Raw genomic sequence first — 130,345 nt, forward strand, 5'->3', positions numbered from 1 at the left:
CTCCACACGCTGCTGTCCCTAAGTGCAGTCTCACAGAGCTGCTAGTATGGCTGTAATCTTAGTCTTGTGAAAATGAAAGTATAAAAAACTGCTAAATGTGTCACGTGATAGAAAGTTCTGCAATAAAGTTGCAGCGTTGTAAAATCCATTATTTGCATTTTAAATAACAGTACTCCACTAACATTAAATTGATTTAAAATTGACATTTGGTTCTTTTTCACAAAATTTAACTTACTTAAACACTTACAATTTATTGTTTTCCATACACACTCACTAATAACAAATGACAATTCCCACCCGAGTGACCTCCTGTAAACAGCATCAGTGGTTAATCTGAATTATTCACAGTTCTGTCATTGCTCTGTTATGCAAACATACAGCACATGTCTGCTTCATAAATCTTCATGCAACGTCTGGTGTAGGGAGTTATCTCAGCACGGTGAGAAAACAAGCAAAGCCTTTTAGCCTGTTGAGGCAATATTGATTTGATTTGCTTCCTAAAATGGGAAATTTATAGATGCACGCCGTCTTCTCCAGAGAGTGATATTAGCTTCCCTCAGGAGGAAAGGATACTGTCTGAGCGGGGCGTGAAGAATTGGCTCCAGATTCAGCAGGAGTGTGGGCCCCTTTGTGAATGTATAACATGTTATTAAAGGAGAGAAAGTTGTTACAGGACTGTTTCTCTTGAAGGCAACCCAAAACTATCCAGTACTGTGGTTGCAGGAAGAAAATGTATTTCTCGCAGTGCACCGAGCACCAAGAAAGCTGATGACACTAAACCCTCGTCTCTGCCTTCCTCTCCCTTGTTTTCTGCTTCCCTCACTCAGTTGCTGCGTCAGCTACTCTCATTTTCACATACCCCACAGTTTCACTCTAGGAATAGTTTGTTCTATGTGTTCAAGCTGTGGGCTTTCTTCATGCTGTTTTTTCTCATGTTGTTATTTTGTTTTGATAACATATTTGGTGATAAGCTGCCATTGCGGTGTTTGAAATCAGTGTGATGTCAGCAACGTGAGGTCTCTCGCCTTGTATTTTACATTAATGAAGGTTTCACTAATACTAACTAGTAACTACCCAAATCATTTAAATGCATCCATTCCTGTTACTATGTGACAAATCTAGCTATACTTTCAACCATGCTTGACTCCCAAACAGCTACAACACTGCACTAAACTGGTATGGCCACATTACAGTAAGACAGAGGAGGACCTATTGATCTTTCTGTGGATGGTCATGAGCACAAGAATGTTCATGTTCAGTGGAAAATCTACCCTAAAACACTTTTAAATGTTTAATTAAAATGAATTCTTGACCATGGAAACAGTAGTTACTAAAACAAACTCACCACAATCTCTGTTTTATAATTGTTGCAATATAGTATTATAGCACAGGGAGGAAAAACTATTTAATTTCATTATGAAAGTTCATATTTTGGGGGATTTCCTGCAGTATATGGTCATGGAGATTTAAGCAGACCAGATGTAATATTGACAATTTTGATATAGCAATTGTATACAGTATATGTTAGTGAAAATCAGCAATTTTATACTTCTAATCCCCTACATTTCAGAGAGAAATACTGTAATTAAAGGCTCTGCACAACAACTCAGATGTGTTCAATCACTCTGATTACACCTCTTGTCAGGTGGCATTATTATTATTATTATTTTTAACATCAAGTTAAGTCCTGCCCTACATTGCAGTGATTGGCTAGTGCTTGCTACTTGACACGTCCTTGTGATTGGACGCTAGCTGTGAGCGTGGGATGATAGAGACCCTAGGTGCTCCTTGCCTGTGACTGCATTTATTTTCTACTTAGTCTTTATTACATAACAGGAAATATCTGGTAATTTACCACAGTTACACTAATACTTCTGAGGGACTTGTGTTAAGATAATATAGCATAGACCTCCCTAGACAGCATAACCAATGTTAATTTTGTTTTTCTTAATGACAACATGTGGTTCAAGATTGAATGTATGTTCATTGAGTTTTGAATATGAATGAATGATTGCAAATGTTATATGAACCAATACAATTGAGTTACATCCCCTTTTAAAGGATTATTTGAAGAATTTAAAATATTTATATTTGTAGGCTATTATTATTACATCATTGTCAAATCAGTAGTGTCACTGGCGTTGCTAGCTGGACCTGCAAAAGTTCAACAGAAAAACCTGTGGCGCGATCACAAGGAGGCGTCAAAGTAACAAGCTAGCCAATCACAGCATAGTAGGGCGAAATAACACAGATTAACACAGTCACCACGCTCTGTATTCCAATAAGAATAGTTGTCCCACACTGACAGGTACAACAAAACTAAATAAAGGGTGATTGAGATGTCAATGAAGCACAGTCTGTACACCCACTGTCCCATTAAGAAGTCTATTTAGGTAGCATGAGCAAAAACACCTTAGTAGGAGCTCTAAGATTTCATACACATCAATACATCAGAAGTAACAAATCAATTATATGTAAAAATATGGCACCAACAAGCTCCACTCTGGACAATGAGCGCTTTTGCTTTTGATACTTTAAGGACATATTTCTGATAATACTTATGTATTACATATTTTTACTTATGTGACATTTCGAATAAAGTAGTTTTATTTGTAATGGAGTATTTTTGCACTCATCCACAACAGCATCTAATATCAAGAATTATTTAACTCAACTCTTCGGAGAACATTATGTACATACATTCGTGTGCTGCAGCCTCTTTTGCATCCACGTTGCTTGAAGTCCAGTGGAAAGTTTCCACAGTCAGTGATGGTTTGGGGTGCCATGTCATCTGCTGGTGTTGGTCCACTGTGTTTTCTGAGCTCCAAGGTCAACGCAGCCGTCTACCAGGAAGTTTTAGAGCACTTCATGCTTCCTGCTGCTGACCAACTTTATGGAGATGCAGATTTCATTTTCCAACAGGACTTGGCACCTGCACACAGTGCCAAAGCTACCAGTACCTGGTTTAAGGACCATGGTATCCCTGTTCTTAATTGGCCAGCAAACTCGCCTGACCTTAACCCTATAGAAAATCTATGGGGTATCTGGAAGAGGAAGATGCGATACGCCAGACCCAACAACGCAGAAGAGCTGAAGGCCACTATCAGAGAAACCTGGGCTCTCATAACACCTGAGCAGTGCTACAGACTGATCGACTCCATGCCACGCAGCATTGCTGCAGTAATTCAGGCAAAAGGAGCCCCAACTAAGTACTGAGTGCTGTACATGCTCATACTTTTCATGTTCATACTTTTCAGTTGGCCAACATTTCTAAAAATCCTTTTTTTGTATTGGTCTTAAGTAATATTCTAATTTTCAAGGATACTGAATTTGGGATTTGTCTGTGTGTAATGAATGAATATAATGTCCAAGTTTCACTTTTTGAATGGAATTACTGAAATAAATCAACTTTTTGATGATATTCTAATTATATGACCAGCACCTGTATATTGTCTTCTTTCTGTGCTGGGAAATTATCACATGTATGTAAGCACATGTACACTGGCAATCTTGTGTAAATTACAGTGGCCAAATCTGTCTCACTCACATTTGATAAACCTCACGTTTTTCCATACGTGAACAGTTTAGTGCGCCTGCTGACCAACTGATGCATCTGTGGAACAGGACTTTTTTCCCAGCCACAATCAGCAGTGGACGCTGATAACAAAGTTCCACAGGTTCAGTGTAATCTGCGTTTGAGTCGACAGACAGACTGAGGAGGTATAAGAGAGCCGACCTGAGCTGAGAGAGTGTATCTACAGATACAGGACACCATGATGAAGACACTGGTCCTACTGCTCATTCACTTAGCATATGGTGAGTAGCATTAGCTTAGCTGGAGCTAACTAAACAACAAAGTGGCACAGTTGTTTAAAAAAAAGATGTCAGACATTAAAATTAAGCACTAAATTAATTTAAGTTATCCAATATTGTGTGTTTGTAGTTTTTGGATGTGGTACACCTGCTGTCAAGCCTTATACCAATAGGGTGGTGAATGGAGAGGATGCTCGCCCCCACAGCTGGCCTTGGCAGGTATTTTCATCTCAATGTGAAATGTATGTCTTTTGTAGAACTGGCTTCTAATTCTTATCCTTTTTTCCTCAGATCTCCCTGCAGGTGAAGCACGGCAGCCGTTTCCATCACACGTGTGGAGGGACTCTGATTGGACCTCGTTGGGTGCTGACTGCTGGACACTGCATCTGGTGACTAATAATAAGACAAGAAAGCTACTATGTGATACCTGGGATAAAAAGTGGGAGCTACAGGGCAGAGGGCAAGGATTTATTGAAGCAATGTGATGCAAATGACAAAGGCAGAAATATGCTGTATGAAGGAAATAATACAGGGAAATGTAATCTGAAATGATAGAAACTACAGTGTCTTACAGGCCAGGAGATGTGTACCGTGTTGTCTTGGGAGAGCATAACATGAACCAGGAAGAGGGCACTGAACAGATCAGAGAGGTTCTGCGTATCGTTGTCCATCCCAAGTGGGACATCAACTTTGTGGCTCAAGGGTGAGTTGATTAAAAAGACTATTTGAAAAATAATTTCTCCATTGCAAATCAATAAATAACCTTGTGTTTGTATCATTAGTGGCATCCTTAAGAAGCATAAATAATATTGTTTGTTAATTTACACCACGCAAAAAATCTACAATATGAAGTCGACGTAAAAGCAAATAATAAACTAATGTAACCAACTGACCCATTTAGGATGTACTGTAAGAAATTTAACAAATTCATATAATCATTAAAGAGAATAAAAACAATCAGAATGAATGACCTTAGCTGGTTTAAAAAGTACTTTTCTCAATCAGTGAAAATCTGTCTATAATGATTTTCTCACAGCAATGATCTTGCCCTGCTGAAACTGGATAAGAGCCCCATTATGAATGACAGCGTTGGCGTGGCTTGTCTTCCTCAGGCCGGAGAGATCCCTACCCAGGGGACACAGTGTTACATCTCTGGCTGGGGCAACCTTTACAGTAATGTCATTGTGTCCTCAACTGTCATCCTGCCTTTGCGCTGATCACTGCAGAAAATGAATGGGTGATTTAGCCTCAGACAGACGCAAATGTTGCTTCGAACTGGTTGAAATGAACAATTGCACAATCTCTGCCATTGTTAGGCAGTAATGTGTTACTGAGTAATGGGATTACTTTTTCAGAATATATAATCCAATTTGAAATTTTATAATTACATTACAGTTACAAATCCCTCTAACACTCTGTTACTTTGACATTTTAAAGACAGCTTTGATGGACAGACTGGTCCGGGACCAGACCCAGTTTGTGCCTCTAATGTATTAGCATACATTCAGGTCACAGAGGCAACCATCAGTTTGACCATTGATGTTTTAGAAAAAATTATTTAAAAAGCTTAGGAAACAGATAAGCTTCAATGCTAAATACAATTTTGCGGTACTTGTACTTTACTTGAGCATTTCAATTTTAGATTATTTATACTTAAACTCCACATTTCAGAGGGATATGTCCTACTCTTTACTCCACAACATGTATTTGATAAAATGAGTTACTGGTTGATATGTACAGTAATCTATCAATGATTATAATCCAGTAATATAACATACATTATTCTGAAATGGGCCATTCTGCATACTAACATACTTCAATAACATTTTGAATGCATTTTACTTACAACAGAGTATCTGAACACTGTGGTATTTACATCGGAGTACTTCTTTCACCACTGCAAATGATGCAGCTTGTAGGTGTGGAGTTGTTAAGGCACCTCTGACGGAGCTGGGCTGAGTAATAACAGTAATACAACTAATTAGTTTTGCTGCTAATATTTTTAGTAAAGCAATGTAGTTAATTTGTAAATAAGTAATATGAGTGATTGGTTACAGGTTTCAAGTAACTTGTCCAACACTGCCCTCTGCTTTGTATAGATAAGACGTATTTATCTGTTACTGATCTGCTCTGTCCTCCCTATGTCTCAGCACATGGCCCTATGCCTGATAAGCTGCAGCAGGCCTTGCTGCCTGTGGTGGAGCACAGTGTGTGCAGTCGCAGTGACTGGTGGGGCATCAACGTCAAGAGCACGATGATCTGTGCAGGAGGAGACGTCGTATCTGGTTGCAATGTGTGTGAGGCAACAAAAAAAAGCAACTTGTACCTGTCAGAACTGAACTACCTGCCATGAACAAGGTCAGCGACTTTATACTGTGGTTCTGTTTTTCTGTCAGGGAGACTCTGGAGGTCCTCTAAACTGTTTGGGTCAGGATGGTAGGTGGTACGTCCAGGGTGTAACCAGCTTTGTTTCCTCTCGTGTCTGCAATGAAGTTAAGAAACCCACCGTCTTCACCCGCACCTCTGCCTTCACCGAGTGGCTCAGTGAAGTAAGTTATCAATCTATTTGATCACATTCATTTGATCACATTTGATCCGCACTCTAACATGACTGATAAATAAAACATTTCATGTATCAATAAATCATGCTTTCTCTTCAGGTCATGCTGCGTTACTGAGGTTCACCTGGACACCAACTGATCAACTCCAAAAAAATGATGCGGTCCCAAATCCCAATATTTTCTCTGTTCGTTTCAAATCAGGGTCAGGCACGGAACATTATGTCTGTCATCACTGAAAAACATGAGAAAATAAAAAGAGAGAATATATTGAAATAGTTTTCATACAGTACAATTAAGGTCTGTCAATTCTACAACTACTACTAAGTGTTTATAACAAAGCATCACAACAGCAAGAACCAAACACAATCTGCATATTTCATGTCTTAAAAACAGAGTGAAGAAAGTGTAGATTCACCCACTCTGTGAAAATGCATAGAGCAACTTCATATTTCATCCCCCCACACCCTCATTTTGTGATAAGAAGAATGAGGAATGGCTGCCCATCAGAGTGTGTGGAGGACTTATGAATCAGTGTTTCCTATTAATCATCACCAAGGTCGGCCAGGTGTCGGAGCCGATGGACACACTGTCTGATACGCCCAGGTGGGAGCTGAGCTGGAGAGCAGATAAACAGCAGCAATAGGTTACCTTGATGCACGACCTGCTGCTGCGTCAGATACCAGTTGCATTTTAAGACACTTTTGACAAATATACATCCCATTTTTGACAACAGACTTTGCTATATATAGCATGATAGAATGTGATAATACACAAGGTACATACATTAACACATTCACAACTTGTTTGAATCTATCATGTTTGAAAGGCTTTACATTTACATTTCGAGTGATCAATGAAACAAAAGCAGACATATCACAATGTACTCATCAGATCTTTTCCTTATGTAAAAGCAGCAATACCACAGTGTAGAAATAAAAAAGTATCAGATATCAAAATATGCTTATTAATATAATACCATGTTCGTCTCCTTAATGTTGCAGCTTGTAAAGGTAGGGCTAATATTAATTACATTATGTACTGTTGCTTGTGTTTTTCCCCCCAGGGCTCAATAAATGTATTTGTTAATTATATTTTGTATTATTAATCTGGATCAGCAAAGTAACTAAAGTTATGGAATACATGGAGTGGAGTAAAAAGTACAGTAAATGTAGTGAAATTAGAAGACAATTGTACTTAAGTATAGTAAATGAGTAAATTAACTCACTGGTTTTATTTTTATTTTATATTTCTATCATCCAAACTGTTTCCAGCAATTCAGTCAAAGTCATTCATTCTTGATTTATCACTTTAACCATATATGACATTGCTATGAGACAGAACTTCTATCAAACTTTGATAGTGTCTGATCAAACAAAACATCAAGAGATTAAGCACTGCGCTGACAAGACGAAGGACTCAGCACAGCCAGAAGGACTTTTAAATGAGCTGTTAAAGTTAAAATAGATGTTGATTTCAAAACAAACTGTTAATGGCTTCACTCCCCACTGCATTAACAATGCAGTAGCTCCAACGGATCAGTGCTTGAATGAATAAGTCTTTGAGAGCCTATTTTCTTCTTACATTCTACATTACATGTTCAAATACTGTGTTTACTGTGGGAAACCAAACAATAAGACTGCTCTTTTGAGTGAAGTTCTGCTTTGAACCATGACATGAACACAAACCCTTTCACATTTATCTATCCCCATCTGCTGGCACATGTGGGGAACCTGCTCACTGCTGACAGCATCACAGCAGCTCCATCCAGTGGACAGAAATGAAGCTAGGAAGACCAAACTCATAAGACATACAGTATAACATCACATATCACTTAATAAAAAAACTGTTCCTCTTAATAGTTTCTAACAGGAGTGTATTTCTTTTTTTAAAACCCCATTTGTCCTCCTCGAGTTCAGATACAGTTTATTTTATTCAATAAAATCTTTTTGAATATTGTCCTCCAACTGTCCCACCACCAAAGGCCAGATGAGAGAAGAGGAGATGTTAAAAATATTGATGCTCATCTGAATTGCCTTAAATTATTTACTCACAGCAAGCATCTTAACAAGCAGCAAGAAGGGGTGCAGCGAGTGCTTCAGGAACTGTTTGGCTTAAAGGCTACATCCAGTGTGTCTTGTCTTCTTGCTATAGAGCCATAGACTGTATATAAAAATGGACTTAGTATCCGTGACGTCACCCGTTGGTTTCTGAAGAGCAGTTTTGAAAAGTGTTGTGTCGTGTCGTTCAAAGAACATTTCGTTCATTTGACCTAATCTTGTATGTGACTCAGGAGGAACGGGTTGTTTCAGCGAGTAATTTGTTCATTTTCAGGCATGCGTGAATAGTCTAGGACTCTTAACGTTCACTCGTTACAAAGCAGCTGAATGGTCTCCGTCAGCACAGGAAACAGAATTGATTAGTTCAGGACTCATGGGAAGTTCCATTTGACATGGGAAGTCGGAATTTCCGAGTTCCCAGTTGGAGTCAGGAGAACCGCACTACCCCGACTTCGTGATCCAAGATGGCTGTCGGGGTATCAACGGTTAGTGAGAGCTGTAGTTTATACTGTTTATTAGCACTTCTGTGTACTTGTGACTCATATAAATGTTCGTACACAAAGTTCTGTCCAACAGCTGTCTGTGGACGTGTTGCTACAGTGTTTAGTGTGAGTAAATACCGCACAATGCGTTTTTTAAAATCAACCGTCATATCAATAGCTAACCTGGCTAGTTGTAAACAAACAGCTGGCCGAGCGAGGTTTTCCGACTTGTTAACTGGAACACAATCAACTCGAGTGTGACGTTATTCCCAGCTCCAACCTCCGACTTCCGAGGTAAATGGAACGCAGCATCATAACTGTGGGTCTCTGGGTTTGAGTCGTTCATTTGTCACGTGACAGCTCGGCTACAGGGCTGTGATAAGCAGGCAGCACAGGAAACAGAATTGATTAGTTCAGGACTCATAACTGTGGGTCTCTCGGCTACTGTGGAGCAGGAATGAACTAATCAGCGCTCACATGGGTCCCCAGAATCTGTCTTCACTCAGCAGGCTGACTTACTGCCAGCACCGGGGAATGAGAGGCAAGTCTGTTGTCTGGTAACAGTTACTGGACTGACATATATCTAATATCTATTTTGATAATTTTGTGACATTTAATAAAGCATAACGTTATTACAGCGCAGTTATGTTGTGCTAAGTTATAGTTTTAACACAGCCGCACCGTAACTTTAGTCCTGCTAGTGTTTATAGCCAACAGCTGATGAGAGTTGTTCTGGGTCCACTTCAGAGCCCTGACAGAGTTCTGCCGGGAGCTGAATTACCACAGAGGTCGTCTCCTCTCCAAAACAAACGGACAAACAAACACAGCCGCATAGCAACGTTAGCGTTAGCCCTGTGGTTTGTTTACAGCTAACAGCTGATCCATTCCGCCAGAGAACGCAACTTAACATTTACTTTTTATTTATCAACAGAGCAGTGCTGTTGTTTCACCACTCCTCACTGGTGAACAACCTGCTGAGATTATTATTAAATTTGTTTGTGGTGTTTGTTTTATTCATCTAGTGTGTCAAGCTTATTACTTCAATATATTCCCTGATTAGACATGGAAAATGAGAACTGTCTAAGTTTTCCTTTTCTATCAAGCAGCAAAAAAGTTGAGGTGGTTGAGTTAATTTGGCTTGCTTGATATTGCACTGTTCTGCGATGTGACTATTGCGCAAGAGCACACTGACGATGCTCTGGTGACATATTGTGCAGCCCTAGCCTAAATAGCCTAATATTGCTGTTTGACATAACTTCTGACTACACCAACTTCTGTGCATGTGGTTCTCTCGCACAAACCAGGTAAAGCAGCAGTGAACACAGTTCATTAACAAGCCCAAAAGCGGCTCTCCTGCTGCCGTGATAATGGATAGTAGAAAAGACGAGTTCTGTGTCTTTTTGGCGACTTTATAAAACGTACTGCTGATGGAGAAAGTTGAGTAGACGGGCGGGGGAGGGAGACAGAGAGAGGCTCGGCAAGCTGGTGATTTTAACTGAGGTGTAGGCCTCTTGTGTGTCTGAGTGCGGGGAGAAGAGAATTCCAAGGAAGATGTGAAGCATATTTAAAAATTATAATAATATTGTTCGTGGTGATTAAAACCTGCTTTCATGTGGTATTACGTTAAAAGGTAAAAAAAAAGAATTCTGGGGGGCGGGGCTTTACAATCATGATGCCTGCGACCATCGACCATCTGTCAGCCATAGACATGGACGAAGGCACCGTCTATCGGCCCAACCCTAGTACACCCCTAAGTGAAAATGTCCAAATTGGGCCCAATTAACAATTTTCCCTCCGTGGTGTCATGTGACTCGTTAGTTTTAAAAGGTCTCAGGTGTGAATGGGGACCAAGTGTTTAATTTGGGCTGCGTACAAAAAGTCTTTTTGCTCAGGAAGGTTCCTAACTGAGTGAAGTGACCCAGAAGTATTTCAGTGGCAGCCATGTTAAGCGCTGGTCGAATTCTCTTAAAGCTACGGAAAGGTGCTTCAATGCTTCCTTTCTTATCTCCTTTAGCATACTGGACTATCATTTATGAAAGGAAAGAAGATAATGCCATCCCACAAATCCTCGCGGCAGCAACATTTAAAGCATTCTCAAACTAAAACAATAAAATCCATTGACCACATTTAGCAAAATCCCTGCAATACAGACGCACATTATGACACTTGAATCAGACTCTCACAATTTCGTTCCTGATTTTGGCATTGCTGTAATCTAATGCTGTTTCAACACCATTTTATGTTTCAGATTGTTTAAATATGCCATAAAGTGTTGTATTTGAAATTTTTACAATAAAAGAAAAGAAATCACTGACCATGACGGATAAAGGACATCAATCACTATATAAGTTACCACTGGTTAAGCCTTTTCTCTCTAACGCCATAACTTGCTAATATGCGTAGTCTATGTCTTGAACTGTCAACAATAACTGAGACCCATGTAAGCTGTTACTAGTCTTGTAAAATGACCAAAGTGAGGATAATGTTGCAGCGTGTAGGCTCACGTTAAATGCTGAGTTTTCATTAGTTATTTTTGCCCAATGTATTGCCAGCCTTCAGCAACATCATTAATTAATTTTACTCCAGTCACAGATGCTGTCACCCTTGCCTTAATAAAGGCAATGATCAAGCTACAGTAAATGTAATGTAATGTGGCGGCCCGCCACATTATTGAAAAAAAAAATGGTTCTTCTACATAAAGATGGGCCAAGACCATACAGCGGTTCAACGGGATAGGTTCCACTCAGAACAGGCCTCGCCATGGTCAACCAAAGAAGTTGACTGTACATGCTCAGCGTCATATCCAGAGGTTGTCTTTTGGGTTGGGAAATAGGTGTACGAGTGCTGCCAGCAGAGGTTAAAGGGAAGGGGGGTCAGCATGTCAGTGCTCAGACTATACGCTGCACACTGCATCAAATTGGTCTGCATGGCTGTTGGCTTCTAAAGATGATGCACAAAAAAGCCCACAAACATTTGCTGAAGACAAGTAGACAGGGGATATGGATTACTGGAACCATGTCCTGATGACATGATAAACTTATTTGGTTCAGATGGTGTCAAGCGTGTGTGGCAGCAAACAGGTGAGGAGTACAAAGACAGGCGTGTCTTGCCTACAGTCAAGCATGGTGGTGGGAATGTCATGTTCTGGGGCTGCATGAGTGCTGCCGGCACTGAGGAGCTACAGTTCATTGAGGGAACCATTAATGCCAACATGTACTGTGACATACTGAAGCAGAGCATGATCCTCCCTTCGGAGACCAGTATTCCAAAATGACCCCAAACACACCTCCAAGATGACCACTGCCTCGCTAAAGAAGCTGAGGGTAAAGGTGATGGACTGGCCAAGCATGTCTCCAGACCTAAACCAGCATCAAATGGAAGGCAGAGATGGGGACTCGAGTTAGAGACTCAGACTCGAGTGTGACTTAAGTCGCACACACAATGACTTGAGACTCGTCCTCAAAAGACTTCAGACTCGACTCGGACTCGAAGTGCGGGACTCGTGAACAATGTTTATTTTTTAGGAAACTTCTGATGAGCTTGGTGTTATTCCCTCCCCCCGTTATCTATAACCTGCCTATGTAAAACGTAGCATCTGCTGCGCATGGCCGCACGTGAGAGAGGACAAACACCACAGCTGTTCATCATAAAATTTGGCTTTTAAACTTTATAAAACAAGACCCAAACAAAGAAGCACTGAACACAAATAGGTTAGTAACCAGTGGTGAGTAAACACCACCAGCTCAGCATTGGCCATCTAACGTTAGCTTGCTTCTTGCTTCAGCTACGACCTACGAGAGGTTTACTCCGACTGTCATTTGTTATGAAAAGATGAATGAGCGTTTGTTTACTTGCCAAACTTGCGGTGGTCGATTAACGTAATCATTTACGTCCCGCTGGCTGCCATCACGTTAATTATTACCGTTGGCTAGAAAGAGGTTACAGGTTTATTGTTGATCATGTAACGTTATAGTTTTATTTAGTTATAACGTTACACTGGGTTTAAGAGTCTGGGGAGTGTGCTGACTTACAGTAGTTAATAAGCTGTCAATAATTGCACTGCACATTACATGGTTGTGCTCTGCAAGTAAAAAACAGGTTACAGTATTCCTTACAGCTATGCAGTTTTATAAGCAACCTGGATTGAACGCAGCAGGTGGTACAACATTCGTAATAACCATGAGAGACTTGACTTGGACTCTAGCTCCAAGACTTGTGAGCATCTCTGGTGGAAGGTGGAGGAGCGCAAGGTGTCTAACATCCACCAGCTCCGTGACGTCATCATGGAGGAGTGGAACAGGACTCCAGTGGCAACTTGTGAATCTCTAGCGAACTCCATGCCCAAGAGGGTTAAGGCAGTGCTGGAAAATAATGGCTACACAAAATATTGACATTTTCACTTAGGGGTGTACTCACTTTTGTTGTCAGCGGTTTGGACATTAATGGTTGTGTGATGTGTCATTTTGAGGGGACAGCAAATTCACACTGTTATACAAGCTGTAAACTCACTACTTTACATTGTAGCAAAGAGTTATTTCTTCAGTGCTGTCACATGAAAAGATATAATCAAAAATATAAGATAAGACAATAAGCTATATCTAACATACACTACATCACAAAGTGAGAGGGAAATGCTCTCCTCCATTAACTATGAATGAGTTTTATTTTGTACAATATGTACAACTGATATGTTACTTTTAAAATATTAATAATAAATATATTAAATTACATTTTGGCCATGTGGAGACATAAGGTTCACAATGTACACAATGGAAACATTACATTTCAGAATATACCAACACATTTGACAGTATACAGAACATAGAATGTATATCTATATATATTACACGCATATTACGGTTAACCAGTTTGTGTAAGGTCACTTACATTGTAAGCTTGATACTGTCACCACTCAGTCTCACAACCTTCAAAGACTCAACCAGTTTGGACAAGTTCAAGCAGCTGAATTTTATGGGTTTAGAGATTACAGCACAGCGTAGTACTACAGGGTGGCCCCCCTGTGTGAAACATTTGACCTTCTGTGGACTTAGCAAGCATAGCAGATAGGTATCATCAACTCAGTGGAAATCATTGACTCTGATTCCATAACAATTCTCATAAGGAAAACAAAACATTTAAGATGGATTATAAGAGGCAGAAGAGAATACATTATACTGCTTTGTAGAGGGAGGTGTGATTTCATGATTTTTAAGAAAGTCTTGCATATAGGTCAAATAAGAAAACACATTTCACATGTGTTTTCTAAAAATCTAAAAAAAAAAAAAAGTCCCCAGGATTTCCAGGAAAAAAAGCATACTATATAATTACAAGCATAACTACAGTACATAACAACTATTTTATTAGCGTGTGGGTGGAGGGACGATGAAAGCAGTATTCCAAAGGTTAAAGGTAAGCCACAGCTGATCTTTCCATCATATATCGGTCTTTTGAAGTCACATGAGAAAAAAACACTGCATCAAACCAAATGGATTAGTCAATAAATAACTAGGTGAATTGTAAAATAAAGCCACCTCAAGATGCCTCTTTATTCTTTACTGTGCGTCACACTGCGAGTCTTCAGCCGAGCTGGTCTCATGAACATTACGTGTCACATTACTGTGTGCACTGTGGAGAGGTCAAAGTCAGAATGCAAAACACTGTTGAAACCAATCAAATACCTATTAAACATAATATTACTGGTCATAAATGCACAGAAGCTAAACCCTTGGGTGTTGGCATAAACATTTATCAGTAACTCATGATATATAGATATTTAATCAATAATAAAATATGTGCTGCAGCTGGCTGCTAATAAATTGGTACAGTTACGCAATATTTGAAGAAATAATGAAAATGTTTATTTATTACCAACCAATAACATCACTACATGACAACCATTTTGGTTTGTATTAATTGTAAAAAGACCATAAAGCTTTTTGAGTGAAGATTCATGCTGCATGTGATGAGTGGAGTAGAAAAATTCGATGAAATAAACTTTACTACGGTATTTTGTACACACAGTTGTGGATCCAAGCACTTTAAGCATAGTTGCTCCAAAAGTGAATTTAATAAATTTTAAATTGCTTGAAAAATCAAAACATCGGTCATTGGAACGTTAAAATATCAGTTGTTGAGTGTAGAGCAAAAAACAGGGAAAATAACATCCAAATCATAAAAATTATAGGTTAAATTTTGAATTAATTTACATTCAAAACAAGATTTTTGCAGGTTTATCATGCAGAAATACTTTCAATTGGTTCTGACCTTGTTAAATCTTGTAATTAATAAATAAAAATACCTTTAAAAATGTGCTATTTTGTGAATGTTTTACTTGAGGTTCATTACATTTTTAAGGCTCTCATATGAAAATGAATTATGAATGCCTCAGTGAGTACCATATATTGCATGCATGTGTATCTGTATTGTTTCATCAGGTTGTGTCTGATAATGTTTTTTTGAGGGGTTAATGATGGCTATTTGTTATGCTGTACACTGTGTACCTGATAATGCCTGAGCTGCCATGTTATTGGTTGTTTAGTCATCAAGTTGTACAATGCAACGATTGCTGGCTACAACCTGTTGTTTTGAAGCAGAAGAATATACAGAATATCACGTTATTGGTCTTTCAGGCCATGCTAATTAGAAGAACAAAGAAGCTCTGTAATTTTATTTATGGTAGAGATTACTAAGGAATGCACTTGTATGTTATTTTATTTACTTGTACGCTTGGGTCTTAAAGTGATAAAAGAGGTTGAAGAAGAGTATGACAGGCTTTTAAGACATGCAGCTAAGGGTCTTAAAAATCTTTTACATCTAGGGGGATCAAAATATAGTATCACACATAAAACTAACTCTGGTGACCAAAGTAGATTAAATACATCATTTTAAGGCTGTCTTTGGGGTTCCTTTTTAAGAGACTGAAGTCACTGGAGTTCAATTTCAAAAGAAAACATCATCTCCAAAGTGTGTGTGAGTTCGTCTTGCTGCAAACACCCATGCATGTCCCACATTTACCATAAAACCCACCACTGCTCCCAGGTCTGACATGACCAATATAGGCAAGAATTGCATCCCAAACATGTATTATCATCATCACATCAATAATGATCCTACATGTAAGTATTTTACAAAACATCTGCCAGTTTTCAAAGCATTTTTCATGAACTCGGTGAACCTTTTTTTTTTTCTTTTTTTTTTTACAGCATTCAATCAGTAGTGATTATTTTATTGCAGTTAGGGAGTAACTGGAAAAATATGATCCTAGCTTCATCACTGACTCATATTCATGTCTTTTATTTTAGATGTAAAACGCTATGTTGTTACAGCCATATCTCTAGTTATAAACGCAGACTGATAAACAATGAATGTGTGCCAGAGTTTAGGCAGGTGTGGAAACAATGCTGTACAGTAAGAATGCTTTTAAAATTAGACATGTTAAATGATTATATTTCTAAACAAAATGCAAAGTGAATGACCAGAAGAAAAATCAAAATCAAATCAATATTTGGTGTGACCGCCCTTTGCATTCAAAAGAGAGCACAAAGTCAGAGATGTTGTAGGTATATCGTCAGGTGTATGATTAAAGAATTATAGTAAACTGGTGCTAATGATCATCAACATCTAGCAACAGTGTTGGGCAAATTACTCATTTAAAAAATAACAATATTTCTTTACTTATTACTGGGTATTAAAAGTAAATAGTCACGTTACTTGTTACGTTACAATTACTTTCAATCACCCCACCCCAACCTTAAAAGGGACAGGAAACCTGTTCAGCAGCACATTTTAGAAATTAATCCACAATAATTAACCTGAGGACTCAACAACCAGCCGAACTGAAAAGACTGCAGTCTCTCACCAGAGGATGCTGTATCGTATAGGCCATATATATATAGGCTATTTAAAAATAAATAAAAACAAAGCAGGTCTCTCCCGACATTTAACTAATCGTGTATTCATAACAGCAGTATGATTTTTACGAAACATAGGCCTTTAACGTTTTTGATGACTTTAGAACTAACGTAACGTTACTTTTTGCACATGCATTTATAAGAGAAGTATTCAGTGCTTTTACAAAACACAAAACGTTGGTTAACGCCACTCTCTCCTGCAGAGTAGATGCTTCACTGGCAGTAGAGCCGGAGTTTCTTTCTACAGGCTAAGTTTCACGTTGCTGTGCTGGTTTAGATGATGCTTCAATACAAAATTGTTTGCTGTTGAAAGGTTTTTTGCTGGTCGCACAAAGTTTTCAACGGAAGACAATGTTCTTTGCATCTCTGACTGTGACACAGCTAGGCCTAATGGCAGTACTTGCAGCTGTGGAAAGAAACCTCTCTCAATCCTTCTCCATTCTTCCTTTAGCTTTTTGGCTAACAGCTGACTCGAACAACATTAGGTCTGGTGTCGCAGCGCGGTCGTGCATGTTATGTTAATGTGCAAAATGAAATATGTGCGAAACACAAACCAACAGATCCAACTCTGAAATGACAGTTTATTACTGAATCAACAAGAATGCGTAATCTACGTTGATTACAGTGGTTGACTACAGTCTTCTGACCGTCCTTGCCCCCTGGCTGCACGCGTATCCAGTAGTGTTTGTATCCAAGAAACCCGTATATTTGTAGGTCGAAACACAATCATTAACTGAAACAGAAACAGCTGTAGGAGGAATAAAACTGGTAGAAAGAACAGCCAAACTCAGCTAACAACGTGGTGTAGAACATTTGACAGTTTAACCGTAACCAGGGCTTAGAAATTAGTGAGGTGTAGATTTTGTTTCTTTAAATAAAGCTTATTTATGGTAATTCATATCAATATTACACCTAAACACAACCAAAGTTATACAATACAGTCACGCCAACTAATGATCTATAGTGAAATACATAGGCCAACAAAGGGACCTGTTGGCAAAAAATACTTTTATTAGAGCTGAATGTTGCTCTCTTCTTCTTGTGTGTGTGTGTGTGTGTGTGTAACGACAGGAACGGACTTTCTCGCCATTTCTTGGCTCACAAAAATTGTCATGTAATTACTGTTAATCGATGAGGGCTTCTGGTTTATCGGGTACTGGGTAAATGTATGTTTTGTGTCCAGGGGATCATGTCTTTCATTGTTTTACAACATGTACCTGGCTGTACAAGGGCTGAGTGTTTTTGCGATATATTTAGATTGAATGTCCTCCAGAGGACCTCTTAAAAACAACATGTTCCAGTGGTAAGATAGTGCTGACCCTGAGATTAGGATAAAAGCTGCATGTGCTGAGACACTGCAGCTCACTCGGATGATACTCTGATGCGTGTGTCCCAGTGAGTTCCTTCTGCAGAAGACAGAAAGACAAGTGTTTGCCTAAGCTGTTTATTTGAAAACTCAATTTGCCATCACAAGATATAGACACACAAGCTATGATCAGGTAGTGCAGGGAAATCTTGGTACACTATTCATCACAATATGCATTACATTAGACCAAATGTATCTCAAATGTGGCCTACAACTGTCACCATATGACTATACAATTGATGCATCAAAATGAAAAAACTTGGCGAAGGCCAAAACCAAATATAATGAAAAAATTGCAGAAAACCAAAGACAAAAGAAGTACATTCACATTTTTCACATTTGTTTTCCTTTTTTTTTTTACCATTGCATAAATTTAATAGTCAATTTAATAGACACTTAAAATGCTTCCACACTGCCGCCATGTCGCTTGTAAATAATGTTGTGCTCTAATAAACTATTTAATCATAAACCCATTTTATAGCTATAAATGGTGATGAAACAGCAACAAAAGTCAAGAAATTTATTTAATGTTTATCCAAAAACCCCAAGTCAAAGAATAGAAAATAGAATAAGTAATTTAACAGTTTATTGTTGTTGTTTCTTTACTTTTATTGGACACTATAATAAAATTAATCTTATTTCAATACTCTATAGACACCTTATTTTGAAAACCGGGCGTTGCCTCGCGCTAAATTCATTAAGTCCGACCAGAGTCCGACCCAACTTGATAAATAATGTATGTAGTGCTCGTATTGCGTAAGACTTCACAGCCTAGTCGAGTCGGAGGCCAAAGTGTGAGAGTGTGCGAGCTTACAGCAGCGCCCACAAAACACAACGTTACAGGTCTGAAATATTATTATGAGATGTGTGAAAATATTTTCAGTTCATTTTGAAACTATGGTGGAGCAAATTAGATTATGGCGGGCCGCCATGGTCTCATTAATTAATGGGTAACACTGGATGACAACGGTAACAGTAAATATCGTGGGGCATTTAAGCAGCAAATTCTCCAGAAGAAACAAAATTCTACTTTTAGCTTCTGAAATCATTTAGACACTAGTGATGGAGCTTAAGATTGATCAAGAGGATGGCTGCTTTACTCCAAAAAGTTTCACTTTATGAACCTGGACTGTGTGCGAGACCTTTTGGATGTGGAGAAGAACATAGAACTTTAATGAACACTAGATCCTGACCAATCCTAGAGATTTTAATAATGAATGAAGTTACGCTGCTGTGCCTCGTGCGTAAATGCGCACAGCGTCTCTCTTCAGAGCATCCTTCTATTGGAATAATGCGCCCCTAAAATAACAAAAACTATTTGTCTGACCACACCTTATTTTAAGACCAACACCGTGTTCCTATTTAAACAACAATGTATTTAAACAACACTGTAAATCATTGCTGTCAGTTTATAGCAACACTATTCATCTCAATCCTTTTTCCAAGGTAAATGGTACCGCCCAAATCTCTGCCAACAAACAGTGGTGCTCTCAGTTACTGTCATAGACTGTATAAAACGCCGCACAAAGTTTTCATGTGCATGTTTCCTCTGGACAGTGATCGGGGAACAATTTATCAAGTTGAAATGAGGGTTTCGACCGTGTAATCAGCTGCATCTGCATGGTCCTAAAACCTTCATTTATGTTGATCTGTTATCAATGGTTTATAGTCAAATGTTTTTATTTATAGGCTATAGCCTACATATAATTATGGAGGTTCGGACCTCTGTGACCTTACAGCTGGTTACGGCCATGCATTACATTTACATTACATTTACTCAATTGGCAGATGCTTTTATCCAAAGCGACTTACATCTGAGGAACAACATACAAGCATCAACAGAGCATCAAATACAGATCTACAACAAACAATACATACTAGTAAGAGCAGCAATAAATACTAGTAAGAGCTCACGGTACATATCACATCAATGGGGTAAATACCTAGGGAAGGAAGTAAGAGTTAACAAAAAGTGCAATCAAAACAAAAAGAACAATCAATACAAGATCATTGTAGGGGATAGAAGAAGAAGAGCACAGGAAGTGCATGTTAGACGTTAGGAGTTAGAGGTGTTATAAGAGGAAGTGTTCTCGGAAGAGATGAGTTTTCAAGAGCTTCTTGAAGTTAGAGAGGGACGCCCCTGCTCTGAGGGCGTGTGGTAGCTCGTTCCACCATCGTGGTGTCACAGATGAGAACAGCCGGGACTGGGATTGCTTTGTGTGAAGGGATGGCAGAGCCAGGCGGCGTTCGTTGGAGGAGCGTTGCGGCCGAGAAGGAACGTAAGTTTGTATTATGGAGTTTAGGTAGATGGGTGCAGTAGTCACTCTGTATGCAAGCATTAGTGACTTGAATTTGATTCTGCACAAGTTAGTCATACTGCAAAAGCAAGGTCTCTTCCAAGCAGACATTTCCAGGTAGGGCTGGGCGATATGGCCATAAATGTTATCTAACATTTCAGATTGTTCAGTATCGATAATTATCACGATATATGTCAAATCATTATTTCTTTGAAGTTTAAAGGCAGATTTTTGCTGCTGAGTGAAAATTGAAGAAACCAGATGGTTAATTATGTGGTTAAACTTATCTTTATGGTCAGAATGGGACAAACACTTGATGCCAAACAATGGAACACTTCACAAATCTGAGGTAGAACATTCAAAACTATTTTTTTTACTACAAATATGATTACTAAATCTTTTTTCAGGCCTCTTTTTTCAACAAAATAAATATTTTAATAGTAAAATTAAGTGCCAATTTGTTCATGATTCAAATGGATTAAAGCAAATATTTATTGACGATATAGTGAACATTTATTATATTGATATTGAGGAAAATTATATTGCAATAATTATCATTACTGTTTTATTGCCCAGCCCTATTTCAGGGCAGACACAGGTTTCCAGATGTGCTGTCCACGCTCATTTGAAGAAGCACAAAGAAACGGGCAACACTGAAGACCACAAAAGCATTGGTCGGGCAAGAAAGCTGCAGATGATGGACACATTACTTCCCCTCGCAATCAGAAGATGTCCAGCAGCGACATCAGCTAAGCACTGGCAGAAAACAGTGGGCACCCCCAGAAAATTTTCCCTGGGGTGGCCAGATGGGGTCACTGAAAAACCTGGGGTGGCACACTAAAAGCCATAACTGAATTTCAGGATATCTATTATGCAGTAAATAGACTACCTGAAAAAAATATGTACAAATATGAGTTAAGGAATCACAGATTGATTCTTATTTTAAAGGTAATATTACTAATTGTCTGGTGTCCACAGACTAAAACCAGTTCAGTTAACATTTTGAATTCCATAAAATCCTGTTTAATGTGTTGTATTAGGCAATTAATTGTTCTACAAATACACTAATTGGCCTTTTCCTTAAAAAGACAAATACAGCTTTTATTTGAAGGAGTGCATTGACTGCAAAGAACGAAACATTTACTGGGAATAAGCCAACTCAAAATTACAGACATCACACAGCATAGATGTTTTTCTTTTATATAAGACTAGGCTCTATAAAAAATTTAATTGAAATATACAAAATGTGTCTGTATGGAGTTGTGTAATTATTTATTACCATACTATTTTATTATATTGGTGATATTGTTGTTACACACAACTAAGAAAGTTATTCTTGAAATATTCCACTTTTGAACCACAGATTTGACCAGTTTTGTATTTATGTGTAAAAATGGTGGGGCACAAACTATTTTAAAACATAGATACAAGTAAAACTGTAACACTATGTCTTGCTACTGTGTCAACAAACGAGATGGCTCCACAAAACACTTAAGGAGAGAGAGAGGGGAGTGCATTTACACAAGTTACAGTACCACTTTCACAGACCTAAATTAAGAATGCCATATTTAAGGCGACACAACCAAGCTCAGAACAAATGAGCCTACAGGGACATAAGCAAACAGCAGTGAAATCAACACCACTCAAGTCAACAACGACAAGCACAGACAGTGTTTTAGGGATCCAGACACTTTCTTTTCCACAGAGATCCTGCAATCAAAACGGAAAAAAATATGCACCAATATTTATCTCCTTCCCAGCTCACTACCTTTCATACAGCGCAGCAAGCCGGCATATTGACATAATAATCCCAGATAATAAAGCAGCATGAAAACAGCTATATGACAACAACATAATGACAACAAACGCAATCTATAGCCTAATATCAAACGATCCAGCACAACGCTTTGGCCCATGCATGGACCAGCCGCACAGAGTCAGGATGATAAGATGCTTTCACTCACCACAGCTTAGGGCTCACTTGAGGAGAAAGGCGGCACGGCGGTGTTTCCTCTGGGCAAACTTCTGGAGGAAGAGTTTTTCAGAGTCCGCTGACTCGTTGTGGCCCCTCGGTGCTGTTTAACATTTTCCTCCCGCTGTTTTGCAATCCTCTCAGAAAGATTAAGTTGAAGAGGGACACCGGAGCGTCTCGCAGCTGTGCGCATGGCGCTGTAAGTGGCTCCAGTGTTAGTTGGACGTTTGCTAGCTGATAGCGATGGTGCTAACCTGTTGCTATCTGCAGATTAGCATAGCTCTCAACACACAGTACAATACACAAAACCGTGTAGAAGTGTGATAAACTTATTATAAAGCCAGACTACTGACTGTCTCTGTATATTAGTTAAACTACACTGTTCTTTCTTCTGCAGCTGGTCGCTACCTCCACAGTACACACACACTGGCGGCAGCAGGCTGACAGGAGCACAGGCCGCTTCGTTGCTCTGATCTGCTCTGCCAGATAATCACAATTTTAGAAATGTACAAACTACAAACATCTATGCAAAATGTTTACCTAGACCATCTTAATATTTTGATTTGCAGCTGTTAACTATCATATTTTGTTAAGTTTAGATCACACTATTTCCAATTAACATAGAGAACTGAAGAATGTGATTTATTAAGTATAAATATATTTAGTCTTGTCCATTTTACATAAGAAAAATTATTAATAATACACAAGGAATAGTTTAACAATTTAAAATCTTATCTTGCATTCACAAAAACAGTAATATTAAAAGGTTACAAATGTAACAGTTGTTTTGTCTGTCTGTGAAGATTCTCAGTCATCCAGGTCATAGTTATCCAACGAAAGTTAAAGTCAAGGGCAACTGGTTGCAACCAGGAACACTAACGAACCAGCGGTATCGATGACCCTGGTGAAAGACCCCACTGAGGTTAAATAGCTGAGTTTCCCTACCAGTCAGTCAGAACTGAAGAAGTCCTTTGGATGAGGGACGAAACATCTTCCAGTATCTTCAACCAAGTCCAGTTGCCCTTCATTTTAACCTTTGTTGGATAGTTGTTTTGTATGACTTAAAATAGTGTGACTTTTATTTCCTGTAGAACACAAGCGCTTCATCTTAATCTTTACTTGTAAAGACAAGACAGGTAGACAGTTATTGACAGCAAAGACAGTTTTTTCCCAACTGCCATAAACATACTGAACTCTGAGATCACCTTAGCATGATAACCTCTCTGCTATGTAGCAATAATGAGAGTGGCAATGTGCCATGTTTACTCATATGTGCAATATTAATCAATCTGCTAGAAACTGCGCTGTAATAATATATAATTGTGTTGAAAAGATTAGGGAAATTGAATAAACACTTAGCTCGCGAGACATCTCAATACGCAATATTAGGGACACGGAAAGAGGTGAAAAGATTGCACAATGATTTAAAGATACCCTCAATGCGGGGATATATAGGTGGGGGAACCTCCCCCAGGAAATAACTTTTCAAAACATATAAATATAATAGAATATAAGTCGGTGGCAGCTCTCAGGAGAGAGAAGTATCCAATACATTCCATCAAACTCATTTTTGACAGCTATTTCCGGTCCCCCCACCCCACCGGATGTCTGTATGTAACTGATAAGAGGGGGGGCATCCGGTCCCGCCCCAACCGGAAATATGGCTGTATGTAACTGATAAGAGGGGGTTCATCCTGTCCCACCCCAGCCGGAAATATGTCTGTATGTAACTGGTAAGAGGGGGTGCATCCTGTCCCGCCCCAACCGGAAATATGTCTGTATGTAACTGATAAGAGGGGGTTCATCCTTCCATTGTGTGTTTTTCATTGATTTAAAGACTTTATTAAGTAATACAACTTGAATGAATTAACTAGGAGGTGTTTGTGACAATAAATTTATCATTAAAAAAGTATAGCAGTGAGTTATAAGTAAAAGGAGGAATCTCCGGGGCCAGCAAAGGATCAGTAGGAGGTTTCTTTGGAATCAAGTCAGTCTTTATTATTAAACAAGTGAAGAATAAATTGAAATAATGACAGCAAAGCAGTAAAATGGTATAACGGTGAGTAAAAATTACCTTCAACAGCATGCAGCAAAATAAGAGTGAGTTCCAAAATTAAACTTTGTAAAATCTTTGCTAAAGCTTTGTGTGACAAACTTACCATCATTTAAGAACTAAAGAATAAGATGAAATAATTACAGTAAAATAGTATAACAGTGAGTTAAAATTAAACAGCATTTTTTAATTACCTTCAAAATCTTTGCTAAAGCTTTGTGTGACAAACTTACCATCAGTAAACAAGTGAAGAATAAATTGAAATAATGACAGTAAAGCAGTAAAATGGTATAACGGTGAGTAAAAATTAAACAGCATTACAAATTACCTTCAACAGCATGCAGCAAAATAAGAGAGTGTTCCAAATTACTTTGCTATTGCTTTGTCTTACAAACTTGCCATCATTATCACTCCAAAGCTGTAGCCTAGAGTTTCCATGAGCCAATGACAAGAGACTAGGAGGGGTTACCATAGGCCAATGATGGGAGTCTGTGAAAATAAAAGGAGTCCATTTAGTCATTCAGAATCATATAACGAAACTATTCCAAAACAACCTAAACATGAGCAAGAGAGCAGTCAATTCGAAGATGATCAGCCAGACACCTGTAACGAGTTATCAAAACTCAACCCCAGGAGGAGCCCCGAAGAAACGAGTGTTGTACTTGAGTCGGATCCAGACGCCGCCACCCGATACACTTCATGAGGAATGGAATTTAGATTCAGGACGTGTCTGGGGGTATGCATTCAATTATGATGTAAACGAACTTTGTTTTTACCAGTTGGAGAAAGGTGAAACATTTGGACCCCTCACAGCAAAAGCAACGCTCACATCAACGGACTGGGCTGTGCTGACTCTGTTGGTTTTAAACAATCTGAAAGCCGCGACGTCCGAGGAACCTGCTACAAAAGACAAGGAGACTCAAACAACTGTGAGAATCAAGCAGGAAGTTCCACCCGTGTTTGTTCCTAAAAAAATTGTTTCCTGTAGTGTTTGGGAGACAAAAAGCTCAGCTTCTGGTAGATGGTTCTACCGTGCAAGCCATCAGAAGAGTGAAGGAGATGAAGCCTTGGATGAATTTGTCTTGCAGTATTTCAATACTGAATGTGGCGTGTTTCAGACTTCATTAAGGATACCTGTCGAGGTTTGGATGGAAATGATGTTTGAAAAAGCAGAAAAGCTAAAAGATCTCTTCAAAAAAAGTCAGACCTCCTGGGAGATTCTGCAAATGAAAAAGACTCTAACGTTCACAGAAGACTCCTCCTCCAACAACGCCCCCTAAGCCTGCCCCTAAGAAAACACAATTTAAAGGAGGCCTAAATCTGAAATACCATGTCTTCGAGCCAGCAGACTCATAGAAAAAGCAACTCTCTACCTCTTCTACCACATCCAGGGTCAGAGGAGACAGCTACCCCTTCTACAACACATCTGGTGATGACCCATTTTAGCATGAGCAATATGCCTACTTGGTGGTGTACGGATCGAGAGCATGAGAGCCTCGATACTAATCCTGCATCAGCAGCAGCAACACAGCAGGCGCAGAGCGCCACTTCCAGCCCCTCTGCTTCACCACCACCACTAGCAGGGCTGCCAGGGACCCCTTTCATGCTAGACACGGACTCTGGTTGCATCTCCCCTCTTTCACCACCTCCATCACCCTTCTGGCCTTCTTCTCCTTCTTCAACATCATCGGTTCCGAGCGTCTCACCACCAGACTCTCCCAAAAGAACAGATGAGCCTGACGGGGTGCTCTCCGCCGTGTTTGTGAACACAGTGAAAACTGTGGTGCTTCGACTGCTGAAGAAAGTTCTATTTAGATATAGAAGTTCTATTTGTAACGGTTGTATAACGGGCCACCCGAGCCAGATGCAACACGAGTGTCTGTTTGACATGCCTGACTACTTCCTCAGGCGGCATTATGATGAGGTGTTAAAGCGGCTCTGGACGGATCGTTTCATTGCTACCATTCAACGGGCGCTTCATGCGCGAAACATCCAAGTGTCTGTATACAGGGTCCATGGTGCTACCGAGGCCTTTCTTCACAACCTCAAAATGACACGACGCATCGGTGAGAAAATTGACAAATTGTACGACATGTTGATCGGAGAAGATGAGGCCAAGATCAAGGAGATGAATGAAGTTGCGGACTTTTGGAAGGGAAAAATTAATTGATAATGGGTGATTATTGTAGAAAATATGTTACATATTGTTGATTTTGTGAGTTATTGTGTAAAAAAAAAAATTTAAAAATAAATAAAAATTACCTTGACTGAAGTGATAAGATTGCATAATAATATTTACCATATTGTAGGAGGGAGTGTATTGAAATTAACATTGACTGTGTTGAGAGGATGATGTTTGTGAAAACTAATAATAAAAAAAATCATAAAGACTCTTGTATCCCGTTGTTGTTTTCAAATACCCTCAAAGAGAGCAGCAGGAAACATGTCTGAAAAACGAATTATGAAAAAAGTGTATTATAATCCATCACATCCGGCTAGTTTTGGCGGAGTAGACAGACTCCATAGAGCGTTACAGGATGAAATGGGAAAAAAAGTAAATGTAGAATGCGTCAAAGATTTTTTATCTGAGCAGGATTCATATACTTTGCATAAACCTGCCAGGATACATTTTGTAAGAAATAGAGTTTTTGTACCACGACCCCTAAATCAGTTTCAGGCGGATCTTTGCGATATGCAGGCTTTGGCTGAACACAATGATGGCTTTAATTATTTATTAACAGTAATTGATGTTTTTTCCAAACGGGCATATGCTAGACCCTTGAAGAAAAAAACAGGGGTGGAGGTCTCTAAGGCATTTGAGTCTATTTTAAAAGACAGCCGGAACCCTGAAAAGTTACAAACGGATGCGGGTAAAGAATTCTTTAACAAGACTTTTGAAAGATTAATGACAAAACAAGGTATTAATCATTTTGCAACGGCCAGTGACTTAAAAGCGTCAGTGGTTGAAAGGTTTAACCGTACGCTAAAAACGCGAATGTGGAGGTTTTTTACAGCTACAAACACCCGTAGATACTTGGATGTCTTACAGAAATTGCTTGAAAGCTACAATAATAGCTTCATAAAAGTATAAAAATGACGCCTATGCAGGTCACGTCAGAAAATACCTCTCAAGTGTTTGAAAACCTGTACGGTACATTTCCTATTAGGCGCAAAAATGATTTAAAGATGAAATTTAATGTAGGGGATTTGGTAAGAATATCAAAACTGAGAGGAGTGTTTGATAAAAAATATCAACAGAGTTATACAGATGAACTTTTTACAGTGACAGAATGCATTCCTCGTCAACCCCCCGTTTATAAACTGAATGATTATGACGGAGAGCCTATACAGGGTACATTCTATGAAGCGGAATTGCAGAAAGTTTTGATTTCTAAGGACAAAGCATTTCCGGTTGCAGAAATCTTAGAGGAACGTAGTATCAGGGGGAGAAAAGAAATGCTGGTGCGCTGGAAAAACTGGCCTGAGAAGTTTAACAGCTGGGTCAAAGCAAGAGACCTAAAAAATATATAAAAAACAGATACATTTGATTTGTAGTCATTACAACATGGATCAAGCCTCCGGAGAGGGGTTTTACGTGACTTTACCTTCCAACGCCAGTCTGAAGTATTTAAAAATAATACGAGCTCTAGCTACCATGTAGATTTAGCGCAGCATCTTAATTTAGAGGGACGGTGGCAAGTGGCCTTGACAGAGATTTCATATCCGCATACCTGGTTTAACATATCTAATGGGGATGCCTACTTTGATTGGAGGAATAAACCCTCAGAAGGAGAGTCAGACAGTGAGGTCCACCGTCAGAGGTTTAGGGGAGGATATTATCACAACATAGAGCAGCTCAGGCTCGAGCTGCATGCATTTCTTAGAAAAATTGGCTCCGATATTTATTTTGTCTTTAGTACCATTCAAAAGAGATTTGAATTTCAGGCAGGGGGGCAATTTCACCTCCGTTTTTATCCTCCTGTTGCTTACATGTTGGGGTTTGAACCGGGGAAATGGTTACAGTTCAATCAGAGGATGGCACCCTACCCAGCAGATATAAAAGCTGGTATGTCCCATCTATATGTCTACAGTGATCTGGTTCGACATCAGCTGGTTGGCGATACATACGCTCCGCTCTTGAGAACGATCGATATACAAGGAACATACGGGGACGTCATCACACAATATTTTAATCCCCCCTGCTACCTTCCAGTGATCAAGAATCACATTGAAAACATTCACATAGAGATTAAAACGGATCAAAATACACCGGTGAAGTTTACTTTTGGAAAGACTATTGTGAAACTCCATTTTAGACCTTCAAAAAACTTTGCAACTTCTGTGACAAAATGATACATCATACCCGCGATCCTCACCGTTTTGTGAGCTATTATGAAAATCAAGTAGGGGGTGCTCTCCCTGGTTTTAGCGGGGCTCCCGTGATGTACGGGAGAGGCATAGGGTCTATATTCTCAAAATTATTTCGTTTTGTTGCACCGCTGATGAAAAGAGGTTTTGCCATTGCTAAGCCTCATCTTAAATCAGCCGCTAAAAACATAGCCTCAGAGGTGATAACCCACGCCGTTGGTAAATTAGGTGATCGCTCGGCCCAAGGTGTTCAAGAAGGGTCAGGCAGCATGATGGTGTTGGCTCGAAGAGCAAGGAAGAGACCGCCAGGGCGGCGTGTAAAAGCAGGGCATATAAAAAGAAAAAGATCAGTTGAAAAAAGTAAGACCAAGAGGAAGCACACTAGCAGAAGGGCCTCTGATATATTTTAGAAAAGATGGCTCTTTTACATCACAAATCGGCCGAATGCACTATGGGGGAATTGGATTTATTTTCAGCTCCTATGACACAGCTCTCTATCGATGAAAAGATTTACACAGAAGTCATGCCTCTGTCAGCCATTACTGATGGAGGTCCCGTTGAATTCTTTATCCCCGGTGACGGGGAAAAATATTTGGATTTGAACGACACCCTGTTACACCTGCGTTTGAAAATTACGAATGCGGATGGATCAGACCTGGCTGATGATGCCTCTGTGGGTCTCATCAATTATCCCCTAAATACAATCTTCAGCCAATGCGACGTTATTTTGGGAGATAGACTGATTTCACAGTCCAGCGCTACACACCCCTACAGAGCAATGATCGAAACCCTGCTCAACTATTCTGAAGATACTCTAAAAAGCCAGTTCACCGCCGGATTATTTTACAAAGACACAGCGGGGTCTATGGACTCAGTGGTGATAGATGATGGGCCAAACAAAGGATTAGTACAGAGAGCTCAATTCAGTGAAGAATCGAAGGAGGTACACCTGTTGGGCCCTCTTCATAGTGACATTTTTTTCAGCGAGAGGCTTCTCCTGAACTCTGTGGATTTAAGAATTAAGCTAACCAGGGCTAGCGATGCCTTTTCTCTCATGGCTGGGGCAGCCAGTACTTACAGATTAAAAATACTGGGGGCTTCTCTGTTTGTTAAGAAAGTCACTGTATCCCCAGCAGTGCGAAGGTCATGCATCGGCCTTAATGAGGGGAACGCCCTCTACCCCTTATCCCGTGTGAATGTCAAAACCTATTCTATACCCGCGAATTCACGGATATGCAACCAAGAAAATCTTTCCTAGGAACGTTACCTAAATATCTAGTTATTGCCATGGTAAACCACGAAGCCTTCACAGGAAAGAGAGACCTGTCACCTTTCAATTTTATACACAATGATGTAGAATACATGGCGTTGTGTCAGGACGGGAGACAAGTCCCAGCCAAAGCTTTCCAGCCTCAATTTAACCACGGGTTGTCTGTCCGAGAATTTTATAATATGTTTACCGCCACAGGGAGACATCTAAAAGATTTACCTCTGAGCATCAACCGGGAAGAATTTCAGCAAGGTTACTCTTTGTTTGTTTTCAACCTCAATGCCAGTGAAGACAGCGACGCTTTGTCAACCATTTCCAACGGGAGTTTAAGACTTGAAATGAGATTCCGAGTGCCCTTACCTCATACCACAACTCTCATTGTTTACGCGTGTTACGAATCTATTCTGGAAATAAATTCAAAACGACAAGTGTTGGTGGACTATTACTAAAGCAATATGAACAACCATGAATTGGAAGGAATATTGCGACATTTACTTGGAGATTCCTTTTGTGGCGTGTGGGCTTCGGATCAGTTACCTTTACTGAGACAGTCCTTTAGACTACCAGCTTACATGATAGTTAACACCCACCCTGCACACGAGCCTGGGGAGCACTGGCTGGCGCTCACTCTTGAGGAAGGTCAGAAAGCTAGCTTTTTTGATTCTTTTGGATTCTCACCAGAGTTTTCACATTACCCTAAAAGTATCTTGGAATTTTTAAAAAACGCTGTGAAACCATTTCATATCATACACATCAGTTTCAGCATACACTGTCTACCACATGTGGTCAGCATTGTGTGTTCTATTTGTGTCATCGAGCCTGCGGTCTATCTTTTGAGAATGTGCTGTCTTTGTATCATGATGATTTTACAAGAAATGATTCTATGGTATCCAATTTTGTGAAAAAATATCAACGTTGTATGAGGCAACAAAGAGCCGCATCTTTTCACCACACAGTTTGTTCTTTACAAATGTTCAAAGACTGTTATAAGTTATAAATAAAGATGAATCTTGAGACAAATAACTTTAGCTTGAATTGTTTTTATTATGGGTTAAAATTAAGCCATCGTGGAGCAAGGGGGGTGAGTTTCTTTCTTTTTTCTCTTCTTGAGGGTGGCGAGGCGTCCACCTCTTCCCACTGGGGGGTTAAAGATGCTCGTCTGTGTTTTCTTCCCTTCTTAAATAGTAAGGGCTGTGTCTCATCATCCTCTCCATCCCTGCGAGGGGCACGGGGTGTCTGCTTTTTCCTTCTTCCCCTCTTTATCGGCAGGGACATCACCTCCTCCTCATCTTCCCGGGGTCCTACCGTTTGAAGTTGCCTATATTGCTCTCGAGCTTGAGGGTTGCTCATCATTGATAAAGGGATGTTGAGTTCTGACAAAGTATTCAAAAAACCTGTCCATCCCTTAGGAGGCTGGGATTTTTTAAGGGAGACGGTCAGACTTTTAAACAAGTCAAGCAGGTGTGAACCTTTCACAACATCTCCGTTATACACAAACTCTCCCCTGGGAGTCCACCCACCTCGGCTCTTGGTTAATTTCTTTATGATGTACTGTGCATTGTTACGATAGCGAGCCGGCAAGTTTTGTACAACCTCCCTTGCTGTTTCATCCAGTTTCTTGTCTTCTTCTTCTTCTTCTTCTCCTCCTTCTACGCGCTGCTTCAGTGCCTCAGAATCTTTAGCTACTGTCAGAGTAATGTGCCGTTCTTCCTTCTCTCCTTGTTTGACCAGAGCTAGGTATCTTTGCAGCAGGGCATTGTATTTCTTAATTTTTTCATAAGCGTTCATACCATCCTCGTTTAGTATTGCCCTCATTTTTTCATCCAAATCATTTTCTACCGTATGTCTCATTATTTCAGCGTTGGATGCAGATGGTACAGAATGATTCAGCCGGTTTAGTTGCTGAGGCGTCACCAAAAACATTTTCTGACTCATGATTTATCTATTAATTAGCCCTCCCAAAATGACAGGAAGGATTGTTGAAAGAAGAGGTAACAGAAAGCCTCCAGACTGTTTTGTCAGAGCCTTATGTTTGGTTTTAAGACTTGTTTTTTTATTAGCCAGCAACCTTATAATTTTCTTTTGTTTTTTGAGTTTGTTATATTGAGCTGAGGTCATAGGAATGTTTCCTTTTAAAAGATTCAAAGAGAGTTCACACAAAGACTGAAGAAAGTCCGATGAGCAATTGTTGAGAATATCTTTACGCTTTTGAGGCGTGGCGTGACATAAAGCCCTCAGTAAAGGCGCATTCCTTTTTAAACGTGCTGACATGTTGGCTCAGGACTTTGATTTGGGAAGATAGACAACGGGCCACTGGTGGGGTAGCACTCCTGATCTTAGTCTGTAAGTTTCTGGGCAACTAGGTGTGAGGTCCAAGATTAAATACCCGTGAGGATCTTTGGTAGCATCTTCAAAACTTTCTAAGAAAAAGGCTTTTCGTCCAGGAAATATTTGTTGAGCTAATATACTCATCTGTAATCTATCTCGAGGGTTTTTAAACAAAACCAAATAGTTACTATTTAAACTAATTGTCCTACTGTGCTTTCCACGGTGAAATACATTTTGAGTCAACATGATGACACTCATTTTTTTGTGGTGCCTGTACTGTGTGAAAATTTTCACAACTTCAGGGTGATCAGAGGCCTGGAAAATGACATCATCCAAAATTATAAGATGATCTTGATCAGGTGGGAATAGAATTTCATCGTCAAAAGAATCAGGCAATCCTTCAACAAATTTGATCTTTTTATTCTTCTGCTGCAGTTCAGTGTACATCGGTTGATAAGAAGTAAAAATCCAAACAATATTACTAGGCATGTTGTCGATGACATGATTACAGGATTCCAACACAGACTTTACAAAATAAGTTTTACCGGACCCGCTTGGCCCCACAATTTGACAGGAGAAAGGTGTTCTTAGTCTAGGGTCAAACTCAATTTCATTGGATGAAAACATTTTTTTCTTCAATAGCCAAAAGGCAGGGTTTGACCTTGGCTCAGTAACCGTCTCTTGTCATACACCACTCTAAACTTTTTCTGGAATGATGAGTTTCTAAGGAAAAACCCCCTTTTATCTCGTACAATATTGTGCTGAGGTGTTTCAATTACACCCCCATCATCAGAGTTTAGCACATAATTCTCCACCAACTGTTTGACACTGTTAAAGTTAACTTGTTCACAACAATCATGCGTTTGAGTGATACCCTTTACACGAAGTACTACTTTGTTGTTACGAGTCTGGTACGCATAACTTTTAGGACCCGCGGCCGCGAATTCTTTTATGCTATCACCATCTAACTCATCAGTCAAATCTCCCATGTAATTACCCAGGTCAAGCCGTCTCTCCCCCTCTTTTGTGACATAGATAATACTGTCTGTATCATAATACAAGACCCTCTCCTGCAGCTGCTCCAAATAACTGTACAACTTTAGACGCCCATAAGCTGTGGTGAAAGCAGCTATAAAGACGTTGTCTACCTTGTTTGGAGGGGCAATACATTGCTCACCATAACTCCACTGCAACAATGCTGTTTTGTCGTTGACAAAGGAAAAGTATTTAACTTTATATTTTCCAGAAAACATAAAGTTAAAAAACTCTTCAGGGTCAGTGATTAGTTTAGTCTGTGTCTGATTCGAGCGTTGTGCAAATTTCCCCCAGAATGTGTTGAGACATAATTTGGAGACTTGTCTTTTTGCAGGATTCGGATGAATTTTAGACGCATCCAGCAAAACACCCTGATTGGTCTGATAGTCTTTGATGTACTTTTCTCGGGCTGCCTGATCTTTGGCTTCAGGGGGGTAACCTGAAGCTTCCTGTTTACCCTTCAGAAAAGTGTGCATGTACTGAACAAAAATCGAGTCGCTCTGTCTATCAAATTGCCATACCTCTGTGATCTCAGCTACCCGATACCCCATCTCCAAGGCCTTGTTAAATTCAGGAGTGACCCAGACCCCTGTCATCGCTCTGTCCTCATCACTGTGTTGACATGGACCCTCCTGAAAATTAAGTTCAGCGCACGTTCGGCAGAGTGTGAAGACAAGTTTACCAGCTGCAGTTCTATAGGGCAAAACAGGAAAAAATAAACCCTGTGGTGGACAGATTTTGGCTCTGATTATTCCAAAGTAGCTTTGGGGTTCTTTGAAATCTTTGTAGATTATTTTTGGGTGCCCCAAAGGATAGGGAAAGTTACAGTTGACATAGGGATACAGCGATGTCACATCAAAGTAGTCTACCGTTTCATTAGCACCCGCAGTGTGTCTCAACTTTACTGCACAGGTTCGACCCCCATACAAAGCTTCGCGGGGTGAGAGAGGTTGAGGAGCTTTATACTGTTTGAGAAAATCTTTTAACCCCTGATGTGATTTTTTCATCTCGGTCCATGTGTGCTCTCTCATGACAATCACTTTAGCATTGTGGATGGCCTGTAACTCACGTAATTTCTCCTCGCTCCTCGCATGCATCTCCTCAAAAGGGTAGCCGGTCAAAGGATTGGTCTCATGAGCTTTGAAACAACTCGGACAGCCATGGAAAAAACATCCCAGAAACTCCCATACATATTTCACACCTTGGATCTCTGCAAAACCATCTACAAAGTATTTTCCTAGTTGTTTTTCCCCCTCATTTAAAGCATGTTGAATGAAGATGTTTTCGGTGCTAGCCACCCAATGCAGCCACTGTATGCCTGCGTTCGAATACGTTTTGAACTGGCGTGTGTAGTTATTGGGATCGGGGATGGCCAAACTTTTAGGAGGAAGGAAGTTGGTCACAAACACTTTCATGCATGCAGATGCTATAGTCGCGCGGCTAAAAGGGTCAACCGCTGTTTCATCAATATACTGTTTTCTGAACAGCTTGCATCCCTCTGCGAGAATCTCAACATCGTTTTCACAATAGAGGCGGGCCTCTCTCATGAAATCAAATGTACCGCAGCGCGCCGTCTCGTACCAGGTGTTAAAGTCTTTCAGCTGTACCGTAGTCATGCGTTCTGTACCGTACATTTTTGGCTCCGGGTAGGGACCTGTGTAGGTCAAATGGGCAGGTGAGCTAAAATTATGGGGAAAATAGCCTTTAATTCTGTCATCAAAACCGAGAGCTTTTGGCATATCGGCTAAACGCATGGAAAGAAAGGACAGTGAGTCAATGTATTTTTGATTAAAATCAGGATCTGTCATACAGATGACTTTTGAACCTTGCAAAATCAAAGAGGGTTTTAATGCTTGTTCAAGCATGGCGTTGAGGAGTAGGTAGGAGTCAAAACCTCGAGCATTGTGAGCAATAAACACAGCATTTTTGTACAGAGGGCGTCTGAAATGCGTGAGAAACTCGTTGGCACAATTTCTGCCTTGAGAGCTCCATGTTTTGCCATCTAACGTTTTTGTACACACCAAAAAGGGTATGTGAACGCCATTTTCATTGACGTATGTTTCAAAATCATAAAACACCAATTTTTCTGTGTGTTTTGTTTCAGGTGGTAGTGTCTGGATGTAGCATTGGTGCATCTCCCTCTTATCTGTAACGTCAGAGGTCAACTTCTCACCACAGATTTTACACTTCACCGCAGGACATGTGTGTGGTTTACCTTCACCACTCATCGCTGAGTAGTAAAGCTGTGCACATTTGTTACATTTTTTGTACAACGAGCACGTGCTGGCTAATTTTTTGGTTCTGGGCCTCTCTGTAGGCTCTTTGTGCTTTGTCAGACAGAATTCTGAACGACATGTCCTGTTACACTCTTTACACACAATAGGCTGGAACCCCTTCTGATTACAGGTAGGGTCAAAGCAAACGGAACAATGAGCAGGGCATCGGTGACTCAGCACACCGTTGTACCCTGTGTAACAGTACTCACACAGATATGGGGAACCCAGAAAGGCCTTTAGATTTTTTATACCATAGTAGTGGTTCTGAAAGAGAAACAAAAATAGGGTTTTACTCTGTCTTGGGCTTTTGGTCATGAATTTACAGAGGGCCCTATCGTCGTCTCCTCTATAAAACACTACAATTTTGCAGTCCAAAGCACGTTCAAATCGCGTGATGTCGCTTAAGGCTACAGGTGTCTGTTCATCCATTCCCACTTTGTTTTGAATCTCTCTGCCGCATTCAAGAGCCTGTCTATCGTTGAGGAGGGGATGTAGAAGATGAGCCAGACAGACGGCGAAACACAAGTGATTCCCCTCGTTTTCTACAATGTACAGAAAGCGTTGTTTTTTTTTAAGATTTCGCTTTGTAACATTTTATCCACCATTGCTCTTTTACCCGCGCCTGTAGGGCAGGTGATCACTTGGAGAACCAGTTCTAGATCACCATCTGTCATAATGGTCCAATTGGATTGTACTATGCGAAGCAAAAGTCTTTCAAAACCCGCTAAATTGTCAACATCACCATCCTGTAAGATAACTGATACATTATTACGGAGATTTTCACCTCTTAGCTCCAACTGCACCACATCTTGGGGTCTCCTGTGTGACAAGGCTTGTTGTAAAATCGCATCTACCTGCTCCAGTGTACCATTGTAAAACTGAGCATAATCCACAACACCCTCTGAATTGGTTGGAGAAGGAAAGCGCAACACCTGACGTATTTCATAATTACAGAATCTATGTCGTGATATGACTCTTGCTTGAGGTGCCACAGGGTCATTATTTTGAGACACGCTGCCCCCTTGCTGTTGCAAGGGAGGAGTGTTGGCTACCTGCTCCATGAGGGGGGAGTTAATGGGGGTCTGATAGGTCGAGGATGTAGAGGGGTTTAAGGCAGGGATTGCATTATTTTCAAGCTCGGAGAGAGCATTTTGTATTTGAATCAACAGGTCTGGAGACACAGATGAGTTTAAGACAGGAATATGCTCGGGTTCGGGTAAAGAGGGGATGTTGTTTTGGTGAAAGGGTTCATTCATTTGGTTGATTTCATCTAATAAAGCAGTTGGTATTTCATTTTCTAAGCGTTCCAGATCAACGAGAGCTTGATTTATAGCGTGTAACGGATCTAAGAACTGACTGGAGGAGGTCTCGTTTTCAATTACACTATTTTCAGTTATACCATTTTGAAAGTTTGACTCATTCTGATAATGTCGATCTACCTCGTCTGATAAACTCTGCCTAAGCCCTAACGGTTTGTTTTCATCCATTATCATAAAATCAAAACACACTTAAACCTTAAAACAGACACTATAAAAAACAGGATAAACACGTTTATCTAACTATTGCAAGTGAAAATCAACAATAAAAACAATTACCAAATGAAACAAACAAAAAAAATCATTTAAAACAAATTCAGATAAATCACCTTACTAATTATGATCACTGTAGACAGCCAGCATTTCACCCATTAGTCGGAAAGCATTACTCATTAGAACTAGTTGTTCATGGGCAGTCCGACAGCAATTCTGACAGCCTCTCACGGATCGTCGGGGTCTGTTTGCTGGAGGGACACAAAAACAAAGACACTTTAACCTCTTTTGTGTATTTTAATACAGAAAGTCAGGCATCACCCCTACAAATCACTACATTAATACTTTATAGCAAACAAGCAAACTAGTTTTTTAACTAAATACCCTGAATGTCAGACATCAGTACCAAAACACTGTAGAAGTGCAAAACAAACGAACAAACACCACAGTAATAGCCTACTTTATGAAAAAGAAGCAAAATAGCTTTTAGAGTCAGGTTAACTCATAAGACTACTTTCTGCATAGAACATTTGACATGCTGTTGTATTTGAGAAAATAGTGTGGAATACTTTTAACTCATTAATTGTATAGCCTAATAATCAGCAACATGGTATCACGGGAAACTGTGTATATAGGCTATACTTTTTTTATGACTGCATATTTGCTAGGTTAATGGTTTTAGAGCGTTATAACAATTTACTTACTGCTGCTCCTACTACTGCTCCTGCTGCTGCTGCTGGTTGAAATGAGCCTTCTACGGTGTTCCCTTTTCCGAGGTCCGTTGTTCGGTATAGGCTCAGTCTGATTCAGCGGCGTACACGGTTCTGCTGGGTCCGGATGAATGATTTCCTCCGCTATCAGTCCCCGCGCTTCTACCGGTGATCCGTTACGTGACCTCCCATCTGCGGCCTGACTGGAGCGCTCTACATCATCGACGGGTGATTCCGGGGACAAATCCGGCTCAACGTGTTCCGGGGAGCCCGGTGTTATGTACACTTGCGGTACCGAAGCCGAGGGCTGATCCGATTCCGGAACCGGACCGTTCTCCTCGTAATTGGTAGGGGAGAGACCCTGCATAAAGTACCGTTCACAATCGCTCGCACCATCTGTGGGTGTAATGAAAGAAAAGAGTACTGTTACCACATCTACGTAAAAGTTTGTAAATAAATAAATAAAACCTACACACTGATTAAAAGTTAAGGTAACCTTACTTACCGACTTCTCCTGTGAGATCTACAACCTGCGCTGATGGAATGCCATTCTCCCTTGTAGAACCTATTTCCTCGCCTGAGTACAAATCTGTAAAAACAATATACAAAATACACATCAGGATAGTACACTTTAAATTTAGAACATTTCTATTTCACTCTAGTACATAGAAGGCCCTCTTACCTTCAAGTTGATATTCGGTTGAATGAAGCCCATTGTCGATCAAGTCAAAAACTGTTAATTGAAAACACGCAGGAATGAAAATACAAAGTGTCGATTTTTGCTATTTCTTTAGTTGTGGAGGAAAGGCTGAATGCGTACCGTGTTCTCTTTGATGGTCATCGCTCTGGTTTCAAGTCACTAGTGTGAAGACCTCTGGATTTCTGGTAGGGTACTTATAGAAGTAAGAAAACAAAAAAAACACACGAGTGCTGCTCTGCATGTGGGAGATAACTGATGAGGGGTTGGGGCCGTTACTTCTGGTACAACCAGATTATTATTTAGTTCCAAACTCTTGTCTCCGGCTGATAAAAATAGCTTCCTGTTTCAAAAACGAACTCACGAACTCTGTCTGACAAAACCAACATCCGGAGTCTGGGTTATAGATAACCAAAGTTAATAACTGGTCTACAAGATTACCTGAGGATGGCAGCTAAACACACAACACGCCTCATTGAGAAAACAGAGGGAGGTGTTCCAGGACTCCCCAACACGACTCGTTGAGAAAACAGAGGGAGGTGTTCCAGGACTCCCCAACACGACTCGTTGAGAAAACAGAGGGAGGTGCGGGGGGTGGAGCACATTCCTCAATTCACCCCACAGCCTATGCTACACCAGAAGAGAGAGGACAGAGAAGAGGAGACACAGACTCTAGAAGGATTAAAGTTTTAAGACTCACAAGTTTAAGACTAGGCTACAGCTTTGGAGTGATAATGATGGCAAGTTTGTAAGACAAAGCAATAGCAAAGTAATTTGGAACACTCTCTTATTTTGCTGCATGCTGTTGAAGGTAATTTGTAATGCTGTTTAATTTTTACTCACCGTTATACCATTTTACTGCTTTACTGTCATTATTTCAATTTATTCTTCACTTGTTTACTGATGGTAAGTTTGTCACACAAAGCTTTAGCAAAGATTTTGAAGGTAATTAAAAAATGCTGTTTAATTTTAACTCACTGTTATACTATTTTACTGTAATTATTTCATCTTATTCTTTAGTTCTTAAATGATGGTAAGTTTGTCACACAAAGCTTTAGCAAAGATTTTACAAAGTTTAATTTTGGAACTCACTCTTATTTTGCTGCATGCTGTTGAAGGTAATTTTTACTCACCGTTATACCATTTTACTGCTTTGCTGTCATTATTTCAATTTATTCTTCACTTGTTTAATAATAAAGACTGACTTGATTCCAAAGAAACCTCCTACTGATCCTTTGCTGGCCCCGGAGATTCCTCCTTTTACTTATAACTCACTGCTATACTTTTTTAATGATAAATTTATTGTCACAAACACCTCCTAGTTAATTCATTCAAGTTGTATTACTTAATAAAGTCTTTAAATCAATGAAAAACACACAATGGAAGGATGAACCCCCTCTTATCAGTTACATACAGACATATTTCCGGTTGGGGCGGGACAGGATGCACCCCCTCTTACCAGTTACATACAGACATATTTCCGGCTGGGGTGGGACAGGATGAACCCCCTCTTATCAGTTACATACAGCCATATTTCCGGTTGGGGCGGGACCGGATGCCCCCCCTCTTATCAGTTACATACAGACATCCGGTGGGGTGGGGGGACCGGAAATAGCTGTCAAAAATGAGTTTGATGGAATGTATTGGATACTTCTCTCTCTCAGGTATTCTGTGTTGCTTTCAGAGCTGTGTCTCCTGTAGATCAACCTTTCTCATGTAATATCATGAGAATATGATTTAGTCTTCCCTCCTCTTTTGTCATCTTCAAAGGGAGAGAATGGAAAACATGGCCAAAAAGAAACTGTGCTAATACGTTGTGCTGCACGTTTTGGATCATTTTATAATCAGTAGCTTTTTTTTTTTTTCTCAAATAACTTCTTTTGGACAATGCACATTTGTTTCTATTATATTTTAATTGCATGTTTTCTTAATGTGCAAATAAACCTTTCTAAAGGTTTTAAATCTTCATTTGTTATTTAACTGCAAGCTATATTTCAGAACATATTGTGCTTTTAAAAAGTGGTGGGGACAAAATCAGCCATTTCATAAAGTGGTGGAGACATTCCTCCACATCCCCAATGTAAATGCAGTTTCAGGACCACAATCCTAGGACCAGAACTGCATTTGTAGAACCATTGTTTACTTTGATACTGCCAGCTAGTTGGCATAGCTAGCTAGCTATGTTACTCTTGGCAGCCCCCGAAACCAATTACCCTTACCCTAACCATCACAGGGTGTGTGCCTAAACCTAAGTTATTGATTATATGCATGTCAACCGGTTAACCCTACAGCTAGCAGACAGGGTTAACCTCTTTCATGTTGTTGTGCATTACCACCACCAATCCACTACATGGCGCAAAAGAACTACAGTCCTAGTACTGTGGTCCCAGGATTGCCGGGGTACTGCAGCTATATAATTATGGCTCAGGTGGCCACTCAATGAATTGCAGTTTTTGGCTTTTCCAGAAAGGCCTCACATATGAGAACTGGAGATTGCCGCTTGGTCTAAACCTGATGTGTCTGAAGAAAGGAGGGCATACAGGCGCTTTGTAACCTATGAGAAATCCTTCATGTGTGATCTGATATATGAGACAAAACCTAGGTGCTCAGACAGGTGTTCAACAGGAGGGTGACTTTGGTCCGCATGTTTCGCCGGCACTGATGTTTTCTCCCTCTCTCTGTGTTCCTGTGCTCACAGGGTTCATGATGACTGCAGAACAGGTGGCTGGGTGGAAGTGACTGAGGCTTCTGGCTGGTTGGAGAAAGTGTGGCAGCATAAACAGCTTTTACTGCATCAAGGTGGCCAAGGATGGTGACCTCGTCCAGTAAAATTGGGTGGTTAGTATTGTTGGCATTGCAGATGGATGTTTATGCAAGTCCATTTAAAATCAATAAGCTAACAGAATCACAATAAACATAAAATAGGCTGTTATTTATAAAAGTAAGCCATTAAAATGATAAATTCTATATGGGTTATTTAACATTCTCATTCTCCATCATTCTGTTCTGTCTACAATTATTCAATTACAATTCTTATCATTTCCAATATAAAGCAATTATGTTATTTTCTTTTTGCCTTACATCAACGGTAAATCTCTCATTCATCCTCTTTGTTTAGGCCTACATATTAGAACGTGTGAGCTGCCTGTTTGCCTTGGCAAAGGTATGTAAACTACAGCAGTGGTTCAGCTCTGGCTCTAACCGTTTACATTAAACTACAACATGCTAACAATAAATCCTACACATCCTGTACACATGTATCAGTGGAGTCAGGCAAACTTTACATTTGACTCCCTTCAATATGTTTTGACAGGTGAAATTGGACAACAACCACTGGCAAGTTAGTGGCAGCTCGTCCCAGTACTATATCAAGCTAGCACAAATACGGCTATTATGCTACTACAAACTACATATTCTACACTGTATAATGGTACACAAATTAGAAGACCTATATTACTGACAAACTGTATGCTTATTTGACATTTACCCACCTAAAAGAAAAAATGCACAACATAGTAGTTAGTTGGCTGGTCCTCTGTAGTTATACTCTTTCTCATGTTAACTGCCATCTGATGAACGCAGCACAAGCTCACAGTTTACATATTTACACTACTTACTCATTTTAAACTCAAATTAGATCTGTTTGAAAATTGAGTGTGCAAGATAAAGTGCATACCTATAAAATAACACACAAGTAAGTGGGCAATTACATTATATCTATCCTATGTGCCACAAATGCAGGCAACAGTGAAGCATGGTGGACATTTCTTCCAAGCTTGGGGCTGCATTTCTCCTTAACCGAGTTGGGGATTTGGTCGGAATAAATGGTCTCCTAAAGGCTGAGGAGTACAGGCAGATACTTATTCATCATGCATCAGGGAGGCATCTACCTGATGGCACCTACCTGCCGAATTCCTTCAAAAAATGTGTACCAAGAATAAGAATGTGTGTACATGCATGTGGTATCTAAGGAGCTGTTAATGTGTGTGTTTGAGAGAGAATGAGAGTGTCTGCATGCACATGCATGGCCAGACCTGTGTGAAGATGGATATATAAATAAAGTGGATATCAATAATACTCACATATCAGCTGAAATTACAAGAAAATGTTCAAATAGTAAAATGAACCACATGCTATTGTTCCAGTGTGACACATAAACAATAAGTCAATAAATAATTTTTGAAATTTTAGAATTCTATGTAACATTTAACATACAGCGCATGACACCAACAAAGGATCCATATGACTGAGAACAGTGGTTCTCAACTTTGAAAATATCTATTGATTATGATCCCTCATTACAGGTTAGGCCCTATGTTCTTTGTGTGGACATGATTTTTGAGTTCAACCAAAGGCTTATTTGAAGAAGTTTTTCTTCCCAGAAGACTTGAAGAGATTAAACTATCCAGTATCTCACAAGAAAACCCCCCCCAAAAATACAGAAAGATTTGGGTTATTTTGTAGAAAATCATTGCCTATCTGAGTAGAATTCAAAAGCAATGCAGCTTAGTGTTGCATTTAGAACCACTAGGGGGCAGCTTCCTTGATTTCATTGTTTTATTACACTACCCGTGGTTTAGACTAAACCTGTAGACGCAATATGGATTAAATCCGTATAGGCCTAGTTATTTTCAGTTCTAGCAATAATCCTACTAAGGGTCACCATCATGTTATTATTGCAAAAAAAGAAGAAGAAACATCTACTTTGTGTCAATCTATCCCCATTCAGCACGATTCAGAATTTCATTTCTTTGGGTTTATCAAAGAGCGTGGCCCACAAACAGATAGCCTACACCTTAGTGCCACTTGCGGACTCTGCACGTGTGCACGACCTTTGAAATCAGAGCAGAGAGAGAGAGAGAGAGAGTCTGTGTGTGTGTGTGTGTGTGTGTGTGTGTGTGTGTGTGTGTGTGTGTGTGTGTGTGTGTGTGTGTGTGTACTCGGTGCTCGCTATAAAAGCAGCGCTCAGCCTCGAAGTGAGCAACAGGTAACCCAGGTGAAGCCTCCTCCTCACCGCTCAGAGCACTCCGCTGCAGGTGCGTACACAACCATCACCGCTCTGTGATTCTCTTGTCGAGAAGAGAGGCCACATATCCACATGTGAAACTAGTCCACTGTAATCGAGGACATTTATCCAACTGATTTTAAGAATCCACGGGAGAATGTGTAATAAGATGTTTCTTTTTTGCGTGTGTGCGCTTTTTTAGTCATTGTGGAGATTTTGTTCAATGTGATCAACCATAAAGGTGGTCAAGCTGAGGCTCTTGTCGTATAGAATTACATGATGTTGTAAGGGCTATTATTTCGATTGTATGTAGACTAAAATCATTGCACTGAAAGAGCCGTGTTTATTTTGAAAAGTAGCCTATATAATAACTTCCATTTCATCTTCATCAGGGTTTGCTCCATTAGTAAACTGTAATTAGGCTATATGTATATAATTTAATTAGTTGTTAGAGTTGTTTTTATTTATTTATTGTAACTTTTCTTTCCCCATGAAGTCATGGCCCCAAGACCAGAAGTGGGGACTGATTCCTCGCCCACTCTTGGTATGTCCCTTTCACCTAGAAACTTACCTCCTTAAACTGTGTTGTTGCCACCTTTTCTAACACTCCCTCCCACATGCCGTCCATTAGATGACAACACTCCTGCTAAAGATACAGCCATCTTGCCTGCTTACTCCACCGTGGACCTGGTGAATGAGGATAAAGATGCAGAAGATCCCTGGCATCTCCCAGAGCTCCAAGACACTGGGATCAAGTGGTCGGGTGAGAGAGCTCACCATTCTCTCTGCACTGCACAGTGCAGACACCTTTACAAAACCTCACCCTGATTCAGTACTTTGTTTTTCTTTACAGAGCTGGATACAAAAGGAAAGATCATGAGGGTGCTGACTGGGATTGTGAAGGCTGTTCTGCTACTTGGACTTCTCTACCTGTTTATTTGCTCGCTTGATGTTCTCAGTTCTGCTTTCCAGCTAGTCGGAGGTAAAACAATTTCACAGATTAATATCTTGGGTCTTTATCACCACCCATCACAGCACATTAAATTTACTTTATAGTGACAGGTTGAACAAAATGCTACTTATGTAATGTGTTTTTGACCTGAGGGTGTATGTGGGTGTGCATGTGTATTTGTACAGGCAAAGCTGCTGGTGACATCTTCCAGGACAATGTTGTGTTATCCAACCCTGTGGCTGGGCTGGTGATTGGGGTGTTAGTCACAGTGCTGGTGCAGAGCTCCAGCACCTCCTCTTCTATTGTGGTCAGCATGGTGTCCTCTGGATGTAAGCAGACACACACACACACACACACACACAGAAGATGCATGCATACACTTGCATTGGTCAACTTATCGTCATTCACAGAGCTACAGTGCATTACAAATTCATATAATGCAACTTATATTCTTCAGTGCTGGATGTCCAGTCTGCAGTGCCGATCATCATGGGCGCCAATATTGGAACGTCTGTCACCAACACTATTGTGGCCATGATGCAGGCAGGAGACCGAAATGAGTTCCGCAGGTAAATCAGAGCATGTAATAACAAACAGCTTGTGACACATGTAGAGCAAATATGCTGCAGTAGATAAATAACACTAGAAACAGCGTCTGGTACATAATCAAGACTGTGTTCCTTCCCTACCAGGGCATTTGCTGGAGCCACTGTCCATGACTTCTTTAACTGGCTGTCTGTGCTGATTCTTCTGCCCCTGGAAGTAGCCACAGGTGTTCTGTACAAACTCACCAGCCTCATAATCAAATCCTTCAATATCCAGGCCGGAGAGAACTCCCCCGAGCTGCTCAATGTCATCACAGACCCTCTCACCGACTCCATCATCCAGGTAGAGTCAGTTACATTGGAATCATCAAGAAATAATATGCAACGTCAACATAAAGATGATTTAGATCTCCTAAATATGTTTAAATGTGTGCTCTCTTAGCTGGACAAATCTGTTATCACTGGCATCGCCACTGGTGATGCAGCAGCCAGAAACATGAGTCTGATCAAAATATGGTGCAAGAAAGAGACCAACACGGTAAGAAATCAACAAGATCTGTATCACATACATATATTATTAGTTTTCCACACACTGAACATAACACAGTAACAGTAAAAACATATGATAACGCTATGGTTACCTCTGCTTTTTCCTGTTAATGACTGGTATTGTTCTCCTTGTATTGTCACCACAGTCATCCTGTTGTTAGATCATACTTTGAAAGTGTGTTATTTTATAAAAGGGGTAATGTTACAGTGGCAATTAAAAGGTGACCATAGGTACATTGACTTCTTAATTATTGCCCTTGCATTTAAGGCTGTTCCAATCTTTCCTCTCAGACTTTCTGGAATGTAACGTTGGAAAACTGCACTGCTGGTGCCGTCTGCTGGGAGGAAAGAAACCAGACCTGGACCAATTACCAAGAGAAATGTAAGCGTGCCTCCATCAGTGTATAAACCACAGTATAAGGGGGGGGGATTTACACAGCAATTAGGATTACCTGATCCACCGAAGCTCAGTGAAATTTGAGACACAACAACCTCCTTCATCCAGCCCCTCTGATGTCTGGACAATGGCTACCTTTGAGATGTTATAGTGACTAAGCTCATACCTTGCCTCGACCCCTCTACCTGCTCAATAGGTCTATTCATGCAGAGTACCTTAAAATGGACAACCTCTTCAAAGTATTCTACCCCCAATTGAAGTAAATGTTTTTGTGATTGCTTTTAAAAATAAAAAACTAATTTTTCCATAACTACATCAGAAACCGCTCAAGTAATATAGCAGCCTCAGGTTTCTTTTCAGATTACAGGGAAAGACACTTCCCCCACACACAAAATGTTGTTATATGAGGTCCGTATCAAGGTTTGCTCTACAGTGAATCATGCACATGAGGCTATTTATTGCAGTTACATAATGCAAGAGTGGACACTTTAATGCCAATCATCTCTTTGACCGTCCGTTGCAGGCAAACACCTCTTCGTTGATACCAATTTGCCAGACCTAGCAGTGGGCCTCATTCTCCTGGCTCTGTCTTTGCTCGTCCTCTGCACCTGCCTCATCCTCATTGTCAAGCTGCTCAACTCCATGCTGAAAGGACAAGTGGCTGTGGTCATTAAGAAGGTGCTCAACACAGGTAAAAAAACAAAACAAAAAAAACAATGTCTCGTCGACATGCTCTCTCCAGCCTGTTTGATAGTCGGCACAGTTTGCTGTGTTTGCGCTGGTCATGAGGTTTTGATGTGTGCTCACTTCATCAGGTTTATTGCTCACATCCAGTCTTTCTGTTTGACAACAGACTTCCCCTTCCCCTTTGGTTGGGTTACTGGCTACATTGCGATTTTGGTGGGAGCAGGGATGACCTTCATTGTTCAGAGCAGCTCTGTCTTCACCTCAGCTATAACGCCTCTTGTTGGTAAGTTGGAAGTGATTTGGCTGTATTGTCTTCTAATGTTGTTTTTTTAATAATACCATGATTCATGTCTTGTCAACCTTCTTTCACCAGGTATTGGTGTCATTAGCCTTGAGAGAGCCTATCCTCTGACACTGGGGTCAAATATTGGCACAACAACCACTGCCATACTGGCTGCGATGGCTAGCCCGGGAGAAACACTGGCCAACTCCCTGCAGGTAAGATGCAAAAGTTTCGCTTGGCTCTGACGATGGCACTGTTGGTCTCTCATTCCATCCACCACTTTGGTTTAAACTGAAATATCTCATCAACTATTGAATAGATTACAATTACATTTTTTTTTAAACATTAATGGTCCCCAGAGGATAAATCCTACTGACTTTGTTGATCCCCTGACTTTTCCTCTTGCTCCATTGTGAGGTTGACAAATTTGTTTGTTTAGTAAAATGCCTAAACTACAATTTTCATTAAATTTTGCACAGATATTCATGGCCCCAGAGGATAAATTGTAATAACCTTGATCCCCTTGTAGAGTACATGTATCAAATATTTAAAATCAGACAGTTGGGTGCCAGATGAGAGACTGATCATAGTCATAACCAATCACTTTTAAATAAGTTAATTGAAAAGATACCTGGTATAGCTTGTTAGTGTCGCCATAAAGTTTTACAGATGGTAGGATCACCCAGCGCCATCATCAGATCAAATTGAAATTTGTCCAGTACTTTGGTTTACGACCAATTACCTGGTACAGCTGTAGACTCTTAGTCTTGTTGATTGATATTTTCTTGGAGATCTAAAAGTGACAGCCTTGTCTGTGTTTCTTTCTAGATTGCACTTTGCCATTTCTTCTTCAACATCATGGGTATCTTACTGTGGTATCCAATCCCCTTCACGCGGCTGCCCATCAGGTTGGCCAGAGGCCTTGGGAACCATACTGCCAAATACCGCTGGTTCGCCGCCTTCTACCTCTTCCTGTGCTTCTTGGTTTTACCTGTCTCTGTATTCGGCCTGTCGCTGGCTGGCTGGCAAGTCCTGGTCGGCGTCGGCGTGCCCATCATTGTGTTGGTTGTCTTTGTGATCATTGTCAACGTGATGCAGTCTCGCTGCCCCCGGTACCTGCCCATTGTCCTTCGCAGCTGGGACTTTTTGCCTCGGCCCCTGCACTCCATGGCACCCTGGGACGCTGTGGTGACCTCGACTTTGGGCTTCTGTGGCAAACACTGCTGCTGCTGCTGCAAGTGCTGCAAGTGCTGCAAAAAAGATGAGGATCAAAAGATGAGGAGGAACAGCAAGAAAAGTCTGGAAATGTACGATAATCCAGCCATGTCAACAGATGAGGATACAAAGCAGCCTGTTAATGCAACACATTTTTAATATCATTAAGTTTCTATCTGTAAGCGTTACTCAATGCAATAATGAATTTGGAACACGCTTGTAATTGTTCATCACGTCTCAGGTTGTGGTGTGTTGATGATTCCCCTTTGTTGGATGTACTAAGCACTGCAGTAAACACTGTCTATCACCATCATGCTGGAGAATATGAACACAAGCGTTGGACATATTATAAATAACCTGCTGTTTCTGGGCATGATGTTTATTTTTTGATGTTTTCAGTTTATTGTTCGGACTCATTATCTTCTATGACTTAACTATGGGTGGTTCTGAATTTATTTTTTATATTTTTTAATGTGGAAGAGGCCTTTGGTTTTATTTTCAACTCTGACCATTTGAATTTCAAATGTTAACGTAGCATTTAAAATATTTGTTATCCTTCAGTATTTAAGACTATAATATTTGTAAATAAAACAATTGCTATTTTTAAAATGCAGTATTTAAATTTTTTTCTCCAACCAGTTCCATCTCTTTTATGCAGATAACATGGTATCTATGGCCGGATGTCATAGTTATTTATAGTCACTGATATGTCATTTTAATCAATTCATTTGATATTCAGTGCAGATATTGCTATTAGAAGATTCACTGGAAGTGTGCCAAAACAAAATGGCTTTCTGTAGCAAATAGATTCTTGCTTTAATGTAAGATTTGCCTTTGAACAGTAATTTTGTGACTTCAGACTGAAGCACCGGTCAAAGTCTATCTGCTGCATAGTAAGAGCAATATTGTCCAGGTGTCTGTAGACTCAATTTGTTAACCAATGTTTAGAATTTGTGGGAAGAAAATGTTTGAATAAAAGAATTTCAAGAGGAAAGGAACGTTCTGTCCATAGATTCTGAAACGCAGTATACAGTTTGGATAAAAATCACACCACCTAGGGCCTTAAAAAGTCCGGTAATGGAATTTGCATGTACTGTACCTTGTGACTGCAATCAAAGTATCTGCTCCTCCCACACCACCACCCACGCTGCTGTACCTGGACCCTTACTGTAGTAGCCCTAATAGACATCGCATACAGGACACTCAGATCAAAAGACCACATATTTTATTGTTTAATTTCTTACTTAATCATTACTAACAGTCAATAGGTGTCATTAAACAGGGCCACTGGATAATGCTGAGCCAGTTATGCCATTGATTTCAGGACAATGCCGAAAGATTGCCAACCGTACACTGTACCTTTGAATGCAATTTTAAATTTTCCACGCCAGATGAGCTATAAAAGTGATCATTCATAGTGATAACACTTATAAGAATTCAACAAATGTATAATATAATTTTTTTGTCAGGTCATATTCCCCCGTTTGCTTTGCATGATCATTTAATGAGCACAACTAACATAAACACATTCCAGTATTTGAAGACCTACTGAAAGCTGACTAATAAACAGAGTCAGTTAGAATCCATGTGCCATGTTCCATGCACTGTAGCACGTATGAAAATAGTCTGTTATCAGAGTCTTAGATTCTGGAGTTCATGTGAAGTTTTATCTCAAATTCTACTGAACTTTGCCATATTTATACCTCAACCACAGACACGTATAAGGTAGTTTCACAACTTCAAAAGGCAAAGATGGAGCATAGTAGAGCACTGGAAGGTTAGAGTTTAATGCAATGATAAAATACAATACTGTATTAGATAGTAAATATAAATATTGAACCACGCCATGGAGCAAATACTGCAATCCCTGATTTAAGAGCTATGAGGTATGTTTAATATTAGTTTTTCATTGTAAATATGAAAAAAACATGCCTCCAGTTTCACCATCCAACAAAATCCTTGATTCACAAAAGCATTCTGCATTTTGCAACATAGCTCATCAGTAGTAAGTAGTATAAGTACAGTTGACTGGTTTTTGGCCTCCATTGGCACACCAGCATTTTCTACACAGAAGTTGCTCTTAAAAACTGGTACAGACAAAAGAATCTGATAATTTTACTCTACAGCAAAGTCTATTATCTGGCAATAACATGAATTTGATTGTTCAACTTCAACTGTTTATGCAAGTGTGCAAGTATGATTATAGTTTTTGTCCTGGTTAAATGAGAAAAAAAATGTTCTGGAACAACACATATTCAGTAGTTTAAAATTCTCTCTCTTCTCTCAAGGCCAAAGTGTTCCTACAACATGCAGTACCAACATTCAAGGTCTCATCCGTCATTATGCTATCAACTCATTTAAATCTGATGCCAAATGTTCCACCAGCTAGTCACTAACTGTGTCTGTCTGCTGCTTGGAGCAGGCCATGTAGTATGCAGTTTTTTTCCACTGAAAACTGAGGCCTGCTGCGGCTGGAAACGTTTCTGATGAGAGCAATGAGATGAATGAAAACACTGGAAGCTGTAAAACCAAAACAATGAACGATGAAAGATTTAAAAACAATCCATAAACTGCTGTGGAACTAAATAGAGCTTTATAGGTAATAATTTTCTGTGATTTCATCACAATAAGCAACCCATTTCACATTACACCTACTTACTTGAGCGATTTAAAATATAGTATAAGTTATATATTTCATAATGTGTGTGTGTATATATATATATGAACAGTATATATATATAAAATATTCATTAACGCAGCTTTAACTTTTAAGCAGTACGTTTGCTCACTATGCACAGTAGCCTGCTCCTCCCATTTGCAGCTGCTCTGTGTCTTTCTGCACCTTAGCAATTACTCTGTTTTATAACTACCTATAATTAACAGTGTTACCCAATGCATATTGAGGAACAATAAACCAGATATAATGCATGACCACATATTAAAGGCCCTGTATCACCACACAGGAGTTTCCACGAATCACAGTAACATCTCCCATTCATACAGGTGCAACAAACTAAATAAGGGGTTCAGAGAGATGTCAGTCACGCCCACACAGTCCTGAGAAGGAATCATATTAGGCAAAATAAGTTGCAGAGAGAAATAGCCTCGAAGTCCAATAAATACTGATCTAATACACAGCCCTCATTGAATTTGATTCCACAGTTTGTTATTCTACTGCCTGTTTGACATATACTGAATGTCGAATACAACTGAGATCTATTATTATTCATACTGCAGTAGAGTTTTTCATTTCCAAATGTTATCAAGTCAGACTGGTGATTGTGAATGTCCAAACCATAAAAGGATTTCTTACATTTTTGCTTTGGTTTCATGTCAATGCACAGGTGCAACATGTCTGTTTAGCCATATTTTGATGAAAATATTGCTATGTTGAGTCACTGCCAGGGTCAGAGGTGTGTTCTGTTGCTCCTGTAACCACACCAAACAGAGATGACACACGCTGGGGCACACTTCTACATCACTGCAGCACAGTGACAAGTTAAACCAAAAATAAGATTTTAAGATAAGTTGTTATTTAAGCATCTTAAACACAGAATCCTACAACTGAACTGAGTATTACTGAATCAGTATTTACCATAAACTGTACAAATTTTTTACTGATGTGTGTGGATGTGTGTTTCAACTGGGATGCCATTGCTTATTAATCATGAATAAATGATTAATCACCAACTGGCATGGGATGTGCACGGCCCAGCACAGGAGGGATGTGCAGCAGTTGATTAAAATTGCTCAGAAGATCAGTGGAACCATCGGTGATATCAGTTTGGTGAGGTGCCTGCTCAGAGCCCAGAGGATGCTACAGTAACCACCCAGCCAAGGCCTGTTCACCCTGCTTCCGTCTGGCAAATCAGACAGAAGTATCTGCTGTCACACCAAGAGACTACAGAGCAGCTTCTTCCCCCAGGCTTAAGAGTCTTAAATTCATCCTCCGCACTGCACCATGCAAAATTGTTTATTTCTGTATCTAATTTTTGTATATCATTTGCTTTGTAGCATACAGGAAACTACAAAATGCATCTCATCTAATAATGACATCTTAAATTGACCTTGTACCTTGTAAATCTGAAATAAATTGAGGCAGAAGTATATCTGCACATCACTCTCCAGTGTTTGAGATATTGTGACAAAATGTAGCTTACTTTTAGCAATGTGGGTGGTGACACACGTATTCCCCCGCGAGGCTTCCCACACAAACTCAGATACCCAAATGCACTCAGTCTCAGTGCAGTGCATCAGGACTGCGTGTTTTTATTAGCTGTTGACATTTTTTTCAGGCTAAGTGGTATTCTAAACCTTGAGTCAGTCGGGGCTCTGGGTCTGTATCATTTTAAATTGTTGATATTGTATAAGAAACAGCTTGTTCTGCAGGGCACCAGAAACCCTGATAACATTCCTGACTCATTTCACATTGTGCCCTCACTCACATTCAAGTAAAACATTTACACAAATATTTTAGATTTATAAAACTAATCTTTTTTTGTATTTGTATTAGGGCCCATGGGTGCCTGATTGCTCAAAGGCTGCTTGTAATGCAATATCGTCTATTAAAATCGCCTGTGTGTAATTCCAATTATAAACACAGGTATTGGTCTTAAATTTGTCTAAAAAAACCAACAACTTCTATTTGGCAGAATATTGGTGCCTTTCTGCAAACTGCAGCAGTAACTAATTTCACATGAACTAATCTCATCAAAGAAAATGCCCGCAAGGCCTGACACATGCAAAATTCACAAAAATTTTATAGTACAATGAGCCAGGTACGCTATACTCATGAAGTTACCATTTGAACTTAATATAATCAAATACAGTTTACTGCCATTAAAGATGGTCTATTTCATCACTGATCTTCAGTGTGACCGCCAAACAACTCTTTGGCTGAATTTGTCGTCACTTTAACCCCCTCCTCTATGGTCAAATAAAGCCTGCAGCAGGATGTGTTCACGATAGCTAATTATGAAAAGGACAGGTGTCATTGTGTGGGATAATGTTTTAAAATTACGTCAGTAGCAGCTTAAGATTTTTTTTTCCCTTTTATCACCTCAGAGATATTGTTCACTAGATGAGCAGAGACAGATGTTGCCAAAGTCCAGCTGAAATAAATTTTACAGTTACATGCAGTTATTTTTAGACATGTTGCAATTGATCATGAGGTACTGTACTTCCTACTTTCTTCTTCAACATGGCGTGCGGTGCGGGGCTATCGACCATGTCACTACAGGACCTCAAAGACCTTACTGAGGGGTGTTTGTAGCTGATAAAACCACAGACTACTACAACGTCAAGTTCAAGTGTCAGGCTACACACAGCCATGTGTGTTGTTTCTGTTTCAGCACACGCTTGCTCAACTCACATGAAAAGGCACTAACTGTGAACAATGTAGCAATTTCAATGGAACTTCAATAGGGCGCTGGATTTAACTGCATGTTAGGGCAGCCATTTGAGGAAAAGTGAAATGTATTGAGATGTTTGCTGACAGTATCATCAAACTCTCTGAATTACAATTACTGTGTAGGAACTAAAATCGCACTCTACTGTTGTGTAAAAGGAATGGTGCTGACATGATTGTGTTTTTGTGCCATTTGTGCACTATGCCATGTCCATGTGATGCCAGTTTGTTGAAAACTGCAAGACTGTGAAATATCTACAAGTCAAATATTTGGTAGAGGTTTTTCTGCGTAACAAGCATATCTCTTGGTCAAAGTTTTTTTATCAAACATTCCAGAGGTTTCAGGATAACTTGAATTCAGCTATTAAAGAATGAACAGTGGGAACGCTGTAAATCAATTGAGAGATCTGTCAGTGTGTAGTAATGAACTGAAGTAGCTTACAGTATACTGCAACAATTCAAGGTCAAGATCAATCAACCTGTAATAAACAAATCAAATGGAAAACAAGACTGTCCACCCCATCATTTAAACTCACCATCATACCTACTCCAGGTGCCAATAGTTTTATTGTATGCAACTTCTTTATCAGTAGTAATGTCTAAACGTTATATGACACATATGAGGTGACTAATAACTAACACTGTGATTTTCAATACTGATCTGAGATTTCATAATGAAGGAAAACTGGATAATTTTTTTCAACTAATTTTAGCTTTTTTTGGGAAAACAACATGAATACTTCTCAACAGCCTCAACATACAACACCGATTATTATTACACAGATTATATTACCTGTCTCTGACATGTGCATTTTCTTTACACAATCGAGATTCAATTTTTAAGCAATTACCTATGGCAATATCAATGAAAACACAACACAAAGTACAGAAACATCTACAAGATTACCACAGTGAACATGTGTCACAGCATACAATGTTTTCTTCTTGGTTACCTGTCCCTTTGAAGAAAGAGACACAGACAGAAAACATAAGGAACAGAGATAAAGAAAGAGGAGAGGAGACCATTATTCTGTCCCCAAATTATATACAGACTTCACTCTAAACTGAAGGAGCTCCACATGGTGCTGTTTACACTGTGAAACTACTTATTTAACTAATGACAGCTCCATGAATACCAGGCAACAACACTCACTGCTGTAAACTGCACATCGTCACAAGTCACCCAGAGCTGTAAATAACTGTTAAGGACTGAGTAACACTGCATTTGTTGGAAACAAAATCCCTCAAAGGGCATTGCCTATTATGTTATCTTTATGAACACAAGACCAATAGTACCACAGAGAAGCATTACCTTTTTACTAACACCCAAGCAAGGGCCCTAAAGATGTGTTTGAGGTGTCTTCCATTGCCATGTTAACTTTCAAACCAAACCTTTCTTATTGTTGTTTCCCATAGCGGTGGCTAAAACTGACATTGTCTTATCTTATGTATCGACCAGGAGCACCTGACCAGCCAGGGACTAAATCAATAACTTCTGAAATTCCATTGCTCTGACCTTGGACAAAATGTTTAAGTGCCCATGCTGTTGTTGCATGTCCTGTCTCCTGTGAGACACTTATCATCAAAATGTCACTGATAGGGGCTGGAACAAGTTTAATAGCTGACCTATTAGAACACAGCTTCCTGTACAACATCTCCTAATACATCCATCACTGACGCTGATCCTTTATGCCTTGCAGCCATCAGAGTATTTGTGTGTAAGTTCAAACAGTGCTATGCTGTGACTGAAATCACTAATGTCCATAAATAACTTACAAAATAAATACTCTAATAGTGTTGTGTGAATCAGTGAATATGTTTTACTGGACACTGCATGACAGAAGCTTTACTCTCCTTCCTTGGCACCACATCCTCAAGACAACATAAACTGTAGGCCGGAGTCAGCATTACTTAAATTAACTTCTGATAAGTAGTTAATTATCCACAAACAAATAGGGGGGGGGGGGACTTTATAAACACTCTGATAAAGCAGCACACTCACATTTCTCTCCTTCCTGTTTCCTCACTTAAAATGAGTCACATGCCTCCGAAACACAAATGTGTCACATGAGTAGTGCTGTAACTCATCCGCTAAATGTATGCTCTTACAATATGTAGTATCTGGGGCTTTTGCTGTGGTTATTGGGTCACTGTGCTGGGTATTTTAAGGCATAAGAGATGATAGAGGAGTGTGGTCCAGAAAGCACAGAGGCACTCGCCCGACAGAGTCATAGCCAAATCGCCGGTTTGCCGGAGCCACTGCTTGCCATTCAGGACGGTAAGCCTTAGGTTCCCTGCCAGTCTGTAGGTTCCTCCCGTGATGCCATCTAGCTCTCTATTCAAGTTGACAACATCTTGGCTGACAGATGATGTGTTTGCCCTCAGTGCAACCACACGGTGATGGAGAACCCTTTGTTCTGTGTTCAGATGAGTAGGATGAAAGGAAATTTATGGCAAATAAACATGATTACACAGATTATCTTTTGATGTACAAGCAAGCGTTGGTAGACCATGTGGGAAAATTGCACCCTCTTGTGGAAAATGTGTGCAAGTAGGTGCAGTAAAGGAGAACACAATTATTTACCAAGACAGCTCTGAAAAGGCACAATCACAGTAATGACAGAGAGAAAGAAGAGATGGATATGCCTAAAGACAAATGATAATGATTTAAATAAGTCATCGTGTTTTCTTTCTCAAAATATATATAGTGTATAATGTGTTACATTTTCACATTTTCAATAATTAAAGGTATATCAAATTATCAAATGAGGATAATAAGTGCAGCATGCAGTGTGTTGATTGTTTCTGTTACTACATACAGTATGAGTTGATTGCCTTACGCCTACCAGGAGGAGCTGTGCACTGTTCTGAGTCATTCTCCTCAAGGCTTTTCCCATCTGGACTCTGAGTAAAGCTACAGAACAGGGTGTTACTGCTTCTTCATTCTCAGTTAAAACAATGAAAACTGTGCATGATGACAGAAATATCAAGCTTTCATAATTTTGTTAAAATAACAGTAGGATGTCATGGAAATGATAATAATGATGTCAAGTGCAGGAGTAGACTTACGTTAGCTAACTGACTTGGACTTAAAGAAATTACTATTATTCCCTTTCTTGCCAACAGTTAGACGAGAAGACTGATGCCAATGGCATGGCTGTGGGTTAAATATGAAGCTACCACTGAAAAACAGTTAGCCTAGCTTAGCACAAACACTGTAAACAAGGGGAAAAAGCCTGGCTCTGTCCGAAGGTAACAAAGTCTATCAGCACCTCTAAAACTCACTCATTAACACATTATGTCAAATTTTTTAACCTTTAAAAAACCAAAGTTTCGCAAACAGACATGAAATATTATCTTCTCATCCAACTCTTTGCAAAAAAAAAAGTATTCCTCTTCCTCAATAAAAAAAAAAACGTCCTACACCATTTACAATGGTAACATTAAATATGAAAACTATCATATTTGTGTTGAAGCAACAGTAGAGAGACATGATCTTGCAAGCATTATTACTACTAAGTACTATAAACAGCCTTGGATCCCCCAAAAACTACCCATGGCCATTATTCATTGTTGAGGCAGTTCATGGATTAAAAAAAAAGCACCTTTTCAAGATCTTCTCCACCATAATGTCTGGCTCATCATGATGTGACACAAGCAGTAGACGTTCAATTGAAGAACGTGCCATTGTTGTTCTAAAATGACAAAGTTGTACATTCCCTGTGAGTCCGTGTGAAAATGAAATCATAACAGGGGCTGATGGATTATTCATAGAGAAAGATCTCCAAATAATAACACTGTATCATGCTGTTTGTTGTTTTTATTGTGGTGGGCCCGAGGCCGTGGAAGTTTAATTAAGTTTATCATAGGGTGATGAGATTACAGCCCAAGTAAATCTGTCACCTGAGGACTGCCTGCTAGAGCTGCTCTGCCATACATCGATATGGCCTGACCAACCAAGGATAATGAGTCTTCTTGCGAGCTGGAGCAAAAGTAGTAGAGGTCTCACATTTTCAGCAGAGCTATAAAAGAAGATAAATACTTAGTGTTTATCGACCAGACTGACAGGGAGATAGAGAGGTTAAAGCAAAATGAAATAGAGGAACTCACCGGATGGATGGGGATCATAGCTTAATATTGAGTAGTTGTGATATCGCCGCTGACAATCATGACTGAGATGCAGTTCCTGCATTTGGGAGAATAAGTGCAGGGTGAGAAAGAGCAGAGCAATGATGAAGGTTATGTTATCAACTGCTGACAATTTCCCTCTGGCTTGGTTCTCTTCTTTTAATATGTGACTGGAATTATGTGCAATTTGTTCATCTGCTAACTTCAGAACTCAAATTAATGAGACATTGATTTCAGAAGGGTGCTGAAAAAGAAAAGTGAATGTTTTGTTGAGGACAGACACAAAGGGCTAAAACCAGAGAAACATCATCCATTTCCTTCACACAGGTGCGCAACATTGCTCTGGGCCAAACCCAGACCAGTTTCAGATGCCAAAACATACTTCACAAGTGGCTCCTGCCTGTTTGCAACAAAATAATACAAATATGAAGAAGCGGAGACAAATATTAAAGAACAGAGAAAATGATTAAATGTGGAGAAAAGTAATTGAAATTAATGTCCTTCCTAACAAGAGCCCCGGAGGCAGGCCTGGAGAGCCTCTCTGATCATAAATCCAAGGTGTCAGTTCTCTTCAAAGACCTTTTTTAGCATTCTGCACAGAGGGTAAAGGATGTGGGATGAATGATGGAATATCATTTTTTCCACATAAACGGAAAATATTTTAACATGATCTAAAAATAGTTTCTGATTTGTTGAGGTCATTTTTAAAAAGAAAAGACTCTACAGCTGCAGCAGGAGCTTCTTTAAATTCATAAGATACCAGAGGAACAATGGTAAGCAGAATCTCCCTGTGCCAGACAATAATGCAGTGACAGTGACTTTTATTTTTAGATATGCAAATACTAGCTTCTGACCTTGAATTAGCCACTGTCATTGAAATTAGATGCCACTGAGCTGCAGGCTACAGTGCAACAGCCCATAACAAAGCTTTCTTCACCAAGCTAATGAAAGCCTCTTACATCACAGCCCTCTCCGCATCCTGAGACACCCCTTCCAGGCTTCCTGTCGAAAGGTACCAAGCTGTCTCCACTGATGCAGCTGCATGACGAATCCGAGACACATTCAGAAACTGCTGGAATGCAGCCATCTGTAGATGATACAGAAAATACATCAGCTCATTGATCGTACCAGATCAGTGATAAAACAAAATTTTGACACAGTGTGGGACTCAAACCTCATTCCTCCACAGGCGGTCTGTGTTTTTCCCACTGAGATGATGAATTCCCAAGCTGAACATGCCATGATCATTCCCATTAAGAGCTGCTTGTATTTCACTGCATTTTTGTGGTCCTTCAGTATAATCCCAAGGTACCAGCCTGGACCATTCAAGGCATTAATTGAGCCCTAAAGCAAGGAAACAGACACTAGTAGAGTGAAGGCACATACTGTAAACACTCAGATTGATTACTAGGAGTACACACATACCAGTGCTGCAGCTTTCTCCAGCAGCTCAAAACCTTGGGTGTAATTTCTTCTCTCCCTGGCCCTGAAGAATCAACATCAATCAGTGAATCAATAGCTGTCAAAACACAGACATACACACAAGCACGCACAAACTATCCAGTATTCAATTTAATCATAAAATAGGTTGAGTCTTTATAATCTTACTGAACCTTTATTAGTAGGATGGAGTATTCGTATAACACTGATACATCCTTCATCTGCATAGCACTTCCTTCAAACCATTTCATTTCACCGCACTGGTGTGCGTTGTGTTGTTCCCTGGTGTTTCTAAAGATACTACTTTTTTATTGGCCTGTTCTGAACACTGACTATGTGTACTGATCATCAACAGAGGAATAAAAGCGGGAATTATCTCAAACATACATACATAACATACTCCTCTCTCTGCTTGGACTTTCAGATACTGAAATACATTGCTGGTCTCGAGTGTCTAAATCCTCTTGATTTCTTAGGTAGATGTGTTCAAGTGTGTATTGCTTCAGGATAGACAAATGGAAACATGATTAAAGTAAATTATTAGTACTCCTGAAAAGTTATCGAAGAGGGAAGTAAAGCTCTCCGAGCTTGACATCACATTTTTTAACTGACCTCCGCCCACTTCAAACCTGTCAGAAGAGCAATGACAAATCAGCACAGATATTGCTCGACTAAAAGATATAAAACTATTCTAACTTTGGCAGAACATTTAGTGATTGTGTAGGACCCTATCACTTATAATAAGAAGCGGATTGAGAAAATAGGTTTTCAGTGCTTCTTAAGATTTGATCCAGAGGGAATATTGTACTGCAATATATTCAGAACGTTTCCAAGTTGGTCAATGTGCGGCAGCCAGAGTTTTCACTAATAAACTTCACCACAGTATTCTCAGTCCATTGGCCGCCTATTTCAGGGAGTAGCAGACAGTAAAGTCTTTCTGTTTTTATTCATTTGATGCAGCTAATTTAAATATTCAAAGAATAAACAGGAAATCAGTCGGAAGTAGAGTTCTCATAGCGGGCTCCTTATCTTTGGAGTGCTCTTTTTCTATTCATCATGACAGCTAACTCATTCACATTTTTAAATTAGGATTAAGGACCCACCTATTCTCCCTGGCAGGACCAACAAACACACTATTAATCACATCATGGAGACAGTCCCTTTTGTATCACTGCTGTCATGTGTTTGTATACATGTGTACAGTATGTGTTTGTGCTTGTGTGTATTTGTTCATGTGGATCTCTATATGTTTGAATGACTTATGGGTTCTCTATTATATCTATTTATACTCTACATACTGTGCATTTGAATATATATTTAGGACATCTGATAAACAGTTCCAATAAATGTTTTGATGAATTGATTGTTAGGTTATTCTTATGTTTCTTGTTTTCTTTACTTCTTTTAGAAGAAGACTGACTTGGCCTAGCACTCTTACAACTTTCCATTCAACTTGAAGCTGGAGCCAGCAGCAGGTTAGCTTAACTTAGCATAAAGGCTGAAAAGGGAAATGCTACTTGACCGGCTCTGTCTGAAAGTAACAAAATCCTTCTTTAAAACTCACTAATTAACATGCTAAATCTCGTTTGCTTAATCCGTACAAAATCGAATATGTAAAAATTACAATTTGTTGTTTATTTGACAGACTATTTTTTGCAAAGCGTGAATGTCTGTACAAAACTGAACGGCATTCAATGAAAGCCTCTAGCATGGCTCAACATAATAATTACATTTCCAGTGATTTCAGTTATGTAAACATACGTGGAACTATTAGTGTAGCTCTATTCCCCAGGGTTGGAATAGTAGCTGTAAGCCATGTCCACGTTATTTGGAAACCCATCAGTTTTTTGTGCGTGCTTGTACCCTGCATTCATCAGGGCAAAACGGTTATCACCTGCTGCGCCAATCAAACTATACACAAGACCCTGAAACACACAAGAGTCAATATTATCAGTCATTGTTACACAAGTGGCATTACGTGTGATAATGTAGCAATTAAGGAAGGCATTGACTCTACTGTTGTTGACTGACTGAGTGTTCCAGGCCGGAGATGTGGATAGTGGCCAATAAGAAAGACGCTTTGTGAATGAGGATACTTGCAGTAGAGTCATTGATTTGGATGTGGTTTTATTTTGTGCCTGATCCACGGTGAACATTGCACCAACTGCCGACTCAAACAAAGTACACCTTACGTCCTTGATGCCAATAGATCCTACAGAAAATGATACAGAAACATCAAAAACTGTGAATAATGATGTGAGTTATCCACGACTTGTAGTCAAACAGTGAAGCATTCTAAGACACCTATTCTGATTTCCTCCTCTTTTGTTTGCTTTTCCCTCTTCAACCTGACCCCACAATCTTATGAAGTGAGGGGTACAGACACCTGGAATAAAACATAAATGACAACAGGAATCTTCCAATATTTAATAGGTGTGCAGATTTGATACCCTGTATATGACATCTATATAAGGTAAATCCCTGTAGAATGGTAGCAACACTGCTTTAATGGACTTAATATGAGTTGTTTGGGGGTAATTGGGGTAAAGACTTTTTTTTTACCTGTGACATGGATGACATCATATTTCAACACAAAAAAATTTACCTGTACAATTCCAAAACAATTGTATTTGATAGGCACAAAACACCCATGGATGCCTGCCATGTACTTGCCTCCTCCAATCAGCAAGTATCCATCAGTGTCATTATAAAGGATACTGTCCTGAAATGTACAAGGTATTCAATAACAGTCACACTCTCATGATCATTGTGCATGTATCAGTCATCCCTGCTGTATTGCAGCAACTGGACTTGGTGATTTGTAAGAGCAACAGTTGTATTTAGTCTATTTCCCATTATTTAAATTAGAACTGGCATAAAGAATGTTTTTAACAACACTTGCTCATATACATGTCTTTGGGTTACATCATCCCATGTTGCATCCAGCTGCACCTGAAAGTCAGACATGATAATGCTCACGACACACACAAAAAAACAACTCAGCTGTGAACGACTCCATATTGTACAAGTACACACTGCAATCGCCTGGAGTTTCCCATCTGGAAAGGAACCATCTTTCAAGATCTTACAGCTGTTCCAAAAAGAAATCAAACTGCAAAGCAAGGGCACCATACAAATGTCAGAAGAGAAAGGATGACTAGAGGATGTTGCCCCAAGCTGCATTTCTATTCCTTGGTGTGTAGAAACACAAGGTTCACTACCATTGAGTCCTGTATGTAACAGTCCATTCCAACCCATTTCCACAGGGGCAACACTACACTGGCTTGGGAAGCTTCATCTTCTCCAGTTGTCACACGTGCCTGAATTATGACGTCCCCTACACAGCAGATATGACAGTCATATATTTCAACACATAAGAGCCAAAGCTCTTTATTAATACATAACACAGTCTGTTCCACAGTCTCACAAAACACACATCATCACTCACAATCATCTCATGATACCTCAGTCTAATCCCCTAAACTGGTATCGGGTGTCCCACAGGCTGCTGTGACCCACCTTCGTCTGTAAGCTGCATCAGAACGGAGTCATATAAATTGTTCCTATTGACAAGATGGATGATCCCACAGAGCTTCTTGTGACACAATTTCAGTAGGTAGATCCCCACAGAAAAGGGGACGCTGGAAGCCAAGCACAGAAACATGATATGACAAATAATTTCTTCAGCCACCGAAGCGTGAGGTTGACTTTAAAATGCAGTGCTATCCGCTAAAAATGACTGACCTCGCTGTCTGTCGCTGACCGTAAATAAGAAGCTTATATGCTCTGGTGAAGAGGCTCCGTGGAGCTTGTAAAGTCATTTGTAATGACAGTGAAGTAAAACTAAAAGTGGAGTGTGTTATAACAGCTGCCAGCACTGAAAGGGAAACAGTCACTGACCTGTGGCCCATCAATCTGCTGATATCAACACAAACCAAAGGCATTATATGCTGTACATATGAGGCAGTGCGCAGTGGTTTGTCAAGATTATTTGGCTTTATTGTACACCTGCTATTCTTAAGGGTTTGATACAATATTTGGAGACCCTGCTGGAGATTTATTTTCATGTTGTGTAGTTAAACTTCATTCAGAATAAGTTCAAGCTAAAATGAACTAAATGAGAAGTCAGTGTGTGAAGTTTAAGTCTAACCTGGGCTGCAACACAACATGAAGACAGTCTCTCTTCAGGGCTCTGTTGATAAAAGGCTGGAACCAGCAGACCAGTCCATAGCGCTCACCAGTACTTATGCATTTGCGAACAGCATGTGATTGCATACATAAACAACATTAAAAGTTTAGGTAATAAAGATGGGAGGTGAACAATATAAAAAACTGTGATTAAGGTTCTGGCCTGAATTGTGTGGGCAATGATAAATTCTGTTTCTCATCTTCTGACACATCAACCGAGCTGACCATGAAGGACACTCAGTGGGAGGTTGACCTGGACGCTCAGAGAGTGGCTTTATCTGCAGCACTTTATAAACCCTCAATGCGGAGCCATGGTATGTCCCTGGCTCACTGCCATCATTAATACAAACAGCACAAACTGTCACATTATGGACGTCCAATAAGTGCCTGTTGAAAAAGTCCTGTTGATGTAAAATGGATGGAGGCAATCTGAGCAGCACCTGCCGGATAGACTCGGGCTGTGCTGCTGAGCCATTTCCTCCTGAAAAACGCTTAATCTGTCTTCCTTAATGTGGACACCACCACCTCCACTGCAAGCTGACATGGCCTGGAGCGTTGATACTGCCCATGGACTGAGACATCTAGCACTTTGTCAGGGGCTGAGTCAAACCTTATGAAATTGTCACGCAGGCTCTCACCAGTCCAGGATGAGGCGGTTGAAATGGCTTGTAACACACAGTGTCCCTGGGTGAAGTGAAAGATATGTAAATAATATCCAATGTGAAAAACAGGTTAGCATGCAGTTTTTTACACTCAAACAAAATAGGCAGTATCTCAAATTCTGAGGGTTCGGTATGCTAAATGCTCCACTATGTTGAGCAACTGGTCTCGAACTGTATCTATCTGGTGTTTAGTGCTGATAACATAGTGAACAATGGGTTTTTAGAGCTTTGTCTGAACAATGAGCTGAAACTCTCTATGAAGCTTTGTAAAGCCAAGGGGAGCTGCGGATACAGGTGATGATTCTCTGTCTTTTAATAGACTGTTATTATAAAAATATCAATTACAGCCACTTTAAACATTCAACAATTAGCGTTATAATAGGAGCAATGAAGACATATCCAAAAATAGTTTAAGACATTCATTATGAGTTTTTTTAAGCTCAAAATGAATTAAACATAAAGACGTGTAAAATAATGTTGACAACTAGCAGCAAACTTTCCAAACAGGCAGTTGTGTGAGCATACACCCTGTGTGATACAGGATTGCTTGATATTCTGGTGTTGCAAGTTGAGAAATTTGCATTAGCTTCAGTTAGGGCTTGGCTACATTGTGACATTGTGGCTACAAAATTATGTTTGAATCATTTTATTCCTGCTTATATTAGAGAACTTTCCATGAGAGGGATTCATCAAAGCTCAGAGTCTAACTTAATTTGATGTGCTCCAGCCAAGGCCTTGCCATCACCCTGAGCTCTCTTTGGCCTACGCCCACACAAGACTTTGAAGAAATCTGATCTGAAAAACAACCTGATATCGCAGCCAAAACTAATTACCCATGGGCTACTGACTGTTGATGCTTCAAAGTCAAGGGAATGAGGCACTGGAAAATGTTGCTGATGGGTTGTTTTAGATGACCATGCGTAGAGAAACGCGGTCTTGTTGTCCTTATAAAGCGTGACTGCTGCTAAAATAGACCATCTACAACTCTAGATGGCATACACACTTTTGTCAGACAACTAATATTTTTCACTGGATTTGATTAGAGACGGGGGAAAAGGTCATCATCTTCAATGGCTTTACAGGATCTGTGCAATTTCCAGGACATATTTCTGGAAAGTATAACCACTGAATGTTCTTCAGTGCCTATTGGAAAGAAGACTGGCTGTAACTATGTGAGTGGTTTGTCCTTTAGCAATAGCACAAGTCTGTTAAATTTTTATGTTCCAGTAGCGGAATACCTGGGTGAAAGTCCAATACAGTTTGGGCAAATCAACACCATCCAGAGCTCCAGCACCGTCTCATCTCAGGACTCCATCTTACCGTCCCTATCCATGCCCACAAGCTTTCCTCTGGCCTCCTCTCAGTCTGTCCCTCTGCCTTTTCCCATGTCTCATGGCACCACCACCCTGGCTTTCATGTTTCAGGGCGGCGTGCTGGCTGCAGCAGACACTCGTTCCAGTTGCTCTGGGCTGGTGGCGTGCCCTGCCTCCCAGAAGATCTTGCCCATTCACAGTCACTTGGTGGGTACTACTTCAGGTACTTCCGCTGACTGTGCTCTTTGGAAACGGATTCTGGCTCGTGAACTGCGGCTCTACCAACTCCGCCACGGCCGACGGTTGTCGACAAGCGGAGCTGCCAAATTGCTTTCCCATATGCTTCACCCGTTTAAGGGAACTGAGCTGTGTGTGGCAGCCACATTGTGTGGGTGGGATGGAGGAGAGGTAGATGAATGCCATGACCACGGAGGCGATAAGTTTGATCTAAGTGGACGACGAGAAACAACAAAGAGTCAAATAACTGATCTTGGAAAGTCTGTAGAGTCCTCTCTAGCCAAGAGTCAGAATTCTTCTTCAACAATTGGTGCTACACAGCAGTGCTTTGCCAGAAAGAAAGGGAGTTTCTCTGGACCCAGTCTGTACTATGTGTGCAGTGATGGTACTCGCCTGCAGGGAACGCTCTTTTCCGTGGGCTCGGGATCCCCTTACGCCTACTCAATTTTGGACCAAGGGGTTCAGTGGGGACTGACAGTGGACGAGGCAACATCAATAGCCAGAGAGGCTGTATACAGAGCCACACACAGGGATGCATACTCAGGAAACTGTGTAGACGTCTATCACATCTCCTCAAAAGGATGGACTCGGAGGAGCAGAGAGGATTTGAAAGAGGAATATTACAGAGAAAAGGAAAGACAAGAGAGAAGAGAAAGACAGGACGTGGCTCTGTCTGAGTAAAGACATGAAACAAACAAAAATGGCATGAGAAAAGAAAGGCAAACATCGGGGAGTATTTTGGAGAGACGCGATGGCATCTTTGCAGCAGATACTAAATTAATGAATAGAACAGTTACTTGCATCCTCCAGGCTATTTCTCAAGTGATTTTGGCATGCATATAGTTCTCTCTAATAAACAGCTGATGTTTTATTTGTGCTGATGATAAAATGTATGTAGTATGTAGTAACTGCAGGCTGGCGATAAAATGTTTGTTTCAAGTATGTGAGATAATTACAGCATACTCCTGCATGTGTTTGGATCACATTAACACAGAGAAGCAGAAAAAGGAAATCTAAATGTCTGGAGTCTAAAGGTCATAATATATTGCCATGTATAAGGGAACTAATGTAGCTGTAGTAATAAACAGTAAGGAGTTGAAAACTGATTTGTGCATGCTGTCAGAATTTGTCTAATATTTTTGACACTTCAATAAATTCATGATTAAACAAAATTTTGCTGAACTTGCCTATTCTGTTTGAGTAGCCTGGTAGTAAATTAAGCATACTAGTAATTATTCAAGTGACAATGGCTGCAAAGGCTATTACGGCAAAAGGCTTTTCACCCACATCCTCACTGCCTTTTCAGACTTCTCTTGTGGAGGCTGCCAAAGTATGGTGGTGAAAGTCTTCATGTGTGAAGCAATTTACCATATGGGAGGGTGCGATACATGAATTTTGCTAACAGATATCAAAATGTTGAAGCTGTGCTTAATGTTGTGGCTCTGCATGCTGATACTACGAGCTTATCTTTACAAAGTGCCATATATGGTTTTAAAGGTAAATGTATGCAAATGTATATGTATGTATATGTGTAATCCACAATAGGAAATAAACTACAGGCAGGGTTGTGCAATGATGCTCAGCACATCTCCAGTGCAACATTACAGAGTTGAGTATCTAACCCACACGAGTACCACTGTATGACTGACTGCAGCAGTGAGAGGGAGCAGAAAGAGGGGGAAGCCTCCCTTCCTCCCCTAACTCATCCATAATTCTCATCTTCGGATGTTCATTAATGACTGATGGATGATTATTGAGCGAGTGAAAAACAAAAAACATGTGGAAACCAATTTGGTGGTTCAGATTTGAAAGCTTGCAGACTTGTGAGTACAGAACAAGTTATGAAAGCAGGCAAGGACAGAATCGGGATTGTAATCAAAGTCATTGAGCAATAGGGCTTCCTTTGCTTGCCTTCTTCAATGTTTTATGTTCATTTTGTTCGGCAGCTTCTACTCCTCACATGCAAACTCCGGCTGAGAGCGGAGCGAAATTTGATTGATTTGACCAAGAAGTGAAATGTCACAGACAAGTTACAACACTACATCTTTGTTTTACTTGTCTGACAGAACTTTAAAAACATACAACCCAAACAGCCAGAAATTTGCCAAAATTAGTATGACTGCCCCCGCTCACAGTCAGAAATCAGAACATGTTTTGCACTTAAAGTAAATGTGTCCCTGTGGGCTCTCACATCCTGACTAGCAGATTGATTGCGGCTTGGCTTTGTTTTGTGCTTGCGCAGTAGTTTTGGCATTAATAAACCTCCGTACCCAGCTGGGTAGAAGGGATCTGAGGAGTGACCTTAGGGTTACTGCTTTCTATTCATATCAGTGAACACTTGTCTCACCACCACTTGTTTAAAGGCTCTCTTGTTTCTTAGTCAGAAGACAGAAATCAAGAATGATCAAGACACATCGATGTGCAAAGCAATTCTGCACTCTGTAGATGAATGATCACTTTATACAGTATTGAGATGCTCAAAGCATGTGATTCTGCCGCTGTGCTGAAAGTACAGTTTTCATCAAAAGATCAGATTCTGTTTTGTTTGTTTGTTTTTTTCAAGTTAAAATATCCAAAACATTTGGGGGACAAACAAACATATTGTATTCCAGGAGGTACAGGATAAAATATGTCACAATGTAAAAATATCACAATACCTAATCTTTTACCCAGATTTCCAAATAGATAAATTGGTCTTAACATTTAGATCTTTCGCACCCAAAGGACTTTATAAATATAGACAAAACACATGATGCACAATCCATTTAGCTCAGTGGAGAAAAAATCCTATCAAAGTAGGAAGAGGGGAGGGGTGACTCCAGTCATACATTGTAGATATGTGTTTAGCAAGTGGGTGAACACTAATGGTGGTGAAATTTAATCTGTTCATGCATCCTTGAATAGCAATTTTATGGTCCAGCTTCTTTGTGGAACAACTGGGAAAATGCTAACTTATTGAAGATGATTATGCAGACAGGCCATAAAATGTTACAGGGCTTTCAACATAAATGTGGTTGAGAAAATGATGATAATAAAGGTGATAATTAGAAACCAAAGCAATGTTTTTTGGTTTAAGCAGAACAAACTGAGACAACCTAAAATAGCAATTTGTCAGTATGGGTACACACTGTGTCTGTGTGACAACGTAGTGGTGGTCACTATATGTATCCTCAAAAATAGCAGGCTTTTAGGGAGACCACCGTCTTTCTGAGATAGTTCAAACTAATGGAGAGGGAGAGAGACACCAAGGAAGGGAGGGAGGGATAGGCAGAGAAAGAGAGAGAGAGGGAGAAGTGGACAGACCTCACGGTGAGCTCAGATGAACCTCGGCATCCTTTCCCACGTTGGATCATTTCAGCTCCGTTAAGGCAGAGAACCAGCAGAGCAGAGCTGCAAACACACGGTAAGCTCTATTCTTCTCCACTAAAGGACTTTCTTTATCTTCACGATTCACTAGTTTATTTAAGTGACGCCTCGTAGCCTACTCCTACACAGACGTGACAAGTTTCCTCTCCACGGCTCTCCACTTTATCGTTCAGTTTTTCTATTTTGGGGGCTTAGCCTCGGTGCTGGCGCGGCTTCCAACTGTTTCACTGTCAGTTTGGAGCTGTTCGCGTATCAAGCAGGAGCAAACCTTTCGCCTTCTCCTGCCACGAGCAGATGTTACCACGAGCGGGCTGTTTAGGTGAAATAATACTCGGCTGGGAGAAGGACTGGGAAAAGCAACCCATGTTTTGAGTAACTGAACTGAGCGCCAAACATTGACAGATGGTACGGATAATGCTGTGCTTCCCTTCTAATTTTCTGGCGAGGTACCGTTTGTGTATGTGAGCGCGCGCTCGGTTGGTGCGCGCCGTACTCACCTGCCGCGTGCACTCACACGCGAGTACGCCGATTTGGGGGTCGCTGGACCGTGGTTAGTAGCCGACAGCCATATTTTGGGACGCTGCATTCATTATAATAGTTAGCCCAAGTGTGTAAATCACATTAACATGCATCAAGTAGGTCATTTTTCTGGCCTCCTCTAACAAGACAAGGTCACGCTCCGGGCTGTTTAGGGTATCTCTGCTAGATATGCTAATAAGCAGTCCAGATGTGTGTGTGTGCGTGTGTGTGTGTGTGTGTGTGTGTGCGTGCGTGCGTGCGTGCGTGCACGCTGGTTTGTGTGTGACAGAGACAAAAAAGGAGCTGCAAAGAGGCATCATGTGCTTTGAGAAATATAACGTCCGTCTGTCTGTTTACAACGCGATGTAATGTCAAAGAAGACATTATTATCTCTCACACAGATACACACACAGATACAGACAGAGCACATTGTAACCACACGCATTTTAAAATGACAAATAAGTACATGACTGAACACTTGCACAGTTGTTATGCTGTGGTATCAGTTAAGGTTGAGATGTGTCAAGCCTTGAATATAATGAGGTGACAGATGTGCTGAGTACAGTGGGCCTCTCCACAACAGCCTGATTTGGATAGACTTAAGAGATTTCCATTTGTGCAAGGAGCAGGAGAGAGGCGGTGAGAATGGATGAGAGCTCTGAAAGCATTAAGACGAATGGCAGAAGAGAAGAGAAAGCCAGAGATGCTCAAATGGAACAGAATCTGTCCACGTCTCAGTCGTTTAAGCCAGCCAGGCTGCCCCCCTCAATGTGCTTCTACCACCATCACCCCCACCCCCCTCACCCATTCCCTCTCTGCCTCCATCTCCCATTTTTCCCTATGTAAAAGGTCTGCCATGCACAGGCTATTTTTAATAAAAATGAAGTAGCCCTGTTGCAGTGAAGCGACTCTTAGCAGAGTGAAGTGAGACTGAAACAGCGATTTGCAATTTAGAGCTATGTCACCACTCATCATTCCATTCTGAGCCGGCAACAGCAAATCGTCCTCACGCTTTCATCCTCTATCCCTGCCTTACGTTTCACACATATCTCATGCACACTCATACTGTAAAGACTTCAAACAACAGTGAGTGACATGTACTGCTGGCAATGTGGTTCTGGAGAAAATCTAGCAGAGAGAAATGTAAGCCGTGAGCCCAGTCTATGCTAATACACAATGGCTGAGGGAGACAAAAGTGTTTTGGAAGAACCTCTTCTTGTATTTTGCTTGATTTAAGATGATGGTAAGCAGATGCAGATGGTGAACATGAGGCATTACAAACAGTATGGAAGACTTGGTATAATTGGTGTGCAAATACAAAAAAAAAATCAAGGATGAATTTCCTTTTAAGAAGAAATGAATAGAAGAAAGTAGTAATTACTATTATACTATATGATCAAATGCTCAAATTAAAAAGCCTACTTTTTAGAAAGTAGGTCAGTATCTGGAGTGAAAAAGAACATTGGTTTCATTTCAATGTGTACTTCCTTCCACGTGAAGCATATCAGTTTGGATATATCCGAAAATGTTATGGTTCATACTATATAGTGCCATCAAATGCGTGTGCCATACAGTAGGCCCACTCTGTGCTTATTTGCATCTAAATGTAATCAAAGCACATGTTTCACTGCACGTTCATTTAGTCAGAACACAGATGAGGCCAGAGAATATATCAGTTTGCACTGAGTCATTTATGTTCTTTTCTTTTATGGAGATTTCTTTCGCTTTTTTTTTAATCAAAACAGATTCATACAAACTTTATTTAAAATAGTTTGAAGACAGCATCCCTGCGTACCAATGACTCATTCACTATGTGTGTTGTGTTTGTGTGTGTGTGTGTTATAATTCTTGCCTCCATGCGTGCATAAAGGTGAAAAACAGATGTCATAAAATTTACATTCATTGCAGGAAATAGTGAGGCAGAGTGATGGATGCAGGTGGAACGGGGATGGAATAACTGCGATTACACAGTTCCACTCTTGTTAAGCTGCTGACACTTCTCAGTACATCAAATTTCAAAGATCAATGGCCGGGATCTGACTCAAATACTAACGAAACTCAGATCATTAAACTTTTGGGAAATGAGGACAAGTCATTGATTAAATTATTTATGAGTCTTAATTAATCTCTTAAGGGGAACTTCTTCCACTACTGGGCATTGAGGCATGGGGAGACCATCTTTAGGGATGACATCAATCACCTGATGTCCAGGCAATTGTGTGTGACAAGGAATAGTAAAGTACTTGAGCTCCACCTCGTCGCCAGGCCCTCAAGCTCCAAAATAATTGAACATTTTTAAGACCACACTTGATTCTCTTAAAATGCATGAGTGATCAATAACAGGATTCACAAACAACAGCAATGACAGCAGCAATGAGAATAACTTGAATAACAGCATCTGGTATGAGGGGGATTCTCCTTTTTAGGTAATTTCTTATCAGACCGTAATGTGCATAGTTTCTGTGCTAAACTCACAGCTATTTTTACAGCAGCTGGCAGAGAGCTCAGATTAGCAAACAGAGCTGTTCAACAAACAGTCGGATAAAAATGTATCCACACATTTGTCTCAAAATATCAAACTTCCTCCAAAGACAATGAGTAAGATGCCAACTCTTTTCCCCTCTGTATTTTCAAGCACTTTTCCCATTTTGAATACAGTCAAGATCACACTAATTGTGTCTTCTCTCCTGCATCCTGTACAGCATGTGTACTGAATGGGGAAAATGTGAGAAAAGAAGGCAAAATGAAGACTCGCTCTGGGGAGAAGGAACCTGAAACAGGAGGAGATGAACACAAGGTGGACCATCATGAAAACCTGCATCTGATCAGCCATTCAACAGTAATTCTTTGAAACAATCTGATCAGTTCATCGTAGCTATGGCAGCACATATTGTGCTTCTTCTTCTTTTATTCTGTAAAGGTGAAAGAAGTGGCATTTCAGTGGCTGCATCAGAGGAAGAGCCGGATTTGCAAGAACTATCAAGCAAAAGTCAACAAGTTTTACCTCATCCAGAGTCGATGGAAAACTTTTTTGGCAGTTTCAAAGAATTGGAAAGCCCGCTTCAGAATGCAACGGATGATGTAAGAACCCTGCCAAATGCGGATTTTAGACTAAATGACAGAAAACCTAATGATTTTGACTTTAAGGGCAACATAGCAGGGCAAACAGTCAAACTTAAACATCCAGAATCTGCGGCCAAGTCCCTAAAAACTAAACATAGCCCTGAACTCATTCTGAACCCAGAGAAAAGAAGCAATTTGTCTAATGGAGAGGTTGAAGGTGTAATTAATGCTCACAGTCTAGTGCCGAGTTCAGAGAAGGAGTACGCTCTCCAGCCTGAGCTCCATTTGGAGACAGGTGTCGGTGACTTTCTGCGTGAGAGGACACGGGGCCGCTCTAAATGGGTCATGGAATCTGAAGACAGTCGGTCAGGGCTGTACCTGCCACGTGTGGAGCCTCGCTCTCGCCGCCGGAGGAGCTGGCTCTGGAACCAGTTCTTTGTGATCGAGGAGTACAGAGGGCCTGAGCCTGTGCTCATTGGACGGGTAAGCTGTTGTCACAACCACTCAGCATGTGAATCACCTGTTTCTAGTGGTATGGAGTTATATTTGTGCATCATTCATTAGAACGCCGTGGGACATTTTGAGCACAGAAAAATATATTATTTATCTATTTTGTAGAGAGAGAATAATATAATATGTGCCAACAAAATTCAGTCCTCAATAAATATGTGTTTGTGTGCCATAGCCCACATAAGTTCATAATGATAGCCTTTTTTCACTCAGTTTGAGTAATTTTGCCTTTCATTTACTCTGCTCTGTGTGTTCAAGCTCACGGCGTCTCTGCTCTGTGCGCAGCATCAGGTTTGCCTGCACACTCCATGGATGGATTATTAGAACTGGATACAGGACTCAAAGATGATACCCACTCACTTAAAGGTTCAGTGTGTAATATTTCTGAGGATCTATTGACAGAAATGCAATATAAGATACATAGCTATGTGTTCAGTGGTGTACAAAGATGTACAAAGCTGTATTGAAAAGTGCTATACAAATAAAGCTATTATTATTTTTATTAATTACTATTAACCACCTTTTAGCATGTCTATTAAATGAGATGTAGCACACCATGTCCAACAAAAGCATATCTTAAATTTAGATTTATTTAAATTTACAGGCACTGTTAAAGCAAACCATTGTTTATCTGGTAGTTAGCTACCTATCAAGATAGCTTTGGGTTAGGTTTCAAGCTAATCTAGCACTGATGGAAATTACTAAAACTATGAACTAATTATGTGTGCCTGTTGTGTGCCTGCTTGCCATTCTTCCAGTTCTTTCCTACTCCCCAGTAATCAATAATAGTACAAACAATCAGAAGCAGGACAAAACAGCCATTTAGTAAATAGCTGCTCTTCATTTTCTGATTAGCTGGTGCCCACTGTAACGGTGCATTTAGAAAGAAAGCGTTTATTTTCGCTGCCTCTAAAATCCCTTTGCGTTCTGGTCAGGTCTAGCTGAGTGAGTGTGCAGGCGACCTGAGCGCACAGAGCAGAGACATTAAGAGCAAGACAGACACTGAATGAGTGTCAGAGACACTGACAGATGGCAAATGAGCTAATTGTGCACTGTGGATATTGTGGATATTAGCAAAATACATATATTAAGGAACAAATAGTTTTATTTTCTTTGCGTGATAATAGTTTCCCTACAATAATTATATGAACTTATGAGCCAGAATGCCCCATCACTCGCCCAGGAACGAGGCACAAATATAACTCCATGTAATAGCCGTGCTTGTGCAGCTGTTCACGTGTCATGTCACATACTGGAGTTTTTATAGTCGCCACACCAGCAACCTTCAATTGCTGTCGGTGTCGCAACACGAAAAGGTCTGAGATGATTTAATCCACTGCACACCTGAACCATTCAGATCCCAGGGGTTTACTTGTAGCATTACACAGCCAGGCGCTCCGCACTAATGCAGCTGCTGGCAGCTACAGTATACTCAGAGTAGGATTATATCAACTGTAACGCTAACAGGGAATGCTGCCAGCCACTTTGTAGCTAGCTGTATACTTTATAGTGACAGTCTAGATTGGATTCTTACCAGTGCAGTATACACCTCATAAATGTTTAATCTTCCTCTCTGGTTGTTATTGATACAGTCAAGGAGGGGTGTTAAAGCAATCAGGAGACACACAAGACTGCTCATTCTTCTGCAAGCGTAGTTTTGATGTTGATATTCATGTGATAAAGCATCCCTGCATTGGAAGGGGGTTGGAAGCACAGTTTTCTCTCAGAGGCAGCTCAGTTTGTTTGCTGAAAATAGAGAGATGATCTCTTAAAACCCACCGCTAGTGCAAGGTTTGAGGTGAGTTATTAACCGTTCAAATCACAGGTGCCTCAACCCGTGTGAAAAAAGGAAGAATTTGGCGGGTGAAGATTGCAGTGTGATGCAGATGTAAACCAAGAGGTGGATGTACTGAATGAGCGAGAGGAGGGGGAAAATCAGATTAAAAAGTAGGAGAGAAAGTGACAAAGGAATTGGAGGAGACAATTTCCTCTTTTTCAAGCTTTGTTTGTACAGGGCGGATAAATTTCTTCCCCACCGTGAGAGTGTTTTTCCATGCTGACAGAAGCACAGCAGGACTGAGCCAGCAATTAGACAGTGAGGAGAGGAGGGCTGGAGAGAAAGAGAGAGGATGGAGTGGGGGGGCGGTGGCAAAGAGCAGGGGAGCGAGATAGGCACAGACTCCGACAAAGATGTCTCTCGTGGTGAAGTGTGGGATCAAAATCGAAGCTTGCTTTAAGGAAGAAAGGAGGGAGAGGGATGTGGGTGTAGGGATGAATAAAAAACCCTGAGTCCCTTATCTAGCAATTTGTATGGTATGCTATCACGAGTTTCTATAATCCTCAACTTTATCCTTCAAGACATACACACCACACACACACACACACACACAGACATAACTATTCACTAATCTTATATTTTCCCCTGGTCTCTGCCTGCATGCCATGCAATGTGTGTGTGTGTGTGTGTGTGTGTGGGTGGGTGGGTGAACATATGTTTTTAACATGCATTATGTTAGATACTTTCAAGTGGGCATCTGTCTTAAGCACACGAATGGTTTGACTAATTCTACACTTATCGTTATACAGGCAATACATATCTGTATTTCTCTGTTACCCAAACAAATTCCATTTAACACAGTGAATATGCCTTGCAAAATAATTCATCAGAAATTGCTTTGTTAATGTGTAAACAGTCATTGTTGCAGCTGAATTCAAATTGAGGCTTTAGTTAGTGAGTATCTAAGGTCCACAACAGAGGTTGTGAGTAAGCCTTGTGGATTATGAACATGTGCAGATGTGCCTTAAGGGTAGAGAGATGTGAAGGTTCCTGGTCAGAAAGCTTAGTGTGATGAAGGCTGAGTAATCTCTTTAGTTTTCTATTTCTGTGTGTTTGGCCTTTTACCTATTAAATACCAAAGGAGTACTTTGCACTTGGGAGCAAAACAGATAGTCAGAGGGAGAGAGAGGGGAATGAGAAATTGCAAGCAGATGGGCATTCTGTGTAACTGAGGTAACTTAATGAAAAGAGAGAGATACTAGGACTGGAATCAGAGGTGGTTTTAAAGGTACAGGGAAGTCAGGCAGATGGATTTACAAGAAGGGGAAAGGAAGAAACAGATGGAAGAAGAGACAGAAAGATTTGCAGATGGACACTTAGCCGAATGCATCTGTGAACATACATGTAGGACATTTGCAGGGCCAATGTCCACGTTAATGTGGAATTGCCCTCAACAAATCCCCAATGGCATGGATGGTCCAGTGAGTTAATTAGCTGAATGCATCAGTACTCATCTTGGTCCCATATGTATCTTCCACACCTGGTGCCATTCAATTAAAATTCACTGAGCACTTCCCACCTTAACATAAATCACCCACTTCAAATACAAATAGATGAGCGCTTATTTGCGATACCTGCATCAGCACACTGGGTCTGAAAGTGATGTCGCCTGAAGGGGCCACAGTCATTTACTCTCTGCATGTTTTTATTTTCCAGCTGCACACAGATATGGACAGAGGGGACGGACGCACTAAGTATATGTTGGAGGGAGAGGGAGTGGGCTCTGTGTTTGTCATCGACAGCAACACAGGCAACATACATGTCACCAAGTCTCTAGACCGCGAGGAGAAGGACCAGTACCGTCTCATTGCAACAGCTACAGACCGTCAGACAGGCCGAGCCCTGGAGCCCTCATCTGAGTTCATCATCAGAGTGCAGGACATCAATGACAATCCGCCTGTCTTCCCCAATGAACCCTATGTTGCCATGGTACCAGAGATGGCCAACATAGGTACAGCACTAAAACAACATTAAAGTGATATCTCTTCAAAGGTGGCTGTAAAATTCTAGTAGTGTTGTCCTTCATGGGGTGCAGCCCTTGAGATTTTCGGACATAATTTTGCATCATCACTGACAGGTGTAGTTGCACAACAGTAACTTTCAAAGCACTGCATTCATTGTGGGATTGTTAACAGTAGTATCCATGGATGCTACTTTTTTGTTCCCTTGTGAAATTTATGAGGGTGTCGAAATATGTGTGTGCTAACATTTGCTAATTAGCACCAAACACTTGGTCCTGAATATGAAAATTTAAAAAATGTTGAAATTTTGACCTGATGATGGCACTAGATAAAATGGCCAGGGGATAACCACAGTTGGGTTTTTTGTACCAAATTTCATGGGAATCCATCCAACAGGTGTTGGAATATTTTAGTGTGGACCAAAGTGGGAGACTGACTAACAGACAGACAATGACATCTCAGCCACACAGCTAGCTTGACAAAAATATTTAAACATCTATAGAAGTGATTCTTTTTTTTTTACCAAATAATCTGTGATAGTATCTCTCTTTTTTGTCAGAAAATGTCAGAAAATTGTGAAACATGCCAATCACAACTTTTAGAAGCCCAATGAGATGTATTCAGAAAGTTGTTTTTTTTTATCAGCACTACAAAACATGATAAAGAAAAGCATCACATCAGGAAAAATGACAGAAACAATTAATTATCAAAATAGTTGCGGACTAATCTGTCAATCAGCCTGTTCATGCAGCATAATCAACCTCCCAACTGTGCAAACATATTCTCAGTATCATGCAAATAATCGTAATTTTGCCAAAATGGGGCTAAATAGACTGCGAGAAATTGTTCGACATGAAAATGGTGATGTATGTCATATTTTATCTATGATTTGAAGATACTGCTTGTACAGATGGACAGCAGAGAACTGCCTTATCCTTTTAATCATACTGATGTACTTGATATTCAAAATATGATGATGATGATAATGATGTGGAGTATCACTTTAAGCTTATGGGCCAGTCACCAGCTTTAACTACTATACTTTGAGTACATTTGACTTATCACCTTTGCTGCTTCCTCTCTTTCACAGGCACGTCCATAATCCAAGTCACAGCTAGAGATGCTGATGATCCAACATATGGAAACAGCGCCCGGCTGGTTTATGCCATTACTCAGGGCCAGGACTATTTCTCTGTGGATCCTCAGACAGGTCTGTTCACGGCCTCACTCGTACCACACATCCTCTCTAAGCTGTGCCTCTCCAGCTGATGATCACACTTTATACAGTTAATCCCAGTGGTCAGATTTGAAATCATATGATGTGTCCTTGCTACCATATGTCCAACGTGGAGAAGAACATTTATTTTAACTCACATTTTATATGATTTGTTCAGAAACAGAAGTGGCCTGGAGTCATATGTTTTTCAATGCCCTAATTCTAAAATGTATGCATCTGACTCACTTTGATGGTAATATGAAGAGACCTTGTGTCACTGTGAAATCTGTTGCTGTTGTGATTTTTGCTCCATGTCCCGCTGTCCTCTCTACCAGGCGTCCTGCGGACAGCAGTACCTGACATGGACAGAGAAACTCGGGATGAATATCTGGTCATCCTCCAGGCCAAAGACATGGGAGGGCATCTGGGCGGATTATCAGGGACTACGACCGTCACTGTGAAGCTGAGTGATGTTAACGACAACCCCCCTCACTTTAGAAGGAGTAAGCACCGCTGTTATCACATCACCACTTTACTGTTGGCTGCTTTCGATCTCTGTAGCTGTAGACTGTGTGTGTGTAGGTGTGTGTGTGCATGGGTCTGACTTATGCTTCCTTTGGGGACACATTAGGGCCAGGTTACAGTTAGGGCTAGGCAAGTAGTTGTTAGGGTTAGGGTTGTGGTAAGTCTCCGGGAAATTAATGTAAGTCTATGTGATGTCCCCAAAAGTGACATAACTAAACTTGTGTGTGTGTGTGTGTGTGTGTGTGTGTGTGTGTGTGTGTGTGTGTGTGTGTGTGTGTGTGTGTGTGAGAGTAAGTAAAGATTAAAATGATGAAACATCTTGTAACAGCATTTGTGACAGCAGTCTGATATTTTTTTCCTCCTTTGGGTCCTAGACGTCTTGACAGGTTTAAGATATAAGCTCCAAAGTAGCTAAACAGCTTGTCAGTCCAGCGTTGCTCTTTTATTTTATGCACTCTTCTAATCATTGTTTTTAACATCAGCGGGAATAACATACGCCTTTGTCAAGACGACTGCCATTAACATTCATATAAACGCTCCCGTTTGGTCCCCGAGGTTCAAATGGACTGTGCCTTGACGTAGAAGAGTGAAAGATCATGTCCGCTTTTTCTTATCCAAGCTTTTCCCTGTTCCACGCTATTAATATTTCATCTTAAAGTTCAGTGCTTTCTGCTTCAATAGACAGTAAAATCACTGCAGAATGTGTCTAACACTTTGAGACATACACTGCATTTCTCTATATATTACCTCTCCTCTGTTATTTTCCCCCTCTTCCTTACTTCTTCTTCCTGACAGTCTCTGCTCACTGCCATTCATCTTAATGCTTAAAGCCCCCTTTCTTTGTGCTGATATATTGTGCTGCAATACAGTGCTTTATAGAAGCAATTTAATATTTCCAAATGCCGGCAGTGTCATTTATTTATTGATATTTGACTATATCTTCCTTCCCCGGCCGTCTTACCCTAGGTCATTATTTTCCATTTGACAATAATGCCACAATTTAAGCAAACAGCTCATTTAGTATGCTCTGCGTATGCGACGGGCGTGGTTTTGTTCTTCATAATGTGGAGGATTTGAATGATTAACAATCAGCAAGGTAGCGGTGCTCTGATTAGAATAAAAGCATTTCTCTGAATTTACAGCTTGTTGCTGTGCCGTGTCACAAGCGACATAGAGGTCCTCTTGTGATGGCAAGTAAAGGATATGACCTGCTACAGATCACTGGCTGCCTTTTCATGCTTGCTAAACAGCAAATTCAGCACATCTTAAATTCTCCATTTAATAAAAACAACTCTTGATTCATTAAAACAGAATGGGACAGATTTCAGTTAAATTGAAGCTTTACAGTTCTATCAACTGTATGTGACATTAGTAATGTGATTAATAGAGTTGATACCTTTTTTTGTCTAGAGATAAAAACAAGAAGCTAGGGCTACATCTAACAACAATTGCTTTGTTTATCAACCATTTAGTCTTTAAAAATGCCCGTCATAAATTTCCAGATCCCAAAGTAACAATGGTAGAAAAAGAAACAAAAGTATTCAATGGCTTAATTTATCGAACCAACAGTTCAAAAACTAAAGATATTCCACTTACAATGACATTAAATGGAGCAAAGCAGCTAATCCTCACACTTGAGTAGTTTGAGCTCCAAACGGATGTCTTTAAATGGCTTGTTTTATCTTCAAAACCCACATATATACAGTGTCTAATGATATTTTTTGTCGATTGACTAATAATTTGAGCTCAGAAAAAGTGAAAATGTCTAAAATGTACAGCATTTGGCAGAAATAATGGCTTTAAATGTGGTCACTTCAATTGTTCCTCCTGTCCTTACTGATTTACGTTTATAACAACTGTGCTTTGAAATAAAATTGAGCCAGACACCATCCTTCTGTACTGTGTGTAGTTTATTTTGTCACATGGAGTCTCATCAACATTCAGCGCTCACAACCATTATATTCATTGTTTTTCTCCCTGCAGGTGCGTGGTCATTCTCTGTATCGGAGCTAGCAGCACCAGGTGTGGAGGTGGGCCGTCTAACTGCCACTGATCCGGATCTGGGAGAAAATGCACAGCTGGAGTTCACTATCCTGGACTCTGAGGAGACCGAAATATTCAATATAACCGGAAGAGACCAAGAGGCTGTCATTGTGCTGAACAAGGTGAGTGAGGAGACACAGGGACACACGCAGAGCGTAAAGCAACTTTAGTTCATTAAGAGTTTTCATAATAGCCGAGGATCTGAAGGCACATGTAGGTGGTTGCGCTTAAGTGGTCACATAATTTCAGGAGATTAAATAAACTTGCTTTTCTCTGGTTCTGCAAATTAATTTTATTTGGTCATTTAAACATTTCATTACTCCACTCAGACACATTCTGTTGCTGACAGGTTCAGACTCCCAAGGCTCGATGCGAGCAATTAATGAATAACAATGGACTAATAAGCAGCTGGTGAAAAACTGTAGCTCATTTGAAGTGAGTAGGCCATGTTAAAGGCAGCCAGTGTGAATTTGCCTTTTTACTTTTTAAGGGTTTAACAGCACTGGGCATTCAAAGATAATTATTGCTCAGTGAAATCTTTAATTAAAAGGTTGCGGAGGATGAGGTAAAAAGAGGCTGATGATTAATTACCCAAAAAAGTAAGAAAGGAAACTCCAAAATGGAATATTGTATGTGAGTTATATGGAGAGATAAAAGTATATAAAATGAATAATGAAGTACTCTATGTGGGAAGAAATGTACATATAAATCATGTATGATTATGATGACCTTCACTAAAGCATAGTCCATGGACTGAGGCTGCTTTACACTTCACCCAACAGCTGCTGGATTATGAGACCCGCAGTTCATACACTTTCTCTGTGGAAGTTGCCAATCCTATAGTAGATGCCCGGTACCTAAGGAAAGGTCCCTTTAAGGACCAGGCAACAGTCCGGGTCATGGTCCTTAATGCTGATGAGCCACCGCGATTCTCCCAGGCTCGATACCATCTGGACGTGTCTGAGAACTGCCCCCCTGTCTGCTCTGTTGGCCGGGTCTACGCTGTGGACCCAGACACAGGGCAAAGCACCAATATCAGGTGGTTATTATACTGTCACTCACTCATTTAGCCTCTCGCTTGCTCACTCAGGGCTCTCTTCACGTTCTTTTTTCCTTCCTGTTCTGGCTCGTGCCTGTTTCTGTATCTCAGGTACTCCATCGATCCCCAGTCAGACCCTGAGGCTCTGTTCCGCATCGCCTCTGACACGGGCTTTATCAGCACAGTGATGGAGTTGGACCGTGAGCAGGAGCAGTGGCATAATATCACAGTCATCGCCACACAGAGGGGTATGTCAGCCCCTCTGCCCTCAGGCGCCTTGAGCAGCAGAGCTTACCAGAGTCATATTTCACCAAAAGTGCCACCTGGAGTTGAGAATACAAAGTGAGGAGTAAAAATGATAGACATTCAGTGATAATTTTATCATTAGTGTCAGTTTCCTTTTCTTTCAGACAATCCAAATCTTGTGTCAAGGGTTGTGGTTGCCATAGAGACACTAGACCAGAATGACAATGCACCAGAGTTGGACAGGCAGTATACAACGTCTGTATGCGACTCCAGTGCCCCCGGTCAGGTCCGTTCTTCATTTGTTTTTGCCTGATATTACAGTTAACTTGTATGCAATGTATTCCTGTTTTTATCCACTCTGACTATTTTTTCTTTGTCATTTTTGACTTGATTTCTGTTTTTAAATCAGTCCATGATTAGAAATTTGTATAGCTCATCTCATCTTTGTCTACATTACATTTTGAAATACAGTGCAAACTGTTCAACCGCCTATGAGTCAAAAAGTGGGGGACATAATCATTCCTATACAAATACTATTTCAATAATGTGCTTATAGTAATCAAGTAGTCCGCTTATGTGTTTATTTTGTGTCTTTTCATACATAACAACATATGGAAAAAAAACTCTGCTACCAGTTCAGCATTGATAGCCTAAAGTTTATTTTCAGGCCTGTTAAAAATTTTGAAACGCACTGAAATCACTGCTAAACTGAGGCTTAGGAGCCTATTTACACTACTGACATTACTGTATTTGTTCACAGCACAATATTGTTTTAGGCTATAGCCTAATTATAATTTGAACTTAAGTAAGCTATATTTTATATAAAGTACAGTACTGCATTACTGCATAGTGTTTTACAGATTTTTGCAATGCATTGCAGAATTTTTTATCATTTTTAGCGCTAACCTCAGTGACAAATACATTGTGTTTCCTGTAGGGCTGCACGATTAATTGCATTTGAGATATTATCGCGATGTAATAAAAAGAGATTTTCTAATCGCAAAGGCTGCGATTACACTCATGGTCACATGACACCCAAGCAGTCTGAAAGCAGTCTGCAGACGAAGTTGATGCTTCGTCTACACGTTACGCTGTACCTTGCCTTCTTGTTGTACAATGGCCTTCAGCTTGACAGAAGCTGACACTACATAAACGTCACACAGGGAATGAAAGTAGCACCCGCGGGTAACGAGGTGGGGGGTGAAATCGTTGGGCCATCCGCGGCTTTGACGGACAGGAAAAATGCAGATAAAAAAACAGAAATAGAAATACACGTGTAGTAAAGTAAGCGTATTGTGGCGATCGGCGCCTGCGTCACACACACAGCCACCAGTCTGCTCAGAAAATATCTGTGAAACGGCGTTTCAACCCAAACTCACATATCCGAAAGAGGCCCAGTCTGTCCTGAGTTACAGCCAGTAACTGCGGGGGGACTCCGGTGTTGTCGGAGAATTACTAAGCTTGTCTATTAAACATGAGAGGCGAACTGGCCAACTTTTGAACTGAACCTCAAACTGAGTATTTTTTGTTTGCTTACTGGAATATAGAAAGATGGACTCCTAGGAGATTTGAATTGAGCTAAGGACGCATTAATTGGTGGTTGAACTGTGGGTTTTGCATTGAGCATGTACTGTCTAACACACTGTGTTGAGTTAGTTTTTCTTCTGGTCTGTTGGTAGGCCGACCTGATGATATTATATCATATTATTTAATGCCATTACTTGACTTAAATTATCTTTCTCATATTATTATAATTTGATATATCTTCTCCACCATTGCTCATAATAATAATTCTACCTAATTCATCATAACACAAGAAAGAACAGTGTAGTTCTGTCTATCTAATATTGTGTTGGTCATAGTATATACTGATTTACTGCTTGTCCATTTTGAATAATACAGAAGGTAAAGAGCTTAAAAATTAATCGCATATTAAATCGCAATCGCAATATTGGTATAAAAAAAAGTTGAATGCTTTTAATGGGAAGCAGTAGGAAATGTTGGGTTAGCATTAGCAGTAACTTAATACAGCTCTGATACAGCCTTAGGAGAGTGAACAGTAGATAGTGAGGCTGATTTCAAATTAAAAACAGTAACGCTGGATTACATGCATTTTTTACTGTGAATCCCTTGTGGCAGACTCCACTAATAATGAAAATTTCTATACAGAGAGGTAATTACAGAATGTAAATACATCGGATGCCTACTAAAGAAAAATTGTAACAATAGATCGTATTAAAAAGGCAGATTACAACTTTAAATTGGTTTCTGCAATAAAATAACAGTTTATCCCAACTTTCTCTCCTTATGTCCCAAGTTAAGCAATGTCTACTTCCCCTCATCACGTGCTGCAAATGTCAGCAGTTCCACCAAAGAGTAATTTATACGGCAGATTCTTTCATTTCAATAACATTCAGATCCTTACAAGGTAAAACTGAGAAAAAAACAATATATATATTGTGTGTTTTACTAACTTCACCCTGATCTGTGTTATACAGGTAGTTCAGGTTCTGCGAGCCATCGACAAGGACCAAGGAGGGCAGGACACCCCGGTCCACTTCAGCATCCCTCCAGAGTCCAGCTCTGCCCTCAACCTCACCATCAGGGAAACTGGAGGTTGCACAAATTGGCTGTGTTTTACTATTTCATGCACAATCCAGAAACAGGACACTGGCCAAAACTGGTGCGCCATTGTTGTGCAGTGACCGCGGTTGATTTGTGTGTTTTTTGCCACGTTATCAGGTGTGACAGCCAGCCTGGTGCTCCAGTCAGCCTTGGAGCCTCTCCCTGGTTTCTCCTCATCCTTACTCACCCTCTACGTGCCAGTTGTGCTGCGCGACGGGGCCTCGGGTCTGACCAACACTGGCACAGTTACTGTGACCATTTGTCCCTGTCTGCGAGGGGGCATGCAGACAGAGGATAGGGGGAGACAGAGGGACAGGAGATGGGAGAGACACATGGTTTGTCTCCCCATGCCGTCTGCCTCCACTTCTCTCATATTTAGCTTGGTCACCTTATTGGCCATGCTGGCCTGTGTCACTACTCTGCTGGGTAGGTTTGGTCAGTTCTCTGAAGCCTCTGAAGCACTATAAATATGTTGTTTGTGACTTTTGTTTGCTAAAGATGCTGAGCAGTTGTGTCAGGTTGCTTCTGAAACGTTTGAAGAGTATGTGGTCATGTGTCTCCTCTTTGCCCTTTAGTGGTGTGTGCACTCTCGCTGTCATTGCGCCATCAGAAGCGAGACTCCCACTCAACCTTCGAGGAGGATGATGTCAGGGAGAACATCATATCCTATGATGACGAAGGGGGAGGGGAGGCAGACACCGCAGCTTTTGACATTACAGCGCTGCAGAGCATGCACAGAATACAGCACATGCACAACAACAGAAACATGTGAGCTGGTCCGAGGAAAAAAAAAAAGTTTGTCCTTGCAATGGTAGCTCATGGGAGCTTGTGCATATTTGTGTGTGACTGTGTGCTTCTCTGACATTTATCTCTTGGCACAGATGGTACACTCAGCAGAATCCGCCAAGGGCCAGGACGTACAGCTGGAGTCGTAACCCATGTCCCGGCCTGGACCCTCAGCAGAGGCCGGGCTCTGCTCCGCTCTACGGGCGCCTCTGCTACGGCTTCCACACGCTGCCTGTTCTCAGAGATTATCCAGCTGGGCCGCTGGAGGCAGGTCTGCAGCTAACGCAGCTGACCCATGGGCTGACCGGAGGTCACATGGGCAATTCCCTTGTCATCCCGAACCAGAGCACCTTTGATCCTCTGCTGTGCTCTCCTGAGATGAGCTCTGCTAGTTACGAAGCAGAACACATGCTGGCAAAGAGCAAAATCCCAGACAGAAATGAAGCCAGTGAAGCAAACACAGCTGACACAAAAGAGAATCAGGATCAGGCCACGGTTAGATGATAGTGTTAATACTATCAGATACAAATATGTAGCACTTATTAAGCAAAGACAGGCCATTAGGATTTGAATCATATAAGCAAGTGTAATAATAGTGTTTCCCTGTCGTATAGCCTAAAATATTCATGACTAAACTTGCAACAGTGTGATTCATCAGGAAGTCAGGAGGGTGGTTTAATCAGATTTGATTACAGTCACTGGAACAACCCACCAACTTTCATCAGATTCTGATTCACAGAAGTAAGTGACATCGCCTATTTTAACCAAGTACCGCCCACTCCAGTAAAATACATAGTGTTCTTTTAGTATCCCATCGCTCATAGTAAGAAGCTGAAGCCTTTTTTATTTAATTTCTAATGCAATATAATTTATAACATTGGAAATTTGAAAACCATTATGTTAATTTATGTGATTGAAATTACCCTGTTTTTTTTACCCCTGTTATTGACAGTAATTTAAGTGGTGTCATTTTGAAAAATTACTTAAAGGTTTGTTTTCACAATTTCAAAGTCAGGTGGTCCAATATTCACTAACCTATATTCAAGTCGAGAATTGATTGGTTGAATTCAGACAGGGTCTCTTTATTGATTATTCCAGAAAGCAATTAAGCGGATTGTGGTGGGGGCTTCTGACCTAAATGTTCAAAATAAAATGATGAAATATTCAAACTTAAACATCCGTTCTACCAAGGATATGATAAGAGACCTCCATCCAATCAGGTTCAATTCTGTAAGCCACATGATCCAAGACAAGGAAGTTTAGATGAGCACAATTAAAAGTTTTTGAAGTTGCGAAACTTGAAATGATCTCATTTAAACCGCATCACTTCTGGTGGTTTTCAGAGAAAAATAGAGTTAATTCAGTGGTATTTAAATTTCAACATTAAGTATTCATTAGTGATTAAATTTCACAATAAGCCATTTCTCAGCTTAAAAAATTAAAATCTTCATGGCCTTTCTTTGCTTCCATACAATTATCCCTGCTTGTCTGCCTGAATTAATCTAATATCTCCCTTCTTCTCTTTTACAGATAAACCGAACAGAAACCGACTCGACACCAGCAAACAACGCTTCAGATCTGACCCACTGTGACCCAAATGAGTCCTCATGTCATAGTCACACCAGCTCCTCGTCAAACCAGCAAGAGGGGCGACCGGGGTCATCGCAGACTCAGATCAGCACTGGAGCCACCAGCTGCACATTAGATGACATTGATACTGATTCCTCCATTCCCTCTGTTTCAGAGCGAAATTATTCAAATGGCAGTCAGATCAACTGTATAAACCCTCCTGTTTACCTGACAGGAGACACATACAGCATTGTGGGCTCGCTGAATCCAAACAGCAGAGGGACATGTATGAACGGGACGAGTGGCAGCGGGGTGTACCCAGTGGGAGTGCAGCTACTGAACATGTGCAGACTCCAGAGAAAGGATTTGACCCCACAGCCGTTGTCCTTACCTGGGGGGTTGTTTGGCAACAACAGAGGATGGGTGTGCGCAGCAGAGCCCGTGAGAGCAGAGGCCGCCAACCCGCAGCCTCTCCGCATGGAAGACCTCCTGAATATCCGTCTGGATCAGGTCACCTTTGACCTGTCGCAGCCGCCCTATGACTCAGTGCAGACTTATGAGTTTGAGGGCCGTGATTCAAGGGCTGAGTCACTGAGTTCACTGGAGAGCGATGGAGAGAAGGACGACGGGAGGGCAGTGGGAGGGATGGAGGAGTTAAACCAGAAGTTTCACAGGCTGGTGCAGATCATCAGAGAGAGGGAGAAGGAGAAGGAGGGCGAAGGAGGAGAGACACGGGCGGCTGAGGGAGGTGAGGCTGCAGAGGCTACCCTCGATGAGACTCATAAACAAAAAGAGGACAAAGAACAGCAGAAATGGGATTTCTAGACTGAAGTAAAAGAAAAGTTAGAGAGAGGAGAACTCAGTCGACAGTGATGGATTTTAAACACAGCGGGGGTGACAAAACACACAGCCTCTGACAGAAATCTTCTTGTCCCCCCCCCACCCCCTGCCAGGAGAAATCCAGGAGGATGACAGTATAGTCAAGATTCATGGTGGAATCCGTGCACAGCGTATAGTTTTCACCTCCACTATGTTTATAAAATGCATATGGAATCTGTCACTTTTCACACTGCTCTTGTAACCGATATTAATAATGCACTTGGGCTTTCAAAGCTAAAGTTATGAAAGATTAACTTGATTCAGAGCCCTGAAAGCTGCATTGTTAGAAAATAGGCCTCATCAAATATTGACCAGAATTGTGATGTTTAATATTGATAGTTTAATAGGGGCACGCTCACTCGACATACTTGGAATTTGAATGCGACATTTGCATCTGAATTGGAGAGTTTTAAAACCACACAAGCGTACAGGACTGTTGACCTACACTGCCACGTGTTCACAGAGCCTCTCCCATGAGTCTAAGTGTATACATTTATATTCTGTAGCTCTGTAGAGAGAGTTCACTACAGCAAGTAGTCACCATTATGGTAGCAAAACCTGCTCGCTATGCAATTTGCACACAGTTAGAAATGATTAGATTGTCACTGTCAAAGATTTGTGTACTGTTGTGAAAGTACAGTAAATAATGTCCATATGTAGATAAATATCAACATTTGCTTTAGTGGTCATTTACTGGAATCCACACAGGAATATAAGCATTTCATTTTCAGTCATTAAAGTGTTGCAGACTTACAATATACAACGCTCCCCATAATTTCACCCACACAAGATTATTTATAAGTCACTATTGTGTTTGCGTCTGCTCATCTAGAATTATCTCCAAAGGCTTATTTATCTCCCACGTTTTAAAGAGACAAAATTAGGCAAAAGCCATTATGCGATGCGGGACACACAGGCATTGTTCTTGTGATCAGCCCAGAACACAGAGGCAACAGCAAAATAAATATTTACTTTGAAATTGTGTAATGGTATTCAGGCAATCTGTCATTTGACAATGAGTCATTTCTATAGTTATTTCAAACTGCATTTATTATTCAGAAGGTATAATGATGAGTTACTAACATAATGACATTATTTTCAATAATGTGATGAAATGTATTTGACTTTCTGCAATTATTTCTGCTTTCTATTGTCCTCTACAGTGGGAATTTAGGTCTTAATCAGCCAACGCTCTAATAAGATTGCGATGCTTTCAAACAAACTTTGACAGGAAATCTTTGGCATCCTGACAAGAAAAATGAGGTGAAAAAATGGCTGGACTCCTCAGGCAAGAAAATGAAATGCAGAGGAAAAGGAGAGGGATATTACATGAAGTGCCAAATGATGACTAGTCATCACCATGCTGCATGTTGTCAGTACACAGTGGGTATCTTCTGCCATAATAATGCCTGCTGCAGAAATATCATTGTACAAAAGCTTAAGAAGAAGAAGACATATCTTCACCTAGAGATCAGGAACAGATTTAATTTAACAATGAACTAAATATAGACACAAGTTAGAACGCGAAAGACTTTCTGCATTACCACTTTAAAAAAAGTTAGACAAAAATAGAATAACAGTAAATTAAAGTATGTTTGAAATTCAAATGTTTAAAGGGTACTAAGAAGAGTGCTGTGAAGAAGAGGACAGCAGCGTCTGTCCAGGCGACAGCAACTGACAGTACAAGGGTGCCACCTAAAGTTAAACACATGGATTTCATCTTTGCCGTTGTCTAAGCAGTGAATTGTAATATCAGGACACAGCAGCCAGAAGTATTGGTTAAAAAAAACAACAACAGAAAAATAGATTCAGTTCTGATAAAGAGCATTGTTCATGTTTATCTATGTAAAGTTAGAAGACTTGTTTGAAGAAAAGTTTAGTTGTGCAGATGCTTCCTGATGTGGGACACTGACTGTCACACTGTTTATGGCTCACAATTATTTTAATCCCTCATTTTAAGCCTAAGGGAAACTATGAAAATTATAGGGGAAGGAGGAAACAAGTTTAGAGGAAAATCTGAAAAAATAAACAATTTGTGTAGCAGGTTTTTTTTTTTTTTTTTTTTTTTGCTTTCATGTCCTGTTAATCATCTTGTGATCCCTTAGATATATTTTGGAAACCTTTAATGGGGGTCCTGACAAGGTAGGGAACCACTAATGAAATAACTAACTACAAAAATTATTGGGTGGGAAGGGAGGACTTTTTTTAAACCAAACACCCTCCTACAAATATTTCAAAATAATATTCCCCCCACCCCAATAATTTGTGTAAAGTCCGTGATTGGCTCTTCTTGTAGCTACCAATTACTGTTTTTATCAAAGGAGTCTGGTGGCTTTGATAAGAGTGATGTAGTGACTGATTCTGGTTAAACAAAAATGATCTTACTCTTTAAAAAAAGTTCTATCTCCATAATGTTGTCAGACACTATCTGAGCCTGTCAGTGGCAAAAGTATAAAACTAGGCGCAATTGCCCGCAAGGATTACTTTGTAGCCATGACACGCTGCTGTCGACTGCAGCACGCTCAGTCAATACTGGAACAATTTCAAAAGAATTTGTCCCAATTAGTAACATAGACACAAAAACATGGGAAAATACAGTCTGGGTTGAAAAATACCATGTTACCCTTTAAAGGCTTAAAATGCCTTGGTGCATATGCAAGCAAAATGGGCATCCCTGACAGAAAATTGAACCAATGCACAGGACAAGAAAGGTCCCCATAGGTCACCACAAAATCAGACCTTCATCTGGACCAACAAAGGCCATATTGTTTTGTAAGCATGTTCAGTGGCCAAGAATTGGGAAAGTTTAAAGTTGGCTTTTACTAACCTGTTTACAAAACTGGTTGATGTACAGAACATGTCAGAAACTCTGTTTTGATAATGAGCCTGACCACTGTTCATTTCAACAAGACTTGCATTTTTGAAACAGCGGCGGACACCACCTCTGGGTGCTCGTTTGAATTTGATCGCATCAAAATTGCATTTTGGAAAGAAATACAGGTTATATCTAGCAAGAGACTTGTCTATAGTCTAGCATTTGTTTTTGATTAGAAAAATACAGATATACATCTAGAGATATGTATATTCTCTATATATCAAGATTACTTTTTTGCCATAAATCCCAGTTCTACATAGTCTACTAACGCCATATTGAACTGGAAATAAGCCCTTGTTTTATATGAGACCAGTTTCTTGCTTGTTTTCATCTCATTCATTTATTTGTTTAAATATACAATAGAGTAAATGGTTAGCACAGTCACCAGATTTCTTTTTAAAGAGCAGATCACATCATCAGATCCTTTGCAAAAGATACCCAAAAGATAAAGCGACACATACCCTTTCACACAGTAATTCAGCAGTTTAATTTATCATTACTAAACATATATATACTAAACATAACATATACAGAAAGTATACATTCATTTAGAAAATGAAAGTACTGGCATTAAAAAAAAATGCTTGTTTCTTTTTGAGGCAACAGGTAATGGCAGTATTGAAATGTTCAGCAAAAAATCAAATGTATTAAATCACCAGACTTATGATAAACTTCAACTTACAAGTCTACACGGAGCAGCTTAATATCCTTTTTTCCCATCTTATTGTTTACATGGAAGAGTTTTTATATAAGGGTTTTACATTTACATCTGTGTGAATCCTGCATCATCTGAAAAAGACATGTTGTAAACACCCTCACTTGCAGTGCCGTTTTCCAGCGTTTTCACCCGCGTCTCTTCATCATGGCCTTCATTGTTCGTCTTTTCGTTCTTTTTGCTAGAAAAAGAAGCCAGAACCAGGACTGACTGAGCAAAGTAATCACATTTACAAACTGATCAATGTAATGCAACTGCAACCATCATGCTTACCGTTTCTTTTGGACCACAGAGGACACAAGCAGAACAATGATGCCAGCAAACACAGCACCTATTACCACCCCGAACACAATGAGCCACGGAGGGGTGTCAGGGTTGACTGGTGCTGCCAGCGTGGGAGGGATGCCGATAAACTCCAGAGTCTTATCAGTTAGCAGAAAGGCATTGTTGATGCGATTCCTGGACTTTCTTTTGGAAAAAGTTAAAGTTTAGATTTAGAACACATATAATCCTTCAAATACTGACTTTTCAGGCCAACATGTGTCTGTCGCAAGTCAAATTTTGTGTGCCACTGATACTTAAATGTATCCATCCAATTTTTAAAGAATTATCCTGGTCAGGGTCAGTGATTACAGGTAAGCAGAATAGCTCAAACATTTGTCACATCAGCAGTTTTTCCCTGGCAACTTTCTCTAGCTCCTCTCAAAGTACTTGAAACTGATGAGTTACAAAACATGTTTCATCAGTGATAAAGTTGTTCTCAAAACTACAAACGTGGCTCAAGCTTTGATTCATCAAGTCAAGACAGTTTATTACTTTGTAGCTCAAATTCTTGATTTGTCTCTAGGGTTTTACACTGCTTTATGTTGTAGATCCACACTTCCTCAATTTGAATTAATTCAACCCCTCTCCAGTGTACTGTTAAGTTTTCTAGTGGACTAAAAAAAGCAATAGATTTTATTATTCTAGTACCAAAAAGTTAAAACTCCCATCTGCAATCTATGTAATAAAATATCGATACTTGGCGCCCATGTATCGATACAGTATTGCCATGGCAAATATCACGATATTATGCTGTATCAATTTTTTCCCCCACCCCTAAAAACCTCCAAAAGGTAAGAAGCCAGGGTGAATCCTTCCTAGGTACAATTTAAACTGGGTCCTGTCAGTGTGAAGGATACAACAGTCCTGTTGGGCTTTACACATGACGCACAGGTCTCTCTTTAGATATAGACTTTCCCTACTACATTCAATAATGGGATGCTCCCATGCTTATTGCCACAGTACTACGTTAGAAAGAGTATGTTCAGAAATGCTTTAGGAATAATCATATTGGGTGTCTGAGCTATTGAAGAAGGCAAATCATATGTAGCACACTTCATAGAAAAGCAAGTGGTTTGGTTGGCTACGTGTCCACATCAGCAGATACAGGCAACAATAGTAGGCTAAGCAGCAAGCACGTATGATATTGTCATGTAGATTAAAAAATAATAAGTTGAATAATTGTATTAAACAGAAAGAGCTTAATTAGAGATAATGAACATGCTAAACAAAGTGCACTAGAAATAACCATGTTGCACAGCAGCTATTTCTAATTGACACACAATGAAAGCAAAACCTTTATACTTTAACTTAAGTAGGTTTGTCAAATGGTAATTTCTACTTTTTAATATTTACCATTATTCCACAATTATTACTTTATTGTTCAGAAAAATTACCTAGTCTCACTTTAACTAGCTAACCAGGATAAAAGCTTCTGCATTGTGAATCATTGTCAGCTCAAGAAGTTATATTTGTGTATCTGAGATTATTGCTTATCTGGATTCTGGATCCCCAGTGGCCATTAATTGTCTTGGCACTACTATTTCTGGGCTCTGTGTTAAAATAACCTACTGTATGATCAATGAATGGTTGCACAGGTGCAGTGTCACGGCATCATGTGATTACCTTACAGCATCCTCCACAAGTTTTTTATCAACTAGGCGTGATGTGTTCAGTGGTGACGTCACCACAAACCAGAACGACACTCTGGGAGTCTCATTGCATACAATGATGTTTGACACGCTGGTGAAGTTCCACAAGACAATAAAGACCACATCAGTGTCGTAACATGTCCATAAACCATGAGTCAATGATTTCATTACGGTAAAAAGAGATCATATAATATAGTTATTGTGATCATTTTATTAACACACAAAAGCAACAAAAAAAAAAAACAGCAAAAGAGAACACACAAAAGTTTTCTTACTCATATTCCTGGCCGCTGGAGTTGCTCCTCATTGCAAAAGCCAGAGTTGCTCGGAAAAGGAACATTTCATTTTCATTCCAAACATACTGCAATAACAACAACAGGTCATGTGCTGTTTTCAGTGAAGTCGTTTAAGGTTAATTGATCACCAGATGGACCTTGTCCTCATGGTAAGCAGTCACACGCACGTTTAGTAAATCCTAGCATATGACTGTACATAATGGTAGCTAGTTGCATGAACGATCAGTTGATTGTGAATATTATGCCACAGTGTTTGAAGAGCATATAACACTTCCGACAGTTGTTTATAATTTGATGCTTCGATCATTTTGTGCAGGCGGGTGAATATTTAAATATATACGTACAGCCTGATCTCCCAGGGCACTTTTGATGCTGAGTCGAACTTTGTAGCCATCTGAAGCGTCTATATATATAAAACAAATTTAAATGCATTGTTAGGAGAATTTAACATCATTTCTTGAATGCTTCATCAGTAACTCTCTCATAGAGGTGTAGAAAGACGGCATATATACTAGCATGTGTTTTAGAATAATTGTTGATGTCAAATGGAGGCCATTGTTATGAGGCAAACATTTGAGTTATGCATCTAATCCAGTTTTGTTTCAGATTAGAAGCTGCATTCCACACTTGAGAGGCAACAAAGGAGCACTACTAGACGGACAGCTTTACAGTAACAATGCTTGTGTTTGCCAATTCTATCTTAGTAGAAATACAATGTAGGATAACATGGGAATACAAAATATTTCACCCAAGCTTTTTATATCTGAGGCATTAAGTGTGGTCACCTACCTGGTGTACAGAGCTTTTCTGCCAGAGCAGATGACAAACAGAGCAGGAATAGGATCTTTTCCATCACTTCCCCAGAGAAGCAGAATAATAAAATGCTGCGAAAAGCTCAAGTGATTAGTGATTTGAGGAGGTCAACATTGGATATGGTCTGAGGTTAATGCTTAAGCCAGGACACACCTGAACTAACCCGCCCTCACTGTATAACATGGAAACTGTAGAGTGTGTGCTGCGGTGGAAGTGTTACTGTTTGTTCAGGCTTTCAAGGAGCCAGATAGGTTCGCTAATGTGTGAGAGGAGACCTGACGGAGAGGAACAAAACGTCTCAGTCTGCTTCTGTTTACTCAGCACAGTGCAGTGTTATGACCTGGCCATCCAGTATGCCAGGCACCTTTATATTAGCATGAAAACAGGATCTCAAAGATTGTATCAAATCAAACCAAATGAAAAAGTATCCGACCATATCTGCTCAGTAGTTGAGATAAGGTTACAGGATGCTGACAGTGTGCACTACATTCAGCACATAGTGACCCAACACTGGTACATGTCAGACTAAAGAGTTATTCTGCCTCCTTTACTGTGCCAACTCTTGATTTCATGAAAAGTTTACTTTACCTACTCCCTGTCTCACCTGAACACAACAACTATCAGGTCTAACCTAGCTTTGCTATGTGAGGCAGACAATAAAATGCTGAACCGTTTCAACCAAATCTGCCAGACTAGACTCAGTTCACTGGACAAAGTTGTGAAAAGACATTGTTATAGACAAAACCACAGTGAAAATTCTTAACTCGAGACACATGTTTAAGGTTAATCATCCATTCTGCCTTGACAATCACACTCGCAATTTGGTTAATTTTTCATCCACTGTGTAGTCAGTGGTGGATGACTGACAGAGCCATTTATAAGAAACTAAGTTGACACAGTACAATCGAGGCAAAGCCTGTTGCCAAGTTTGCTTTTTAAGTCTCTCTCATGATAGCAGTCTATATATACCATTTAAAACCCAGACCATATTAAACTGTGCACTGGGCCTAAACGATCTTTTGCTCCCATAAAATGTCATAAGTGTTTTTCCATAAAACAGACAACACCCATGCTGAAATAATATAAACACATCTTACAGAGATTCACAGTACAAACCCTGCTAAAAGTCATGCTTCATCATTTTTTTATCTGGTTGGTTACAGTAAAGAACAATTAAAGAAAAATACTGTGTTGTCTTGTGTTGTGCTGTTCTTTTCACTTCTGTCCAAGTTTGCTTATTTAGAGAAAAACATAATGGAAAATCTAAAGTTCTCTTTTGGAGACATCCCATCCCATGAGTAAATCTGACTTAAACACTAGCAACTGCTCCCAGTTAAGTCTCTGCAAAAAACTGTTTTACATATTCTTTTGCCATGGTACCACAGACTGCAGGTGTTTCCTTGAACAGATGATGGCAGCAGAGGCATTACTTTAGGACTTGGTTTTAAGAAAACTTCAATGAATTTCGATTTCCGACTAATGAGGAGCAACATTCATTATTTTATCATGGTGCTGTTTTTGAAATAGCCCAAAACATTATTAGAGTTCTGTCTTTGGTTGGCGCATCTACAGCCCCACCCGCTTTAGAAAATGAATTGGTTTCAGTTAAAAGTTGGGCTATAGGTAGCCTTAATGATGATGCTATGGTAACTCATTCAGTCACCTTTTTTTGATATACTTTACTTGAACGTTTCAAATTCCAATTTAAATTCCTACTCCACTACATTTCAGAGGGAAATGTACTTTTTACTAAACTACATTTGTCTTACAGCTTTAGTTGCTTTTCAGAATAAGATTTCTCGCCATGGTTTCATTTAAATAACTGTTTGAGGCTCAAATTATTAAATGATCCAATATTTCACAAAAAAAGAAAAATAAAGTCAAAAAATTATTGAAGAATTTATTAAGCAGAGCTTTGTTTTTTCTTATTTTCCTGCCCCACTGACCATCTCATGACTCCTCAGATTTATTTTGTGACTATTTGGAGGACCACGATCCCTCGCTCCTGCGTCAACCAGCTACAGCAGCAAAATGCTCCTCCTTGTGCACCGATGCATCAGTGGCCCACCGGCCCTAAATAAACTGCATTACCCAGGGGGCACTACGTTCTGCTCACCTGTTTCTGGTCTCGCCTGCCTGCTACTATGTGCGTTGGAGGCTTTTTATATACATTCTACCTGCGTGAACTTGCTGTAAGTTTAGAATCAGAAATGCCGCGAGATCAGTCCAAAGGTGGTTCCAACTTTGTGTCGCCGGACTCAGCGACTGCAGCCGCCTTGCTCCCGCGAGGTTTTAATGTCATGTGACATGGTGAAGTTTTGCAGCGCCGGCGAAAGTCAGACGCTGTTTGTAGCGTGCATCACATTAAGTCAGCGCTGAGTCAGGAGGGAGAAGATCGGGTGCCTTTTTCAAAAGAACATGTTCAGCTTTTCATAAAGTCGCGCATCAGTGTCACGTTTCGTGGTACGACCAATCACAGCCTGGATGGGGCGGGACATTAAAAAAATCATGACGTCCTGCAGCACACTTCCAAATGTTGAACTCGTGCATGAATGGTTATAATAATTGTACATAGCATTAACAAATTAGGGAATAACCACAATGTCTAGTGCATTTTCTTGCTCAAGGATTTTATGAATTAAAACAACCCGCAAAATGAAACTACTGTAGGATATTGTCCAACTGGAATACTAGTGGTAAGCTATGAAGTATAGCCTACTGGTATCTGAAACTATAATGAATACATCAACAGTAGGCCTACATCTAATGAAACCTCGGTGGTGTAATAAAACTACTCGATACACACACCAACATGTGAATGGGGATTGCTGGAGTTCACGCGCACACCGCCACCACCTATACTACAGTTGTTTCTTCATTATGGGGTGGTAAGACAAAGCAGCCCATTATTTCAGAGACAATGCCTCCCTCTTCTTCCTGTGCTCTACTGCCCCCAGCAGGCGCATGCTACAATCAGCCACAACAGGCAATAGGAGTGGATGAGCCTGAACCGAGCAGTCAGTCTGTCTTCACCACATGAACACTCCTGTCGGAGGTGAGACCGCCCTCCTCCTGCCAAACCCCCGCTTCCGACTTGAAACAGGAGCCGGTGTCCGGAGCAGGATGTATCGATCTGTTTGCTTGTAGTGCTTCTCCGGCGGATTCCTCAATGCGCCAGCCCCTGGAATGGATCTGGAATCCGGTGTGGCGTCCGCAGGGAGTTTCATCTCCCTGAATGAACATGAACAGAGGTATTACTCAGGTCTCCACGGTCTGTGCCAAGCTGACACCTCAGGAAAACTGTCGCCCAGCAAAGTGGCAGAGCTGTTCAAGGCGTCTCAGCTACCTCCTGAATCCCTGCATAAAGTGAGTATTGCTTGCATCGCGCATCTGCGCCTGCCTGGTCATCACATGTTATGAAGCGTAAAGGGCTGGGAGCTGCGGCTGCTGATCTGCAGTGGACAAACTGAGCAGGGGTCAAAATGATTAGTCTGCAGGCTCAAATGGATGATAATGAGCCATGATAGGTATTGGGTTTTTGGCGTGTCTGCCAGGTTGTGTGTGTGTGTGTGTGTGTGTGTGTGTGTGTGTGTGTGTGTGTGTGTGTGTGAGTGTGAGGGGTTTTTCACACCTCCTTTCTTTAGTCTCACACTCGAAGGCAGTCCCTCTACTTACTGCATTAGCTGTGATGTGTCTCCTCACTACATTTGTAGCCCTTTAGTTTGTCTGTTTATCCACTCAAAAAGAAAATGTCAAATTAGGTTGAGGCTTTTAGTTGTCAGAGTCAAATTAGAGATAGTAATGTCTTTCCAATATCCACACAGGTGTAGATGTGTGCACCAGCTGTCATATCATTCTTTGCTCAGTTGAGTTAATTTGTAATTAGTTTGTTTACTACTGTGGGCAGAAGAATTTCTGATGTTTCAAGTTTTGTACTAAGCCACTATTAGTTAAGTCTGCAAAATCTGCTTAACAGAGAACATTAATGGAAACTAATGGATGCCTGGAGCAAGAGGAAAAATACAACTAAACCTAATGCCCACAGCATTTGAAAAAATATATAATAATATTTATTAAAAATAAAAAAATGTGATATTTACATGATTTATAGTTAAGGAGCTAAAACTTGCAAAAACACAGGCTCCTTTTTAAGTTTGCGCCCACCATCACTGACACAAAATCTCACCATAAAAGGTTTGTGGGTCTAATTCGAGCTTTGAAAAGACAACATATAAGATTCAAACTACTCGGTCTTTCTGTACCCTCTCATAGAACAGTGATATTTCTTTCTCTTTTCATATTATTTCTTATCAAGGGATGATACCATGTGTGCTTGACAGTAAAGATAGAAGCAGTGGTCTTGCTAAACAGTTTTTATTGGCTCCAGAACACAGTAATTTTGCTGACCCATCACAGGGACATAAACATATTTTTCCAGCTCAGATGAGCACAGCAGGTTGCCGCCTCCATTCACACCACTCACTGTCTCGTGGGGTCAGCTCCCAGCGATCGCAGCCTATTGTGTCTCTGTGTGGGTGTCAGGAAGTTTGGCATCGAGCTCTGCTTCCTTCCTGTCCGGCCTGGATCGCCGCCACCACACGGGGGGTGATTGACACACAGCCTTCTGAGCTGTTCGGCCCCGCTGCAGGATGCCTGCAGGATCACTCTTGGACTCAGTGCTGACTTCTGGGTCATTATGTCAAACCGTATCAGAGAATAATAAATGGTAAATTTCACTCAGGATATATGATGCTAGAGGAGCTGTGATGCGATCTGACTTGGATTTTACTGTAAATACACTCTTTGTTATTTGTCAAAACAAAGGTAATTTTCCATTGTGTGCTGTTGAGTCATGATTCACCTAAATTGACCAGATTTACAGAGGAAGGATCTTTATGTCTCACATGTGGTCACAGCAGATAAGTAGTAAAAGTATGACCCTTCTTCCTGCTGAGCTGTCATTGCTGTGTGTCAAGCCAATAATCAGCTCAGCTTCCCACACATTACTCTGCGATAAAATCAGTTGTTTTGCTGATTTCAGTACAGCAAATGTTTCCCATAACGTTTTATCGTGTGAACATGTTAACAGCCAGAGTAGCCATTTGGAGCACATAAGGGAAGGTTAAATGTTTAGTTGGATGACTCGCCTGTGTGGGCAAATTACTACAAGTAATGTGGACTTGAAATTGCGTGATTTAGCCATTTAACAATCTGCTTGCTTTGTCAGGTTGAAGATGAAGTCTCTGGTGTGTGCCGAATACAGTGACATGCTGAGTTACATGTAATTATGTGTTGACAGACGTTGCTGTAGAACCTGTCTGGTTGACTAAGGCGTGTCCTTGATCAACATGTAACTTTCCAGAATTCGGCTCTCCTGGTGTTGTGACATCCAGAACTGTTAGTGCTACGTGCTGCTTGCAGCAGTTGCTCGAATGCCCAATAGGAACATTGATCTTGTTTTTAGCCATGCTAGAGGTGAGGCTTGACATTGCTGCCTTTTGGCTGTTCAATGGATTGCCATGAAAGTTTGACATTCGTGGTTCCCAGATGATAAATCCTAATGATTTTGGTGATCCCCTTTTGCTCTTGCGCCGCCGTGAAGTTTGTGGGTTTTTTGTGGTTTTGAGCAACTATTGGATGGATACCGGGTATGGGTACCGACACTCATGCCCCCCTTTAGATGAATTGTAATAACTTGCTAAAGTACAGATTCAGTATTGCACTCCTTTAAAATTGTCAGACTCACAATGGACAGAAAAGGCTCAAAATCAATGCCACAGAACCAGACCACAGAGATATCATCTTTTTTATTCCACACATGTTCCATGTGGTCAAAACCTCTCACCTATATTACCCACAATGCATCTGGACCGCTGACAGTCCAGTTGGAGATTCAGGTGTGTTATGCCAGTATAATCTAATGTATTCTTGAGCTGCAAGCCTCAAGCAGAGATGAGTAGATAGTCTGGTTAGTTCACTTCTTTCTAACTCCACACCCCCAAATTATATTTCTAAGGCTTCATCTGAAGCCGAGGCTGACTCAAGTGACATCATTTGAGGTAATTTAACAGACTTGTGGGGCCACAAATAATCTTTATGCAACTTTTATTTTCACATATGCAGTAGTACCCAGTGGAGTTCCCCTTTAACTTTTCATCTAGCGCCTTCAATCAGGTCAATATTTCAGTGCATCCAATACTTTGGGTTTTACAACAAAATACATCCAAAACCAATGACATTCCCATTATCCTCAGCTGTACCTTTTGTGTAGTGTTAATTAGCACCTTTTAGCATGCCAACATGCTACTAAACATGGTGCGTGTTAGCTTTGTCATTGTTAGCATGTTAGCTTTCTTGTTTTCATGCTTGCAAATGCGTGTCAGATATCCTGCATCTTAACATGGCTAAACTCAAACTTGAATTACTTGTTCACATAGTCAACTGGGCACATGATTAATTGATATGCGCTGAGATGCTTTTGGCATTCTTCCATCTTCCTTAAATAACTTTCCCCCCTCAGGCCATAGATCTGACCTGCCAGTCTGGATCCTCAAGGCCTTCACTGGTGTTCCTGAAATACTCTGAATGAAAAGAATTCATCTTTCTCTGCAGACCTCTGGCACACTCAGCGCCACAGAGCTGACCTCCACTGTCTGCTCAGACTCTCACTGGCCTGTAGTTATTTTGGATCTCATCTGCCTGTGAAAGCCGTTGAATGAATACAATGCAGGTCAAGCAGAAATAATGCCTCGTAAGGCCACGCACCCTCCAAACTCATTAGACAATGGGTATTAACAGCACTTCTGTCATTCATTTTTCATAAACACATACCAGCCAATGTTTTCCTACTCCTCTGTCACTGTGGTTTTGAACAATGTTGCACTCTAGTGATTCATTTAAAACCGGGGCTATGGTGCTATTTTGTATGTTTCTAAAAAAAAAAAAAAAAAACATTAAACACTGTTAATCCATTGTTGCCACAAGAAGAGTATAAGCTTTTCCGTTTTGTTTGGTTTTGTCATCTGTCAGTCACCTCTTCCATGTTGAAAATCGTCCATTGTGTTGTTGAAGTGACTTGGGAAAACTGAGCTGTAGCCATTTTGCTTTTTTTTCTTTAACAATATTGTTCTCAATATGTCCGGGCCTTTTGTCATAGCTACAATTTGAGGGGTGAACTGTAATATAATTTAAATGAATGGTTAATTAAAGTTACCTGTCAAATTAGAACAAATCTATTCCCCATCAAAAACTTTAATGAGGAAGTGATGAAACAGTGGTTACAGTACAGAGAGTTATTGAAGCACCAACTAGTCAAGTGAACTGCCCTGCTGCCCCTGAGGGCTCAAGAACCCAGGATATCTTTGTGAACGAAAATTCCCTTATTGGCTTTCTTTTACAAAACTAGCTGTTTCACCTTGCTTCCAGTCTTTGTAAGGTAAGCTAACTGACTGCTGGCTAAAAGCTTACCTTACACCAGTAGTTCTCAAACTGGGGGGGGCGTAGAGCCACTTCATCCATTTCATGTCGAGTTGCATGAATATGATTCATGTGGTGACAAACAAACAAAAGTGCTCTGATGCTTGCAAGGCCATTTTGCAAACCTGAATTTTGTTTGTTTCAGTCTTCTGTAGCGTTAATTAAGAATAAAAATTATATCCGCTTTTGGCTTGTGACAGTTGTGAGAACCACTGGCCAACACCAATAGAAAACTGGTGTAAAAACCAAGATGTAGAGGGAGTTGTGAGCTTCAGTGTTGCTGGCACATGGATTTTGTTACCTTCAGACTGAGCCAGGATGTTTCCCTCTTGTTTGAAGTCCTTCTGCGAGGCGGAGGTAATGTGTCGGCTGACAGTACAGTATTTACTATACTGTTCCATCTACTCCACTGTCAGTAAGAAAGCAAATATGGGTAATTTTCAACATGTCGAACTATTCCTTTCTGAATTTCAGCAGGCACATACCCCTCTCTGAGCAAAATGGTGTGTGTGTGTGTGTGTGTGTGTGTGTGTGTGTGTGTGTGTGTGTGTGTGTGTGTGTGTGTGTGTGTGTGTGTGTGTGTGTGTGTGTGTGTGTGTGTGTGTGTGTGTGTGTGTGTGTGTGTGTGTGGCATTAATACTTCCATGACAAAGAACCGTTATTCAGGGTTGCTTTGTTTCCATATTGTATTTAAGAGCTAAAAGTAATTTTTGTCATAGAGGAGCCTGTATTCACATCAGCACAGATATAAACAGTCCAGCTTTTCAAGAACCCGTTTTTATTGATTTTCTTTCCAAATGAAAATTTCTTTCAGTTATATTTTGGGGAAATTTGACCCTGATTGTCCCACACAATCCTAATCTTCTTTGCGCTCCCAAAGCATTCATTGTTCTTTTAATCAAAAGAGTACTGGATAAACAGATCCCACTGTGGTGCTTATCCCTTACATGATGTTTCTGCTAGCTTTATTCTGTTAGTAGAGCCTGTAATGTTGTACCACACATTATCTTGATCATGGTGTAAAATAATCACACACTTATGCTTACTCTAGTCCAGGCAGTATGTATCAGGAGATGTTACAGAGTAATGTATTATTAACATATTATCTACAGTTGTCCTTTGTTGTGTTCTTTTATTAATCTACATATTCTGTGTGTTTTCAGGTGACTGAGGTGTGTGGAGCGAAGCATCTGGGCTACTTTGGTACACCTCAGTTCTATGTGGCCCTGAAGCTGCTCGCGGCCGCTCAGTCTGGCCTGCCCATCCACCTGGAGAGTGTAACAGCCAGTAAGTCTGCTGCTCAGAGAGGAGGCGTCTTATGAGAGCAAAAGGGGATCAGGAGATTATCTTAACATGGCAGGATTTGGTCTAATCTGGATGAAAGGGGAGTCGCGTGGAAAGGACTAAGTGGGTTGGCCCTTATTACAAGAGCGCACAATCAGTCACACCGAGGCAAAAGAGAAAATCTGTTTTCTACGTAGCACATGGCTGCTTGATGGATTATTAGAAAAAGTATGTCAGAGTTTTGTATTCACTGTGGTGGTGTTCAGTTAGCTCACCTCGGCAAAGTAAGACATGTTAAGAAGTGTAAAGACGCTCAACCTGATTAATTCCCTCAGTCTAATTCTAGATGTATCAAAGGTCGCCATACTGGAAGCTCCTGATCAGGCAAGAATCACAATCTTCTTTAGAATACTTTTGTTTTTAAACTTATTTCCCAAGGAGAAGAAAAAAGGAAACAATGTTAAATACCGAAAGAAAAAATCCCAAACTAACATGGTAAACAAGAATCATAAACAAGCCTCATGTCTCCCTTTAGATCTACCTCTGCCCAGGTTTGTTGGGCTGAAGAATGAACCAGAGATGCGATACTCAGCCATCCCTCCGAGCATTGACGGTCAGGGGGGTCAGTGTGGGATTGCACTTGGCTCTGTATCCTGGACTCCAGCAGACAGGAGCGCCTTCAGACCCTTGGAGGCCAACACAGAGAAGAAGGTAAGCTTGCGAGTAAATATCTGATGCTACAAAACATTATGTGCTGACTTCCTCGCTCTCTGTTAAGATGTGTTAGAACAACATTGAGTTAGCCAGTTAGCTCACTTGCAGCGGCCCGGGTTCGAGTACAGCCCATGGCCCTTTCCTGCATGTCGTCTCTCTCTCTCTCTCTCCCCCACATTTCCTGTCTCTCTTCAGCTGCCCTACCCAAAATAAATGCAAAAGCCCCAAAAAATGTGTGAGTGGGTGCTGTGCTGAGGAGAGCTGACCGAGAAAGTCATCTATAATGATCAGAGCTTCCTCACTGAGAGATTAGAGGAGAATGACTAGCCTCCTTCCATGTACCAAACCGGCCACGGGTATGGGATATCTCGCAACACAACCCTAATGAAAAACGTGATGTGGATCACCAAAACTGGATAACTGAAGAGTCGACAAACTGCAGCCTTTTCTGGCAGCAACTGTAACAACTTGCTGATGGCAGCAAAATCTGAAATTAATGGCATGAATTTGGGTTGTTAGTGCCAGTCCCGTGCTGCATTATACTTAAAGTAAGTCGCTTTGGATAAAAGATGAATGACAAGTTATTATTATTGAAAGGAATTGTTCACAGTTGGTCAAGTCATGTGACCATTTGAACAATGAAAGAGATTTTGCTGTAATCATTCCTTCTTTCCAGTGTAAATGATGGGGGATAAAATCCACAGTCCTCATTTTGTGCAAAAAGCAAAAAGATTCTCTTTTGAATATATCTACTTTATTTGATAAACCCTGCTGAAGGCTCATGTTAACTTTTTGTACAAAATGAGGACTGTGGTTGTTGGCCCCGATCACTTACATCGAAAGCGCAATAGGAAGGCGTCTTATGGTCAGTATGAACAGGTTACAATTACGCAACTACTGCAAGCAAACCTGTTTCAATGGGCCAATAAAACCATTTATGCATTGTCGTTGTGGCACTGTGGCAGTCTAGGGGTTAAGGTGCCGACCATGAATCACAGTGTCCCTGCTTCGAGTTCAGTGGGAGACCCTTGTTATATGGCATCCCCCGTCTCTCTCCCTTTCATTTCCTGTCATCTCTTTACTGTTGTCTATGTAATTAAGACATATAAGTCCCCAAAAAAATAAGTTTGGATTAGAATTAAGATGTCTGTATAATTTAGTGCCCCCCCCCCTTCAAAACTGGAACATGGACTGACATGCAAGAGTTATTCTAGGTCAGTGCTCTCCTGCTAAGCTACCATAGTAGTCCTACTCTTGTGAGACAGCAGTCTACCTGTTCTTAAATAGATACTTCAAGAGGATACATTGTCATAACAGCGTCATAATGTTGTCATAATGCGATAGGTTACATTTTGGCGTGAGTCGGAACAGTCCGTTCATAACATTAATGTGCCACTGAAAACGTGCATATTCCAGTTGTGTTCGTGGGAGAGTTTTCCAGCAACTGCAACTCAAATCTGCTCTAGGAGTAACTAGTAGTATGTGCATGGTGGCTACGTATTGTTCTGTGCATGTGGAATAACAAATATTCTGTTCCCTGAAGGAACCTTGGTCCCCACCACGATCACCGTGCAGCTCACCACCTCGCTCTCCACTGACCTACCGCAGCTACCTGTACGCCAAGCAGAGAAACGGGGCAGACTCACAGATCAGTAAGACCTACAACAGCAAAACACTCAAATATGCAAATATGTTTTAAAGTTACACTGGTCGGAGGAATTGAAACGTTGGCTTTAAGTTAGAAACCTATCATTGTAGATTTCATGGCCTTTGTTTTATGTTTTTTATTTTTAATACCTCAGTTGTTGTTTTTTTGTTGTTTGTTTTCAAGTTTCCACTATTGGCAGAAACAACTCAGCCCCTTATGTTTTAACTCGACTTCACATCTGTTTTCATCACCAGGAAATCTTACTGTTAATACTGTAATTCAGCATGTTTTCTCTACATTGCACTTGCTCATGTTCTCTTTGATGAAACACTTTGCTTGCTGATTGCTCTGTGGACTACAACTGCGAGAAGTGCATGTCTTGCACTTCTCATGTGTTATGAATCAGAAATGAACTCAAATGAAAAACATGAGTTTTTGCTGCATCTCTGACACCTATTTAGTCTTTCAAAATGGTTGGCTCTCTCCTCGCGTTACTCTCTCCGGGTCCTTTTGATCTGTAAATCTCTCATTCTCTCAGATCACTTTTTCTGAGGGGTGTAATTGTTAAGAAATCGTTGCATGTTAGTCTCAGATTTCTCCTCCACCAAAGCTGTGTTTTTCTCTCCGATCTTTCAGCCTATGAAAGCAAACATTCCTCACGGCCGATCGTTCAGCTAGAGCAGCACTCCTCGCCCAGTAACTATGGAGCCAAAACCGCTGTAGAGCATCCTGCTATGGCTCGGGTAAAGAAAGATTTCTTATAGCGACCGTGTTAATGGTTCTTTATATTTCAGTAATGATATATGTGTATCTTCCCAGGCTTCCTCATCAGAGAGACTGGACCAGCAGGGTATAGTGGACTATTCTGATGATGACCCCTGGAGGATCACAGTGGAACAGCTGGAGTATTACACTAATCAGTTCAAGAGCTTGCAGCCTGACCTGGGGGCTCTCATCCTGGGTACGGACCCCCACCCCTCTTCTGCACCTATTTATGAAAAATAAAAAAAACACTTTACCACTTTGTGTCTCTTTTGTAGGAGCTATTGCAAAGAACTTCTTCACAAAATCCAAGCTCCCAATACCAGAACTTTCCCACATTTGGTAAGTGCTGACTCATAGTGTTATCTGTCCTTGTTCTGTTCTGGGGTCAGTTGGGTGTTTATCAGCCAAGCCACCTCAGCTGAGTCAGACAGAGGCCTCATCTTAAAGGTGCAGCAGACCTTTACTGCCTTCTCATCCTCAAACTAAAAAGGTTTCACCACAAGTATATTTAGAGCTGTTTTATCATGTATTACAATAATGAGGATAACTTGATAACATAACATTTTATAGGAAAATATAACATATATATCAATATAGCAGTTAATAGTAGTTTCTCACAATCTTAAAGGAATCGTTTGGCGTTTTCTTGCCAAACTTATATAAGTAGATCAATACCACTCTCGTGCCTGTAGGCTATAGTAAAGATAAAAATAGAGCCAGGAGACAATTAGCTTAACAGAAAGACAGGAAACAGCTAGCCTAGTTCTGTCCAAATGCAGCAGAATCCGCCTACCAGCACAATGTGTCATTTTTACTCTTCACTCTCTGTATTTTGTTACCTTTGTACAGAGCCAGGCTAGCTGTTACCAAATGTTTCCAGTCTTTGTGCTAAGCTGCTGGTTGTTAACCTAGCTACCATGAATATCAAACTATCCCTTTAAAGTTAGTTCATTAACATGCTATATATCATTTGTTTAGTCCAAACCAAGTTGTAAAAGTGATTTTTAAGAGGCTAAAAATTGTGGTAGTGAACTATATAATTTGTTCAATTGTATTTGTACCAATTAGCAATAGTAAATAAATTAGCAGTAAATTGCTAGCTTAACTATAGAGTATTTTTGTCAGTGCACAGAAGATCAGCTGAACATGGAAATTATTGTTTTATATATATATATATATATAGAAAGATTTAACATTCGTCTGTGAATTACTAATGAATATTTACTTGGATTTAAATTTAACTTTTCCAGTTTTCCTTAATTGAGTATCAAATGACATAGTTCTTTCCAGAAAACATATTATAAACCTATCGTGTAATATTATATGTCCACTCTCAGGTTTTGCAGATATTTTTCATTTTATCAACACTTTATTTTCAAGGGAGTTGAGTGATGTGGATAGAGATGGAGCTCTCACTTTCTCTGAGTTCTGCACAGCCTTTCACTTGATTGTGGCACGCAAGAACGGTTACCCTCTCCCAGAGAGCCTTCCTCCGACCCTGCAGCCAGGGTTCAAGCAGCAGGAAGAGGACATACCGGATACTCCTGAAGTAAGAGAAACGGCCATGAATCTGTTCTCTGAAACAAGTCTTTGTCTCTGTCTTTGCTTTAGTTTGCTGGTTACTCCTATTTCAGAATGAAACTCTTTAAAACTGTGCTTTTTGGCAGAGTGCAGAGGCTCTTATTGTCTTTGAGGATGAGGAACTGAGGCCTAGTCAGATGGTAAACTAAATCCGCAGATAAAACTCAGATAAAAACAGTTTCCAAAGAATAGTTAAGGTGGAGTCCTCTTTGGCAGTTGTCGAAATTAACTTGCATTTGTTCAAGTACTGTAACTAAGTACAGTTTTGAGGTACTTGTACTTTACTTAAGTATTTCTATTGTCTGATACTTTATACTACTCAACTAAAGATCAGAGGAAATTTTGTAATCTTTACTCCACAACATCTATTTGATAACTTTACTTACTTTCCTTTAAGAAAAGTTTGATACCAACACTTGTGTATATTTTCTTAACTGCTGTTTTAATGCATCACTTTTACTTGCAACAGAGTATTTCTACACTGTGGTGTGCTACTTGTACTTTAAGTAGAAGATCTGAGTATGTTTTCCACCACTGCTCGTAGTTGCCTGTTGGGGGCACTAACAAGCTGAACATGAGATTTCTCTAAGTTCGTCCATCAACAGGTTGAGCTTAGAGCATGAGCCTGTACTTCCTAAAATGCACTACACCCTTTAGCAGGCAGTGATGTAGCGTTGTTGTAAATGTAGCCGATCATTGTTGTTGCTTTGTTTTTTTAGGATCGGAGCATCATAGAGAGGCTCCAGCCAAGCCTGGCAACAAATAAACAAGATTTGAAAGAAGACTTACGTAAACAAGGTAAAATTAGATAGACCAGTTTCCACTTCATTTATTAAGCAGTTCTTCCCAAAATACAAAAAAACATTATACTCTAAAATCAGATGCAAGGCACGTGCACTTCCTCTGAGGTAACACACAATATGAACTGGAAAAGTGGCAAAGCTTTCAAAAAACCTTTCAATATTGTTTTCTACATTCATTTTGATCCAAATATGTCAATAAAACAACATAAAATGGTTTGTGATTTTGGAGTGCTGTTATCCCAGTTTATACTAAACATCATACTGCATATTTTCTCAGACGTTCGTACATTCTGCAGCAATCAAGTCTTCATGCACTTAGTCCTACTGCTGTGTCTTTATTCCTGTGTCTACAGATCTAGGTGTGAAAAGGGTGACAACATCTCGAGAGAAACAGGCTCTACAACTTAGTGCTTTTCCTGACAGACCAGGTGAAACTCAAACTGCTTCTAACATGGGAAATGACAGTTAATAGTCTCGTACATACATGCATCATCTCACACAAATACCCCACTCCCTTCAGTACTGATGATGGGGTCCTTTCCTCTTTTGTCATATTTGGTGAAAATAAAGGTTCAATTAGTGATTTAACTGAGTTTGTAGCGTCAAAAAACTGAGGGACTTTTCATAAATCTTCAGAAAAAAAAGCACCAACAGTGGCATTGAAATTATGTGTAATGCTGATTTAGCTACTTTACACGCATGGGATTACTTTGTGGTTCCACGGGGAAGTAGTTGCTTCTTATTTACACGAGCTAAAACAAGACCAAAAGCCTGATGTGTCTTTGTTGGTTTAACGTATCCTTCCTCACAGAGCCGCCTCATGACCTGGACCCACAGATAAGGACAAAAACAAGACAGAGGTGAAAATCACAGAAATTGGGCAACAAGTCTTTTGAACTCCCACATTGCTCACTAACCTCATTATACTTTTTGTTTTTCCGCCCATGTGAGTTCACCTCCAGGTCCTACTCCAGCACTTCTTTTGAAGATGCAATGAAGAAAGCAGAAGAGCCTCCCACCCCCCCACCTCGACCCCAGAAAACCCACTCCAGAGCGTCTTCGCTGGACCTCAATAAGCTCTTCCAGCAGGGCGCTCCGGGTACGATTCACACCCACAGACTGTCCCTGTCTTCACTCAGCTCCTCTCACAACATTAAGTTTATTACCACACTGCCTGGAACTACGGTGCATTTCGAAATCAAGTTATTGTGTTTGTTTATGATAGTTCTCCTTTCATGGGAGGATAAAAGGGGAAATGGAGATGGTTGGGTTTTTATTGTTCAGTCTGAAAGGTGAGAGGTTCAAAAGAGTGCAGTTCACTGTCTGATTAGGAAAATGTGGGTGGTTTATTTGTGTGATATGTGACTCCTGAGAGCAATATACGAATATAGACACACTAGTTAATAGCTCGGTGATATTTTGTCTGGATTTTAGGCGTGAAATGGTTGCCACCTCCTCCGGCACTCCCTCCTAGACCATCGACTTCACAGGTAAGAATGGGTTGATTATAGCAGGAACACTTGCTAATGTGCTCTTATATCGGGTGAACAGCCTTTGTTGTTCCTCACATAAACTAATCATGATGGAAAGCTTTGGTTAATCACCGATCGCCTTTCTTTTCAGGTTTCTCATTTTATCAACGTTTCGGAGAAGACTCCGCAGAAAAAAGTGCAGCAGCCAAACTTTGCTGACTTCAGTCACTTTAGAGAAGAGGTGAGGATAAAATCTGATTTTCAGCTTTGATTTGTCTTGATTTGAGTTTCAGCAAATGCAGCAAGCAGCAACACAAATTGACTCAAAAAATAAGGGGTAAAAAATAAGTTTACAAATTCAACATTCCACTCCCTGATTGTCAGCATTTTCCACTCTCTGATTTTCCTCCTGCCATCCCAGCTGTTGCACTGAGGTCATGTTTGTCATATATACAGGCCTCTATTTCAAGACAGAAATGAACTCAAAGGTGTGGCGTACATCAAATTGCAAGCGAGCGACTACATCAAGGATTTATTTAGGGCTGAAGCGACGTGTGGCTTATTTAGTCTCTACCTTTTTTAACCCCCGTTCTCTTTGTCATTCATTTCTCTTTCCTGACACGTTTTATTATTTAATTTGTATCCTGGCTATTACACAACACAGCAATCCAGTGCATGTTTAATATTCATGACAAAACGTGTCATTTTCACACAGAAAATAGCAATAGAAAGTTGAATGAAGGGCCTAAATGAAAACGTGTGAAATCTGTAAAATGTTTGCCTTGTTTGATTTGATATGATTTGGCATTTAGGTGGACAATGTCTACTTTCTGTTAAAATCAAACACACCAAACTCCAATCCGGTGTCATTTTACTGTCTGAAGCAGTGTTTTATCAGATTTACTCAGTCATAGATAATAGACAGATAAATTTATGCAGATGAGTATAAAAAGTACTTATTTTTCAAACCTCCAATTTCTGAAATTAGCTGTATGCCCAACAGACATAATAAACAACATGTGCAGATGCTCAAATATTGTATTATTTGGAGTCAAGTGTAAGATTTCCCTGGTAATTCCTGGTAAAAGAAATGTATATAGAAAGCTCTTCTTTGTATTTCTTTGACCTTCCTTCTGGGAGACAGCCTGAAGGGTTTCTGTCTTTATGGCATCCACCCATCTGACTCATATTTGACAAATCAGATGTAGTTTTAGGGTCAAGGGCGCTGCAGCTCCTAATTTTATTCAAACAGACTGGCTTAATCCTTCCCCTTTTATCTTGGTTGTCATTTGATCCCTCAAATCCGTCCCCTGTTACTGAGTTAGACTTTATTACGCTGTCTTTTTAATCACTCGTTGAATCCAGCAGACGTGCCCTTGCACTATTCGCTCTCTGCTGTTGTATTTAACTCCTCTCCATCAGTGCTGTATGTGCAGTATCACGCTCCTCTGTCTTCCCACAGGATGTTTTGCTTAGTCTTAATTAAAAGCAAGAAGATTGGACGAGACCTTTAAGTGGCTGCACCCTGTATGTATAGTTTTCACTTAGTAAGACAAATTGAAACTCATACCAGCCCAAACCCTCAGAGAGACAAAGGTAAACTATATAGGTAGTTAAATATAGCTTTCTTAACATAAAACATGTCTTAAGTTAAGGGTGAGTATTTGATACATGCTTTTGCAGGGAGCCCTTGGGAGCTGTTCAATTTGCAGTTATGGTGAAAGGAAAAACAGCTTCGGTTATGGTGAAACGAAGGCAGACACTGTTCATTCTTAGTAACTTGCATGTGTTAAATTAAACCCACTTTACTTCACGTCCCTTTACTTAACCTAACTTTACTTCCCTTCACTTTCTATCACTCATGACTTTTCTACACTTCACTTTACTTCACTTAACTTATCTTTGCTTCACTTAATTTCACGTCACTTCACTTTTCCCAGCTACAAACTTTTCCACGGACCACAGCGGGGTCCGTAAGAACAAACTACACAGCAGTTAATGAGACACTGGGCAGGTGGCCACAAGTGATGTTACTGCAGCCGTGACCTAAATGCAACATCTTTGTAGTTTTTTCCAAAGCACAGCAGAGCTAAATACACACATCTGTCAATCCAACTACACTCCACACTCACCAAGGCTGCCCACCATCCCAAATTTGACATGGACCCACTTCACCAAGTAATTACACACAGACACTGTTGTGTTCGCCAAGATCACCACATAGAGCTTTAGTGTCTGTAACGTTTCTTCACCTGGTTTGGATATTCTTATTGCCGGTTTGCTCTTATTTATATCCACCTTCAACATGTACATAATGAGAATAATAGTTTACTCTTGCATCCCTTGCACTCTGATCACTGCACTATTTGTCAATATGTCTATATTGTTTTGTTCATGGTGTGTATATTAGTGTTGTCTATATTGTAGTTTGTGTCTGATTTTATTATATTATTATTTTATTATTGTATTATTGTATGAGTAAGCACACTGTGAGCAATGTACAAACTGAGTCAAATTTCTCGTATGTGTACACATACCTGGCAATAAAACTGATTCTAATTTATATTAGTCCAAACGGTTCATGTGACGATGACAGTAATTCTTCAGCTTTTACATTGCAGGAATGAAACAGCCGTGACCCACGGCTGATGTGACCACACATGCTGCTGGTGGCGGTTTATTGCTTTTAAATGTTTCCATGCTGTGGTCGTGTTTCACGTCTAATGGTGCAGTGAGTCTCAGGGTCATTTATTTGTGTCTGCTTGCATGTCAGTTGCATTGCTCAGCAAAATAGATTTTTGGTTTTCTTGGGTACCATTTTACAGCAGCAGCATTGGCCTGTTTAAGCCATCAGGAAAGCCCAGGCATTTCAACTGCCACCGCAACGGAGACAGCAGCCCATTGAAATTAGTGGATCAAATTCACTAAATCCAACATTAACAGATGGCAAATGATGGAGCGCAGAAAAAGTAGAGAAGGTGCTGCCTAGTAATAAATGCATTCAACTTTCATAACAACTAATCTGGCAGTCTTGCTATGAGTTAATATTAAGAAATTGACCTTCATGTGTAGGGCCTGTCTTCACACTCTGCACTATTAACCTCTCTGCTGAATGGAAGCAGGTGGTGATACTTTTATACATTATGTCTAGAAGAGAATAATGGCTGAAATGCAGCAGGGAGATGCAATAAAAGCAAGATAATCCATCATGGCTGCCCCTGAGCAGGCAGGAAACAGCGGCTGGAGAGCCCTAGATCGTGGTCCCTGCAGGGACCGTGCTGATTTATCCACGGTCAGGGCAGACACATTTCATCCTGCCTCTTTAGCAGCTCCCTCATATTATTTCACCTCATCGTGACATCAACACTCGTACGTCGGCCGTCAGCAGGAAGAGATGTTTTATCGTATAGCTTATGCGGCCTTTGTCCTAGCACATTTTTTGGTGTAATTTAATTTTACTCACACTTTTGCTTTTGTCTGTGTTGCAGGAGGAGAGCAGTGTGAAACCGGAGGAACAGGGTCCGCGCTCTAGATTTGGTCCAAGTACTGAGGACTTGACAAATGCTTCAAAACAGGTCTGAAATGCTAACGTAGACATGTGAGAGCAATGTTGGTTTTATTTTATGTGTCTATGTCTCTGGTGGGGTTCGGAGGCAAATTTGTATTTTTTAAACTTTCCTTAACAGGACGTGATTGGAGTTTCTCACAGTCAGGCCCCACAGAAGCCAGTCCGCAGGAAATACCACTCTGAGAGCCAGAACCTGGAGACCACACCTCCACCTGCCATGCCGTTTCCTCCCCCTACTAAATCTGCTCAAAAGTTAGTTAAACATTTGAGTCTTTAAACCTAAAGTACAAACAAGTTTGCTTTTCAACTAAGTCTGATTGAATGTGAATTGTATTGAGTAGAATTAGGTTAAACTAATAACCGTGGCAAAAAATAATTCAATAAAAATAATAATAAAAATAATAAAGTAAGGTCACTTTAAAGATGTTAAAGATGTTCTAATCAATATTTTAATATGAAGAATGGATCAAATGTGTAATGAAAGGAAAGGTGAAAAGTGAAAGTGTTAAAAGAATCGCTCCTAGCAAAGAGTTATCACTCATCTCTACTTCCCCTCAGCTCTATAAAGCTTTTTAGCCAGTTTGAACTTGTTTTGGTTTTACAGCCTGCGACTTGCAATGGAGTCATGTGACTTTGAACAGAGCAATATAATAATTGTTTCTGTTTTTTTTAAAAAACAGATCTTTTTATGTATAGCCTGTATATCCTTTCCATAATGTTGTCAGACACTTATAATAACAATCTGAGGCTGTCAGTGGCAAAGAAAAAGCACTTTGGTGGACGTACTCTGATGGGGCGCAATTGCCAACAAGGATTACATTGCAGTCCTGTTTTGCTGTGGCCGACTGCAGTGCGCTCACTCAATACTTGACCAATTTAAAATGTCATCCCCATTAGTCACGGAGACACAAAAGCGTGGGAAAATAGGGTCCAGGTTGAAAATACCGCCCCCTCCTGCACTTCATATGCAGTGAGTGGACAGGCAGCGTGCACGAAAGCAGGCAGGCAGGTAGGTAGGCCAGCTGTGACAGACACACACACTGGATTGATTTCATTTTTGTGTCAGAGCAGTAATGAGTCTTGCATACATGCTCCTGTATCCGTAACCAGACAGCTCATTGAAACCCATGTACTTTCTTCCCATCTTTTCGGTGTCCGCCATCTTAGATTGCAGCATTGTTTCAGAGTTTGCTTTGACTCAAGGCATTTAATCCCATCTCCAAATACCGAGTTTAGACCCAAATGACACTGAAAGAAATGTCAGTTATGTTGATCTATACTATTGATGTAGAAAATGAATTTAAAACCTGATAAAAGTGGATAAAATTCTTTCAGACTGATGTCCAAACAGAAGAGGGAGATCCAGATGGCGATTCGTAAAAACAAGGAAACCAATGCAGTGTTGACACGCCTCAATAGCGAACTCCAACAACAACTCAAGGTTAGCCCATCTTCTGTTTGTTATAGCACAACACACTTGTAGATGTTGATGCAACCATGCCAGTCCTTATACAGTATTCTGCTGAAGGAGCATGTTTTTGTCTATGTGAATTGGGTGTGGACTACATGGCTGGCCACAGTGACTTTCTGACACTCCCTGCCCTTCGACAAGGAGTTCATACACTACATTTTCACCACAAGCATAACACCGTGGTGATGTTCTTGTTGACACTGTTTCGAAAGTTTTTGTTTGTGTGTTAGAAGTTCAATTGTACTCGCTCTCAAATGAGTGTGACAACAAATGCTCCCGCTGGTCTAACGTGGTGTAAAAGCCGTGCTAAACTGTCTGCTCCCCTACCCATCACTCACAGTTGAACTAAACAGACTTGGCTGTTTGTACTGGGGATCTGCCTGTGGCACACGCACTCAAATTTGGAACACATGCTGCATGCCTGTCATTCTCCACGTAAATGATCCAGCACCTTCACGCTCACATGCACCACTTTTAGAGCTTTAATAAAACAGAGGCTAAAGAATAAAATGGACAAAAAATCAAGCAATACAAATCCAATTTCAGGCCATTCTCAAAAATTATTCCAAATAGGCAGTTTGATTTTATGCTAGAGTTAAAGCTTTTGTAATGGCATTCTTCTTCCATGAGTCCTCGGTAATCTAGGATGTAATTTATTCACTCTAATTCTGCCAGTTCCTCAAAGCATCTGTGGAATTTTTCAGAGAAAGGCATATGTGTCTTTATATAGACTTGGGCCTTGTTGAAATACCATTGGCATTTACAACTGTCTTCTTCAGAATAGAGCCTGGGCTGGTCAGGCATCCAACTACAACAGGGTGTGCGAGGAAAGACAGGAGGCTGGATGGAAAGGAATAGCTCTTCTTTGACTTTTACCCCTAAAGTTGCTATAACATTTGAAATGAAAACACGTGCGTAGTAACAATTCAAGTATATCAAAACCCCAAGGGCTCCCAAGATAGATCAAGATGACTAAAGATCAATGACACTTTCATACACTTTCACTTTCTCAGGCCTCTGAAACTCCATCAAATAAACAATAAAACAAAAGTGGCATTCTCCTCTCACTTTGACACACGGTATATCCAACGCACCCTTTTCATCATGGCTGTATACTTAAGTCCTGAGTATTCTCCTTACTCTTTTGCTGCCATGCCTGCTGCCGCACCGCTCACCTGAAAGCCATGATGTCCCTTCATGCCGCTGCTGTCGTCGCTACTGCTGGTCTTGTAGAATTTCAATTTCCACCTCCACCCTCAGCACCCAGATCTGAGTCTACAATCCCCTCCGGGGAAGTTACTATGGTCACTTGCCACTCCCTGCTGTGCTGTGCGCTGCACATAGTCTACATTCTCACAATAATTCATTCCACATATGTTGGCTGATTGAAACGACCTTGTGGCCTTTGCTCAGTTAGCCTGTCAACTGGTAGGCCTACAATCTGGGGATGTTTGCATACTGTTCATTCTGTCCTACAGCTTGAACAAGAAAAGGGGCCACTTTAGCGGATTAATCTTGTAATAGACCATCATTACAAACAGTCCTAACAGGCAGTCAACTCGAGTCTGCCGCTACACTCGCTGAGTCTACGTTGGAAGTTACTATGGTTACTCCCCACTCCCTGCTGTGCTGTGCTTTCTTGTGGGGAGTAACACGGTCAGGCCCTAGATGCCAGATATCAACACTGTACATATTTTACAATTACATAATTCCACATGAGTTGGTTGATTGAATTGTGGTCTTTCCTCTAGTGCCACCCTCAGGACAATTTTTAACCCTGTTATTGGTAAAGCTCAGAGACTAAAGGATTCTTAATATGCTATTCATCCTGTCCAACTCTTTTATATTTGGAGGTATAAAGAACATTTGGGGCCACGTCCATCTTCTTCCGGACCAGAATTAACATGTAAATAAAGTATATAATGTAATTACTGCCTGAGGTGCATCTCTTGTTCAGAGGGCGGTGATCAAAGGTCATGTTGTTGTTTTTTTGTTTTGTTTTTTTGGGTTGGCTGCAGGTAGTTCACCAGGACAGGGTCACCTTGGAGTCTCAGCTGGAGCTCCTGCGTCCTCTGGCCTCAACGTGACTGAGCCTGAAGTCTGGTTAGAGTCACGTAACCTGCGTGTCACCGAAATGCATCTCTATCAAACATGAATGTTTGAGCCAAGATACAGAAAGTTGTTGTCTTCTTGTCATGGATACATAATAAATGTAAAAGGGTTGAAGATGGGTGTCAGACTGGGATGTGCCTCTTCGGTTTATTTGATGAATAAATCCAGTCCCACATCCAAATGTTTGTCTGTATTACGCTTAATGATGTTTTGGAGGATTAGATTTTTTAAAATCACTGTAAGATAGGCACATGTTAAATATCCTGTCATTCACTGTTCTAACTTATTTTTTCTCTTTTGATTTACTGTTACTTTCTCCCTTGAATCTTACCTTGCTCACAAAACGTGTAACAGTTTGTCTACATATTGCCATGACTCAGATACATGTTTATGTTCGTTGTTAATAACGGCAACTAAAGTACTCTCAGTTTTTGGCAGTCCATGTATACAGTACATTTCATGGGTATCCACGTGTGGTTTAAAGCAAGTGATGGTGCTACAGATTAGTTGCACTTACAGTCTTTAAAAAATGCACATTTGGAAGGTTGTACTTAATGTTATAAACAGCCACATATGGGTTGGATTTTATTTGGTTACAAATTCTACCCTGCACATTTTATTGTCTGTTGTCTCATTGTAGCTCTGGCACATGAGGCTATTAGGAAACTGAAGAATGTTGACACTGGATTTGTGTGAAATATGGACATTTACTTGAAACTTTGCTCTATCTTTAATTTTAGCCCTGTCTGTCAATATTGAATCCCCCTATGTTTATTATCACATGAAGAGTTATATCTGCAGTGCATCCATACGGTCACAATGATTTTACTGATATTCAAGTTTGCAAAAAAAAATTACATTTAAAAACTAAGCCAGTGTTAACTGTCTAGAAAAGAAAGGAATAAGCATAACATTCTTCCAATGTTGTTTTTTTTTTTTTTTTTTTTTTGCAGGATGGATTTCAAAAACAGCTAATATCTGCACAAGCAGATGTGGTTTTGGTTTTATCTATGCAAAGATGTGGTGCTGCTTACGCTTGCTTTATACCTTTTTCCCCCACACATCCTAATTGTTCATGATGATAAATGAAGTGGTTGAAATACATGATGGCATGCTTGATACTGCATGTTTGCTAAAATGATGTAAGCATTGGACTGTAAATTCACCTTCAATCATGCACAACTGAGCTCTGAGCTGAAGAAGGTAATCAAACTAACCAATAAAGTTGTCTATTTTTATTGTTTGTAATTATTTTATTATACCTATTGATACAAGAGTACATCCTTTTTGTCAATAACTGAAATAAACATTGTTTTACCCTTTTTAATAGAGTGTAAAGATATTACTTAGGGTTGCTCTAAGTGGCATGAATGTGCAAAACGTTGGAAAACATTTCTCAAGTGATGTATCCTCTGAGCAAAAGGCAAAACCTACTCTGAAATTCCAAAAGAAAGTACTTCGCACTTTTAAGACTCAAATGAAGGTGACTTTAAAGAGGTGGTATTATGCTTTTTGGCTTTTTCCCTCCTTTATTGAGTTATCTTTCTTGTGCATGTAATAGGTTTGCAAAGTGAAAAAGCCCAAAATCCACCCCAAAGGGAGTTCCCATCTCCCACAAAAAACTCTGCTCTGAACTGCCTGCAAATAGCTGGTTTGCAGTCCAGCCTTTTATGTCACAGCAAAACACGTGTCATAATGCTCGCCAGCAGCTAGTCAGACACGCCCTCAAAAACACCAGTGGAAAAACACACTGAGCTGCAGCACACAGTGACGAGACGTCCGCCTACTGCCTCCCCTCTCCCTTCCAAACACTAGCTACCCTCCAGGCAGTCGATGGACAGACAGTTGTTACTGTGATGTAGAGACAGAGCTCAGTTAAAACTTGATGGATGAAAAATACATGTTACAGATTAATAACTCACTCTTGCTCCATTCTATGTTGCTAAGCTGATAATGGGATATACAGCTGAACCGAAGCCCTGTTTACCAGCTTCTCACGACCCGCCCTTCTCTGATACTGATTGGCTAGTAGTCCTTAACTAGGAACTGCGCATGCTCAACTCTCAGCAAAGATCTTGTAGAGGCAAGATGTATCACTCCACAGCTAAAACGAAGTGTTCAACACACAGGGTGAAAAGAGGAGCTGCAGCAATATGCAGTATGACAAAAATATGGTGTTTTTTTGAACATGAAACCATGTAAACCTGTTCTGGTACAACCCCTAAATAAGATTTTGAACCTGAAAATGAGCATAATTGGACCACTTTAAAGTTTGCATACATTAACCCAGTGGTTCTTAAAACAGGGGGGTGCAGCATTGAGCCACTTCAGTGGGGTCATGGATGTTGAGCAGACCTAAAATTGCATGAATATGGTTCATGTGGTGACAAACAAAGAAAAGTGCTCTGATGCTAGCAAGGCCATTTTGCTAACATCAATCGTGTTTATTTCAATCGCCTGATTTGTTAATGATTGATAAAAATGAAATCCACTTTTACTGTGGTTTGGGGACATGAACTGATTTTGGCTTCTTCAGGGGGCATTAAAGAAAATGTCTGAGAACCACTGCATTAGCAAATGTTTTAGAATTCATTATCATAGGTATGAGAGCAAGAGAGATTGGACTGCAGTCATGACCCTCTTGCTCTCACAAAGCAGCTGTGCTTTCTCTGACACAGACATAACAACCAGAGGTCAAGCAGATCACCATTGATGGCTCTATTCCCAGACCCTCCGCCGCTGCCGTCCCAAAATATCTGTTGGCACACTTGGCTCCCGTTTAGACACCTCCCTCCTATTCATTCATGTTGCATTCATAATCTGCACTCACTCCAAGTCAAATGATCAAAGACTTTCATGTTCATCCAGACATTTCTTTATCAACATCCTGGTTTTTAACCATGCTAGCAACATGGCCTTAGGGATGGCAGGGCTGGTCAGTCTGTCCACTACTTCTGTCCAGACTGAAATATCTCAGCAACTGCTGCCATGAAATTTTGTATAGGCATTCCTGGTCCTCATAGGCATGAGGATGAAGCCTAATGACCAAATCTCAAACCTTATTGTGATGTATTGGAACCAAACTGTGTACAAACACTCATGGTGTCCAGATAATGTACAATAATGACTTTGGTGATCCCTTGACTTTTCCCATAGCGCCACCATGAGGTTGATATTTGTGGTTTTGAGTGACAATTCGATGGATTGCCATGAAATTTGATACAAACATTCAAGCATAGGTCGGGGTGAATTGTAATAAGTAGGTGATCATCATCAGGTCAAAATTAGAATATGTTCTGTACTTTGGTTTACAACCAAACTCCTGCAAAACTTACAATGTTTCCATCAGCTTCAGTTTTACTTTTTTCTTTAGTGCTCATTAATGAATGCTAGCATGCTAACATGCTAATTAATAAATGTTAAACGTGCTTAAAATCCGCATTTTAGCATTGACACAGTGAGCATGTTAGCATGCTAATGCTAAAATGCATTAAGCTCAAAGAACTGCTTTTCCCAAGTACAGCCTCATATAGCCTCTAGCATGGCTGTAAACTCTTATCTTGTTACACATAGCGTGGTTGATATATTTTGCCTCAAATTTTTCCTGGAAATAGCAGCATATTACTCATTTTCAGGATATGAAGTATTTTCCTAGACTCAATTGAGCCTAGCAGAGGACCAAAGACAAGTAAGACTGAATGAGTTCTTTTGGGTGATTGAAATCGCAGGACATTTTTCACAAAAGCGCAAAATGAAACAGGTTCTGAAATCCAAGTAAAACAGCTGAGCAGTGTTTGACCCTGTGTTTGGGCTTTCTGGGATAAATTGTCGCTCCCACATCTGAGAAAATGAATGGAGAAAATGAATGAGCTGGAGTAAATGAGTTCAGTCTGGGAGACAGATGCAGGATGCCAGACGACAACAAGGCGCTCATAGCTCCTCTGTTCCATAACCAATATTTGGCACAGCCCTGCATGTCAGTACCTGCCACATCAACTTACAGCATCTCCTCCCATACTGTAGGTTTTATTTCATCTTATACATCAGGAGAGGAGTGTGTGTATTCATTAAATCAGGCAGCTTAACAGGGAGCCATTCTCACTGAACTATAAATACCACTTAAAAATGTTTGACTTGCATTTCAAGATGACAGCTGCACGTGATGAGGAAACTATATGTGTCAGCCATGTGTTATCTCTAAGTATATGCCTATTTGATATAATTGCCATCTAGCTATCTTACATAAAGTCAGCAACTGGATTATTATTATATGCATGATTATTATTATTATTGATTTGTCTAGCTGGAGACAGTGATACTGTGTGCTCTCAGACACAAATAGAAGAAATCCTCAGTGACAGAATCAGGTCTCTGTGGACTTCCTTTAAGACCAAATGTTTGTTGGAATAAATCAGAAACTTAATCTAATGAAATGAATTGACAAAGACATGTAGATTTCATTTTCAAGTTCAGTGTAAATACACTGTAAATGTGCAATGGCTTCTCAATAACTTGTATCACCCCCGGTGTTGTGAAGTTAAAGCTGACCCTTCTCACAACAAAGATTACCAGCTTTTGTCTGCTCAAGTTAGCCCTTTTGTCGCAGCACCATTACTCAAAGATGACGACATACGCCAGTTCCCTCGTTCCTCCTTTGTCCCAGGCCGGGCTTTGCAAAGGTTGCACTTCTGGTGTGGACATTAGTTAGGCCGCAGGAAGGGCTTTCAGGCTGTCACCTCTGCCGATTCTGGCCCTGTCAGCTGGTGGGATTTAGCTAAACACTCATTCAGCAAATGTGAATGAAGCTGGGCCTGGTCTGTCAGGACTGAGGTGAAAGCAAAGATTTACCTAGACATGGAAAATTTAAAGTAAAACAGGAATCCTCACAGTTTCCTCTCAAATTAAGAATGAATGAAGAAAATACTATGCCCTACAATAAGCTAAAAATTGTGTATTTGGAATCATGCAAAAGCAATTGTCTAATAATTATTTTAATCCTACTTAAATTTCTGTCAAAACACATAATGTACTGCAGCTTTTATGGAGAATGCTTAGGCAATAGCCTGCATGCTTTTGTCTCAGCTATGGGGTGGCTTGGCTCAGGAGGTCTTGCAGGTCAACTGTTAATCAGAAGGTCAGCAGTTTGATTCCCAGCTCCTCGAGTCTGCACACACAGCAATGTGTTGGTTTCTGATGAGCAGTTGGCACCCTGCATCGGTACTGCCATCAGTGTGTGAATGGGGTGAATGTTACATGTAGTGTAAATTGCTTTAAGACTAGGAAGAAGACATTTACTTGATTTTCCCCCTCCTTGGTTACGAGGGAATTGGACACAAGTAATCCAAATGTGTTTTTTCATGTGAGGCAGAACGAGGTCTTCCATTTTCACCCATAATACAGCCAAACCACCTCAGTGTAAATAACAAAAGCAATGTGATGCTTGTCCAGAAGAAGTAACATAAGCTCTGTGTCATTCAATTACATTTTTCCCATGCTGATAGCTCTAAAAATGAGGTGCCAGTTCATGTTTTGTTTTGATTAATCAATGAATCTTTTAGTCTATAAAAATGTCAGAACGTTGGGGAAAATGTCCGTCACCGTTACCCATATACTATGGTAACATCTTAAAAGGTCTTGTTTTGTTAAACCAACAGTCCAAAACTCAAAGACAATCATGTTATTATCATAGAAGACTAAGAGAACAGGCAAATATTAATATTTGGAACCAGACTGGTGAGTGGGACCAATGAAGTGTTCAGTATCCTTGCATTTCTGTCGATATCTATAATCAATTAATCAACAAATCATTTCTGTTCTAGTTTAACCCAAGAGCTAAAATTAATGAAAATACACTTTGGATCGTCACTGACTGACAGGTGCAATTACCTGGGAGGGTTTTGATGAATTATAATTCATACACAGGCCAGGGAACATTTAGTCATAGTTAAAATGTTTATTTTAAAATCAATTAAGTTTTTACTCAGTGATTTTGTCTTTTTCTCCTTAAAGCAGTGTGATATTCGAACAGAGACCTGAACTCACGTTATTGTGGCATTCTCACATCATATGACACTAGCATGTCCATAAGACCTTTGTTGGGATGCAGTGTCCCTTCTGAAAATGTTTCAGCACCAATGTAATTTTTGCTGGGCGCTGTGAGGCCAACACGGCAACTCAAGGGAGTCCCGATCCAGTAAAAACATCGACTCCGCTCCAGATTTTACTACCGTCTTTTTTTAAAAACCACCTCTACTTTGGAGCAGTGAAAAACACACTAGCATTAGGGCAGCAGATGACCCGGCGCAGCAGCCAGGAGCACAACAGTCCTCTCTAACAAATGAAAGGATGGGGGGCTTCAGCAGCAGCTGAACTCAGAGAAGCTGGATCAGGGGCCGAGGGGAGAGAACTGCTCTGTGCTCACTCTTGGGTCACTTTTGTTGGATTTATTCCCCGGTCCGCAGCAACATGCCATTTGCCAAACGAGTCGTGGAACCTCAGTTGCTGTGCAGGTATCAAATCCCAAACGAGGAGGGTCTGCTTTTCGAGGACCTGGTCTGTATCAGTAATGTGGCTCTATCTCGGACCTTGCGGCAGCTGTCGGACCTGGCCAGACATGCCTGCTCCATATTCCAGGAGCTGGAAAACGACCTTACATCCACCAACCAGCGGGTCAGGCGGCTGCACAGCAAGATTAACCAACTTCAGCAAACCTGCTCCGAGCTGGACCCCAAACAGGAGGCAGTGCGTGAGTACTTGATTCTCAGTTAATATCTGTTTCACGTTGGAGCTGCCTGCGCACGAGCAGCGCGCGGCTCTGAAAGCAAGCGGCACGAGGAGGCACCCTTTTCACTTATCAGCTTCACTTTGACTGCATTTCTACAAAAACGATAACATAGATAAAAATAAATAAAGTTGTCAAAGTTTACCACAAGTTGTATAATGCTATCTTAAAAACTACACGAAAGTACGATTAAGTCGCAGGGAAGTCATTGTTGACGCCCCCGCACGGGAAGACAGGCATTTAAGTAAAAACAATATTACTATTTTAATGTTAGTTGCAATATGTCCTTCGTTGTTTTTGTAAACATTAGCAATTTGTTCTTTTTGGGAAACGCGCGCTGCTGTTTTTATATCTTCCCACGCTGAGGGGCGTGTGACAGCCTGGCTGTCCCCAGCTAGTAGCCACTCAGCTATTACAGTGCTATAGACATGCTGTCTCTCTAGTATTAACAGTAAGTTAGCCTGCAGTATGCTGGTCAGAGTTATGGCTTAATATAACTTAAGTGAATTTACAGGCGACTTCGCAGGGATTTTCCATTTAAAAACTCCAATGAGTGTCTAAGCGCTGTACTCATATTTGAAAAAGTGGCAATTCATATAGATATAAACATGACTTCTGCTGAGCACTAATGTATATTTATATACACATGTGTGTTTATACACACGCACATTGTGGGTGCTTTAAGTTAAAACATGATGCTCTGCTGTCCTCACTGTCGTTTTGCTTCTTGTGTCGTTAGGATAAACTTTCTTGGCCACCAGTAAGAATTCATTACCCTGATAACACAGCATGTGGCTATGGCCTGGCTCCTTTGGTCTCTGTGTCCCTCCCTGACTGACTGGGTGGTGATGTGATATTTGTGTGTGTGTGTGTGTGTGTGTGTGTGTGTGTGTGTGTGTGTGTCTGTATTTATGTGTGAACCCACTCTCCAGGAAGCACTTAGGGAACCTGTGCGCCCCTAGATTAGTCCAGCCCGGAACGGTTTCTCCAGCTTGGACATACCCCAGTGGTGACCAAGAACTTGCTGAACCTAACCTTTAGTTTAGGTTCAGCAAGTTCTTGCATGTTCCCCAAACCCTGCTTCCTGTGGTCTGTAAAAGGATTAGCCTAAAGGCATTTATCTGCTGCCTGCCTCAACAAAAAAACAGACCTGACCCTTCTTAAACCTAATGCAGAGATTTTTTTCCGCCAGCGTTTGTAGCTCCTGTTTGAGGCAAAAGTGTCAGTCTAGTATTCCTGGCTAGACTGGTTATGCATGATTCTAAGTGCAGTCACAATAAACTGACCACTTGTAATTTGTCTGTACAGCTCCAGAGTCATTTTGGTCATATCTAGATGTTGTATTAATTAAGGAGTAATATATTTGCAAGTACCCTCCTCTCTGTGCTGGGATGCAACAGAATGTGAATGGATGATTATAAGTGACACAGTATGTAGTTTCTTATGAGGCTATTATAGTTTTCTTTTGACTCCAGCTGTCTGTAAATAACCAGCGCCAGTTCATTTGGGAAGCTCCTATTATTAAGCCATCTCTTAGAATCAGTCATAAAAAGTTACAACAGTGTTGTAATTGGAGCCATATTGTATGAATGCAGTACTCTCAGCTGAGTTTGTGTTTAAGCAGCTGTATAAAATTGACAGCAAAATGCAATATTAAAGTTAAATGATTTACTGTCTGGTTCATCCCATGTCTAAGTTCCCTCATGTTGTTATGCTAGGTGACCAGATAACCCCCTTTGCCTGGAAAAGCCTAATTACTCCTAAATTGTGCTTTTCATATTAATGGTGTCAGGGGCAACCTTAAACAACAGACCCCCCCCCCTCTCATTTGAATGACAATTAGTGTAAATTGAGCAGTTCAAGGCACTGAGGGCTCAGTAGGTGGGGGTGGGCTTTTATGACTTGGCTGTGACTCCGCCCTCAAGGCGACTGCTGAAGGACACAGCTACAGATACCATATTGAATTATGCAAAATCAGATATTGACTCATTGGTAAGGTATCACAGGATCTGTTTTCCGATTTCCTCTGTGGTAATATTTGCATGCGGGCATATTTTTAAATGCTCTGCCTGATGCTGACACATTTTGATCGACTTGTTTTGCTAGGAGTGTCTCTCTTTCACTTTCGCTTCATCTCATATTGAGCATTTTATTCTCTATCAGCACCAGCTGTGCTGAGCACACCAGCAGGTCCATATATAGACACTTAAGTGATGCTTCTAATGTCTAAGAATGATTGACATGGCTATTTATACAGTGGAGTCCAACTAAATAATACCAGGGATCCTTATTAAACAAACAGTACACACCTTAAAATGAAATGTTTCTGGAAAGATGAAGAATGAGGAGTCTCTGTTTCGTAATCTGTTTATCCAAATCCATACCAGGAGCCTGGCATGTATCCCTCAGCCCTGTGTTTAGACAGCTCTGCTGTGACACCCCATCAATGTCTGCGTTTGACTGCCGTCAAGAGCTCCTCAGCCAGACCGGGCCTTGCAGTGCTGCCCCGTGTTAGAGAGCTCTGCTGGGTTTTAAGTTACACTGGCTCTGTGTGGAGGGGGAGATGTAATACTTGTGGCGGCAAGTGGCCCTCTGGCTTTTCTGGTCCAAGAGCACATGGCACATTTTACCACATTCCTTGGACAGACCGCTCCAGAGACTGTTTCACAATACCAAAAAGAGGAAAGCACAGATCCACTGAGTAAAACACAGTAGCACACAAGATAGTAATGATGCCTTACATTTCTGGCAGTGTGTCAGACCAGGATCTTGTTAAATCCATAATGCATTAGTGTTGCAAACTGTCTGCATGGTCTTATGTGGTAATCTCGGGACTTTAAAGTGTTATGTTAAGAAAGTGATAAGATATGTAATCGTTGTAGTATTAAAACATAAACCTTCAGTGCAACTGTAATTCACTGACAAAACGCTTTGAACAAATCGTGACAAAAAAGGTTTTATTTCCCTCCTGTTCATAATTAGGATAATTATGTGCGTACAAATTTGAATTCAAAGTAATGTACACCACGAAAAAGTGTTTGCAAGTGGCCGCACATAAAAGAACAGCCAGGTTCAATATCTTATCATTTAGATAAGCATGCTGCGTGTATATTGCTGCTAATGTGACAACATCTGCAGAATCTATAATTCCATTCTAGTTAAATAAATACATTTTACTCTTAAATTAAACATTATTTAACCATCTGACTAATTAAGTTTGCTTTAAAATTCTAGTTGTGCATTTGCAATTGTCAAGTGCAGCCAGCTCAAAGGTCTGAACGACACATACTGCATGTTATGTAACCTTTAAGAAAAGACAAGCGCCTGCAGCAGTTGCAATTTCTACTACTGTGCTTGTAGGCGCTCTAGGCTTTCCACTGTGCTACTTTTCCGCATGCTTAAACAACCCCTTGAGTAAGATTGAGCACCATGTATTTATGCTCTGCAGCTACCATCCTTCCATCTCTTGATTTCACTCCAGGTCTTCCACTTCAGCGCTGTGACGTTCATGCAGCTCTGTGAACCTCGTGGCCTGGAATAAAAGTGTCTGTGGACGGCAGTAGCACAACATCTATGCCACTATAAACTCCACTAGAGCAGCTTAGGCCAGGAAACCACATTAGCCTACTGACAATCCTTCCCTTCTGCATTTCATTGACCCAGTCCAGCCATTACTGGGACTTTGATTTACTAAGTGACGCTGTAACAGCGAGTCAATGCATCATCCATCTGAGGTCAATAGCAATAGATGTTGGGATTCACCATAGAGCTTCAGATAATGTAGGAATGTCAGTGAGTGAACCCATATTTCATCAGTAGTGGTCTCTCTAGTGATCCCGTTTTTCTTTATCAAGTAGTTGACTTAAATGTATGACGTAGGAACAGATGTGGAAAGACTCAATCTCTTTCCATAAAGCGAACAAAGACTTCACGCAAAGAAAATTAATTAATCCGTGAATCTTGGATCACAGTTTAAAACAGGATCGAGAGCCTCTACTCTTTCTTTCTCTTTCATTATCAGAACCGTAGGCATTTTTCTGCAGGTCTAGACAACCTGCCGTTGACATAGTACCCCTGATAATTATAGAGCCCATTTCAAAGACTTGCTCATTTATTCCTGCACCTTCCCTCTCCTTCCAGACAGACTCTGAGAAAGCCTAGACAGCCAAGATGCCGTGCCCTGTTGTATTCATTCTACTGTCTTAAAGCTGATGTCATGTACTTCCTCGCAGCTTATATTCAGCGTTCTGACTTTTTTTATGGACCAGAGAATGAACAAAGTACCAAACTATGAACAAACCAATGCCTTTGTTAAGTATTCCGCATTGTAACTTGATAAGATGGTATAAACACTTCATTGTCAGCATATTATTTTTATACCAGAGTGATTTGACATTGAAATGAGACGTGCGGCCTGAACTGAAGGTTTCCCCTTCACTAGGCTCCATTAAGTATGTGTGCGTCTCAGCACCTCAGCCCCCGGTGGATTGCTCGGCCTGTGATTGAAGTGGTTTCTGCTGAACCGTTCTGTCAAGTCAAGCATTCCAAAAAGCCAGTGACCAGGAAACCACAGTGCTCGCTTGCACTTCTGGGACCTTGCACCCCACACACGTTCCCTAAATTGGCCTGGGTGGCTGGTGTGATTAGGGGAGATGGGGGAGAAACTGGAGTTAGGGGTTGGGGCTGTGTTTGTTTATGAAAGGAGACGTTTTGTTAAAATTAAGTTTTTTTTTTCATTGCTTTGCTTGAGGGAAATGTGTGAGTGATTACACTTTACATTCCTGCGGTGGGACCCTCCATGAGAACAAGTGCTTCCGAGTGGGTCTATACGCTCACCTAAAAATCCCTCTACTGGCCTTCTGTGTATTTTCAGGTGTATAGACAACATTTGTGTTAAGTGTGTTTCGAGCCGCTTATCTGGAATGTGTGAAAGATTCTTGTTTTTGTAACGTCAGCTTCCTTCAGGGGAAGTTAAGCTCGAGTTTGTTGTTGTCGAGAGTGGATTGTTTCTTCTACTGCAGAAATTGGGAGCCACGATAAGCTATCTCCTTGCCCCGAGGTGTGTATGTGTCTCTCGTACACACACTCACACTTATTAAAAAACATTCCGCAGCACTCATTACTCTGCGTCGAGCTCTTGAGTGTGGGTCTGAGGCACTAGCAGGACAATTCAAGCCTGTCCTGTAGAGGAGGTAGGGGGGCAAAGTCATCTACCCACTGACCTCAAAAGCCTGCTGACCTCGAAAACCCCCTCTACACACACCCCTCCAAAACACAAAAGAACAAACACAGCCGCCTCCTTCTTGCTTATCACTCTGCCTCTAAAGACTTGACCGGCCAATTAGAGTGGATTTAACGTTTGACATGATACTGAATAACTACAGGTCAGCGGACCGGCAAAACCCAGTCCATGGCCCGGGATGATTAAACTGTCAGAGTCAACTCAATAACTTAAGCAAAGTCTTCCGTTCAGGTTGTCACTCATGGCTGGAGAAGGACTAAGCTGTGAACAGCATGGTTAGTGTAGGATATTTTTTTGTCCTTTACTTCCTCCCATTTCTGTGAGTTCTTACAGCTTTAAATCAACCCTTACATCTGCAACAACATCTACTATACTTTTTAGGCACTGAACACTTGAACTACACATGAACAACTCTCATACAGTGCGTGATGTGTTTTGTTGTTATGACCTGTGGTGCCTGGTACCTGATTTGATTTGAAATGGTGTTCTTGTATGAAAAACTATTTATTGGAAGCACTGTGTATAATTGCACTCACAGATTAAAGATCAGTGTGACCTCACCCCTATTCATTCAGAAGAGATAACATCTGCTCAGCCTTCTCTCTGAACATACATGTAACTGTTATTCCTAAGACTGTAGCTGAGACTACAAGATTTTCCCCAAAGATCAAATAAATACACATCTGACTTCAAGTTAAACTAGCTTTACTGCAGCATGCAGTTTGCAGCACCTTACCACATTCTTTTCCCTGGCAACCTGGCAAAATATTGACTGCTCACAGAGCTATAAAACTATTGTCGGCTGGTCTTTGTCTTGCCACTACTAGCCGGAAGCATTTC

General features: G+C 40.5%; 7 protein-coding genes and 1 pseudogene across 8 annotated transcripts in view; 6 read left to right on the forward strand and 2 right to left on the reverse strand.

Annotated features, from left to right (window-relative positions):
• Positions 1-3,685: 3,685 nt before the first annotated feature.
• Positions 3,686-7,465, forward strand: LOC119901095 (chymotrypsin-like elastase family member 3B). The gene is made up of 8 exons (XM_038716561.1): positions 3,686-3,816; positions 3,944-4,032; positions 4,105-4,202; positions 4,388-4,516; positions 4,850-4,986; positions 5,964-6,106; positions 6,210-6,362; positions 6,474-7,465. The coding sequence occupies exons 1-8, from the start codon at positions 3,774-3,776 to the stop codon at positions 6,489-6,491; spliced, it is 810 nt and encodes a 269-aa protein (XP_038572489.1). The 5' UTR covers positions 3,686-3,773; the 3' UTR covers positions 6,492-7,465.
• Positions 7,466-41,451: 33,986 nt separating this feature from the next.
• slc34a2b (solute carrier family 34 member 2b) lies at positions 41,452-49,351 on the forward strand. Of its 2 annotated transcripts, XM_038716565.1 has the most exons (14): positions 41,452-41,562; positions 41,843-41,887; positions 44,226-44,273; positions 44,361-44,492; positions 44,583-44,711; positions 44,867-45,010; positions 45,139-45,250; positions 45,374-45,569; positions 45,669-45,764; positions 46,067-46,157; positions 46,696-46,863; positions 47,026-47,142; positions 47,233-47,357; positions 47,971-49,351. In XM_038716565.1, the coding sequence occupies exons 3-14, from the start codon at positions 44,228-44,230 to the stop codon at positions 48,514-48,516; spliced, it is 1,902 nt and encodes a 633-aa protein (XP_038572493.1). In that variant the 5' UTR covers positions 41,452-41,562; positions 41,843-41,887; positions 44,226-44,227; the 3' UTR covers positions 48,517-49,351. The 2 variants fall into 2 exon arrangements, with proteins under 2 accessions (XP_038572493.1, XP_038572491.1); XM_038716563.1 differs by lacking the exons at positions 41,452-41,562; positions 41,843-41,887 and adding an exon at positions 43,687-43,760 and having other exon boundaries at positions 47,971-49,346.
• Positions 49,352-55,783: 6,432 nt separating this feature from the next.
• LOC119901370 lies at positions 55,784-64,605 on the reverse strand (annotated as a pseudogene).
• Positions 64,606-64,806: 201 nt separating this feature from the next.
• LOC119901099 (proteasome subunit beta type-11-like) lies at positions 64,807-67,990 on the forward strand. The gene has a single exon (XM_038716567.1). The coding sequence runs from the start codon at positions 65,253-65,255 to the stop codon at positions 66,411-66,413; it is 1,161 nt and encodes a 386-aa protein (XP_038572495.1). The 5' UTR covers positions 64,807-65,252; the 3' UTR covers positions 66,414-67,990.
• Positions 67,991-69,008: 1,018 nt separating this feature from the next.
• On the forward strand, positions 69,009-88,674 carry LOC119901098 (desmocollin-1-like). Its single transcript, XM_038716566.1, has 14 exons — positions 69,009-69,135; positions 72,320-73,163; positions 76,684-76,978; positions 78,079-78,198; positions 78,540-78,707; positions 80,713-80,894; positions 81,555-81,811; positions 81,923-82,059; positions 82,222-82,343; positions 84,556-84,673; positions 84,800-85,108; positions 85,258-85,450; positions 85,564-85,963; positions 86,999-88,674. Exons 2-14 carry the CDS (start codon positions 72,495-72,497, stop codon positions 87,860-87,862), a joined length of 3,834 nt encoding a protein of 1,277 aa, XP_038572494.1. The 5' UTR covers positions 69,009-69,135; positions 72,320-72,494; the 3' UTR covers positions 87,863-88,674.
• A 2,580-nt stretch (positions 88,675-91,254) lies between these two features.
• cltrn (collectrin, amino acid transport regulator) lies at positions 91,255-94,725 on the reverse strand. The gene is made up of 6 exons (XM_038716568.1): positions 94,565-94,725; positions 94,120-94,178; positions 93,755-93,840; positions 93,454-93,570; positions 91,780-91,974; positions 91,255-91,687 (listed from the first exon to the last, which is right to left on the reverse strand). The coding sequence occupies exons 1-6, from the start codon at positions 94,626-94,628 to the stop codon at positions 91,555-91,557; spliced, it is 654 nt and encodes a 217-aa protein (XP_038572496.1). The 5' UTR covers positions 94,629-94,725; the 3' UTR covers positions 91,255-91,554.
• Positions 94,726-97,569: 2,844 nt separating this feature from the next.
• On the forward strand, positions 97,570-118,720 carry reps2 (RALBP1 associated Eps domain containing 2). Its single transcript, XM_038716569.1, has 18 exons — positions 97,570-97,954; positions 103,228-103,351; positions 103,884-104,059; positions 105,606-105,714; positions 106,347-106,453; positions 106,530-106,671; positions 106,751-106,814; positions 107,856-108,024; positions 108,776-108,854; positions 109,213-109,287; positions 109,671-109,719; positions 109,822-109,958; positions 110,294-110,349; positions 110,483-110,572; positions 113,820-113,906; positions 114,018-114,151; positions 115,235-115,340; positions 117,389-118,720. Exons 1-18 carry the CDS (start codon positions 97,775-97,777, stop codon positions 117,455-117,457), a joined length of 1,953 nt encoding a protein of 650 aa, XP_038572497.1. The 5' UTR covers positions 97,570-97,774; the 3' UTR covers positions 117,458-118,720.
• A 4,802-nt stretch (positions 118,721-123,522) lies between these two features.
• The window catches only part of nhsa (Nance-Horan syndrome a (congenital cataracts and dental anomalies)), a 32,997-nt gene continuing 26,174 nt past the window's right edge, over positions 123,523-130,345 (forward strand). The window contains exon 1 of the mRNA XM_038716570.1: positions 123,523-124,227. Within this exon, the coding sequence (XP_038572498.1) occupies positions 123,948-124,227 (280 nt within the window). The 5' untranslated portion in view covers positions 123,523-123,947. The remainder of the gene's footprint in view (positions 124,228-130,345) is intronic.

Source organism: Micropterus salmoides, unplaced genomic scaffold (genome assembly GCF_014851395.1).
Source record: "Micropterus salmoides isolate LMB-PRFRI ecotype aquatic unplaced genomic scaffold, ASM1485139v1 Ms_hic_scaffold_13, whole genome shotgun sequence".
Classification (NCBI taxonomy): domain Eukaryota; kingdom Metazoa; phylum Chordata; class Actinopteri; order Centrarchiformes; family Centrarchidae; genus Micropterus; species Micropterus salmoides.

Excerpts from the sequence above, each read along its gene's own strand:
- LOC119901095 (XM_038716561.1), top strand. The coding sequence starts at position 3,774 with ATGATGAAGACACTGGTCCTACTGCTCATTCACTTAGCATATG. Across the intron at positions 4,517-4,849 it reads ATCAACTTTGTGGCTCAAGG|CAATGATCTTGCCCTGCTGA; the intron begins GTGAGTTGATTA and ends ATTTTCTCACAG. Across the intron at positions 4,987-5,963 it reads TGGCTGGGGCAACCTTTACA|CACATGGCCCTATGCCTGAT; the intron begins GTAATGTCATTG and ends CCTATGTCTCAG.
- slc34a2b (XM_038716565.1), top strand. The coding sequence starts at position 44,228 with ATGGCCCCAAGACCAGAAGTGGGGACTGATTCCTCGCCCACTCTTG. Across the intron at positions 44,274-44,360 it reads TGATTCCTCGCCCACTCTTG|ATGACAACACTCCTGCTAAA; the intron begins GTATGTCCCTTT and ends GCCGTCCATTAG. Across the intron at positions 45,765-46,066 it reads GCAAGAAAGAGACCAACACG|ACTTTCTGGAATGTAACGTT; the intron begins GTAAGAAATCAA and ends CTTTCCTCTCAG.
- LOC119901099 (XM_038716567.1), top strand. The coding sequence starts at position 65,253 with ATGGCTTTACAGGATCTGTGCAATTTCCAGGACATATTTCTGGAAAGT.
- LOC119901098 (XM_038716566.1), top strand. The coding sequence starts at position 72,495 with ATGGCAGCACATATTGTGCTTCTTCTTCTTTTATTCTGTAAAGGTGAA. Across the intron at positions 76,979-78,078 it reads ACCAGAGATGGCCAACATAG|GCACGTCCATAATCCAAGTC; the intron begins GTACAGCACTAA and ends TCTCTTTCACAG. Across the intron at positions 82,060-82,221 it reads AGTCATCGCCACACAGAGGG|ACAATCCAAATCTTGTGTCA; the intron begins GTATGTCAGCCC and ends CTTTTCTTTCAG.
- cltrn (XM_038716568.1), bottom strand. The coding sequence starts at position 94,628 with ATGGAAAAGATCCTATTCCTGCTCTGTTTGTCATCTGCTCTGGCAGAA. Across the intron at positions 91,975-93,453 it reads CTTGTGGAGGATGCTGTAAG|AAAGTCCAGGAATCGCATCA; the intron begins GTAATCACATGA and ends TTTTTCCAAAAG. Across the intron at positions 91,688-91,779 it reads TCTGTGGTCCAAAAGAAACG|CAAAAAGAACGAAAAGACGA; the intron begins GTAAGCATGATG and ends TTCTTTTTCTAG.
- reps2 (XM_038716569.1), top strand. The coding sequence starts at position 97,775 with ATGGATCTGGAATCCGGTGTGGCGTCCGCAGGGAGTTTCATCTCCCTG. Across the intron at positions 106,815-107,855 it reads CCAGAACTTTCCCACATTTG|GGAGTTGAGTGATGTGGATA; the intron begins GTAAGTGCTGAC and ends TTTATTTTCAAG. Across the intron at positions 110,350-110,482 it reads CTAGACCATCGACTTCACAG|GTTTCTCATTTTATCAACGT; the intron begins GTAAGAATGGGT and ends CTTTCTTTTCAG.